This window comes from Malus sylvestris, chromosome 12 (genome assembly GCF_916048215.2).
Source record: "Malus sylvestris chromosome 12, drMalSylv7.2, whole genome shotgun sequence".
Lineage (NCBI taxonomy): Eukaryota > Viridiplantae > Streptophyta > Magnoliopsida > Rosales > Rosaceae > Malus > Malus sylvestris.
Genome location: NC_062271.1, coordinates 18986248 through 19109787, shown reverse-complemented (window position 1 = coordinate 19109787; position 123540 = coordinate 18986248). Strand labels below are relative to the sequence as shown.

The following is a 123540-nucleotide window of genomic DNA, read 5'->3' as shown; positions in this document are numbered from 1 at the left end:
AATGAACAGCATGGAAAGCCTGTTGTTCTTTATACGTCTCAAATAGTAAAACTGTAAAACAACATTCATGATTAAGATGGAATACGATTTTCTCTCCTCTTTTTTTCTCTTCCATTCCTTCTCCTATTTGAATGGTTACGGTTAAGCTATATCAATATCTTATATTAATTTTTTATAGAAAAAGAAAGAGAAAATAAAGAATGTAAAAGGAGGGGATGGAAGGAAATAGAAATAGTAGGTGAGAGAATCCTAGTCCGATTCAGATTCCCCCAGAGAGATCAGACTACTGAAGGCACCCAGCCTTTCGATGTACCTGCCCATTATATTTATTAATACATTACAATTCACCAACAAAAAAATGAAAACGTATTTTATAGAATGTGGCATTCTCATTGTTGAGTGTAGAAAAATTATTAAAAGAGTCAATAATTTTATAAATGGGGTAGTGCGATGTCGAAGTCGCTGTTGATTTCTTTACTTAGCGGCTATAGTCTAGGAATGAACGCTCTCGGGTTAGGGTTATAGAACTTGAAGATAAGGTTACTTAATTCACTATGACGCTCATGATATTTTGCACCATGTTCGGTAGCTTTCACTATATTTGTAAAAATATAAGTGCGCCGAAGTAGTATCAAGTTATAGGAACAAAGATACTCAAACAAGATGAGTGTCTTTACTGTGAATTTTGTTCGGCCGTCTAAATGCCTAATTCTGAAATATACTTGTGAAAAACAAATAATATAATACCTCACGTCGTTAGGAACATAATGAAGTGACCTCTTTTAGAGGCTCTTCGCCAGCTGAGACTTAGATAGCTATCGAACTAGAAGTAGTTTTGTTTAACCAAACTGAAGGTACTTCTAGGCCAACTAGTTCTATGACTCCAGTAATGTTCAACCGAACTGAATATCTTGTCGATTTGCTAACCCAGTGATCTTCAACCGAACTGAATATGTGATGACAGGGGGGTTAGGATAATTTGTATTTTTCTCAGGGTTGACATAAGGTTTTGTGTAGAGCGTTGAGTTGTTTGTGTGTTGAGTTGAAATGGCTCTGTACGTTGCAGAATCACTTTTATTTACAAGGGTGAGGTTCATGAAGGACAAGTCTACTAAGTTGTAAAATTCTGATAATAGTCCAGTTCTTTGGCATATTCTTTGAATATACTCAGAATTATTCTCAGACGAAACTCTATCACCATTTGTCTCGGCCTCTTCCACCTGCACTAGGACTTTGAACATGGTCTCATTATGCGATCAATTCATACTCTATTCATAAACCTTGATCCTTAAACAATTAATCCCAATCATATCAGAAATCAATTCTAATCCTCGAACAGTCCTACTTTGATTAAGACTTGGCCACATCAGAAACTGATCCTTGAGTAGTCATACTTTATCAAGGAGTTGGCTACTTCAGCAGCATGAACACAGATCCTCTTTGGATCTAAAAAAAGGGAGCTTAAGGATCAAATGATCCAGACCGTTGGAATTTGATTCAACGACTACAAACAGAGAGCCCATCTAAAAGTTATAATAATTGTAGCCGTTAGATCAAATTTCAACAGCCAGGATCATTTGATCCTTGTGCTCCATTGTTTGAGATCCGGAGAGGATCTGTGTTCCAGCAACACCATTGGGTTGGGCCAAGGACCCAAATTAGCCAAAAATGTTAATTTAGCCTCACAATGGACCATAAATAATATGCTTTAAATTTGTCTTTACCGATAATTATATCTAAAACTTCTTAATTATAACTGAAGAAAATATCAATAGACATCGTATAAAGAAAGAAAGAAACAAAAAGTGCAGTACGTATTTGATATATAGCATCAAAATCTTGTCTTAAGTAGAAGTGCCAAAATTGTTACCCTTTTATACAAGAGTAAATTGTAGCTATGATCCCTTAATTTTAACTCAATTGGAGTAATAGTTCCTCAACTAAAAATCAATTACCATTGGTCCCTCAACTCATCAAAACGTGCAGCTATGGTCCCTCAACTAAAAATTCATTACCATTGGTCCCTCAACTTTAATTCAACTGGAGAAATTGTCCCTTAACTTTAACCCAATTATAGTAATGGTCCTTCCAACATAACTTGTTTTGACAAAATTTTTGGCGTAGTTGACGAAAAGGACCATAATTACACCCTTTGATGAGTTGAGGGACCCTAATTATATAAATGGTTATTTCAAAATAACTTATTTTGACAAAACTTTGACGAAATTGATGAAAATGACTATAGTTACACATTTTGATAAGTTGAGGGACCAATGGTAATGAATTTTTAGTTGAGAGACAATTGCTCCAATTTGATTAAAGTTGAGGGACCATTGCTACAATTTACTCTTTATACAAATATCTTTTCCTTAGTCACTTTTAAGATCTCTGTGTTTCTCTCTCCAGACTGCAAACTTGTAGGGGTTTATATATAGGGCAGAACAGGAGAGGATACGCTGTGGGCGAATGCATGTCATACAAGGTTTTCTGTTTATATCCAAAATGCATCACCTCGTGATTTGTGGAGAAATTTTGGTTACATTATAAAATTAATTGGTAATACTAGAAGCAGTTTAATTTACTTATAACCCATGCAAGATCAATTCTCTCATCAATGTGATATTCATTCCTAACACGCCTCCTTATGTATGGTGAATTTTCAACCCTAACGTGTGGACAATATAACGAGGTTTCACCATAAAACTAATTGATAATATGAGTAGTAACCCAACTTATATATAAGCCCATATAAGGTCATTTTTTCCATTGATGTGAGATTCATTCTCAACAATTTGCAGTCGCTTTTTTATTTATGTATTATATTATATTAGATTTTATGTTTATAGAATTTGCGGTGTTGCATATATATAGTATATATGGAATCTGAATTCTCGTTGAATCATTTTTATGAGAATTTCGGGTATCCATGAATCATATCCATTCATTATATATCATGTAGTAAAAAATTATTTTAAATATTTTTATTTAAAATTAAATACAAATAATACTTAATAAAAACTGACCGTACAATGTATGATAAACTGACATTATTTATAGATCCTCATGATCCTTACCAAAAGGATCCAAAGAGGATCCTGTTGGAGACATATGATTAGCTTCCACATCGGGTAATCAACCAAACTCTTAATTCAGTACTGTTCATTGATGCCACTGCTGCTATTTGCTAGCTAGATCTTGAACAATCAACTCATCAAAGTAACCCTAGCTAGCTAGCTAGTGCCCTTCTCAATGGACAAGGATTGTCTGCCCTTCTAGTTGTGGTGCCCTTCCATGCCCTCCTATTTTGTGCGGCCATGGTTAAGCTATGTTAATATTTTATATTTTTATTGTTTTTTGTCTTATTATCTTATTAAAAAATTAATATAAAATATTGATGTGATTTAACCGTGACCGCACAAAATAAGAGGGCATAGAAGGGCACCACAACTAGGAGGGCAGACAATCCTTGTCCCTTCTCAATGTACCCATCTCACACCCTTTTGTTTTGTCTATCATTTTCTGGAGAAGGTATTGAGTGCGGCACCCGGAGTCGGTGTGGTGTGAGAGCGGAATGAGACTGGAAATGAGGTCGGGTGAACGTAAAAAATCAGGAGTGGAGTAGGGGATTTATTGTGTCTAAAATCGCATAGACGTGGATGGAAAACAAGATAAGCAACTGAGATAAACAGGGTACATCTCTATGTCGTTTCAGTTCTTTGGCACAATGGCACGTGCTAATTTCACTTTACATGGCATTTTGCTGTTAGTAATAGTTTAGTACTGAGGTACTTTTATAAAAAGTGGGTATAAAAAAAAAGCTAAGTTCAAAAAGGTGTTTGGTAAACACTTAAAAACAATTTATTTTCACAGTTTTGAGTGGAAAAAACCTGAAAATGTGAAGCAGCAAAAATGAGCTTATTCTCACAGCACAACATAAATAGTTTTTTTTTTTTTTTAAAAACACAACAATACCAAACCAGCCCTTATATTAGAATATTATTATGGTAGTGTACTCAATCCATATCGAAGTCTTGCTTGTCGTTGTCTTCGACTCCTTCGATGTATTTGTTTCTCTCTCGTCACGAGAAAAAAAACTTTGTTAATGAAATAGTTACATGGCATATCGAAGAACTTTAGACAATAATCACTTGATTTAATTCATTAAGAAATATAGTAACGTGATGACACATATAGAAAATAGGAAATACTGAAACGAATCCAAAAATATATAGAGAACTTTTTCTCAATAACCACTAAAAACTCTGCATAAAGATATAATCATTGCTTAATAATTAAAGCATTTTTCTCAATAACTATTGCCTTGTGAAAACAATAATTCACAAAAAAAAAAAAAAAAAACTAACAAAAAGTTATAAAAAAAAACTTTAATTTTAATCAAAATGATAAAATAAAGGTATAAGTGAATAGTATCAGGAATAACTTTTCAAGATAAAATTGTCCTTAACGTTAAAAGTGAACAGTACTAAAAGTGTTTTATTAAGATTCTCAAAAAAAAATTCTTGTAAAAAAAATAAAAATGTGTTGCCTAGTAAGTTACCTCTTTGTGGGAAAATTTTTAGTTGTGACGGGAACACGGATGGTACACCACTTGTTTTTATGTAAGTGATGGAAATTTTTAATTTTTAAATTATTAACCTTTTAACACACATATCCAACCATTTACATAAAGACACATGATGTAACGCCTTTGTGACGATCACATTGAAAAATCTCTCATGTCTCAGGGCATTGCCCTGCACGCGAAGGGCACTCTTTGCATTTACACTGCATGGGCGGTTGGGAGTATTTTACTTTCCAGTGGCACTATTTATGCATATGCATGTGCATGGCTTGTGCACAACATTGAATCATTACTCAACGGTCTAAACTACATCACGATATAAATGCTTGTCTGGATACCATGAATCGGAACATTTTGAAAATAATTACTTTTCAGATTTACAATCTAATAATACGCATTTTAGATTCTAAGATAGTCTGGCCAAACAATAAGGAAAGAGATTTTCGAACAAAAAAAATGATCAAGTAACTTCAAAAGAATTAAATGAAATGCCGTATGAGGTGAAATCTCATGTACAATCAAGGGCTAATGTTCAATCTTTTTCAATCCTTTTAAAATTTTCACATAATAAGAAGCCGTATGAGATGAAAATCTTATGCACAATACATAATCTAACACAAGATTTTTTAAAAAATTTAATATTTTTCAAAGAGTAATGTTAAAAAATCTCATTCATAATTTGAAATCACTTTCTAGAAATTAAGGAACGAGAGCTAAACAAATAATTAGCCCAAATCTCCACATAATTTGGTACATATAATTTGTTAAGTGCAGAGTTAGTTTTCTTCCCGGTCGTGAAACAACTTCACACACCGACAGAGGCACAACACAAGTGCTGGGACGTCTGGAATGCATCACCACACTGTACTTACGTCCTTACTACTATTTGAAACAGAGTTTGTACATGCTGTAGTAGTACAAACAAGTACTTTGACCACTCTATCTCTAAACCCTAAACCTCTACATCTACATATGTTCTCCGAATCTCTTCTATTAAGACCACCAGATCAAGTAATTCGGACCTTTGAAATTTCATTCACCTGTTTTGACTCTTTAAACATTATAATAATTTTTTACCATTGGATGAAATTTCAAAGATTCGAATCATTTGATCCGATGACATTAGTGCAAGATGATCTCTTCTCATATGTTTATATATGTTTGTTTGTAGATGGTGTTGTGGCAGCAGCAGAAGAGATGAGTAGAGTGGTCCAGTCAAGAAGGTCTATCACTGGGGCATGCATGCAAATAGACCTGGGTCGCTCCTAGGTTTCCTTTCACAATAATGCAAACCCAGAACACGCGACACGTCATCATCCATCTTCATTTTTTATGTACCTCCTCAGTCCTCAACTGTATTCGATCGAATCTTGAGTGGGATGAAAACATTGACGAGTCACCGTCAAAGCAGCCTAACCATTACCAACCTAGCATTTTATTTTGGGTAAACTTCCATTTGACCTTTTGAAGTATTACTCTAATTGAAATTAACCATTGAACTATTTTTTTAGTAAATTAATCTTCTAAACTATTTAAAATCAACCAATTGACCCATTGTCAGTAGATTCCATCTATTATTTGGTCAAATTCAAAAGAAAATTAGTCATTCCTTCATTAATTCTTACTTGTTAACTATAAACACCAAAGAACTTATGACATTTGAGAACAAAATAATGTGTAATGACAATGTGAGATGATTTGTTATGGAAACGTTTGGTTTTTTTTTTATGTTTTTGAATTATTTTGTGTCCATGTGTCAAAATTTTATTAGTGGATATAATTGACAAGTAACAATTGATGATGAAATGACTAATTTACCCTTGAATTTGACGGAATTGATTCCGCAATCTAACAAGGGGTTAATTAACTGATAATAAATAGTTCAAGAGGCAAATTTACCAAAAAAAATAGTTTAGGAGGTCAATTTCAACTGGGGTGATAGTTCAGGGGTCAAACCGCAATTTACCCTTTTATTTTTACTGTGGGTTTACATTACCTCCCAGAAAGATTGATGACTGAGATTTTTACCCGCTGATCATTCTTCTTCTGCGGATCTGCAAGAGCTTCACTTTTTAAAGGCAAACATTTAAGTCCCCAATGCGAGTTTTTACTGCACGCCGACCCTTCTGAGTGACCATTTGAATTATTGGAGTTCGGTTCATGAGGACCTCATTTGGACCTTCGAGAGGTGGGGGCTTCGAGAGTTTCAAGATAGCTTCCATGGCTATGTGCTTAATTCTCCCTATCGAGGCTTGGGTTTTCCACTAGGGTTCATTTGGTGGATAAAAATCTGAATTTTGTATCAAATCTAAGGGGGTTGTATTCAATTGAGATTTTGAGGGATTTTAATTATTTTAATGAATCTAGGGGCATTCAATTAAGATTTTAAGTGATTCTCTAAAATTCAAGGTGTATTCAATTAGAATTTTAAGATAGATCCTTAGAAATTCGGATGTATTCAATTAGGATTTTTAAGAAGTTTATAACATTTCAGGTGTATTCAATTAGATATTGATTTTAAAGAATTTGAGAAAGTTGAGGAATTAGAGGAAATTGGAGAGATTTCGTAATGTTTTTTAAGCATCCACAAATCTAACCTCTCCCCATGAGATTTTGAGGGAATTGAATCAAAATTTTATATGAAATCTCTACAAATCAATTAAACTCCATAAAAATCCATTAAAGTCTCTCAAATTCTCAATTGAATACACCCCCCTAAAACTTATTTGAGTTTAAATTTTAATGGTACTGTGTGAGATCATAGTTTGAAATCGCATCGCGTTAAGGCAATAGTGAATTTTATCTCTATGAACAATCATTTTCACTTCGATCATGCTAAGGCAATAGTGAATTTTGTTTGTATGGACAATCATTTTCACCTCGATCATGCTAAGGTAATAGTGAATTTTGTCTGTATAGAAAATTATTTTCGCCTCGATCATGCTAAGGAAATAGTGAATTTTGTCTGTATTGACAATTATTTTCGCCTTGATATTGCCTTATTTTCGCCTCGATCATGCTAAGGCAATAGTGAATTTTGTCTGTATAGACAATTATTTTCGCCTCGATCATGCTAAGGCAATAGTGAATTTTGTCTGTATAGACAATTATTTTCGCCTCGATCATGCTAAGACAATAGTGAATTTTGTAAGTTGATAAGACCTTCCGTAATAATCGAGGTGAGTGTAATACTTATATATAATTCAGAGTTTAATTTCTTTGAACACTGTCTGAGGTGCTCATGTTTCACTGGGCATCTAGACAATCTTATATTAGCAAAGATGAAACACTAAACACGTTGTTACATGAGGCTAGGTGCACGTTGAATCTTCGTTCATCTAGGGTGCCCAAGGGATCGTACCATCCTCCGATCCTCGATTCAACTTCCTTGAGTCAAGATGACATACTGCTTTTTATTCTATGCTTTCATTTTTCTATCCCACCCAAGACACCCAGTTTGATGTTAAAGCAGTTTCTTCCTTTCGAAAATTCCTCTTCTGCCTTTGTAATGTTCATAGAATATTTTTCTAACCTCTTCTTTCTATTTTTTTGTGATTTATTTACGACTAATGACATGAACTCAATTTCATTTACAAACATATATATATATATATATATATATATATATATATATATATATATATAATATTAGTTATTAATTAGTAAAATAATTGTCCCCAATGACCTAGAAAAGGCAAATGTTTTGGACCAACCCTGACAAAGCAAACCTACATTAGATGCGTGCAAGCAAAATGCCTATAAAAGAAGGGAACGTGGCTTTGACCCGTGAATCATTACTTTAGTTAAATTGACCCATTAGAATTATTTTTTCGATAAATTAGAACTATTTGAAATCAACCAATTAACCATTTACTCTTAGATTCCGTTCTCTATTATATCAAATTCAAGAGTAAGAGTAAATTAATCTTTTCATCATCAATTCTTACTCGTCACCTATAACCAGCAATAAAATTATGACGTGGGTGAGAGATTAGAATAAAGTAATAGTTCAAGGGTTAGAAATGGATGAGAAAAACAGGAGAAATAAAGAAAACAAAGATGTACACAAATGATACTTCTAGAGTACTACTTAATACAGAACATCTTAACCGGAATCGGGTGTACACACTCGGGGATAGCCAAGGGCCTTAGCCTAAGGCTCTCCCCCTCTTAACGGTCTCTGATAGTATATGCCATAACATTCAGCCAAATCATTACCACCAACTCAACTTTCAGTTCAGCATTCATTTGTCGCAATTATACACTTGCTCACTAGCGAAAGTAATCAATCTTTAACAAAGGTCGATATTGGGTAACATCAGATTCATCCACTGAGTTGAGTAAACAAACACGGACGGACTTGTTAATATCACTGCCCTCAACTCTGCCTGCAAAAGCAAAACAAGACAAATAACTAATTACTATGTTGAGTAGCAATTTTCTGGACATGCAAACTTTAATTTGTTCTCCGCAAACAAAAACAAACCAAATTTACAGGAATAAGGGGAATTTTTCAGACATTTGGACCGTATTTATGATTTTCTTTAATATATTCGGACAGATGTCATACTTGCATACTAACTAATATACAGCCTAAGCATATGCCGTAGTGCAGTCACTATAGTCTACACCGCAACGTATATCACTCGTCAATCACAAATCTAATCTAACTCACCTTGCTTTTAGAAGTTGCAGCAGCCCATCTGTGTTCCCTCATACCAATGATAGCATATCCATTTCCTTGCTTAGGTAACATGTGCCTTCACTATATGGAGACTTTTCACTGCATTGACACTTACGAGACAGACCAGGAATGTCGGTACTCGAGGCCTCTTACTACCAAATGAATGCATAAACCTCCTTCCCACTGAGTGTTCCATTCTGTCAATGCAGTAATCCTTAAACCCGTTACTGTCTTTTCGGGAAACATCAAATTCCAACAAACAGAAAGACAAAGGTTGATCCTTACTAGGCAATACTTATTAACTTTGGATAGAACTCAAAACATGAAGCTCCATCACATGGGAAAAGTTAACATCAACCGGGTAATCCACTCAGTCACACTTGACCCCAGTCAAGCGTGAAAGAGAAACTCCAGCAATAGAAAATTTCACATTTCAAATGATCTGTTGTTTAGATGACTGAAGTAACTTGTTGGAGACTGCATATTCTCATAACAGGGAATGAGCTTGTTAAATCCCAGTCGATCGTTTCTCAGTAGATCTGATATACCAAGATCGGCAACACTATTGACCCGATTCCATTGCACCCAATCATTATTTGATAAATGCATGTCACTTAAGTGTTGACTGGTGGGTTGCACAAATGAAGATGGATTGGGCTGGAATTGATCTGGCTGCTGTGGAGTAATTCTTTGTGCATCATTTAGGTAAGAGTATCTATTCATGAAGTGGTCTTGACATTCTAAGTTCTGCGGGGCAGAAGTTGTCTGCTGTCTCAGCATATGGAGCCTAGCATCTGGCTCAGAAGAGTTAAACTGAGATAAATTTGCTCTCTTATTCATCAACCCTCTTGCCAATAGTTCCTCACTGACTTCCAAAATTGCTGGATCATTGATCTCGACATTCCCATTAATACCAGAATAACCAGTTGGTATACATGATGGTTGCAACAAGTGATTCACTGTAAGGCAGAAGCAGGATGGTTAGAATAAATCTTGGAAAGAAAATTCACAAAACATCATAAGAACCAGCCAACCTGAACTGTCAAAAGCCTGATCCACCCTCCTAGGCCTCAAATGAGAAGAAAACCCTGGAGGAGAAGAAAACCCTGGAGGTGGTGCTCTACTTGGCACTGAAAATCCTGGTGCAATTGAACGAGGAACTTCTGTGACCGTCAGATATGACAGAGAAATGGAAGAAAAAAATATTAAATTTGAATATTCATATATTCTAACATAAAAATGAGGATATTAAACAATGCTGAGGGGAGAGGAGTATTTGAATAAAGCTCCAGAAAATGCTAAGAAATTATAAATTTGAGCTAGAGATTTAAGAGAAATTACAAATCATGAACTACAAATGCAAATTATACCAGCTCTATATGCAAAAACAAATAACCAAGAGAAGGGTAAAAAAGAGTTCATCAGACAGCGCAAACATCATTATACAGAAATATATATAAAGCTTATTAACGGATACAAACCTGATACTTTAGAAGATGTAAAAGAAGGAACCCCAAGAAACTTATTAGACTCTACATCTACTAAGTACTCCTTGTTGCCCATCAAATCAGATAAGGCGTAGTCCTTGGATGCATTCCATATATTATTATCACAAGAATCCTCTTGTTGAGCAAATGAGAACCTGGACTGCTTTTTATCAAGCAGTTTTCGTGAATTTTGTACTCTGAGGAGACTGCACTCTTTATCAGTTTCACCCAACAACTTTACAAGATTGTGAAGAGGAGATAAAGAACCGTCAGGTGCATCCAAGTCCATAGTCAAAATACTTGAGATTATGCCACTCTCTCCTATATCTGGAGAAAGACTGCAGTGAATGCTGGGCTTATTGGTTTCACACCCTCTCGAGTACTTCCCTAATCCCATCTCAGGTAACACACTGGTAGGTTCATATGTCCTATACAATTCAGCAACTCTACTGCCTTGGATATCAATGGATTTATCTGATAAGTTTGATGATGAACAATAACTGTTGTTGTTGCTGATCAAGTTGGTGGATGTTACCCTGCTATCCCGCTCAATGCCATTGTTTGGTGATGGACAACATAAGTTTTTGTTGGAAGTTACACTGACCGGAGCTCTTTCTGCTAGAGCACCAGAAGTTGTATTTGATATAGCTGCTTGACCATTTTTGGTGATAACCTGTTCGGTCATTAGCCACTCACAGCTTTCTTCAGATCTTACATTGTGGGTAGAACTTTCATTGCGTACCACTTCTGATGAAAGGGGATGAAGATCACTTGATTTCTCAGGATTTTGATAAAGAGGCCTTTCAGAACCTGGAGAACTTGTTGCTGGGGGCACACTAGGGGTGACTTGCATGACCCTGATAGAGATAACCAGACAAAATTAGTTGTCAAACACAGGATCAAAGTTAAGATGCCACAGATCATGAGATTAGATACCAAGGTGCTATTGCAGGAATAGATGTTCTGGAGTCACCATCTGCACGATAACTCTTAACCTCATTCCAAGTAATCTGTTGAAATGTGATATATCAAAGGTTAAATATAATTGAAGTGCATAACAAAGCATCCAGAACTTAAAACTCGTAATCATGCATTGTTTTATGATTCTTACAATCCTTGATCTTGATGACATCATACATTTTTTTCAAAAGCCTTTTACCTTTTCTGGCACTATAATGTAACTAATTATCACAAACAAATCAGCAAACCAAAACACATGCAGACTCTTACATTTGATGGATGTTTAGTAGCTGATGATCTTTCGGCTTTGCTATTCTCAGCAGTTGGGGGAGGTAAGCCTTTCACTGAATGCCGATTCAAATTATTTGTAACACCGATATTTTGGTGATCTTTACTCCTGTGAAACAATAGTGTTCGGGTTAAAATATAATATTGACCATTGAGAAAAGAACCATGAAAGCGCAAACAAGGCAAATGCATAATGCACACATTGAAATCTATTGGATATTTCAAATGTACAGAATATATGTGGGATTGCACCTCTCATATACCTTTCAAAGGCTGAAAGCAATTCATCCTTGGTAAAACTATCTTCCTGAGAACCAAAATCATGCAAATACCAACAATCTGGATTGTTGCAAGGCTGAACCAGCAAAAGAATTATTCTCAAAGAAGATAAAACAAAATTTTACTTTTGCCAAAAAAAAAAAAAAAAAAACTCACACAGATGAAATAACTTAGGTAATTACCACACTTTTCAACCATGCATGGCAGTACTTTGTGGTTCCAAAAGATGCCCTGCAAATTCAGAACTCAAAAGAGTCAAACATTGCTTATCTAAGCACCATAATCTTAATGCATAACAACACAGGCTTACCTCAAGCATCGACCATCTAACACAAAACTGTGTACTGATTGAATGCACCGAGCTGCTTCATATTCTTTTGAGTATGATATATACCTAGCAGAAGGAATTGAACCACTATTACAAAAGAAAGAAGTATATACCATTGATAACCAGCCACCATGCCGAAGAAAGAAACAAACTTTTACCAAAATGACATAATTACGTAAAAAAGAGAATCATGACCTATTAATATTTGATTAGAAGAAAAGAAAATCTTAACTAAATACTACATTCCACATCAAGCAGGTGAAGTTAAGACATTGAAAGTGGTATGCACACTTACACACAACAACTGTTGTTCGGAGCCTGTTGGATAGCCCCATTTGCTGTACGAGAGATAGAAACCTTCAAAACCTTTCCGTACTGGCCAAAATACTCCCTTCGCTTGAGAAGCTAGTAAAACCGAAGGAAAAAATTGAATCTCAGAATTACATTTATGAAAGTACAAGATTATACAAATTCAATAAGACATCAGATTATGTCCACACTAGGTCCCTACTTAAATATTTTGAGAGCAATGAGATAATAGCTACTCACGTCTTCACTCGCTAGGTTAAGAGGTATTCCAATCACATATACTAGGGTCCGTTGGAGAACTCTAACATCAGTAAGATGCTGCTTCTTTACTTCAGATCCCTTGGGTTTTTTCTGTTTCCGCTTCACATTAATTTCAGCCACCAACCTGTCGAAGGGGGAACAGTTTCAATCCTCAAATGTCAGTTGTCACATAATAACATCCATTAACCTGAAACTATACCAACTTTTGACAATTTGCCGCCACTCCAACAATTTTTTCTTTGTCATAAGGTGTACGGCATACTGGACAGCGACCCTCCTTTCCATCCTTCGCTGCCATTTCCATAATGTGATGCCAACACCAAACACATACCTGCGCCCGCAAATGGTGAACAATTAAGGAATTCGAGTAAGTCCACATAGAAGTGCCACATAAATCAGAACACAAAGTTATATACCGTGAAAAACTAACCGAAAAATCAAATCTTTCGCTAATTATTCGAATTACAATGTCATCAAATTTACACATTCATCCATCCAGACTTTTAACACTAAAAATCGACCAGTAAGTACACACATTGCAACGAGAGAGAATCAAGTTCTTATTTGCAACAAAATTAAAAAATTACAGATAAACAAAACGAGCAAGTGAACAGGGTTAGTGTTTCGTTCAGACCTCATAACCGCATTTGCACGGCTTCAGCTGCTGATCCGTCAAATCCATCTCCTCAGCGCATATCGGACACGTTTTCTCTCCGATTTCACTCATGATTTTCCTGAGAAACAAACAATGCCTTAAACATTACAAATTCAGTACCCAGACAACGAAATTATCGCACATTGACACTGAAATGGGACTATCCAAACGACGTCGACCAGAGGCATTGAAGCGAAGACTTACAGACTCACAGTGTGCGACGGAGAAGGAGAAGGACGAGAAGCAGGAAATGGAGTGCGGGGGAGGAAACCCTGGATAGGATAAAGGATAAAGCACGGAAAAGTAGAGAGAGAGAGAGAGAGAGAGAGCTAGAGGAGAGAGAAGAGGTTTGAGGTTTTGGATTTGTGTTCGTGTAGGCCGAGCGAGCGGTTTTTGGTGGCTTTTTGCGCGTTGAGTGACCGGTGTCACTCGATTCATGACGTGTCTTTCTAACGTTTATAAAAGGTTTTGCCCTAACCGCGAACGACAAACTACTTTTTGGGCTGGGCTTTGACTGCAAATTATGTGATGAGCTTGGGCTTCATGGCGTTTTGGGATGGGCTTTTTTTGTGACAAAAGTTTCAAAATTTTGAGTTTTAATAAAAAAAATAAAAATGTGTTGTAAGTGAATAATACTAGGAGTGACTTTTTAAAGTAAAAATATCATTTTTCGTTAAAAATAAATAGTACTGAGAATGTTTTGATGAAACTTCCTTTTATCCATGCATGATTACGTTGGAGGATCCTTGTATATATATAAAAAATGCTGGCAAATAAATTAAAGAAGCACAATGACTTTCTCAACAAGTTAAAACTTTACTCAAATACACTAATTGATTGTCTTCACTCAAAACTGGTACGTAGACAATCAAACTTTGCTAAAGCCCTTTATATTTTAACATATATTTATGAGTAATGCTACAGTTATCATCTAGTTGTACCATCATTTGTACCATATCTCTAATAAAAGTAGAACCTGCTAATACATGTGGATCCCATCTCTATTAGAGAGATTGTTCAAATGATGATACAAATATGTGGTAAAAGTAGTATTTTTGTATATTTATCTGTTTATATATATATTTTTTAACAAATGAGATGATAATTTACAAGAAACTCAATTAAACTATAAAAAAAGGATTCTAACACGAAATTTTAAAAGTAAAGATGAACGCTATTTAATCAATTGAGTTATAAACCACTCGTGTTTATATGTTCCACTCGATAGCATGGTTAATTTAGATTGTAATGGTCTCTAGAAACTGCTCAAATGATCCAATCACAACTCAAAAAGTTCTCTCTCGAAACAACTAGCACCCCCTTGACCAACAGAACAAATCTCAGTCCACCTCGACACCACTCTCCATCCGAAACGTGGCCCAACGAATGCCAAGTTTCTGTTTTCTTTCCCGCCGCAAGAGAACACCTCAGCACTCGCTTACTAGGCATGATCCCGGCCGTTGGTTCAGCACCCGGATACAAAAAAGATCGCTAGAACCTTCGTCCCCCCAAAATACGCTTCCTATATATGCACTTTGTTCTGTGTCTGAAACTCTCTACTGAGACCTGCGCTGTGCTCAAATCCGTGGCAATTGCTTCTTTCTAGCTACGTACTTTTGATTGTAAGTTGTTTTTTGCTTATTTTTTTTTTTATAAATTCCAATTGGTACGTAAAAGATTGTTTTTCAGTATTTGATCACTATATGATCATTATTTACTGGATATGGTTAATATTTGATAGATATATATTCGAAAATATTTGATTTTGATCAGTTCAGCGATGAGATTTGAAAAATAATCGTGCTGAGTAATATGATTGGCTTTATATAATTTTTAGGTGTGAAACGATTGATTGACAACAACATGGTGAAACAGTACCCGACTGTGAGTGAGGAATACCAGAAGGCGGTGGAAAAATGCAAGAGAAAACTCCGAGGGCTCATCGCCGAGAAGCACTGTGCTCCGATAGTCCTCCGGTTGGCGTAAGTGCTAAGAACCCTCTGTCTATATTTATCAAAATTTGACTCTCTGTCATTGGCAACGATCGAGCTGGTGTTTAATGTTGGAACTTCTGAATGATGGGCGCAGATGGCACTCAGCTGGTACGTTTGACATACACACGAAGACTGGAGGACCGTTTGGGACCATCAGGCACCCGGAGGAGCTCGCTCATGAAGCAAACAACGGTCTTGATATCGCGGTTAGGCTTTTGGAGCCGATCAAGGAGCAGTTTCCGATCCTCTCATATGCAGACTTCTACCAGGTATATATCTAACCGTTAAGAGAATTCGTCTTACTTGTTCAAGCAATAGTCGACGCTAAATTAATCATTGAATCCTAATCTTGTTTTTAATGTGATTAGTTTTGTCGTAATAATGAAATTCTGTGTGTTTTGCTGTGAATTGAAGCTGGCTGGAGTTGTTGCTGTAGAAGTTACAGGAGGGCCTGAGATTCCTTTCCACCCTGGTAGACCAGTAAGTAAACCCTTGTTTTTTCTCTGCAACTTTATGATTTTTTTTATTATGTTTAATGTCCAATATTGTGAATGGAAATTTTATATTTTGGTTTATTTATAACTTATACACTATGATTTCTTCACTAATTTTGTTACCCCTTTATAATAATCAGAAGTTTGGTAGGATTTAAGAACTTGGTCTGCTGAAATTTGGCTCTAATGACATCCACAATGCAATATTTGGTTTACACTCTTCGATCGGCCTCATTTGGTAGATAGTATTGGATTGAATTTGATAGCTTGCTAGATTTAATGTAGCAAAAAATGCATTCGAACTCCCAAACCTTGTTAAAGTTGAGGGTAGAAGATGGATTAGATATGAAGGCCTTCCACCTTGGTAGGATTGGAAGGTGAGGAAGGGAGAAGTATTCATCTTCTACCTACGACTACTTGGATAAGATTTGGGAGTTGGCATCCATTTCTCGTTCTAGTTTAACAAATCGAGTGAGTTATCTTATCCAATCCAAACCACTAAACGAGGCTACACTTAAGGATAGAGTCAAATAATAATCATTGGTCTAACTAGTTTTTATTCCTAGAATCATCTAACCTTGTGTGCTAATTTTAGGATAAACAAGAACCACCACCAGAAGGTCGTTTGCCAGATGCCACCAAAGGTTAATAGCTGCTAAATCTTGCAATTTCAATTGATTGATTGTAAGATGAATGTCTCTAATTATTTCGTTATGTGTTGGTGCTCTAGGTTCGGATCATCTTAGGGATGTCTTTGGACACATGGGACTTAGTGACAAGGACATTGTTGCATTATCCGGTGGACACACCTTGGTCTGTGCATGAACGTCACATTCTTCTTTCTGTATAATTTACCGTAGAGTTCACCATTCCTAAGATATCATACATGTACAGCTACTGAACGATTGTGTATTTGGAATTTTTTTTGCAGGGTAGGTGTCACAAGGAGCGTTCTGGATTCGAGGGACCCTGGACAACGAACCCTCTTATTTTCGACAACTCCTATTTCAAGTAAAGATTCATTCCATTCAGTTTTACCATTGCTGAATTAATAGCACTTTGCAGATTAAATGGAATCTTACACTCAAGTCATCTAATTATCCCATCTATACTATGTATATGTTAATATTGGTACTACTAACTATTTGTAAATGTGATAAGGAAAGGATGGTAATCAAGAGTTAAGTAGTAATTGTCAGTCTGATTTACTATCATTTTTCCAAACAGAGAGCTTCTTAATGGAGAGAAAGAAGGCCTTCTGCAGCTGCCATCAGATAAAGCTCTTCTGGAGGATCCAGTCTTTCGCCCTCTTGTCGAGACTTATGCTGCGGTTTGTATCTAATTGTGTATAAGTGTATTCCACTTAATATGAGTAAATTACGGCTTGCAATATGCAGTCTATGCATGTGCTCTCCTGCAGTGATGATCGTTTGATCCAACTTTTGGTTTCTTTGGTTTTGCTTCAATTAGGACGAAGACGTCTTCTTTGCTGATTATGTTGAAGCACATTTGAAGCTCTCCGAGCTTGGGTGAGTACTGGAAACTTAGAACCGTACTTTTTATTGTTTTCCATTATTATTCTGATAGTCGTTCAGGTTGTATCTTTGTATTTCAATTTATTTATAGATCTGAAAATTTTGACTCGTGTTACATCTTTCTTTTGCAGATTTGCAGATGCTGAGTAAAGGATTGTAATTTGTAAATTGGTTGGGGGTGCTGGCTTGTGCCTTTCTTCTAGATTAGAATTAATATTTGATTGTAAAAGATTTGGTATGTTGTTTTCCATGGAAGGTTTTTTTTTTTTTTTTTTTTTTTTTTTTATTGGCTTGTGAGTGTGGTAAATAATACTATGGCAGCATTTGCTGCTTATTATGCATTGTCATATGTGTACTCATAAAGAACAATGCTAGGGAGATTACATTATAATATCGCATTGTGTACATTTTTAATGGCGGTATAGTTCCCCAATTGAAGTAAGTTTCTATTTTATTAGTGGAGTAAAAATATGAGGTCTTTAAAATTTTTGCTACATACTTGATTCAGTTTGCATAGCTCCCATTCCTAAAAGTGTTGCAGCAAACCCAAATTAGTCATCTCATACTTGTTCATCATGTCAGTTTTGAATTCTTCCATCAATTCAACACTACTCCCATTGTAAATGATGTCATCCACACAGATTGACACTATAAGCATTCCTGCAATTTCTTTTCCCTTTGTTTACAGAGTTGCTTCATTGTTGCTCTTTTCAAAATAGGCATCAATTTCTCCATACTAAGCCTTGGTGCTTGCTTTAGCCTATAAAGTGCTTTATGTAGCCTGTACACTTTGTCCTCCTCTCTTTTGGCAACAAAGCCTTCTGATTGATTCACATACACTTCTTCTTGAAGCACCCCATTCAAAAATACAAGTTTAACATCTAGTTGAAATAGCTGCCAATTGTTCTTTGTAGCAAGAGCAATCAGTGTCTTTATTGTATCTAGCCTTGCAACAAGTGCAAATGTCTCATTATAGTCTACTTCAAACTTTTGTGCGTAGTCCTTTGCCACTAATCTAGCTTTATTTTTGTGAACTGACCCATCTAGGTCCAATTTAGTCTTGTACACCCACTTCACTCCAATTACTGGCTTGTCAAGTGACCTATTTATCAATTCCTAGGTCTTATTCTTCTTAATCATGTTCATCTCCTCTTGTATTGCAACTTTCTAAGCATCATCCTGGGCAACCTCATCAAAGTTCTGAGGTTTAACAATGCATAAGTTGTAGTGCTCATACACCCCACCGAGATTTCTCTATTTGAGAAGAGTTGAATCAAATGCTTGTGTATCAACAGACCTCATTTGCCTACGACGGCTGCACTTTGAGAACAAGATCCTTCATAAGAGGTAGGAGATACTGAGCTAGTTGAAACCTCATGTATTACTTGTCTCACAATAGTTTCATCTTCTTCAACTTCTTCAATTTCTCTAATCTCTCTACACTCAGAAGCAATTAGAGGAGCACATATCTCTTTCACTTTGTTCTCATCCCAATTCCATTTTCCATTTGCTTCAATTAACACATCTCTGAGCACAATCACCTTCATTGTAATAGGATTTAGAATTCTTTACCCCTTCTCACATGAACTGTATCCAATGAAAGTTCCTTTTGTACTTGACTCTTCCAGTTTGTGCCTTAGATTCTTGGTACTAAGGAATAGCACAAAGAACCAAATATTATGAATTGTTTAATCTCAGGTTTTCTTCCACTATACACCTCAAATGGTGTAAAATTGTCTAAAGCACTTGTAGGACATATGTTCAATAGATAGACATCAGTGTTAACTATCTCACCCCAGAGCTCGTAGGGTAATTCTTTCTCATGCAGCATGCTTTTAGCCATAAGTTCTTCCTTTTTGCAACTCCATTATGTTGTGGAGTGTAAGACACAGTGAGTTGTCTCTCCATGCTAATAGATTCACATAATTTATTATACTTTGTGGAAGTGAATTCTCCATCCTTATCAATTTTTAGCTTTTTCAGTGAATAACCACATTGCAGTTCAACCATAGCTTTAAATTTCTTGAATATCCCAAACACTTTAGATTTATATTACTCATAAAGTAAATCCAACACTTTCTTAAATAATCATCAATGAATGTTAGAAAGTGCAAATTTCCACTCATGGTTAGAACCTGCATAGGGCTACAGACATCTGAGTGCACTAAATCAAGCGGTTCTTCTGCTCTCCAAGTTGTCTCCTTGGGAAATAGCTCTTTGTGAAGCTTCCCAAGTGCACACCCTTGACACACTTCTTCATTATCTTGGATTTTAAGCAACCCCAATACCATTCCTTAATTTTGCAATAGCTTAAGACTCCTGAAATTTACATGACCATATTTTTTGTGCCATACATTTGCACAGTCTTCCACACTAGTACTCAATGCAAGTTGCTTGTTTGTACTAAAGATAAAAGGAAAACATCTACTCCTCTTTTGTTTTACACGAATCACAAGATTGCTTAGAGACTTACCATCAAATACATCCACTCTACAGTCACCAAATAAAAGGAAATAGCCATGCTCAGTCATCTGGCCTACACTAAGCAGGTTTTCTACAAGACCAGGTACAAAAATTACTTCCCTTTATATCTTATGATTTTTATTGTTTCAATGACCAATGTTCCCTTCCCTACAACATCAACTAAAACTCCAGTACCTACTTGGACTTTGGCTTTCATATTTTTGTTAATATCAAGAAGCAAATCCTATCTGGATGTCATGTGATTACTACATCCATTGTCTGTGTACAACACAACATTTGGCTTCTTTACTTCACTTGAGTGACTGGCATAAAAAAATTACCAATTTCCTTTACCTAATGAACAAAATTCACTTGTTGTACACTTCTCTTCGAATTGCAGTACCTAGCAATATGGCCAATCTGACTACACTTGTGACATTTAACCTTGTTTTTAAGCCAACATTCTCCATAATGGAGTTTATCACAGTACTTACATCTGTGACATTGTTTGCATCATTTTTCACAGGAATAATAGCCTTATTACCCTACTCAGCCTATTGCCCCATTGCTTTCCTCTTGGCTAAAAGTTCTTTTGATACTTGCCATTGTTATCTTGACCATCAAACCTATTTGGTTTAGATGCAATGTTCAAGCTAGCAAATGTCCTATGTGCTACTTTCACCATGTTTATCCAACCTTTGCTCATACCCCTTTACAATAGCAACCACATCATGAGCATTTATAATCTCTAGATCTTTAATATTTTCGATCACAGATGCAATACTGTAGACATTGAAATTTCAGTGAAATAAATATTCACCAACACATTAAAGTTTCAACATGCTAGGGCATACGTGGCAGACACCATGTCTCACAAATCATACACATAGATGTGACTCATCAAAATCAGACGAGTCATCAAGAAAGACACGTGTCAATAATTGGCGGAAATGAATTATTTGATTTTAATTTAATTAAATCAAATATTAATTAATGGAGTAAAATCATGAACTGACCCACAAATCAAGTCTTGGTTCTTTCATCAATTACTCAAGCCCACAATGAAAGCCAAATTCATCCGTAGGCAAGGCTTGGAGAGTCTATAAATACGAGGCTCCAAAACAAAGAAGGGGTCCAGAAAACCATTCATGCCCAGACGCTGAAGCTTTGAAACTCTAAGGCTCCTAAACACTTAAACCCCAAAACGCTCAAGGAGACTAAAAAAATCTCACTATGTTCTTCGTTAAACCCGTGAAGATTCATCAAACACTACTACCCATGTCGGCTCTTCCATAGCCACAAGTCAAATCCTTGTAGCAAACGTTCATATGAAATCAAGTCATTGCGACCCTCAGATCAACAATACTATGGTTTTTTCATCTTCGGAGATTGAATCAGAGGATCAAGTTTGTAAACAGAGATTGTAACCCTAAATCCTAAATTCATTAATACAAATATTATTTTGTACATGTGTTCTTATTTGATTCGCTACAGTATTTTCGTGTTTACAATTATCATAGGATTTAGGGCTGGTTTGGTATTGTTGTGTTTTGAAAAAAACTGCTTCTGCTGTGCGGTGAAATAAAGCAGCAGAGTGTTTGGTAAACTTTTTTTGTAAAAGTGTTTTTGAAAAAAAAAAAGCAGTATGATAGTGTTTGGTAAACTTTTATGTAAAACAGCTATGACTATGTGAAATGACTAAAAAGGGTATAAAATGAGTATGATGTTAAATGTAAAATAATAATAATTTTATTTATTAATAGTCTCTCTAGAAGTCTCCTATCTTTTTTTTATCCATCTTCATTTATTAATAATCTCTGTAGAAGTCTCTCGACTCTCCCCTCACTCCCCAATTTTCTGTCTTTTATTTTTTTTCTCTGCCCCTTCTTCATTTTTTAATTTTAATTTCCTCTTTCCTCTTCATCTAGCCGACATGGCAACTGCCATTGGAGCAAGTCTGTACTCTGACGATGTGGCTATGCCCATTGCATTACTCCCCTCAACGCCGTCTTTGATAGGTTGTTCTTCAAGCTCTCACATGTCTCTCTCCCCAACCCCATCTCTGAATAAATTCCTCGGATCTTGATGAGATCGAGGTTCTTGGATTGGATGATGGAGACAGATCCATCGGGTCTCGTATGAACTTCTTCTCAGCTTCTTCTCAGCTTCTGTGAGCTATCCTCCTTCTTCGCCTAAGTATTAAATCCCTTTTCAACCAATTCCACAGCATATGTGACCGGAAAATGGTTTTCATTTTGATTTGCAAGAAATAAAAATTCTCACCATTGAAAACTGCCGCTTAAGTTCTCTTTCTACGGATCTAGCCATGTTAGACTTGGATCGTTGATATGAACTCGAATCACTGCAATGAGCGTTTGCTGTGAAATAGAGCTTGATTCTTCACAGATACAATGCCCAAAAATATTCAAACCCAACTAGGCTCTAGGGCCACGTTAGAGAAAGATTTTTTGATACAAATTATGGAAGAATGAGGATGATATCTATGGAGGAATATGCAAAGGACTTCGAAAAAGGGAATGAGGCAATCATAAGTCACATAGAATATGACTTTGCATCCATTTTCATTGATTTCTCACGCTGAGCATATGAGCTCATGCAAGACAAAATATAATCGTTAGAGGAAACAGTGTTACAACTCAAGTTTCAATCTCAACCATCCATCCCATACTACACTAAGATTAGAATACTTGTCACTCATCAAGCCCTATGAAACTTAACAAAATAATTACATTTATCACATAAGCTCAGCCTATGATATGAAACATTACACTAATTAAACCTTGTAATCTTCCTCAAATCAGTTCTTCAATTTACACTTCAACAATGTCGGCCTAAGTATAAGGGTGGGTTAGGCTTTCGGGACCTTTATGCTTTGAACTTAGCCTCCTTGCGAAACAAGGGTGGAGGTTGATTCATAACCTAAACTCTTTAGTTGGTAGAGTTTTGAGAGCGAAATACTTCCCAAATGGTAATTTTTGGAATGTCATTGCCTACCTATTGCTTCATATGCATGGAAGAGTATTATGCAGTCATGTTTATGTTTGAGCATGGTTTAAGATGGGCTATTGGTAATGGTGAAGTTGTTCGAATATGGAAGGATATATGGTTACCTAGACCTTTTACATTTAAAATTCTTACACCGGCAACTCCTACTTTTGGAGAGCTGATGGTGAAGAATATAATCTCCATAGAGGATATGTGTTGGAAGATTGATTTGTTGCACCAACTGTTTGCAAAGGAAGAGGTTCATTATATTTGTTTGATCCCTCTTAGTTTTTGAAGGCTGCCTGATAGGTTGATGTGGCATTATGATAAGAAAGGGTTGTTCTCTGTCAAAAGTGCTTATAAAGTGGCAATAAGAAGTGATGTTGCTCCAGTTTTATTGGCTTCTTCTTCATCGAATAATGGATGAGCTTAAGGTGGTCTGTGGCAGGCTATTTGGAAAGCACGAGCGTCGGTAAAAGTTAAATCCTGCGGGCGTAGGGTTTGTATGGATACTCTCCCAACAAGGACCAACCTGATAAAGAGGGAGTTATGCTTGAAACTTCATGCCCGAGGTGTGGTGCGGTTGAAAAGACTGCACATCATGTTCTAAGGGATTATAATTTCTCTCGTGCAGTGTGGTTCACTGCACCAGTGGGTATGGGGACATTCTGAAGCCATGATGTCTCTTCAAAGAAGTGGTTATTCCAGATTTGCGAGAACAAACATGTGGATTTTGAGGTAGTACTAATGATGATTTGAGCCTTGTGGAAAGAAATGAATGGTGTGGTATGGGATGGGCATTTCTTCGAGCCTTTAAAGGTGGTTCAAAGAACGCTCAGCTGGCTGTATGGTTTCCAGGTGGCCAACCAACCTAGCCAAGTGGAGGAGCCAAAACAGCTGTGGTCATCATTTAGTGATCAGTGGTTTAAACTGAACGTTGATGGCATTGTGAAACTGAAAGATTGAGTTAGGAGTGCTGGAGGGGTGATCTGCAGGGAAGGAAAAGGATTCAGGGTGGCGGGGGTGTGGAGTTTCCAGGGCATTGCATCGGTCAAGCAAGTGGAACTCTTTGTTGTTAGGGAGGGCTTGCAACTTGTGAAAACACTGGGGTCCACACATATTGTGGAGGAGACGGATTCAATGGAAGTGATGGCGGCATGTATGGATAGGTATATGGATCTTTCTATTCTCAGTTTTATTGCCAGGGATATCCATGAGATGATGGCTCGATTTGAAGGCCATACTATTTTGTATGTCTCGAGAGGTTGTAAAAAGATGGCCCATTGCCTCTCTAAGTCAAGTTTATATAGTCGTGATTCATTATTTTGATTTGAGGAACTCCCTGACGTCACTAGGGATGTACTTGATGAGTCAATATTATGTTATATATTTTATCCTGTTCTTAGTATAATTTGGTAATTATTTTGGTAGAATTTTGATATTTTGCTTTATATTTTCAATATAGGACATTCGACTTCCTCTGGATCGAAATATGATCAAACAGATGAATTTTGGAGTGATTTAAATTGGAGGACGTTCATGTGTCTCTTGGCTTATATGTATCAAAATTTGGGATTTTTCTACCAAGCAGTTATTTTCTGGCGATTAAATGAAGGAGCAGTGCGTGTTATTGGAAAGTGACGTTTCTGGGCTTAAATTGCTTTTTTGGAGCCCAAGATGGCCTCAGATGGGTTCATGGCCTTCTAGAGATGTGTTTAGAATAGTTCAAGCTATAGATACAGCTATTGTGGGCAAGTTTTGGAGCTGATATGGGTCCAAAACGTGGATGTGCAGATTTTTAGCCGAATTTACCAAGTCAATTTAAGATTATGTTTCCTTTTTTATTTCAATTTATTTAGTTTCCTAGTCTTATTCTAAGACCTTTTACTAGGAGGATTTTATTTAGAGTAGTATAAATAAGCCTTTTGGCAGACTTATGGGTGGTTTGGGAGTGAGGTGCTTAAAAAAAAAAGCACCCATGAAATAAAACTGTTAGGGTTTTAGGTGTTTGGTAAATTGAAAAAAAGGGCTTATTTTGGAAGCTGCTGTGAGAATAAGCTGAAATCAAAGGAAAAAGCTGAAACTGCTATTTGTAGCTTTGAAAAACTGGCTTTTTTTTCAAAGCACATGGAGCTACAATGCTCCTTTAATGAAAAGACCCACTATCAGATTATTTTTTTTTTCTTTTCAAAAGCACTTTTACAAAAAAGTTTACCAAACACTCTGCTGATTTATTTCACCGCCGCTTATTCTCACAGCAGATTTTTTTCAAAGCACAGCAATACCAAAATAACCCTTAGGGTTTCTTGAGGACGTACGCAAGATTTGAGAAGAAGATTTTGGCTAGAGCTTAGAGATTTTCAAACTTTATTCTACAAGGTGTTTTCATTCTTTTTCTATTTCAATACAATTCTTTTGATTTTAATTATGAATATCCGTAACTAATTCTCTTTGCTAGGGTGAGGCCATGATTCTTAGCAAGAATATGTAGTCTCTTTTTAATTTTCTTATGAATTTATGCATGCAAGTTTTGGATTGTTAATTACTATACTTTAAACTATCTATTTGTCTTAGTGATTCGCGACTATTAGGATATTTAGAAAAGTAATTTGATGCAATTTTGGTGGAGGGTTGTCTCTAAATTGACTGAGGCTTCTTATGGTTAACATGTGTAGCTACTTAGGATGGACGACACTTCTTAGGAGTTATACGGTTTTTCTAAAGGTTTTCACAAAACTTAATGAGTCTTGCATGTTCATATTCGAACTGGATGCCACAGACGGGTTGCATGTTAGATATACGTTCTATGTTGGAGGTTCCAAGTAGGGTATACTTTAGGAAAACCTAACCTTCAAAATATGCATGTGTAATTCATAAGGAATTAGAAAAACTACGTAGGATTATTAGGGTGACAGTGGAACCCTAATATTTTCTCATTTTGAATTCTAAAAATTGTTTCCTTTTTCTTTCTCTAAAAATTGCAGATTTTAATAGCCTTTTTAATTAATTTCGTTTTTCTAAATTTAGGTAATTAAATCACCCTTTTTCTATTTTTGTTTTTAAATAATTAACTAAAATTTTGGTTTTTCATAAATTGTTTTAAATAATCATTGCGGAAAACGACCTTGCTTAAGCTGTTTATCCTGCAACAATCTTATTCTCTTGCAAGTATTTTGTGTGATTTTAACCTCTTTGCGCAGGTACCTAAAAATTCTATCAGTACTCAACCAAGTCTTGGTCTCTTGACGAGTTTAGTAATGAATAAAGCTATCATTTTCTCTTAAAAAATAATTTGACAACAGATTTAATGATGTGTCAAAATTGGCAGCACACAATAGATATGTTCATCCACATAGAATTGGCATATCAGTTGAAGCTTTTATCTGCCTTCAAATTTTATCATGTGGCATTTCACTTAAAATTTGACATCTTCTTGGAGATGGTCTAAGGTACATGTACTACAACATAATGTCAGAATTTTAAGAATTAGTTAAATCCACTAGTCTGTCCCACTTAGTATATCTTAGTTCAAGTTGAAGGAGATTCAGACGAACTTAATTCAAGTTGAAGGAGATTCAGACTACCTTAATTCAAGTTGAAGGATATTCAAACTAACTTAATTCAAGTTGAAGGAGATTCAAACTAACTTAATTCAAGTTGAAGGAGATTCAGACTAACTTAACTCAAGTTGAAGGAGATTCAGACTGACTATACCTATTTTGAGTTTTTCCCCGGAGACATTTTTATGGTCTTTCTCTCTCTCTCTCTCTCTTCCCGTTTTTCACACCGCCATGGAGGTTTCCCTATGCTCAAAATGGCAGGTACCCTTCCCTACATTTTTTAGTTTTTCTTTACATGATTTATTTTTGGAGTATTTTTCTTCATTGAACTGATTGAATCTCATGATTTCATTTTGTAGTATTTTTCTTCATTGAACTGATTGAATCTCATCAATTCTGCTAAAAAGCATGTATTTTTTTAATATTTTTAGTACATTTTTAGCTTGTTCGATTAGTTCTTAGAAAAATCCTGTTCATAAATTGTATGAAAATTACTTTAGAAGTGAAAAGTCAGCTTAAGTTTTAATGAATTCACTAATTTTTAATTAAACCCATGCCTTAGTTTTACTTAATTTGTTCAAATTCCTTGATGCTTTTGTAAATACTTATGTAATTTGAAGCAGGGTTTGTGAGTTTGGATTGTGGAGGTGAATTTTTAATGATGGTATGAGTATGGAGACTGCTACGGCGACAACTTATTGGTGATGAGATGCAGCTTGCCACGAATGCCGCCGCAGTGTCTTCTTCTTCTCCTGCCCGTCAATGGAAATACGAAGTTTTTCTAAGTTTCCGAGGGGAAGACACCCGCAAGAGTTTCGTCAGCCATATGTACACTGCATTACATAATAAAGGAATTCTGACCTTCAAAGATGACGAAAGGCTTGAGCACGGAAAATCCATTTCCACAGCACTTCTGAAAGCAATTGAGGAGTCAAAGCTTGCCCTTGTCATTCTTTCACCAAACTATGCCAATTCATCGTGGTGTTTGAATGAGCTTGTCAAGATTATGCAATGCAGAAAAGACATGGGGCAAGAAGTCGTGCCAATCTTTCACAACGTGGATCCGTCTGAGGTGCGCCACCAAACGGGAAGGTTCTTGCTGGCCGTGAGGAATGTAACGGAGCATGAAGAAGTTTATTCTGAGGATAGGAACAACATAAACCGGTGGAGGGCTGCTTTGAGAGAGGTGGCTGGTCTTAAGGGCTGGGATTTACAACATATAGGAACAACATAAACCGGTGGAGGGCTGCTTTGAGAGAGGTGGCTGGTCTTAAGGGCTGGGATTTACAACATTGTTAAGTATTTTGCACACAGTTAAATATCATAGTTTGGTATTATGCATTTTTGGCTAGTGTGTTGACTGATTTGCCATTGCCTAAATTATCAATTTTTGGATTTCAATTGTTGAAATGAACCAGTTTTCAGTAGCTTGTCAATGAGTAATGCTAGGAAGATTAAATTTGTAAACTAAATTTGCAAATTAAATGATGTGTCACCAATAGGAAATAAGCACGTTTATCAACGTTTAAGTAATAATTCAATCATCAACTTCTATGTCATTTAGTTTACAAAGTTTAGTCTATAAATTTAGTCTCCCTAGCATTACTCCTTGTCGATATCTGATTGATATATTGTTGATATCTAATTTTGACTGGTTCAACAATTGAAATTTGTTTCTAATCATTTTAGCCAAATTCCTTTCTAGTTTTTTAGAGGTTAGCACACATTAGTAATGAAGGTTCTCCACCACAAAACTAATTGGCAATATGAGGAGTAGCCCAACCTCTTATAAACAACTCATGCAAAATCTCTTCTCCCATCAATGTGTTATTAAGGAAGATAATAAATCTTCCATTTCTGTTGATGTAAAATAGTTTAGCAAAAGTTAAATGTGGTTAGTTTGTTATTAACTGTAGTTGGTTAGAATGGTTACAAGTTCAGTTAAGGTAGTCAAGGGTATATTTGTAAAGAGCAAAATGCTATATATATTCTCTTCTGTGTAATTGTACATTTGTGAAATGAAATACAATCTTATTGAAGAAGTCTTATCTTTCTATATGGTCTCATCGCTAGTCGCCTCACGGCTCCTCTCGATCCTCTTCTCTTCCCCTCCGATCTTCTGATATGTATCTCGATTTGTTCTCTGTGGCGTTTTTTGTTCTGCAACTTGTTGATCTTGATCTGTTTTCATGGCGACTTCGAGTCGGTGCCTGTTACCAATCCCTCTTCTAACCCTAGGTCATCTTCGAACCCTAATTCCTCTTTGTATTCCTCTCACGATCCAAAATATTGGCAGTATGGTGCCAATAAAGCTCAAGAGGACCAATTATCTGCCGTGGTGTGCTCTGTTTGCTCCAATTCTTCGACGTTATCGTCTTCTTGGTATCGTCGATGGCACCGAACCCTGTCCTGCTCCTCTTCTGCCTGATCGTACTCTTAATCCGGCTTTCGAAATTTGGTATGAGAAAGATCAGAATCTTCTGATCTGGTTTAATTCCACGTTGTCTGAAGAGGTGATTCCTGTCACAGTTGGTGTTTCGTCTTCTCGAGATCTGTGGCTTAAGCTCAAACAACGATTTGGGGGTATCTCTGATGCACATGTTCATCAGCTTCGTTCTCGCCTTCAAATTGTTCAGAAAGGTTCTCGATCCATGTCTGATTATTTGCAAGAACTCAAAGAGATCTCCGATTCTCTCACTGCTGCTGGAGCCTTAATTTCTGATCGCGATCTCATTGCTGCTACTCTGGCTGGTCTTCCTGATGAATTTGAATCTTTCACCGACTCAATCATGCTTCGGTTATCGTCTACATCTTTGGATGAACTACATGGCTTGCTCCTTACCAAAGAGCTTTATCTGAATCGTCGCAAGAAAGTTGTCTCTTCTGGTATGTCTGAACCATTTCATGCCTTATCGATTCAGGCTCAACCTCCACTTCTTCCCACCCCTCCACAGGTGTATGTTGCTCATAATCAACCCCTTCAGCACTCTTTTCGTTACAATTCCAATCGTGGGAAGCAAAATCGTGGTAATCGAGGCTTTCATCGTGGTAATTCTTTCACTGGTGGTTTTAATCGTGGTACCTTTTTCACTGGTGGTTTCCATCGTGGTTCTTCCTCTGGTCCTCGGGCTCCTTGTCAGATTTGTGGTAGCTCCAGTCATGAAGCGCTTGACTGCTTTGACCGGATGAATCCTGATATCTGTGGTCGAATCCCCCCTGCCAAACTTTAGGCAATGTGTGCCCGTTCCGATGCCAAGTCCTCTCCTACTTGGTTAATTGACCCAGGAGCAACCTCGCACATTACTAATGACATATCAAATATCACCTCTCTTACTCCCTACACTGGTGAAGACAAGGTTTACATCGGTGATGGTAAAGGTCTTCCCATTTCCCATGTTGGTTCATCTACATTATGCACCCCTACTTCTTCCTTTACATTGTCTAATGTTCTTCATGTTCCTCATATGCAACACAATTTGCTGTCTGCCTTTCAATTTCTCCGGGACAATTATTGTTCATTGACTCTTGATTCTAATGGCTCCGTTGTTAAGGATCGTTCCACGGGGAAGACGCTTTTGCGGGGTTCCGTTAAAGATGGCTTCTATCCTTTGCAGTCTACTACATCTTCTAGTTTCGTTTCTGGTAAAGTTTCTCCTTCACTTGATGCATCAGCCTTTGTCAGTATCAAAGCTCCAGTAAAGGTATGGCACAGGCGATTGGGTCATCCATCTTCTGCCATTTTTCGTCGGGTAATGTCTACTACTACTCTTGCCGTCCAAGGTCGGTCTACCGTTGATTTTTTCTGTTCCGATTGTGCATTGGCAAAGAACCACAAGCTTCCTTTTGGCCTGTCTTATTCAGCAACTACTCACAGTCTTCAACTTTTACACTGTGATTTGTTGGGAGCTGCTTCTGTTACATCTAGCAGTGGTTTCCGATATTACTTACTTCTTGTTGATGACTTTAGCAAATACAGCTGGTTTTTCCCTTTGAAGGCAAAGTCGGATGTATTTTCTACGTTTGTTGTTTTCAAGAATTATGTAGAAAATTTGCTTGGTAATAAAATCAAAGTGTTGCGTTCAGATTCAGGGGGTGAATTCACTGGTCATTCTTTTGCATCTTTTCTTAATGAGCATGGTATTTTTCATCAATAAAGTTGTCCACACACGCCTGAACAAAACGGCTGTGCTGAGAGAAAACACCGACATCTTGTTGAGACCGCCCGGACCTTACTTGTTGCTTCTCATGTTCCTTATGTATTTTGGGTCGAGGCTTTCTCTACTGCCTTGTATCTCATTAATCGTCTTCCCATTTCTGGTCACTCGCAATCTCATTGGGCAATTTTATATCATCAGCACCCGGATTATTCCAAACTCAAAGTCTTTGGTTGCCAATGTTTCCCATGGCTTAAACCTTATGTTCACAGTAAATTGGATGCTAAAAGCAAGAGTTGTGTATTTTTGGGCTATAATCTTCAGCACAAAGGTTATCGGTGCTTTGATCCGGTTGACAACCGAGTCTATATCTCCAGACACGTAATTTTTAATGAAGCAGTCTATCATTTTCAGTCTCTGCAGCTTCAATCTTCTCGCTCTGACGATGTTTCTCCCGTGTCTTCTTCTTCGATGGATCTTTATTTTCGCACGTATACTCATCCTGGTGCGTCTCCATCTCCTGATGCTTCTTCACCTCCTGCTGCTCCTTCCACTACTGATGCTTCTCCACCTCCAGCTACTTCTCCATCTCCAGCTATTTCTCCGCATTCCGATGCTTCTCCACCTGTCTCTACCTCTATGGTCAATATTCATCCTATGGTTACCCGATCCAAAGCCGGCATCTACAAACCTAAGGCTTATACAACCACTAAGCATCCTCTATCCGTTGCCATGGATTCAGTTCCCAGTACTTATCTCCAAGCATCTAAGTTTTCTCATTGGCGAGCTGCTATACAGGATGAATATAATGCCTTACTGTCTACAGGCACTTGGTCCTTAGTTCCTTCGAATTCTTCTCAGAACATTGTTGGCTGCAAGTGGGTGTTTCGGGTTAAGCAGAAACCTGATGGTACTGTGGATCGTTACAAGGCCCGGCTTGTTGCCAAGGGCTTTCATCAACAACAGGGCATTGATTTCCAGGAGACTTTCAGTCCGGTTGCTAAACCGGTTACCATTCGAATCCTTCTTAGTCTTGCTGTTCAACATAATTGGTTTTTAAATCAGTTAGACATCAGCAACGCCTTCCTTCATGGTGATTTAAAAGAGGATGTCTACATGCTTCAACCCCCGGGTTTTATTGATCCTCTTTTCCCCAGTCATGTGTGCAAACTTCAAAAATCGCTTTATGGTCTTAAGCAAGCCCCTAGAGCTTGGTTTGAAAAACTATTTCGAGCTCTACATGATCTTGGGTTCCATCAATCTTCTTCTGATGCATCTCTGTTTGTCCTTCATAGTCCTCAGCTGGTTATAGTTCATGTTTACGTGGATGATATTCTCGTTATTGGCCCTGATTCTCATCTCTGTCATCAATTCATTAAACAGCTTAGTAATCGGTTTCCAGTGAAGGATCTTGGTCCTTTACACTATTTCTTGGGGCTGGAAGTTCAGCGATCTTCTAAAGGGATATTTCTTCATCAAACTAAATATTTGCTTGATCTTCTTCAACGGACAAATATGCAAGGTGCAAAACCTTGTTGCACACCTCTTGGCTCCAATAAACTGGATCACACTGGTTCTCTTCTCCCAAACCCCACCGAGTATCGTTCCCTTGTTGGAGGCCTTCAGTATCTCACGTGGACTCGACCGGACCTTGCTTTTGCTGTCAATTAGCTCTGTCAGTTTATGCATGCTCCGCGTGAACAACATTTTCAAGCTGCCAAACGAGTTCTTCGCTTTCTAAAAGGTTCTGTCTCTCAGGGATTATGGTTTACAAAGGGTCTTGTTGATCTCTCAGAATATTCTGATGCAGATTGGGCTGGCAGCCCTTTTGATCGGCGCTCAACCAGTGGCTACTTTGTCTTTCTTGGTCCCAACCTCATCAGCTGGAGTGCCAAGAAACAAAGTACTATCGCCTGTTCTTCTACCGAAGCCGAATATAGGTCTTTGGCTCATACAGCTGCAGAACTCACTTGGGTTTGTAAAATCCTTCGTGATCTTCATTGTCCTCTCCCCAAACTGCCTACCTTATGGTGTGATAACATTTCCGCCATCTCTTTAGCCTCTAATCCTGTTTTTCATGCTCGCACTAAGCATGTTGAGATTGATTATCATTACATTCGCGAACTGGTTCTTGCCAATCTTCTCAAAGTCCAGTTTGTTTGCAGTGCTGATCAATTGGCTGATCTTCATACAAAATCCTTGTCTAAAAATCAGTTTCGATACCTGTGTTCCAAGCTTCCCGTTGGCATCAACTCTGATTCCTCCTCTCGCTTGAGGGGGTGTATTAAGGAAGATAATAAATCTTCCATTTCTGTTGATGTAAAATAGTTTAGCAAAAGTTAAATGTGGTTAGTTTGTTATTAACTGTAGTTGGTTAGAATGGTTACAAGTTCAGTTAAGGTAGTCAAGGGTATATTTGTAAAGAGCAAAATGCTATATATATTCTCTTCTGTGTAATTGTACATTTGTGAAATGAAATACAATCTTATTGAAGAAGTCTTATCTTTCTATATGTGTGACTCATAGAGAAATATCATTAGACCGTAGTAACCTGCACAATATTAATTATTTATATTGTCTTATTCTGAAACTCTCATAGGGGAAACGGGTATTTTATGGTATTATCAAAGTTTCACAAATTGGGTTGCTCCCATAATATACAAGAAGAAGATACCTTGCATGGCATTCCCTCTGGGTATATGAATGCCTAAGTTTGACCAACCAAAACAAAATCTTGCATGAGAGCTGGTCCACCCTCTATTTTCAATCGGTTTTCGTATGGAACCTCCAAAGTACTTTTGTATACATATTTGATCATGCTGTTATATCTATGTTCTTTCTTCTTCATTTCAGGGTGGAGGCAGAACTTGTAGAATCCGTTGCCACATGGGTACTAAACCGTTCATTGTATGCATCTTCGACTGTGGACGAGGGCTTGGTAGGAATGGAATCTCGCATTGATAAAATACTACAAGATCACATTTGTGGATGGATGACTGACTGCGTACGCATTATAGGGATACATGGGATGCGAGGAATTGGAAAGACAACAGTTGCCCGAGCTGTTTATGATCAAATTTGTCACCACTATGAACGTAGCTGCTTTCTTTCCAATGTTAGATATGAAACTTCTAAAAACGGTCTAGTTTCTTTACAAGAAAAACTTCTCTCCAAAATCCTGGTGGAAAAAATTGGAAACATAGAGGTTGAGCATATAGGAGCTGCTATGATAAAAAACACGGCTAGCGTTTCTCAAGGTGCTTCTTGTTGTTGATGATGTGGATCAATTAGCACAATTAGAAAAATTGGCTGGAGGTCGCGACTGGTTTGGTCCAGGGAGTAGAATTATCATAACAAGTACAGATGAACATTTGTTGAAGGTGCATGCTGTTGATGGAATATACAATGCCACTGGCTTAGACCATGACGAGGCTCTTAAACTTTTGAGTTCAAAAGCGTTTAAGAAGGGCGATCACGGTGAAGATTATTTGGGTCTTTGCAGCGATATAGTACAGTATGCTGGTGGCCTTCCATTAGCTATCATTGTCGTAGGGTCCTTTCTATGTGGCAGAAGCATCCTCGAATGGAAAAGTGCCATAGATAGGCTGAGGAATACATCAGATAGAAGTATCATGGATGTTCTTCACATTAGTTTTGATGGACTAAGGGAAACAGAAAAAGAAATATTTCTACATATTGCATGCTTTTTTAAAGGGAAGGATAGGGTTCGTGTAACCGAGATACTAAACTATTGTAGGCTCTACCCTGAGATTGGGTTAACTATTCTTTCTGAGAAATCTCTTGTTACTTTTTCCGGCAACAAGTTGGAGATGCATGGTTTGCTACAAGAAATGGGATGGCAAATAGTTAGTGAGAGTCGGCTACTGATCCAGGCAAACGTAGTAGGTTATGGTCTCATGAAGACATCCACAATGTGCTGACAAAAAATAAGGTAGAGCTATACTCTATTTACTTTCCTTGTATAATAATCTTTACTATACTTATTCTTGCTTTTGTATAATTAGGGAACCAACGTAGTTCAAGGGATAGTTATGGAGTTGCCTAAATTAGAAGTGGCTCATTGGAATCCAGAAGCATTCTCAAATTTGTCTCAACTTCGTTTTCTCCAAGTTCATAATGTGCATCTTTCCCAAGGTCTCACTTGTCTTCCGGAATCCTTGAGACTCCTCGAATGGACTGGGTATCCCTTAAGATCTCTCCCACAATATTTCCAACCAGATGAGCTGATTGAACTTAACTTGTGCCACAGCAACCTTGATCAGCTTTGGAAGGGAATAAAGGTATATGAATGTTTGTTAGCAGCCAATAATTTCTTCAATGAATAATTCAGTTGTATGTTTAGCATTGGCGGATTAATTTATTTTTTCTCTATATTTGTGGTGTGCATTGAACAGCGTTTTCCCAAGTTGAAGTTCATCAAAATCTGCCATTCTCACCACATTTCTGAGACCCCAGACTTCACAGGTGTTCAGGAACTTGAGAGTTTAGATCTTGAAGGATGTAAAAACTTGGTTGCAATTCATCCGTCTCTTGGACTTCTCAAAAAGCTGACCCTCCTAAATCTTAAAGATTGCGAAAGTCTCTCGAGTCTGCCAGGAAAAATTGAAATGAAGTCTCTTGAAACTTTTATTTTTTCTGGCTGCTTAAAAGTCAAGCAGGTTCCTGAGTTTGGAAATATGCAACTTCTGTCAGTGCTTAAACTCGATGAAACTGCCATAGAAACAATACCGGAGTCAATTGAACACCTTAGTGGCCTTGTTACATTAGATCTAAGCAACTGCAAGGATCTTGTTTGTCTTCCAAGCACCATTAACAGATTGAAGTCTCTGAAAAATCTTAATCTTTCTGGATGCTTGAAACTTGGCGAAGAGCAGGAAAGCACGTTGGAGGTGGAGTGTTTGGAGAAGAATGATGACAGTGGAACTGCTGAAACAGAAGTGCCTAATTTTGGAGTGATGCAAAAAGTGAAGAAAGAACCAGTGACTTTCTGGTCGCCTTCATTTGGTCTGTGCAACTTAACAGATCTGAACCTAAGTAACTGTAAACTTCGGGAAGGAGCATTTCTCAATGGTCTTGGGGTCTTATCCTCACTAGTGGCGTTGAATCTCAGCGGAAATAATTTTGTTAGTCTTCCATCAAGCATCCGATCCCTTGTTAAGCTTGAGAACATTAACGTCGAGAACTGCAAGAGACTTACAGAGCTGTCAGGTCTCCCATCAAATAGTAAATTGGATGTGAGGGCAGATGGTTGCTCGTCCCTTGAAATTTTCAATACATCCGAGCTCAATGTATTGGAGAAATCATATTTTAATTTCCTCAACTGCTTCAAACTAAATGACAACCAAAGTTTACTTAATGTCATTTGAAATGCTGAAGAAATTCCTTCATCAGGTGAGATCTCTCTCTCTCTCTCTCTCTCTCTCGTGTAGTTGTGTGTGATACTTTTATATCAGTTAATAGCATTCGAATTTTGATTCACACAGGGAACCTCTAGTGCAAGAGAAACTTTCCAAATTGCAATTCCTGGAAGTGAAATTCCAAAGTGGTTCAGCCATCAAAGCAATGTTGGGAGTTCATTAACCATAGACCTACTTCCACTTTGGAATAACAGTAAATTCATGGGATACGCTCTGTGTGCTGTTTTTGTACTAGACGAGCATTGTGTGGTTGATGAACACGATACATTTCAATTTAAAACTTTCCATGCTACACATCATCTTGTGTGTCGATTGAAACACAATGGAAAACAATTAGAAGTATGTGGCACACAGCCTGCCTTTCGCTTTAGCGAAAAGTTTTGCCAGGTTGATTCGGATCACCTTTGGATGTTCTATGTATCCCGTGATAAATACTTTGGTACGGACTGGCATAACAGTTGCAGTCAGATTGAGTTCTTGTTTGAAACCAGAGGGCCAGGCTTGAAGGTGAAGAAGTGCGGAGTCTGGTTGATATACAAGCAAGATGTGCAAGCTCTACAATCTGAAAGTGCCACTGTTATTACATCAATTTTTCCAGTTGAGGAGGATGTCATCAACATGATCGATGATAACGTGACACACACTTCCTCGGACATGACATTACATCAAAGGGAATGGCAACTTGTCCATTCTAACGGTTTTTCTCATTCTGTGGGCATAAATGAGGACATTACCAAACGTGCTTCATCGGACTCCTTTCTACAGTGGACACAATGGCAACTGCTGGATTCCATCCTCCCAACAGGCGGTTTTACTCATTCTTTTGGTCTCAAGGCTGCTATCCAAGCTCGCGTAGTGTCTAGTCCCGAAGATCTACAAACCTTTATAATCCGTCTGTTGGAGAATACAGGAAGCTTGCTCCTTCCGTTTGTGTATTCTACAACAATATCACCTAATCTAGAGACCACTCGCAAACTCGATAAGATGTTGGATGCAATGCCTACGGATGAAGTGGTTAGAAAGGCGTCGATTTCAAAAGGCACGGAACTAATGAGGGTGGCCGCAGCTGTGTACGCAGAAATACCATCAGTTACATCTACGATGGAAGCTTGTTTAAGTTCCGGGGACGTTTCTTTTCACCATGCTCATGCATTTGGCCTTATATGTGGACTGCTAGGGTTGGATAGCACTACTACTCAAAGAGCGTACATGTTTATTACTATGAGAGATGTCATTTCTGCTGCAACAAGGCTCAATCTGGTAGGCCCGCTTGGTGCGGCTGTGCTGCAGCATAAGATTGCTTCCGGCGCCGCTGAAGCTATACTTAATCGGTGGAAGGACCGCCCAGTTGAGGAAGCATCGCAAGCTCTTTCTTTGCCCCAAATTTAGGCTCAAACAACTTGATCTTAATAATTATTTTTATTTCGTTCTTGGGATCTTACTGCAAACACTCGATCCATTTTTTAAGAAGATTTAATGAAAATTTGTTTTCGTACAACGATGTGTTTATGCCAAGGTACATGAAGAAATAAATTAGTACTGAACTTGTCATTCCTGCAGTTTGAATTTAAGACATTCTTGCGATTCGAATCTAAGACTCTCTAAATAAAGAATCGAAGTTTGCTGGAGTTGTTGCCGAAGAAATTACAAGAGGAGCATGGGAATATTCCTCTTCACTTAAAATCTGGTAGACCAGAGAGTAAACCCTTCCTTTTCTCTACAACGTTACTAACGTCCAATGTCATTGGTGGCAGAAGATAATGAGATGTATATTTATGGTAAAATAAATATTCGCTATCATCCTTGTAGAAAATTAACAAATTTCAAATGAGAGACTGCAACAACTTATCACAAGTTAAAAGAAGATGGTGAAAAACAAGTAGGACTAGAAAAAGGAAATGAACAGTAGTGGAGTAATAGGACGAAAGAGAAGCTACATAATATCGACAACATGATGCAAAAAATAAAAAACAAGACAATAATATAGCAAGTGGAGAATCCCTCTCAGTAGCATCAAGCATCAAATAAAAATGCAAACATCATTGAGAGACCTGGAATAATGGCCAAAAGAATAATTAACGAAGAAAATTTACTCATTATGGACATTTCACATGAACTTGAAAGGGGTTTTCATTAGAGCTCCCTATACCTAATTCATCTTCTATTTTTTATTTGGATAAGATTTGGGAGTTGACATGAATTGTTTGTCCAAATTGAATTTAGTGAAATATCCAATACAATTATAGACTCACATGAGACTAGACTTTAAAATAGTCAAATAATATTGTAAGCCGTTTTTTAGATTTCAGGAGCTCTATGCAAAACTTATAAAATGGTCCATCCTTAAGATAGTTTTTCAAAAGAAGTAGTATAATATATTGATGCTAGAAAACCATAACTTAAATCAAAACTTTAGGACTAACTGACTGTAAGTTTACAAATGTCATTAAATAATAAGTAAAACGACCTACAAATATAACTTTCACTAAATAATTAAAAACAGTTCAATCTTAAACAACCAAACAAGAGAAAAAAAAGCTTCAAAAACTCTTTACTTTAAAAGTTTCACTTACGCTTTATTATATAATAAAGTTTTTTTTTAAATCGTTTTTTAGGGTGGTGTTAATGACACTCCAAATATTTCATTGTGCTTTCTAAATTTTTATATTTAGAAAGAAAAAGTTTACACTTATAAAGAGTGTATAATAAGATTTTTAAGTGCTAATAAAAGTAATTGCTATATTGTTGATATCGAATTTTGACCAATTCAACAATTGAGATTTGATTTCTAATCATTTTAGCCAAATTCCTTTCTAGTTTTTAAGAGGTTAGCACCTATTAATTCAATTTGGTTTGAGCTTATAACATTAACTACCAAGTTGGAAGTGATAAGTTTCTTTCATATCTAAATCTTGTTGAAGGTAAAAACATATCAGATATGAAGGAAACTTATCACTTCCAACTTAGTAGGATTGAAAGGGAGAAGTCTCTGTTACCTGTAAATAACTACTTCACCTCCCACCTTTAACTTGAATAAGATTTCACTACTACATAAAACAGTTATCGCGACAAACAAGAAATTGTTGCGTAAATAACAAATTCGTTGTCGAAAATTATAAACGACGAAAACATCGTCGCCCCAAGTTGGTCGTGTAAGGCTCGTAAGAAAGGTATTGCGAAATGAAAAGAAAACACTTCGTTGCGAAAACAATTATACGCGACGAAAAACTACGTTGTTACTTCAAATTAATAGGGGTGAAGACAATTCGTCGCATATACCTGTGGGCGTGACGAAACTAAACTCGTCGCATGAAGATTAGAAGGACAAAGGGTTTCGTGGTGGAAGGCGGAAGCGACGAAGAGATTCTTCGTCGCATAAAGTTTTAAGGAACAAAGGTTTCTTACGCAATGAAGAACGAGGTCGTCATGTAAAACGAATAGAGACGAAGATTATTCGTTGCATATCTATATTCACGACGAAACATTACTAGTCGCATGAAGATTAGAGGGACAAAGGTTCTCGTGCCGCAAGAACAAAGTGACGAAGAGATCCTTCATCGCATAAAGTTTTAAGGGACAAAGGCTTATTTATCGTAAGATTTAACTCTGTCGTCACTCTAGTTAATAGTGACGATTACGTCATGCAAACCCTTTTTTTTAATTAAAAAAATTGTTAATAATCTGAATTTCAAAAGTGTTTGGTTAAATTTAATTAAGAACAGTAATTGATAAAGAAGAATATTAATTTAAAATAAATATGGAAAATGTAAGTACATGTGGGGAAATTTTTTAAATGTGCGAATGTTTAATTAAAAAAAAACTACAATAAATGGTCATTAGAGTTAACTTCTGCGATCAGATGTGCTGGGTCGGGGGCTTGGGAGGTTGAAGTAGTAGGAGGAGGTGTAGCGGTGGGGATGTTGAAGCCGGATAGTTGAAGCGCGGCGATGATTTGAGCCATCTTAGACTCTTGGGCAGCAATATGAGCTTCTTGGGTGGCGATGTGGGCATACTGCATCACAATGTGCTTATGTTGGACCGTCACCTGCTGCTTGAGTTCCGCTACTTTCTCCGTTAATGATGCGATGTCACAGCCTGTCCCGAAATAAATTAGCGATGACGTGAGTTGACTATTTTACCCTTGGACGTGAGTGTTGTGGTTTGTGTTATGCATGTTAGTGGTGGTCCAAACTTATGTTTTTCCTTAATTTTTGGACCAAATTAGAACTTACTTTTTGTGGTTTTGGTTGGTGACCCCCGTGGACCACTCACACACACACACAAACTCTTCCTCTCTCTCTCTCTCTCTCTCTCTCTCATTCCTCTCGGATTTTTCAGAAAATTCGTACAAACGTACAGACAAACTCCAAGCTTTCCATTTCAGACACGGATCGGCATTAAAAAGGTAATGTTTTTGTTCCCTACAAGTTCCTGAGTCCATTCGTACTATTTTAGAACTTGAAACCTTCGAAAACCCTAGTTTCTCTCGAACTCCGATTTAGGTACTATTCATGCAATCGTAAAATCACGTGTTTTTGGGGATTTCAAGCTTATAGGTAGCTTAAGGAGGTCATCACGAGGCTCGAAGTGGTTCGTTGGAAGAATTTGGACTTTGGATTATTGAGAACCACGAGTTTTAAGAATTGCCGGAATATCGAGGCTTTTTTCGACGGGTTTCCGGTGGTTTCAGGGCTCGACTCAGGTATGGTTTTGTTCGTCTTGGTGAGATCTTCAAAATGGTTCAAGTTTCATGAAATTTGGTGTTAAAACGAGAGAGATATAAGGTTTTGAAATTAAACCCAGAAACCGGCGTCCGGCGACTCGTGGGAGAAGATGAAGGCAAAATCCAGTCAGTTTTGACGGAATATGCTAACGACGTTAGATGACGCCGTTAATAATCAACGGTATATGCTTGTTTTTGGACGGAATATTCCCTAACGCCGTTAGGGTTACCGTCAGTGTGCTTGGCACGTGCCCGCGTGTGGGCAGCGCGTCTGGTCTTGCCTTGGCCGGCGTGTGGTGGCGCGTGGGTGGTCAGAAAATTTTTCTAAAAATATGGGGATGTTGGTGAGGTTGTGTAGATCACGTTGGTATATTCAAACATCCCATTTGAGCAATGTATGAGAAGTTATTAGCTAGTATTGGTTATGTACTTTGAATAACGTTTATTCAGTTATTTCGCATATAGGTGAGACCTATCCAGAGGACGAGCGCAATCAAGGGCGACTCAGGGGTTACGACCTTTCGACATACCAGTGAGTGGGCTTTTGGTTTTTAGTATATACTTATATACATGATATTTTCCCAGAAAATGCGTTTAAATGAAAGTATGCCTTGAAATGCCATGCATATAAATTTATATTTTGTAAATGAATTAGTATATGATGCATATTATATAATTGTGGTGCTGTGGACGCTCAAGTAAGCCCATGTGAGTTATGAATTGTGAATGTGATTAAAGTTGTGATTGAGAAACTTTGAGCTTGTAAACATGCACATAGGGTGATTGTGATTTAGCCAGAGTTATGGCACATGCCTGTTTATAATGTCACCTCCCGCACCATATGCTCACATTGGATCCAATTTAGGTGCATAGTCTTGTTGTACAGACCATCATAGGTGGTTCCGACTCATAGGTGACTAGCGATTTATCACCCAGCTATCATGAGAGCATAGTATTGAGCATAACTATATTACACCCAGTCTTGTCGTACAGACCATCATAGAGGTTCCGGCTAATATGTTATTTTCCATGAATTTATTCTCACCTGAGTTACTTATTCTATTTTATGTTTTGGCATGGCATACTTATGAATATGATTATGTGAAGCATGATTTGAATTGAGATATTTACTTATATATTTATGCATATGTTTATATTATATTTATGGGAAAATTATACATGTTTTACGGCGAGGGGTTAGAACTTTTGAGAAATGATATGAATTTGAAAACATTTGTTTTTGCCCACTCACATCTTCTATTTTGCACCCCTCCAGGTTTTGGGTAGACTTGCGGTTGGTGGCGTATGAGGATTTCGGCGGTTCTGACATAATAAAATAATTGTAGGACATTTTCAGGTACTGTATAATTAGTACTTGTCCTACTGGACTGCACTTAGACTTTCTATGCTCTGATTAGGAGTATTTACACTTGTATCTCACTCCTAGCACTTCCTGTTTATTAGTGCACCTTAGTAGCTTTCGGTTTTTGTTTATTCGTATATTTCTTATCTTTATTGCTTCCGCACTGTGCACATGGCTACGTCACCCTCACGTGACGACCAACATGCCTCGATCTCAGTCGGGGAGTGTCATGCGACCTGTCCCAAGGTAGAGGTGGAAGAGGAGGCTCCCGTCTCACAATGGCGGGCATTTCCCATACCCCGATACACCTTCCGCAACCTAGGACCGAGTTTCTAGTTGAGGGTGTTCGTCATGATATGGAAACCAGTATCTTGGGGAGGGGCACATTTTCCATCAAGGTGTCAGGGGGAAGCTGGAAGCCACTTCCTCAAGGACAGCCTGACTCCTCTCCACCATAGTAGCCTATAATTATAAAAGCAAGCTAATTAATATTTATATAACATTGATTTAAAATGAATAAATTTAAAAATTACAAAAACTTACATGGAGCCCATCTGTGAACTCATCCCCGGGCCGCACGTACATTTCCTTGAACGTGTCAATCTTTGGAAACTTCGACCCCACTTGCATTAAAAAATAATAAAAATTAGGTATTAGTTGTGTAATTTAGAGTAAGAGTAATAACTTTTTTTTGGAAAAAATGTGGTTACCCGATGTCACTCCTCCATCCTATGAAAAACGTCGGGAGCTGAAGTGGTGGAGAAGCTTCTTCTTCAACCTATTTATTGCATTGGCCTTGGCTCTTTTATGTTAAAAAGAAACGAACTGTATTAGTGCCGATATTAATTATAAAGTATTAAAATAAATTAATAAATTGAATTGAATTATTAATAAAATATTATTAATCTATAATAATTTATATAATTCACTTACCAAGTATTTTTCGTCTTGAAAATGGGTGCAGAGCCATGCCCAATTTTCAGGGCACTTCACCAACTCCAAGGGGCACCCGTGTGCTAGAGTGTCAACCGGATCGTCGAATCTCTCGAAATATTTGTGGAGGTCGCTTTTTCATTGAGTGAACCAGCCGGTGAAAAGTTATTGGATGTACTTGGCTTGATTGGTATCAAGGTCCTCAAGGTCATAGTGATGCTGCAAATACGAAACAAATTAATCAAAGTTACCAGTTATTAAATTTCACAACTTTACTTACAAAATAATGAAAAAAAAAAACTTTACTAACCGATAGCTCATGAAGAACAGAGTCCTTGGCTTCCTGTGGGACAAATCTCCAAGAGTGGTGACGCACAATGGAGCCAACGTCGCGGACTAAACGGTTGTGCTACTCCTTTGTTGCTGCCACCCGATGTTGAGCATCCCACGAAATCTTTATACGCTATTGGGTGGTGCGAGTGAGCTGTGACGTGCCCATGAGTTTGCAAGGACCCCTAGTTTTTTTTATGACCTACAAAATGAAATAATTTAGTGTAAAAACAATTTAAATAATATACGGAAAATTCGACAGAACTTCCCCTAAAAATACAACATTTCCCATAACCTACAAACAAATAAACAACATAGCCAACACAAGTACACAACAATTCACATATAGAGAAACCGAATAAAAATATATTAAATTTATTAAATTAAAAATTTGGAGAAAACAATGTATTACCTGTGTCGGTTCTTTCTTTTACTGCGGTGGAAGCCGATGCAAACTTGATAGGCCTAGGCTGTCGATGAGAGCGCCGAGCACTCAGTAACGGATGAGTCATTGAAGAAGTCGATGACTCAAGCATTGCCAACATCGTGGCTTGGGGTAGATGTACGACAACCTTCGACGTTGGGGCTAGTTCTGGTGGAGCGGTGTTGGCAGTAGTAGTAAGTGGTGGAGGTGTTGGAGGGGACCTATTGACCGACGTACACTGCCTAATCAACTACGACATCTACAAAATCCAATTGAACGACCAACAATTGAAACTATGTTATTTGTTGATGCACAAAATCAGAGAGGACTTTGGTACAACAGAAAGTGTTAAGTTTGTGACCTTCGCTAGATTGCTCCGGTCACTAGTGTGAATAAGTATGTAAATGGATAGAGACAGGGAAGCAAACACAAGATGTACGTGGTTCACCCAGATTGGCTACGTCCACGGAGTAGAGGAGTTCTCATTAATTGTGAAGGGTTTACACAAGTACATAGGTTCAAGCTCTCATTTAGTGAGTACTAGTGAATGATTTAGTACAAATGACATTAGGAAATATTGTGAGAGAATGATCTCTATTTATAGAAGAGAGTTTCTAGTTTCATTCTGACATTGACACATGTCGTGTTGTGATTGGCTTTTAATGTTGACACGTGTTGCGCTAAGATTGGCTTCTGATGTTGACATGTGTCGTGCTGTGATTGACCTCCTGGTTGGAGGGAAACTCTTCTGGATCCTTGACGGTATAACGTTGACCGGTGCTCAGTAGTTTCGGGATTGGTCAAGTATGGTACAAACAGTGCTCCTCTAAGTTCCCGAGTGAGGGAAGCTCCTCGGTTGGGGATTTGCAAGATCCAAGCCATTGAGTAATCACGAAACTTCTAAGCACCGAAGTGTGGTATCATTTTCACTTGCCTTATCTGTCTCATATGTAGATGTGGCATCTTCTCTTGAAGTACTTTTCCTCCATCCAGGTGTGGTATCTTTAACCAATGAAGATGCACAAGGTAATGTATCAATTTCACTTGAAGCTTACTTGTAGTTTTAGGCTTGTTCAAGTGCGATACAAACCCTATAGTAGGAGTCTTCCAAGTCGCTGAGCTAGGAGATTTGCCTAAGGAGGTAACAAACAAGGTAAGCAATCAGACTTCCAAGTAAGCAACCTGGATCGGAGGTTCGAATTCGGCTTCTGGTTGATTGTTCTCCTTCTCCTTGTGTCGTAAACAGCAACAAGGATAAGAAGAAGCAAATGGAGAAAAGATGATATGAGATACTTTTGCTTTTGAAGAAGTAACTTTCCACATGCTTATTCTTGAACTGGGCTGGACGATTTTCTAGTTTCCTCCAGAGTATAAGGCCGACTCAAGAATTTGAGGGTCAAAACAAGTCCATCAAATCTAGAGTACGTTTGACCTTGATGATATGTGATACTTTTGCTGTTGACAAAGTAGTGGATGTATCGGCACGTGTTCTGTTACGCTTGTCTCCACATGTTTCCTTGTATCCTTCTCACTTGTCCTATCTGTTTCTCAGATAGATGTGGTATCTTTTTTGGAAGCATAAGATGTTGAAGATGAGTACTCGATAGCAATGCCAGGTAAGTGATCAGGCAAGAGGTACCAGGCAGTCAGTTCCTGACTGGAAGCTTGATTCCAAGTGCTGACTGATTGCTCTCTTTCTCATTGTCTTGCAGGTAAGAACAAGGCCAAAGGAAAAGACAGGGAAAAGCATGATATGGGATACTCTTGCTTTTAACCCTGATGATATGAGATACTCTTGCTTTGGTGTGGCTTGTTTGCAGAGGTATTATTGGGAGGAAAAGAAGTTGAGTATTTCGAGAAACTTTGCTGAGAGTGCCCTCTCGGATGTGAAGAAAAGTTGAGCATTTTTTTTATTTGAAGGTCTGCCTGGCTGTGGAGGATGAAGGTCGACATATATATAAGTCTCCCTAACAACAAGTAGTAGTGGGGCTACAAGCTTCACGTGTTTTAACTTTGTTAGAGCACTTTGAAAAAGTGGTCTGTGGTATTTGGAAAGCTGATGTTGCGTGTGAAGATTGCAGACAAGCTTTATCCAAGGAAATCTGGCTCTCGAAGTTCGGAGAGCGTTGCCTCTTCGGTTTTCAAACAAGCAATCTTGTCGGGGATCTGGCTCTCGAGATTCAGAGAACGGTGCCTCTTCGATTTTTGAGAAAGCAATCTTGTTGGGAGTTTGACTCTTGAGATTCGGAGAGTAGTGTCTCTTTGATTTTTGAGAAAGTAATCCTGTTAGGAGTCTGGCTCTCGAGATTCAGAGGGCGGTGCCTCTTCGATTTTTGAACGTAATCCTGTTGAGAGTCTGGCTCTTGAGATTCGGAGAGCGGTGCCTCTTCGATTTTTGAGAAAGCAATCCTGTTGGAGTCTGACTCTTGATATTCGGATAGTAGTGTCTCTTCGATTTTTGAGAAAGTAATCCTGTTGGGAGTCTGGCTCTCGAGATTCGGAGGGCGGTGCCTCTTCGATTTTTGAGCATGTAATCCTGTTGGAAGTCTGGCTCTCGAGATTCGGAGAGCGGTGATTCTTCGATTTTTGAGCAAGCAATCTTGTTGGGAGTGTTTTCTCGAATTTGAATAAAGGTTGGGCATTTTTGCCAGTCTGCCTTGCCACGGAGCACGAAGGTTGACACACATTGGGACTTTCTAGTTATCAAGTAGTGGTGCTGTTCCTTTACCCTTGTGGGTAATAGTAGGGTAGTTGGACCTTCAAAAATTTATGTGTTTAAACTTTGTTAGAGATCTTTGGCAAAGTTATCTGTGGTACCCGAGGAGCTGATGTTGCATGTGGAAAGTGGTGCCTCTTCGGAATCCGAAGAGTGGTGCCTCTTCAATATTTAAATCAACGGCCCTGTTGCCCTTTCTTTTATAAGGGCACCAATTGTGTGCAAGAAGTACATTCAGAGAGTTATTGCTTGCAGGAATTTTTCCCTTACTTCAGAGATTTATTGCACCTCATTTCTCCTTCATCATTTCTGAGAATGTCTGGCCCATCCGACCGTCGTTTTGACTTGAACTTTGGTGAAGAGGCAGCCATGCCTTCTCAAGACAACATATAAGGCATATCCTTCTTATCCCCTACTAGTCCTCTTACCGTTGGGGACTCTGTGATGAAGAATGATATGACCGCTGCGGTGGTGGCCAGGAACCTTCTCACTCCCAAAGATAACAAACTACTTTCCAAACGGTCTGATTAGTTGGCTGTTAAGGATTCTCTGGCTCTTAGTGTTCAGTGTGCAGGTTCTGTGTCTAATATGGCCCAACGCCTATTTGCCTCGAACCCGCCAAGTTGAATCATTGGCGGCTGAAGTGATAAGTCTCAAATAGGAGATCAGAGGGCTCAAACATGAGAATAAACAATTGCACAGGCTCGCACATGACTATGCTATAAACATGAAGAGGAAGCTCGACCAACTGCAGGAATCTGATGGTCAGATTTTAATTGATCATCAGAGGTTTGTGGGTTTGTTCCAAAGGCATTTATTGGCTTCGTCTTCTGGGGCTGTACTACGTAATGAAGCTCCAAATGATCAACCTTCGGTGCCTCATCTTTCTGGGGTTCTGCCTAGTACTAAGGCTCCGAATAATCACCCTCTGATGCCTCCTCTTTCTGGGGCTCTGCCGACTGCTGAGACTTCTTCTGAGCAACCTTTATGAAGGCTCCCTCTTGTTTGTTTATTTTGATTCATGTATATGTATATATTTGTAACTTATCGGATATATCAATAAACAAGCTTTGCTTCATTTCAACGTATTGTGTTAAATACACCAAGGCCTTCTTCACTAAGTTCTTTGAATTTTTCCTTTTGTTGAAGCTTGTATGTTGAGGCTTTGTGAGTGAAGCATGTAGGTTGAGGTAGTGCTCCCTTAATTTCCCGAGTGAGGAAAACTTCTCGGTTGGAGACTTGAAAAAATCCAAGTCACTGAGTGGTCGTGAGACTTCCGAGTATCAAGGTGCAGTAGCATATGGTAGGAGTCCCCCAAGTCTCTGGTTGAGGGAGTTAACGAAAGAGGTGTCTTGCTAGTAGCCAAGTTTCCAAAGTAACAAAACTTCACCATTTTCATTTCTAAGTGGTAGCCCAAAACTCCTCCTTCATATATATTTGTTATGAAAGTTATTAGGCCCAAAGAAGAAGAGGCCTAGGCAATTTTTTTTTTCGAATTATATATATATATATATATATATATATATATATATATATATATATATATATATATATATATATATAAACTTTGTAGGTGAAGCTTTGGTGTTGAAGCTTTGTAGGTGAAGCTTTGAGGTTGAAGCTTTGTTGGGTACCATAAATTGATTTTGCTTCACACTATCTTGATCAAGATAGTGTGAAGCTTTTGTAGGTGAAACTTTTGTGTTGAAACTTTGTAGGTGAAGCTTTTGTGGGTGGGGGAAGCTTTTGTGGGTGAAGCTTTTGTTGGTGAAGCTTTTATGGGTGAAACATTTGTGGTGGGTGAAGCTTTTGTGGGTGAAGCTTTTGTAGGTGAAGTTTTTATGGTGGGTGAAGCTTTTGTAGGTGAAGCTTTTATGGTGGGTGAAGCTTTTATGGGTGAAGCTTTTCTAGGTGAAGCTATTGTAAGTGAAGCTTTTGTTGGTGAAGCTTTTATGGGTGAAGCTTTTGTAGGTGAAGCTTTTGTGGTGGGTGAAGCTTTTATGGGTGAAGCTTTTGTTGGTGAAGCTTTTGTTGGTGAAGCTTTTATGGGTGAAGCTATTGTGTGTGAAGCTTTTGTGATGAAGCTTTGAAGTTGAAGCTTTGTAGGTGAAGCTTTGTAGGTGAAGCTTTTGTGTTGAAGCTTTTGAAGGTGAAGCTTTTGAGTTGAAGCTTTGTAAGTGAAGCTTTGGAGTTGAAGCTTTTGTTGGGTACCATGAATTGATTTTGCTTCACACTATCTTGATCAAGATAGTGTGAAGCTTTTGAGAATTTGTAGTTGTTCTCCATTGATGAAGCTTTTGTTGGTGAAGCTTTTGTGGTGAAGCTTTGTTGGGTACCACAAATTGATTTTGCTTCACACTATCTTGATCAAGATAGTGTGAAGCTTTTGAGAATTTGTAGTTGTCCTCCATTGATGAAGCTTTGTTGAATTTCCCTTTTTTTTGGGGGGGGGGAAATTAGAAATTTGAAAATGTGGGATAGACAACATATACAAATTTTGCTTCCACACTGTTGAGCAAGAAATTGTTATGCAAGCCACACCTTGTAGTAGTCGAAGGTTTGGATGAACCATATAAATTGAATTTGCTTTGAACAGTCTTGAATTTTCCTCGAAGGTTTGAGAATTGTAGTTGCCCTTCATTGATGAAGCTTTTGTTGGCACCATAAATTGGTTTTGCTTCACACTGTCTTGATCAAGAGTGTGTGAAGCTTTTGAGAATTGTGGTTGAACTCCTTTGATGAAGTTTTTGTTGGCACCATAAATTGGTTTTGCTTCACACTGTCTTGATCAAGAGTGTGTGAAGCTTTTGAGAATTGTGGTTGCCCTCTATTGATGAAGCTCTTGTTGGCACCATAAATTGGTTTTGCTTCACACTGTCTTGATCAAGAGTGTGTGAAGCTTTTGAGAATTGTGGTTGAACTCCTTTGATGAAGCTTTTGTTGGCACCATAAATTGGTTTTGCTTCACACTGTCTTGATTAAGAATGTGTGAAGCTTTTGAGAATTGTGGTTACCCTGATAAAGCTCTTGTTGGCACTATAAATTGGTTTTGCTTCACACTGTCTTGATCAAAAGTGTGTGTAAAGCTTTTGAGAATTGTGGTTGAACTCCTTTGATGAAGCTTTCGTTGGCATCATAAATTGGTTTTGCTTCACACTGTCTTGATCAAGAGTGTGTGAAGCTTTTGAGAATTGTGGTTGCCCTCTATTAATGAAACTCTTGTTGGCACCATAAATTGGTTTTGCTTCACACTGTCTTGATCAAGAGTGTGTGAAGCTTTTGAGAATTATGGTTGAACTCCTTTGATGAAGCTTTTGTTGGCACCATAAATTGGTTTTGCTTCACACTGTCTTGATCAAGAGTGTGTGAAGCTTTTGAGAATTATGGTTGAACTCCTTTGATGAAGCTCTTGTTAGCACCATAAATTGGTTTTGCTTCACACTGTCTTGATCAAGAGTGTGAAGCTTTCTACGAGTTGTAGTGTTTGCATTGTTACAGAGGGGAAATGTCTGAAGCAGATGCAAGAAGGCTGAATAGCTTGATCATCGTACGCCATGCACTGAAGTTGTTGTTGGCTTGCAATAAGACTTTGTTGGTGACTATAACTCTTGTTGGGCATAAGTGCTCCCCTAGTTAAGTTGTCAAGCTTGAGGGTTTTTGATTATTTGTGAATGATAGGAGTTCACATGTACAAGTTGTACCACTTGTCTTCTAGTAAGTGGAATGAATGGTGAGTTGCTTTCATTACTTGGTTGGTGGTATGAAGATGAGTTCCTTTATCACCTTTCATCACATTTCATCACCTGGTTGGTGGCACGAGGATGAGTTCCTTCTTCACCTGGTTGGTGGCATGAATGGTAAGTTGCCAAATGATATTATAGTACGGGTTGTACATTTCATCACCTGGTTGGTGGCATGAAGGAGAATACAGGTTGTACTTTTCATCACCTGGTTGGTGGCATGAAGATGAGTTCCTTCTTCACCTAGTTGGTGGCATGAGTGGCAAGTTGCCAAATGATATTAGAGTACGGGTTGTACATTTCATCACCTGGTTGGTGGCATGAAGGAGAGTACGAGTTGTACATTTCATCACCTGGTTGGTGGCACGAAGATGAGTTCCTTCTTCACCTGGTTGGTGGCATAAATGGCAAGTTGCCAAATGATATTATAGTATGGGTTGTACATTTCATCACTTGGTTGGTGGCATGAAGGAGAGTACGGGTTGTACATTTCATCACCTGGTTGGTGGCATGAGTGGCAAGTTGCCAAATGATATTAGAGTACGGGTTGTACATTTCATCACCTGGTTGGTGGCATGAAGAAGAGTATGGGTTGTACATTTCATCACCTGGTTGGTGACATGAAGATGAGTTCCTTCTTCACCTGGTTGGTGGCATGAGTGGCAAGTTGCCAAATGATATTAGAGTACGGGTTGTACATTTCATCACCTAGTTGATGGCATGAAGGAGAGTACGAGTTGTACATTTCATCACCTGGTTGGTGGCATGAAGATGAGTTCCTTCTTCACATTTCATCACCTGGTTGGTGAGAATAAGGGTAAGGTGTCGATACACATTGTAGCAAGTGTTAAAGACACAAAGTATGTTGAACCCTTTCGAAACACAGTTGGCTTATGTATGGATGTGTTGGAATGTATGATGTTTATGTATGAATGTGTTGGAATGTATGATGTTTATGTATGAATGTGTTGGAATGTATGATGTTTATGTATGAATGTGTTGGAATGTATGATGTTTATGTATGAATGTGTTGGAATGTATAATGTTTATGTTGATTGATATGAGTGATGCTTATGATTGTTTTGCTATGCATGAAGGGATCCATGCTTTTGATATGTGAACCATGTTGGTTGTAACACTTATATCACATACTTTATGTCAAAGTACGCATGTTGAAGCTCTGAGTTGGAGTATAAGGGTAGGTCAGCGTAGACCAAGTGTTCTAGTGCTAGGAACGCAAAAGACTTAGAAGAAGTTGTCTGAATTCCCTATTCTTTAAATATTTGTCGAATGGCTTGTGCGACGAAAGATCTCAAGCGGCTGAGATTCAAAACATTTGTAATGTGTATGCCTTCATATAATAACATTTCCTTCAGTACCTAGTCCTCCACTTTGAAAGAGTAAGGCTTGGCCCCATAGTCATAATAGTCGACGGTACGTTCACCTCTGGTTATCTTGATACGAACTTTTATCTCTCTTGTTGTAATGGGCTTGCTGAGAGTAAAAATCCTTCCTCTTACCAAGAGATAGATACGTTTGGTGACTTAGTGAGTAGCTAAATGAGGCAGGAGATGATGCAATGGGTGTCTGAATGGCCAATATCTCCTCACTTGGTAGAACTTGACTTCCACTTCCCATTTGTTGATAGGGGTTAACCATATGGGGGTTCCCTTGGTATGTCATTGCTTCGGCGGAGACGTGGTTGTAAGCTTGTGCCATCACCTCAGAGTAAGTTTTCCAAGTGTTGGCATTGATCATGTACTTAAATAAACAATCATGTAGGCCTGTCGTGAAGGCCTTGAGGGCGGTCTTGTCATTTGCCTCAGCGTAACGAGAATACTCATGGCTGAAGCGACCGACATACTCTCGTAGTGACTTGTCCGGCTTCTAGCGAATAGTGTACAAGTCATCTGCAGAATGCAAGTGATCTGTCTGGAAGATGTGTTAAGAGACAAACAGTTTCCTCAATTCCTCAAATGAGTCTACTGTCTCAGGTGGAAGACGGCAATACCAGTTTAGAGCTCTGCCAGAGAGGGTGGACAGGAAGAGAAAACATCGCTCTTCGTCGGTGTGCATCCGATATGCCATGGTGGACTCAAAGAGGTTAAGGTGTTCAATTGGGTCCTCCATTCTAGTATAGAGTTGTAAACCAAGCTTTTGTTTTGTCTTCGCTTGAATGAGGGTGTCGAAGATCTTTCTTGTGAGAGGGCCAGGCCTGGGTTAGTTCCAGTCAGGTATCTTGGCCTGATGTTTGGCCTTCAACTTGTTTACTTCCTCAATGAGCTGTAGGACAAGGGGGTCCTGAGTGGAGTTATGTACTACTGGAATTTTCTTTCGTAAGTCTCCATCGCCTCTTGGAAGTAGGAAAGTTTGAGCAAGGGCGTGTGGTTTTTTCTTGGACTCGCTGTATTGACTTCTAGGGCGAGTCTGTCGGAATACCTCAGAGTCCCCCTTACCTTCATGTTCCTCTAGGACATGTCGTTCCTTCCCTAGATTAGCAGCTGGCCTGGGTCGTGGGAGGGGACCGAGTCTTTCAGAAACCCTTGGGTCATTGATCTTCGAGCATACGTGGAGGGGATTCTCTCGACGTTGCTTTAGGAAGTCTTGGCAGTAACGATAAACTGTTTTCGATCCTTCCAACCCTTATGTAAGGAGGTGTCTTCCTCTACTTCTTCTACTTTGGGTCAAAGCATCTAGGTTGAGAGAAGTCTCATGTTAATCAATGTTTTGATGATTAGCTTGCCCCTCATCAGGGATACCCATGTCGAATGGAGGTGACCCTCCGTGTTGGGGGGCACCCAGATGATGGTTGATGTCCATAGGGGCAACGAGCTCGCGTGTTTGAGTACACCTAGTTTCGTGGAACATCTCAAAGAACTTCTCATACTGCTCTTGGAGAACCTCAGTCTTCATTGATATCTTGTTGTTCTGAGCTTCTAGCTCATCGACTTTAGCTTGAAGAGCAACCCTCTTTCCTTCATTCTTTCGTTGTTTTGCACTAGGTGCAAGATGGGTGTCATTCAGTGTGTTGTGGCTTCCTTCGCTCCCCATGTTGGAGAGGGATGCTTGGTCAAAAGAGAGTGTACGAATGGTGGAAACCAGCTTGGCAAAGCTAAAGAGAGTGGGAATAAATGTCATTCCCACAGACGGCGCCAAATGTTGATGCACAAAATCAACGAGGACTTTGGTACAACAGAAAGTGTTAAGTTTGTGACCTTCGCTAGATTGCTCTGGTCACTAGTGTGGATAAGTATGTAAATGGATAGAGACAGGGAAGCAAACACAAGATGTACGTGGTTCACCCAGATTGGCTACGTCCACGGAGTAGATGAGTTCTCATTAATTGTGAAGGGTTTACACAAGTACATAGGTTCAAGCTCTCCTTTAGTGAGTACTAGTGAATGATTTAGTACAAATGAACATTAGGAAATATTGTGAGAGAATGATCTCTATTTATAAAAGAGAGTTTCTAGTTTCATTCTGACATTGACACGTGTCGTGTTGTGATTGGCTTCTAATGTTGACACATGTCGTGCTATGATTGGCTTCTGATGTCGACACGTGTCGTGCTGTGATTGGCCTCCTGGTTTGAGGGAAACTCTTCTGGATCCTTGACGGTATAACGTTGACCGGTGCTCAATAGTGTCGGGATTGGTCAAGTATGGTACAAACATTATTAATACCAATTTACATAATCAATACAAAATCCTAAAATTTAAAAAGTAAAAATTGAACCTTATAATTCTACAAGTAACACAAAATTTATGAACTTGTAAAAGCAACCCTAAAATTAGTTAATTAATACAAAAAGTTTCAAATTTATACCTACAACCTAAATATTAATCCTAAATTGATAAAATTAAATTAAGAGCATAAACCTACAAATGTTTAAGTTAACAAATTTAAATAATTTAACATATTAATCCTACATTAATAATATTATACCTTCAACTAAAATCTTAATTCTAAATTAAAAAAGTAAACTAAAATTCTAAACCTATGATTTTAAAGTTAACAAATGAACAAGTAGAATTGCATAATATAAAATAATTCTAAACTAAAGGGGGTGTATTCAATTGGAATTTTGAGGGATTTTAATTCTTTTAATGAATCTAGGAGTATTCAATCAGGATTTGAAGTGATTATCTGAAATTCAAGGTGTATTCAATTAGAATTTTAAGATAGTTTATTAAAATCCTTAGAAATCCGGGTGTATTCAATTAGGATTTTAAAGAAGTTTATAACATTCTAGGTGTATTCAATTAGAAATTGATTTTAAAGAATTTGAGAAAGTTGAGGAGTTAGAGGGAATTTGAGAGATTTCGTAGTGTATTTTAAGCAACCACAAATTTCACATTTCCCAATGAGATTTCGAGGGAATTGAATCAAAATTTTATATGGAATTTCTACAAATCAAAATTTTATATGGAATCTCACATCTAAGGAAGATGTATTCAATTGAGAATTTGAGAGACTTTAATGGATTTGTAAATCCATTTATTTTTATGGAGTTTTAGGGGGGTGTATTCAATTAGGATTTTGAGGGATTTTAATTCTTTTAATGAATCTAAGGGTATTCAATCAGGAATTTAAGTGATTCTCTGAAATTCAATGTGTATTCAATCAAGATTTTAAGATAGTTTATGAAAATCCTTAGAAATCCGGGTGTATTCAATTAGAATTTTAAAGAAGTTTATAACATTCCAGGTGTATTCAATTAGAATTTGATTTTAAAGAATTTGAGAAAGTTGAGGAATTAGAGGGAATTGGAGAGATTTCGTAGTGTATTTTGAGCATCCACAAATCTCACCTCCCCCCAAGAGATTTCGAGGGAATTGAATCAAAATTTTACATGGAATCTCTACAAATCAATTAAACTCCATAAAAATCCATGGATTTATAAATCCATTAAAATCTCTCAAATTCTCAATTGAATACACCCTCCTTAATTGATTTGTAGAGATTCTATATAAAATTTTGATTCAATTCCCTCGAAATCTCATGGGGAGATGTGAGATTTGTAGATTCTTAAAATACACTACAAAATCTCTCCAATTCCCTCTAACTCCTCAACTTTCTCAAATTCTTTAAAATCAATTTCTAATTGAATACACCTAGAATGTTATAAACTTCTTTAAAATCCTAATTGAACACACCTGGATTTCTAAGGATTTTAATAAACTATCTTAAAATTCTAATTGAATACACCTTGAATTTTAGAGAATCACTTAACATCCTGATTGAATACCCCTAGATTCATTAAAAGAATTAAAATCCCTCAAAATCCCAATTGAATACACCCGCTTAAAATTCTAAACCTAGAATTGTAAAGTTATAAAATAATCTCTAACACTAATATGTTAATCCTAACATTATAATAAAAATTAAAAAATTAAAAAAAAAAAACCTAAACTGACAAAATTCAAATAGAAAATTATAAGGTTGACAACTTAACAAATTTAAGTAATTTAAATGGAATTCGTTAACATTTTAACAAATTGAATAAATTGAAAATTAAATGAAATTTGCATAAAAATTATGAAATATAAAATTTTAACCCTACCTAACCCTCATCCTGCACCACCCATCCTCGTGCCACCCCTACGCAACCCTCGATGACTCAGGCACCACCACCCCAACCCAATGGTGACCCCCCCACCACCCATCCCCGACGCCCACCCGAACCCTACTCCCCAAATTTTGAAATCCCTACATTTCCTATTTCTAAAATCCCTAAATCCCCAATTTTGAAATCCATAAATCCCCAAATTGAGATAAACCCTAAATCCCCAAAATGAGATAAAAACTAAATCCCTAAATCTGTAACCCCTAATGCCTAGTACCCTAATATGTAATCAATCCACAAAAACCATACATCTAAAATAATTAACAAATGAAAAAAAAACACGAATTACCTCAGAGTTAAAAGAGAGATAGTTCGCGTGAAACAGAGTTGTAGCAAGCGAGAGAGAGAGAGTTGCAGGGAGATAGATAGAGAGTTCGAGGGGAGAGAGAGTTGTAGGGAGAGAGAGTTGGAGGAACATAGAGTTTGAGTGAGAAAGACGGTTTGAGTGAGAGAGTTCGATAAGGAGATAAAGATTCTGGAAAATGAGAGAAATAAAGGCTCTTTGGGACTAATAATGCAAAGGACTTTGCGCGACAAACACATTTGTCGCTCAGTTTTAATGAATTTTTTTTAAAAAAAAAAACCCACCCTATTTTTGGTTAATTTGAGAACAATGCGCGACAAAAGAAAAACATTTGTCGCGTATAAGTAAAAAGTGCGACAAATATAGCACATTTCGTCACGCAATATTTAATGAAAATTAAAAAAAAAAAAAGGCGCCTACATTTTAATTTGGGAATTTTGAAGGACCTGTAGTGACGAAGTTATCCCATTCATCGCATCATACGGCATTGCGCGACGATTCACCCTCATTTGTCGTCCAATGTTTAATGAACATTTTAAAAAAAGGCGCCCATATTTTGATTTTGGGAAATTTTGAAGACCTTGTGCGACGAATTGAACTTGTTGCGTCACGCAAACCACCAAATGTGACGAATGTGTCCTTTGCATCACACAAACCTACCTTGAGCGAATAATTTTCTTGTTTTCGTTGCGCTATTATGTTATGCGCGATGACTTTCTAGTGTTCGTCGCTTTGAATTGACTTTAATTTGTTTTTTTTAAATCCTTTATCCAATTACAAATTTAATAAATTAAAATTTGTTTATATACAAAAAATTAAATACACTTAATTGCATTGCATATAAGTCAAAAGTCCTTAATCATCATCCTCAGTACAATAAATATCACTATCTTCCTTTGATCACTTTTAGTCTCCTATTCATCCTCATCTGTTGGTACATAAACAACATCATTCGCGCCCTCAGGTGGATTGTATCTTGGGAGACTTCCAAGATCAATTGTAATTGAGTTTATAGGAATTTCGATTTAAGGACCTCCAATTACTTGAAATGGTTCTTGGACAATATTAGTATCCTGAAGTGTTTCTGCATCAATTTGTGTCGAAGTTTTGAGGAGTTGATCGGCAAAGTTGTCGTCATCGTCGTTTTCATCAGGATCTCGGTCCAGAATATCATACACCCTTATGTGATTAATCCTCTGAACAACTTTCTATCCCCTGTAACACCCACCGCCATTTATAAAAATATAATTGTGTAATTACCCCAAAATATTTTAAATATATCATTTTGGTCCTATTTTGATTACCCTATCAGGATCTAAGCATTGGATTCCTTTCTTTCTAAATCTGCCACGTGGCAACACCCCCTTCACTCCCCTCACTTCTCTTTCTATCCCCCCCCCCGTGAACCCCTTCATTCTTCTTCTTCTTTTCTGTCTATCCCGTCTCTCTCCCTCTCAGATTTCTCTCATTTCTTTCCCTCTCTTTAGATAAATCATGCACGCACGCAGAGACACGCATGCTCGAAGAAGCCATCGCCATCATCCATTCCTCATCCTTCTCTCTCCCTCTTCCCCGTGCTACGTGGACGAACCCAGAAACCCAAAAAGGAACTCCGGCGAAGCTTCTCTATTTCTCTGGTTAGGTAAGCCTCAATTTACCTCTCTTCCGTCCTAAATTCATGCTGGAATGAGTTTTAATTGGGTTATATTGCATGATTTTGGAAGTTTTAGGACGAATCGAACTCGGGTGTAGGAACACCCATTTCCGGCGAACCGAGGGTGTCGGGGGAGATTCCGGCCATCTCCGGCTGTTCCAAGGTGAAAGGAAAGGTATAAAAATACTCCCCTCGTCTTGCTCTTCGTTTTGGTACCTAGATTGAGGTCTAGGGTTGTGTTTGGTGGTCGGCCGGAGTTGTTGAAGCTCCGATGTTCGTTCCCGGCGAGGCCAGGCCATGCAGGCTGGTTCCAAGGCAAGCGGGCCTTAGGCCCGTGTGGTGAGCCTAACCCAACTCCCCAAACCCATTTCCTTTTTATTGTTTTTATTTATTTGTTAATTGTTAAGACCCAAAAGGCCTTCGAGCCATTAGGATTAGGGTCCGTAGCCCACTAGTCCAACCTAAAACCTATTTAGGTTTTGTTATAATTAATTAGGGCCCTTTAGGCCATTTTCCTCTTTCCCTTTAAACCTTTTAACCTTAGTTTAAGCCCAAAACCCCTAAGGCCTTTTCGGCCCAACCCAATCTAAACCCAGTCTGACTTTGACCTTTGACCAGTTGACTCGGTCAACGGTCAGCGTTGACTTGGTCAACTGTCAGAGTTGACTTTGACTTTGACTTTGACTTTGACCGGTTAACAGTCAACGTTGACTTTTTGGGTTCGTCCAGGACCTCTCCTAGGCTAATTTCGACATCCTGGACCCGTTTTTGAAGTTTGTTTTCCCAAATTCAATCGTTTGAATAGAGTTTGACTAAATGTACTCTTTTATGTGAATAGGTGCAATTATTAACGGTGATTCCGTTATACCTTTTTGGTACAGCTTTGCACCATCGGTGTACGGTGAATGGACCCCTTCAAAAGCATGTTTTAATAATAGAAATGCATACATGAAAAACATGATTTAATACTTATGTTTTATGAAGTACTTTATGAGATAATATGCTTACTGAGGCTAGATTGAATTATTACTATTTTTCCTATAATCCATGTTCTTATAGAATAGCTGATGGATGACGATATGATATTTAGAATATGTTTAGAACACCTCTTTATAGTATAGATGATGGATGACTTTATACTATGAAGTTACTTTTCAATACAAATATGTTCAATGGTTTTGTACTTACCTTGTGGTCTTTTCCGCTGCAGGACGTAGGGATAGATTCCGGTCTGTCCCGGGCGACGGTTTGGTGTTGGCATAGGGTCTGGAGTGTGTTTCCTCTGGCTATTTAGCACAAGGATGGGGAGCTGGCAAGGGGCCTGTAGTGAATTTTCCTCTGACTGTCTGCTCAGAGACGGGGAGCCGACATGGAGCCTGGGGGTTATCGGACAAATCACTAGTGTTTATTACTTATACAAGTTATGAATTTGAGATACTGCACATCATGCTAGGTTTCGGAAAACCTATGTTTTTCATTATATATGTGTTTTCATAAATCTGGGGGTTAGTATGTTAATAACTGTTTTATTATATTTATATCAAATTGGTCCACTCATGTTTGTTTTGCACCCCCTTTAGGACCTACGAACGAGGATTACGATTTAAGCTACGAGGCATTTCCCTACTAGTGATCCAGTGTTATATTTCCTCCGCTTCGACATCTATTGTAATATGGAACATCTCTATATTAAATTCTGGTTGTACTCTGTAATAGACGTATGCTCTAACATTACGTGTTTGACCATAATTTTATTAATTAGCAGTTGAACTTTAGTATTGTGTTACTAGTTCCTTCTGCCTGTTTTAGCTTATTTATGAGCTTTTACTTAAATTAAATGTCTTTCGTCACCCTTCGGGTGTCGGCCAGCACGTAACCATCCTGATGTCCCGAGGACATCGGGATCGGGGCGTGTCATCCCTTCCCAGCTTTTGGATCATCGATGTAGAAAATTTGCTTAGCCATAGTTGCCAAAATGTACAGGTCTTCATTGTGTGAACATTGGGTAGTGTTTACCGATGGTAAACCATCGTTCGGTTTAACACTCTAATTCCTACTAGGGTTCGTATCGAACCAATGACACTTAAAAATGATGACTTGGCAACGATCTTTGTAAAGCAATTGGACCACACTTATTAGTTTGCCATAGAAATCAATGTCTGCAATATCTCCTGCTCCTGGGACATGCACACTGCAATTTTGAGTACAAAGCTTATCATCACACTCAACTCCCAAGAATTTTATGTCATTCACATGACACCCTGAGTACAATTCCGCGTTTAAAGGTCTAATAGCCAAGTTGTATAATTCATCAGTATACAAGGGATAATTGGTTTCCTTCAGTTTTTTCACCTAATTTATACCAAAAATTGACATGTTCGTTTTACCAAAATTTAAGACAACTAACATGCAATTATATTTTAGGACAAAACCAACAAAAAAAACCTAAACAACTTGCTTGTTCGCAAAACCAACAAGGAAACAGGTCACGGTGCTTCATGGCATATAAATGCGAATGATGTTCCCCCTTTATCAACTCTTCATGCTCATCCAGGTACTCAATTATATCGTCGCAATTGATAAGTACGAACCAATGAGCTACTTGTATGTCTCTTTCAGTGAACGAATCGTCTGGTACTAGTTCGCCAAATGGTCGTGCAATTTGGGCAAACATATATAGTTTTTGCCTTCTCACACCACTGTCATTATTACGGTGTGGTCAATTAAACACCGTCTCAACATCTTGTAAGTACATAGCACAAAACGTATTCATCTCAAATGCCACCTAAGCCTCCACAATTAATCATTCGGGCTCTGTTCCTTACTCTCTTCTTTAACTCACCCAGTAATTTGCAAAAATAAAATTGTGATGATTCAAATAAGTTAAATCGTCAATTGATCACAAATTAATTAATGACTAAGGACTTTATACCTTTCGATTGGATACATCCATTGATAGTTGACGAGTTTGGCAAGTAATGCCTCATCTAGCAAGTGAATCATCACGTGGATCATGCTTGTGAAGAAAGAAGGAGGAAATATTTATTCAAACTTGCAAAGGACTTCGACAATGTCAGTGCGTAACTGTTGTACATCAGACTTTTACAACATCCTAGCACATAAGTGAGAAAAAAAATCTCGCCAACAACAGAATATGTTTCACCATATCTTCTGGCAATAGGTGTCGAACACCAATCGGAAGCAGGTGTTGCAGTATGACATGACAATCGTGAGTCTTCAGCCCAGAAAATTTGCCCCCATCTACGTTTGCACATCATCCGATATTTGAAGCGTACCCATCTAGAAACTTTACGGAGGATAGAAACTTTAAAAACTCTTTCCTCTTCTTCGGTTTTACTGAAAAAGAAGTTAGCCCCTTTTTGGCTATCTCACCCTCCCTCGTCATCCATAAACGTGGCCTTATTCCTAATTGTTCCAAATCGATGCGAGCTTTGATCGTGTTCTTTGTCTTTCCCTTGATGTCTAATATAGTTCCAACCAGTGTATCAAACACGTTTTTCTCAACATGCATAACATCGAGGTTGTGGCGCAGTTTTAACTTGGACCAGGACAGCAGCTCAAATAACATACTCGTGTGTCAAGTTTAGATGGGTGTCTGGTCTGGTCTTATTTACCGATTTGCCAAATGGACCAAAATCCAAACAATTCAAGTGCGATAAAATATTTTCTTTGAACCATTCTCTAAGTCTTGGTTGAATCTCTGTTCCGTCGAAGAATGTTATTTCATTCTAATGCCACTCGTGGTCCCACGGAAACAATCTACGATGTCTTAGGTAACAAACTTTCCCGGCGTGCCAATAAGACGTTGTGTTTTCCTTGCAAACTAGGCATGCCAAATAACCCTTAGTACTCCACCTAGACATCATAGCACACGCGAGAAAATCATTTATAGTCCACAGTACTAATGTTTGCAAGGTGAACATCTACCCAGTTGCTTTATCGTATGTCAGAACTCTATTTTCCCATAAATCTTTTAGCTCATCGACCAACGGCCACAAATGAACATCAATAGACTTGCCCGGATCCTTGGTTATCAACATAGTCATCATCATATATTCTTTCTTCATGCATTTCCAAGGCGGCAAATTGTACGGAATTGCGAAGATTGGTTAAGTGCTGTGGTTTAGGTTTAATACACCGAACGAATTAAATTCGTATATGGCCAGCCCCAATCTTACGTTCCACAACTCTCGGGCAAAATCGGGGTACAAACAATCAAACTTTTTCCATGCCTCACCATCAGCTGAATGCCTCATCAAATCGTCATCCACCTGTCTGTACATATGCCATATCATGTCACTAGCAGTATGCGTCAACATATAAAACGTTGAAGCCTAGGCTTTATTGGAAGATAACGCATAAGTTTTTATGCGTTGTTCTGTTTTGAGCTGTCATGTTAAACCTCGACTCTTTGCATATAGGGCATTTATCTTGCGTTTCATTCTCCTTATAGAACAATACACAATTATTTTTTACATGCGTGAATTTTTTCATAGCCTAATCCCAGACCATTCATCACCTTCTTTGCACTTTTGTGATCTTTAGGCAAACAATGGTCCCTTGGAAGCATCACCTTGAAAAGGCCTAAAAAATAATCAAAGCACTAATTGGACATACGAAATTTTTTTTTTCCATGCATCAACTCCACAATAACCGTCAGTACCGAAAAATCCTTGCAACCGGAGTATAATTCTTATTTTGCACTTTTTAGTAGTTTTTCATAATTTTTAAATGCTCCACTATCCATGCTTTGAGGGACGTCATCTCCCTCTTCCTGATCAAAATTGGTCGAGGCGTCTGGAAAAGCATCATCTAGGATATCCATAATTTGTTTGTTTAGATCAACATAAGATTCAACTGCCTCAACTAATGGGGTCACATGTGAAGATGAAGGATGTACTAGTTGTTCCCCATAAGATTCAACTGTCGTACTAAATGGTATCGAACATTTTCATAATACTCAACCATTTAATTGTTACAGCTCCTACACGGACATCGGATTAAAAGTGAACCCTAGTTGTGTGCCATTGCGAAATCAAAGAATTGATTTATTCCATCCAAGTATTCGTCTACACATCTGTTAGGATTCTATATCCACTGTCTATCCATATCGTCTGCGAAAAAAAAACAAAATCACAATGGTTACAAACACTTCAATTATAACATGCCACCTTATGCCTCAAATAAGGGTCTTATCCCATTTGGGAATGCATGACTACATGTCGTATTTTATGACTCTATCAGATTAGATTTCAACATTGAAAAATTTTGGTAGCATATCCATGCAGTTCTTCAAGTGCAGCACATATGTACTAAATACGTACGCAGCACTCGAAGAACGCACATACATGCTACCAAATTTCTCCTTATCGAAATCTAATCGGTGCACCGCAAACTAGGACACATAACTGTTTAATCCCAAACTGTCCAAAAATTGGGACAAATCAAGAATTAAACGGACCGCAGTCATGCTTTTGCTTCCATGCGTGAAATCCAACTAATTCTCAAACGGGAAACTAAGTTTTCATGAAAATAACGTACGAAGTTAATACTTAACTTCGTGCAAAAATGTTTGTATATAAATAAATTGTATCACATAAATGCTAAAAAAACAAATAAAAAACTACATTTAATGTAAATGAAATAATCGAAGAAAATATACCTCCTAATGTGTTCCTCATCGATAGTCGTTAAAAAAACACCTACACACAACAAATTTAATTTTGTTAGTTCCATTGTGTAATTTTCAAAAAAAAATATTGAAAACAAATTTGCTTACCAAATGATATATAGGTGATGAAGAGCGGGAGCACGAGATGGAGTGTTCAAGCTAAGGGAGGAGGAAAGACAGTGAGCTGAGGAAGGAGAGGCAGAGCTGCAAGGAATTTGCAATTTTTGCCTCTCTGCGTCTGGGAAGCTAAATTAAATTTCACACTCTTGTGCGACGAAGCATTTGTCCCTCAAAATCTGTATATTCGAATACATGTCGCCAAATCTGTTCTCCTTTACCACCTATTTTTTACCCACCATGCGTGACAAAACATTCGTCGCGTAAAAATCCACGTTCTGGCACCAACTCATGGCAAGTCCCATGTTTTCTGATAACCTTTATGCGACGACAGTGTAGTGTCACACAATTCCACTTTGAGCGACAAAAAAGTAATTTCGTCGCTATTTGTTTTTTTTTTTTTTTTTTTTTTTTTTTAGTTTTAAAATACTTTTTTTCATTTATTACTTTATTCATTTTAAATCACATACACACTTAATAAACAAAGCATTAAACCCGAACAAATCTACAAATGTTTAAATTAGTTAAACATTCATGCATATTTAATTAATATAATCGTTTATTACAATAATATTTTATTCAACAAAAACTTAAAAATTGCATATTAAAAATTAAAGTTCATAAATAAAAAATTAAAACTCAAATGTTATTATTTAATTAAACATAAAAGAAAAACATAAATAAAATTCTATTTCGCCGCTAGTGGTTCTGGTATTCAGTTCAGTTTTGTCTCACATTCAACATAAAACTTCCACTCCTAGAAAGATGATTTGAATATGTTGTCGATGCACTTCATCAAATTTGGGTCACTTTGGTCAATGTCCCAATCAGACTCTAACTCATCGACCAAGTGCGTCTTTATCTCCTCGAGGACGGCTCTCCAAGACTCCCAATTCGCACTTCATTTATCACGCACTAATACCCACACATCGTGCATAAACTTGTTGCACATATCTGACTTCTGAATTCCCATCAATTCTTCATAATTGATTTGGTAGCGGCTCTCTCCAAAACTGTATCGGACCACAAGCGCAGCTCTTTTTTTTTTCTTGTCTACTAAAAAAAATTATATTAAAAATAATAATGCAAAGTATAAAATGTATAGAAAACACATAATTAATTTAGTGGGTATTACCTTTTCCGAAATTCTTGCCCTCCATCCTCTTCGATGAAGAAGCACTTGAGTCAGCCATTGTGCTTAAGTTTGAATAACAATTGGAATTGTAATCTGGAAAAAAAGTTTGAGAAATATGGAAATTGAAACTCGTTATTTATAGGAACCTTGGCCACCTTGTGTGACGAAAGCTTCGTCGTGCAAAACCGAATTCTCTTCAATAGCATTGAATCCTCTGACTCAGAAAACTGACCATCTAGAGTAAAAATCTTGCTTGACGAAAGCTTTGTCGTGTAAAAATCCAACGTCGTCGCCCCTTGATTTCACCCTTACGCAACGAACATTTTGTCGCTCAAAACGTATAGACTCGAAATTTAGCGGTAAATTTAACCGTGTTTTTTTTGCTGCTTTTACGCGACGAACACTTCGTCACAAAAGGAAATAGGCGGGACAAATAAGTAATTTGTCGCACGTACTTATTGCGTCGAATATTTCGTCGCGCAAAATGTTTAGCGACGAACAGATACGTAATTGATTATAATTATGAAATTTACGTAAACATAGATCTTTATAATCTATATTTACATAAATTTCATAGTTACAAAGACTTATTCAATTATAATATTTATTCTAAAAATAATAGAAAACTTAAATAATGTAAATTAACCAATTCAATTATTTAAACAACAAAACATGAATTAAAGGCTAATTAATTAAGTCCAAATACTTAAGTTAAAATAAAACCTTAAAAATAAATATTGTCCTTAAAAATATAAATTTAAAACTACTCCGCTGGTCCTCCATTCCACTTCACGTCATAACGACACTGCTTGTAACCCATCTTCAACACCTCATCCATCAACTTCATCAACTCTTCGTTCGAATCATCAAGAGTATAGTTACACTGTTACACATATATGCAAATAATTATTTACAACATATAAAAAAATAATTTCACAAAATCAATTATTTTCAACATTTGTCACACTTACTAATAGTTGATCCATAACCGCCTTCTTCACGTCCTCAGGCACAAATTTCCAAGAGCGCCACTCAGCAGTAGGACAATTGTTCTGCATTCCTAAACGAATCGAATGTGCAAACTCCACATATTACGTCATATCATGGGGCCTGGGGGCATGCTGTTTCTTTCCACCATTCGATCCCGGACTGCCGCTCTCCTACTATCCCTATTATCGGTCATCAGATGTACAAAACAATGTGAAGAAAACTACAAAACAATATGTTGCTTATGAAGAACATGTATCACTTTACGAGACGAAGCCTTCGTTGCGCATAACCTTTGAGCGACGAAACGTTCGTCGCACAAAGTACGAAATAAATACACAATAAATACCACTACTTTAATGCCACCGACCATCACCTTGCGCGATGAAGTTTCATTCCTCAACATTATGGGCGACCATAATTTCGTCGCGTAATTAAGTGGTAATACGCAGTAAATACGATGCCTTAAACGCTAACCGATTGTTTCACAGTGTTTTTGCGCGACGAAATCTCGTCCCGCAAAGGTTTTAGCGACAACAGTTTTGTTGCGTAAACCCTTGTGCGATTAACTGAAAATATTTATTTTATTCTTCCAAATTAATAATAATTTAGTGTAATTATTTAATAAACCATAAATAGACTAATAAAAAAAAAACTATTCTAATCGTCCGCTGGTCCAGCTACTCCGTGCCACTCTGCGTCACGTTCAACATCAAACTTCGACTCTCGAAAACGATAGTTAAACACGACGTCGATGCACTTCATCAGATTTGCGTCACTTTTGTCAATGTCCCAATTAGGTTGATATGCAAAAATAAATAAATTATAGAATCAAATTGGGCTATTTTGCTTTGACGATGCAAATTTTTGTCGTCTCTAATTTTGACGGAAATGCACCTGCAAAATAATCAACACCTTTGATCAAGGACTCAAGCCTTATGAGCCCACAAGGTGCTGGGGGGGTTAGGCTAATGGATCTCCGATGCTTAAGTTAGTTTCTTTAATAAGAGTAAGTGTTTAGGCAATCACCTCTATAATTTTTGGAATTATTTTAGGATTCACAATTATGACTCGTCAAAATAACAAACATGACATAAAAAGGATAAATACGATCCGTTTGCCATTTGCCATGTCTAATAATAAGTATAAACAATGCATGATTCATAGAAACCTTCAATTTAAGCAAATAAAAAAGGTGTAAAACGACAAATCATTCTTGGTTTTTTGTGTAGCAAGTCAAGTCGTGACGGCAAAAACCAATGCCCTCTCTTTCAAAACCCAGTCAACGATCTGGTCAAGCCATCGTCCCAAGCAACGCGAAGCCACAAGGAGTTGCACTTTCGTAGGAGCCCTGGAGCCACCAAATAACATGCGGAAATTAATGTCTTTTTGAACATCAAGAATTCAAAACCATGTCTTACTCCACACCGATAGGACCAAAATATTTGTCTTGCATTTGGTTTGATTTGATTTATTAGCAAAGTACAAAAGTAGATGCAAGGTCAAGCAATATTTTGGATCAAAGTAAAACCAATTCACCACATTTGATTTGTTGGTCAAGGACGTTCGGGTGGTTATGCAACCAGAAATGCTAATTATAATTCCATTTGGAACCGTCTCTTTTGATCTTTTCTTTACTTTTAAGATCTTTCAATATTACTTGATAATTCAAATTGACTATAGAATCATAATCGCAAGTTGAACGTCGCAATAACCGTCAAAATGGTACGAATTTGGGGGTAAAATTTTGACTATATAATCAAATGGACTATAGAATCATTAATTCAAATTGACAATTCAAATCGTTAAATCTGATAACTATAAATAACCGTCGGAATTGTACAAATTTGAGGGTAAAAATTCGGCTATATTTTAGATATGAAAAAACCGAAATTACTATTTGATTATGATTTCGAATATGATTAATTTGCAATAATTATAATATTTTCGTCTTCAATATAATAAACAGAGATTAACTCTTATAAATATGATTAATTTTTGTGGTTACGAAATAAATATAACATTTTCGTCAGTCGTTGCCGTCTTTGGTCCGTAATCGCAAGTCGCAACAAGAGCACTTTAATTCTCCTTCGCTGGGCCCCACGTGGCCAACCATTCGCCGTTCCCCATGTGGAAAAATGTGTGTCTTTCACTTCTGTTGTTGTCAGTATATTTTATCTTCAATTATTCGGGTTTGTTTGTTGGATTCACTTTTCCATCTTTAATTTCAAATTATTTTAATCCCCCTCAGTGCGTTTGCAACTCTATCTCTCCGTACTCACACTCACTATCATTTTCGAGTTTTTCTCGGAGCCAATTTTTATGGTCTCTCCATCTCTCTTCCAACTTTTCAGACCACCATGGAGGTTTCCCTTCTCCTTCTCTCTCTCCTCCTTCTCGTCGTCCCTTCCTCTGCTCAAATGCCAGGTACCCTTCTCTCTCTTTTGAATCTTTATACTTTACTTGCATGATTTTTTTTATTTTTTTATTTTTGCAATGTTTTCTTTATTGAACTTATTTAATCTCAATAAGAGCATGAATTTTGAGTACAATTTTAGCTTGTTTTCTTAGTTATTAGAAAAACCTTGTTCTTAGATTGTCTGGAAATTACTTTAGAAGTATTGAACTGATTTAAGCCCAATAAGAGCATGAATTTTTAGTATTTTGAGTACAATTTTAGCTTGTTTTCTTAGTTTTTAGAAAAACTATGTTCTTATACTGTCTGAAAATTACTTTAGAAGTGAAAAATTAGCTTAAGTTTTAATGAATTCAGTCATTGATTACAAGTTTCTAATTTTTTTTATTAAACCCATGTTTTAGTTTTACTCAGTTAGTCCAAATTCCTTGTATAAAGTTCCTTCCTTGTGTAATTTGAAGCAGGGTTTGTGAGTTTGGATTGTGGAGGTGAAGAAATTTTCACTGATGCTCTGGGTGTGGAGTGGACTCCTGATCAGCTCAATTTTGGCGAGACGTCCTCTATAGCTGTTTCCAATGAGACCAGGAAGCAGTACTCGACGTTGAGGCATTTTCCGGCGGATTTGAGAAAATATTGTTACACATTGAATGTCAAAAGTAGGACTAGGTACCTTCTAAGAGCGACATTCTTGTATGGTAACTTTGATAGCAATAACTCTGACAGCAATAACGTTTATCCCAAATTTGACATTTCTGTTGGGGCAACCCATTGGTCTTCGATTGTAATTTCGGATGCCAATACAATGGAGATGCGCGAGCTTATATTTCTGGCGATGAGTCCTACTGTCAGTGTATGTTTATCCAATGCTACGACTGGACAACCTTTTATATCCACTCTTGAGCTTCGACAATTCAATGGTTCCATGTACTATTCTGAGTATGAGCAACAGTTCTATCTCAGTGTCTCTGCCAGGATTAATTTCGGTGCAGATGATGAAGCACCAGTCAGGTATGCTAAGTTTATCTGCTTAGGAGGGCTTCACAGCTTACTTCTTGAAGTAGGTATTGGTCCAAATGTATGTAACAAACTACTGTGAGATCAAACTTTGTAATATTCCCTGATTTAGATAGAATATCTGAGCTAGGAAGTTTGTAGTCCGAACTCTTTTTGCTTTGACAAAGATTTGTGATTTTGAAGGATATGTATTCTGTGAATTTCAGGTATCCTGATGACCCTTTCGATAGAATATGGACATCAGACTCTGTCAAGAAAGCGAATTACCTCGTCGACATTGCTGCTGGAACCAAAAAAGTGTCAACCAAGTTGCCAATTGACATTAATAGGGATGACAGGCCACCCGAAAAAGTTATGCAGACAGCTGTAGTTGGCACAAATGGAACACTGACTTACCGGTTGAACCTGGATGGTTTTCCTGGTTTTGGATGGGCATGCACCTACTTAGCAGAAATTGAAGATTTAGCTGAAGCTGAGTCTAGAAAGTTTAGGCTAGTACTTCCAGGAAATACTGAACTCAGCAAAGCTGTTGTTAATATTGAAGAAAACGCCCAGGGAAAATATCGTCTCTATGAACCAGGGTTTACAAACTTATCCTTTCCATTTGTATTATCATTTAAATTTGCCAAAACAGCCGATTCTTCCAGGGGACCGCTCTTGAATGCAATGGAGATAAATAAATATCTGGAAATAAATTATGGTTCTCAAGATGGTAAGATCCCCAGTAGTATCTGGATGGCTTATGGCTTCTCTTCTCCCTTGATGCTATGATGTTTACTGCTAATTTTGCACGATTTACTGCTATTAAGCGCATGCCCTTGTTCATCATTCCCTGAAAAAAATCTTTTGAATCTTTCCTGTTATATGTGATACTTGGTTTGTATGATTTTCAGGAGCTGTTATTTCTAGTTTTGTTTCACACTACTCATCGGCAGATTGGACTTTGGAAGGCGGTGATCCATGCCTCCCAGTTTCATGGTCTTGGGTTGAGTGTAACTCAGATCCACAACAACAACAACAACAAAGCCTTTTCCCACTAAGTGGGGTCGGCTATATGAATCCTAGAACGCCATTGCGCTCGGTTTTGTGTCATGCCCTCCGTTAGATCCAAGTACTCTAAGTCTTTTCTTAGAGTCTCTTCCAAAGTTTTCCTAGGTCTTCCTCTACCCCTTCGGCCCTGAACCTCTGTCCCGTAGTCACATCTTCGAACCGGAGCGTCAGTCGGCCTTCTTTGCACATGTCCAAATCACCAGAGCCGATTTTCTCTCATCTTTCCTACAATTTCGGCTACTCCTACTTTACCTCGGATATCCTCATTCCCAATCTTATCCTTTCTCGTGTGCCCACACATCCCACGAAGCATCCTCATCTCCGCTACACCCATTTTGTGTACGTGTTGATGCTTCACCACCCAACATTCTCTGCCATACAACATCGCTGGCCTTATTGCCGTCCTATAAAATTTTCCCTTGAGCTTCAGTGGCCTACGACGGTCACACAACACGCCGGATGCACTCTTTCCATCCAGCTCGTATTCTATGGTTGAGATCTCCATCTAATTCTCCGTTCTCTTGCAAGATAGATCCTAGGTAACGAAAACGGTCGCTTTTTGTGATCTTCGCTAGATTGCTCCGGTCATTAGTGTGGATAAGTATATAAATGGATAGAGATAGGAAAGCAAACACAAGATGTACGTGGTTCACCCAGATTGGCTGCGTCCACGGAATAGAAGAGTTCTCATTAATTGGGAAGGGTTTACACAAGTACATAGGTTCAAGCTCTCCTTTAGTGAGTACGAGTGAATGATTTAGTACAAATGACATTAGGAAATATTGTGGGAGAATGATCTCGTAATCACGAAACTTCTAAGTATCGGAGTGTGGTGTCGTCTTGACTTGCCTTATCTGTCTCATAGGTAGATGTGGCATCTTCTCTGGAAGTACTCTTCCTCCATCCAGGGGTGGTATCTTTAACTGGTGGAGATGCACAAGGTAATGTATCAATTTCATTTGAAGCTTACTTGTAGTTTCAGGCTTGGTCAAGCGCGATACAAACCATGTAGTAGGAGTCCCCCAAGTCGCCGAGCTAGGGGGTCTGCTGAAAGCGTTGACAGACAAGGTAAGCAATCAGAGCTCCGACTGATTGTTCACCTTCTCCCCATCTTGCAGCAGCATGAAGGATAAAGAGAAGAAAAATGAGAAGAGATGATATGAGATACTTTTGCTTTTGAAGAAGTAACTTTCCACAGGCTTATTCTTGAACTGAGCTGGAGGGTTTTCTGGTTTCCTCCAGAGTATAAGGCCGACTGAAGAATTTGAGGGTCAAAACAAGTCCATCAAATCTAGAGTACGTTCCACCCTGCTGATATGGGATACTTTTGCTTTTGACAGAGTAATGGATGTATCGGCACGTGTGCTGTTACGCTTGTCTCCACATGCTTCCTTGTATCCTTCGCACTTGCCCTATCTGTTCCTCAAGCAGATGCGGAATCTTCCCTGGAAACATAAGATGATGAAGATGAGTACTCGAGAGCAATGCCAGGTAAGTAATCAGGTAAGGGGTTCCAGGCAGTCAGTTCCTGGCTGGAAGCTTGATTCCAAGTGCTGACTGATTGCTCTCTTTCTCCTTGTCTTGCAGGTAAAAACAAGGCCAAAAGAAAAAACAGGGAAAAAGCATGATATGGGATACTCTTGCTTTTAACCCTGATGATATGAGATATTCTTGCTCTAGTATAGCTTGTTTGCAGAGGTATTATCGGGGGGAAAGAAAGCTGAATATTTCGAAAGGCTTTGTTGGGAGTGCCCTCTCAGATATGATGAAGGGTTGAGCATTTTTGCAGGTCTGCCTGTCCGTTGGGGATGGAGGTCGACATATATAGGCGTCTCCCTAACAACAAGTAGTAATGCTATTCCTTTACCCTGCTTGGTCATAGCACGGTAGTGGGAGCTGCCAGTTTCACATGTTTTAACTCTGTCAGAGCACTTTGAAAAAGTGGTCTGGTATCTGGCTCTCGAGATTCGGAGAACGATGCCTCTTCGATTTTTGAGAAAGCAATTATGCTGGGGGTCTGACTCTCGAGATTCGGAGAGCAGTGTCTCTTCGATTTTTGAGGAAGTAATCATGTTGGGAGTCTGGCTCTCGAGATTCGGAAGACGGTGCCTCTTCGATTTTGGAGCAAGCAATCTTGTTGGGAGTGTTGTCTCGAATGTGAGTAAAGGTTGGACATGTTTGCTAGTCTACCTTGCCACGAAGCACAAAGGTTGACACACAGGGACTTTCCAATTATCCAGCAATGGTACTGTTCCTTTACCCTCTCTTCGATTTTGAGAAAGTAGTCATGTTGGGAGTCTGGCTCTCGAGATTCGGAGGACGGTGCCTCTTCGATTTTGGAGCAAGCAATCTTGTTGGGACTGTTTTCTCGAATGTGAGTAAAGGTTGGGCATGTTTGCTAGTCTACCTTGCCACGAAGCACAGAGGTTGACACACAGGGACTTTCCAATTATCCAGCAGTGGTACTGTTCCTTTACCCTTGTGGGTAATAATATGGTAGCTAGACCTTCAAAATTTATGTGTCTAAACTTTGTTAGTGCCGTTTCTTTGCTATTCTTTTACCTTTCTTGGTCAGAGCGATGTAGTTGGAGCTGCAAGCTTCACGTGCTCAACTTTGGCAGAGAACTTTGGCAAAGTGATCTGTGGTACCCATGAGTTATTGTTGCGTGTGGGAAGTGGGTGATTGAACAGTAAGATTCATGTGCTTTCTACTTCACCAGAAGTCTTCGACAGAATGCCCATAATTTCTGCAAAGCTGAGTGTGCGTGTGACAGGTGCTGACAAGGCTAGAAAAGTAGGTGCCTCTTCGATTTCTGAGATCGGCCCTCGTGGTCTCTGAGCAGCCCAGCTTTTGAGAAAGCGAGCGCCTCTTCGATTGATTCGGAGAATGGTGCCTCACCGATTTTTGAGAAAGCAATCATGCTGGGGGTCTGGCTCTCGAGATTCGGGGAGCAGTCTCTTCGATTTTTGAGAAAGTAATCATGTTGGGAGAGTGGCTCTCGAGATTCGGAGGGCGGTGCCTCTTCGATTTTGGAGCAAGCAATCTTGTTGGGAGTGTTTTCTCGAATGTGAGTAAAGGTTGGGCATGTTTGCTAGTCTACCTTGCCACGAAGCACAGAGGTTGACACACAGGGACTTTCCAATTATCCAGCAATGGTACTGTTCCTTTACCCTCTCTTCGATTTTTAAGAAAGTAGTCATGTTGGGAGTCTGGCTCTTTAGATTCGGAGGACGGTGCCTCTTCGATTTTGGAGCAAGCAATCTTATTGGGAGTGTTTTCTCGAATGTGAGTAAAGGTTGGGCATGTTTGCTAGTCTACCTTGCCACGAAGCACAGAGGTTGACATACATGGACTTTCCAATTATCCAGCAGTGGTACTGTTCCTTTACCCTTGTGGGTAATAATATGGTAGCTAGACCTTCAAAATTTATGGGTCTAAACTTTGTTAGTGCTGTTTCTTTGCTATTCTTTTACCCTTCTTGGTCAGAGCGATGTAGTGGGAGCTGCAAGCTTCACGTGCTCAACTTTGGCAGAGAACTTTGGCAAAGTTATCTGTGGTACCCATGAGCTTATTGTTGCGTGTGGGAAGTGGGTGATTGAACAGTAAGATTCATGTGTTTTCTACTTCCCCAGAAGTCTTTGACAGAATGCCCATAATTTCCGCAAAGCTGAGTGTGCGTGTGACAGGTGCTGACAAGGCTGGAAAAGTAGGTGCCTCTTCGATTTCTGAGATCGGCCCTCGTGGTCTCTAGGGAGCCCAGCTTTTGAGAAAGCGAGCGCCTTTTCGATTTCTGAGATCGGCCTTCGTGGTGTTTGAGCAGCCCAACTTTTGAGAAAGCAAACGGCTCTTCGATTTCTGAGATCAACCCTCGTGATCTCTAAGCAGCCCAACTTTTGAGAAAGCAAACGCCTCTTCGATTTCTGAGCAGGCGCCTCTTTGATTTCTGAAGCTCCGTCGAGTGCAGATTTTTATAGAGGCTGGCATTAAGTTCCAAAGCACACTTGAATCTCCACCAGTAGAAGCTTCATTCTTGCACTTCTAAGATCTTGATTTGTCCGACCTCTTCTCTCTTCAACACCTTTGAAAATGTCTGGCCCCTCCGACCGTCGTTTTGACTTGAACCTTGTTGAAGAGGCAGCCCCGCCTTCTCCAGACAACATATGGCGCCCATCCTTTGTCTCCCCAACTGGTCCTCTTACCGTTGGGGATTCCGTGATGAAGAATGATATGACCGCTGCGGTGGTGGCCAGGAACCTTCTCACTCCCAAAGATAACAGACTACTTTCCAAACGGTCTGATGAGTTAGCTGTTAAGGATTCGCTGGCTCTCAGTGTTCAGTGTGCAGGTTCTGTGTCTAATATGGCCCAACGCCTATTTGCTCGAACCCGCCAAGTTGAATCATTGGCGGCTGAAGTAATGAGTCTCAAACAGGAGATTAGAGGGCTCAAGCATGAGAATAAACAGTTGCACCGGCTCGCACATGACTATGCTACAAACATGAAGAGGAAGCTTGACCAGATGAAGGAAACTGATGGTCAGGTTTTACTTGATCATCAGAGATTTGTGGGTTTGTTCCAAAGGCATTTATTGCCTTCGTCTTCTGGGGCTGTACCGCGTAATGAAGCTCCAAATGATCAACCTCTGATGCCTCCTCCTTCTAGGGTTTTGTCCAGTACTGAGGCTCCAAATGATCCCCCTCCGGTGCCTTCTCTTTCTGGGGCTCTACCGACTGCTGAGACTTCTCCTAAGCAACCTTTGTGAAGGCTCCCTCTTGTGTGTTTATTTTGACTCATGTATATGTACATATTTGTAGCTTATCGGGGATATCAATAAATAAGCTTTCCTTCATTTCAACGTATTGTGTTAAATACACCAAAGCCTTCTTCGCTAAGTTCTTTGAATTTGCTTTTGTTGAAGCTTGTATGTTGAAGCTTTCTGAGTGGAGCATGTAGGTTGGGGTAGTGTTCCCTTAATTTCCCGAGTGAGGAAAACTTCTTGGTTGGAGACTTGGAAAATCCAAGTCACTGAGTGGGATCGGCTATATGAATCTTAGAACGCCATTGTGCTCGATCCTGTGTCATGTCCTTCGTTAGATCCAAGTACTGTAAGTCTTTTCTTAGAGTCTCTTCCAAAGTTTTCCTAGGTCTTCCTCTACCCCTTCGGCCCTGAACCTCTGTCCCATAGTCGCATCTTCTAATCGGAGCGTCAGTAGGCCTTCTTTGCACATGTCCAAACCACCGTAACCGATTTTCTCTCATCTTTCCTTCAATTTCGGTTACTCCTACTTTACCCCGGATATCCTCATTCCTAATCTTATCCTTTCTCGTGTGCCCACACATCCAACGAAGCATCCTCATCTCCGCTACACCCATTTTGTGTACGTGTTGATGTTTCACCGCCCAACATTCTGTGCCATACAGCATCGCCGGCCTTATTGCCGTCCTATAAAATTTTCCCTTGAGCTTCAGTGGCATACGGCGGTCACACAACACGCCGGATGCACTCTTCCACTTCATCCATCCAGCTTGTATTCTATGGTTGAGATCTCCATCTAATTCTCCGTTCTTTTGCAAGATAGATCCTAGGTAACGAAAACGGTCGCTCTTTGGTATTTCTTGATCTCCGATCCTCACCCCTAACTCGTTTTGGCCTCCATTTGCACTGAACTTGCACTCCATATATTCTGTCTTTGATCGGCTTAGGCGAAGACCTTTAGATTCCAACACTTCTCTCCAAAGGTTAAGCTTTGCATTTACCCCTTCCTGAGTTTCATCTATCAACACTATATCGTCTGCGAAAAGCATACACCAAGGAATATCATCTTGAATATGTCCTGTTAACTCATCCATTACCAACGCAAAAAGGTAAGGACTTAAGGATGAGCCTTGATGTAATCCTACAGTTATGGGAAAGCTTTCGGTTTGTCCTTCATGAGTTCTTACGGCAGTCTTTGCTCCTTCGTACATATCCTTTATAGCTTGGATATATGCTACTCGTACTCCTTTCTTCTCTAAAATCCTCCAAAGAATGTCTCTTGGGACCCTATCATACGCTTTTTCCAAATCTATAAAGACCATGTGTAAATCCTTTTTCCCATCTCTATATCTTTCCATCAATCTTCGTAAGAGATAGATTGCCTCCATGGTTGAGCGCCCTGGCATGAACCCGAATTGGTTGTCCGAAACCCGTGTCTCTTGCCTCAATCTATGCTCAATGACTCTCTCCCAGAGCTTCATTGTATGACTCATTAGCTTAATACCCCTATAGTTCATGCAATTTTGTACGTCGCCCTTATTCTTGTATATAGGCACCAAAGTGCTCGTTCGCCACTCATTTGGCATCTTCTTCGTTTTCAAAATCCTATTGAAAAGGTCAGTGAGCCATGTTATACCTGTCTCTCCCAAAACTTTCCACACTTCGATTGGTATATCGTCTGGGCCTATTGCTTTTCTATGCTTCATCTTCTTCAAAGCTACAACCACTTCTTCCTTCCGGATTCGACGATAAAAGGAGTAGTTTCTACACTCTTCTGAGTTACTCAACTCCCCTAAAGAAGCACTCCTTTCATGTCCTTCATTGAAAAGATTATGAAAATAACCTCTCCATCTGTCTTTAACCGCGTTCTCTGTAGCAAGAACCTTTCCATCCTCATCCTTGATGCACCTCACTTGGTTTAGGTCCCTTGTCTTCTTTTCCCTTGCTCTAGCTAGTTTATAGATATCCAACTCTCCTTCTTTGGTATCTAGTCGTTTATACATATCGTCGTAAGCCGCTAACTTAGCTTCTCTGACAGCTTTCTTCGCCTCTTGCTTCGCTTTTCTATACCTTTCACCATTTTCATCGGTCCTCTCCTTGTATAAGGCTTTACAACATTCCTTCTTAGCCTTCACCTTTGTTTGTACCTCCTCATTCCACCACCAAGATTCCTTTTGGTGTGGGGCAAAGCCCTTGGACTCTCCTAATACCTCTTTTGCTACTTTTCGGATACAACTAGCCATGGAATCCCACATTTGGCTAGCTTCCCCCTCTCTATCCCACACACATTGGGTGATTACCTTCTCTTTGAAAATGGCTTGTTTTTCTTCTTTTAGATTCCACCATCTAGTTCTTGGGCACTTCCAAGTCTTGTTCTTTTGTCTTACTCTTTTGATATGTACATCCATCACCAACAAGCGATGTTGATTAGCCACGCTCTCTCCTGGTATAACTTTGCAATCCTTACAAGTTATACGATCCCCTTTCCTCATTAGAAGAAAATCTATTTGTGTTTTTGACGACCCACTCTTGTAGGTGATCACATGTTCTTCTCTCTTCTTAAAGAAGGTGTTGGCTAAGAAGAGATCATATGCCATTGCAAAATCCAAGATAGCTTCCCCATCCTCGTTTCTCTCCCCAAAACCATGGCCACCATGAAAACCTCCATAGTTGCCTGTCTCCCTGCCCACGTGTCCATTTAAATCTCCTCCTATAAATAACTTCTCCGTCTGAGCAATTCCTTGCACCAAGTCTCCAAGATCTTCCCAAAATTTCTCCTTCGAACTCGTATCCAACCCTACTTGAGGTGCGTACGCACTAATCACATTGATAAGTTCTTGTCCTATTACAATCTTGATTGCCATGATTCTATCTCCTACCCTCTTGACATCTACAACATCTTGTACCAAGGTCTTGTCCACGATGATGCCAACACCGTTTCTCGTTCTATTTGTGCCCGAATACCAAAGTTTAAACCCTGAGTTTTCTAGATCCTTTGCCTTACTACCAACCCACTTAGTTTCTTGTAGGCACATAATATTTATCCTTCTCCTCACCATAACTTCCACTACTTCCATAGATTTTCCCGTTAAGGTTCCTATATTCCACGTTCCTAAACGCATTTTGCTCTCTTGAACTCTACCCTTCTGTCCTAGCTTCTTCACCCTCCCCCGTCTAATAGGATCAAAGTACTTCTTTTGTGTGTCCCGGGTAAAGTTGATAGGAGCATATGCTCCCAAACAACTTTGAATGGAGTCGTTCGAAAAGAAGTTTCTATGGCCCCCTTGCTCATTTAACACTGCATCCGGGTGCCGATGGAGATACAGCGACCCTTGCTCACTTATCACTGTGTTCGGGCCACACAGCGCGCCACTTACGGGTGACGCCCTAGCTTTAGCGCGATTTTGTTCTGGATTCATTTTCATAAGGATTCGACGTGATCATGGAGTGCCGGCTGTCGACTACCTGACGCCCTCCCCCTCCTCCTTTATCCGGGCTTGGGACCGGCCATGTAAGACATAGGCGGAGTTAGTGTAACTCAGATCCACAACCAAGAATAGTTAAAATGTAGAGCTTATATTTATAATTAAAATGTATAGCTTATATTTTTCTAGTTAAAGTTATTGTATGAATTACTTCTGTTTCTGCATAGGTATCTAGTTTGGAGCTGACAACTGCTTTTGTATCCCTTTGCTTGGCAGAAAATTATCTAGTAAGAATATTACTGGGAATATCCCTTCAGACTTGACAAAGTTGAACAGTTTAGAAGAGTTGTAAGTTTCATTTTGCATTCTTGTATTTCTGAATGGTATTGCGTGTTTTCAAATTTAGTTTTATAAAACTTGTTCTTTTTAGTGTCGTTGTTAATATTTGTGTTCCAATTACAGATGGCTTGACGGGAACTCACTGACTGGTACAATACCTGATTTCACTGGATGTGTGGACTTGAAGATTATGTAAGTGATCTCACTTATTCTAACAATGCTTTTTAAAGAGCTAATACTAATAAAATAGCTTTGCATTATACAGTCATCTTGAAAACAATCAGTTGATGGGCGGACTCTCCTCTTTCACGAACCTACCAAGTTTGAAGGAACTGTAAGTGTTCCGCGACTCACATGTAGTTTACTTCAAATTGAGGGAAAAAATGTGTGTGAGACTATGTGGCAGTTGTTCTTTCAAGCCATGAGTCACGTGGCCCTCTTTGTGAATATTATTATCATTTAATTAAATGATTTTACTGAAATAGTGGATAGTATATAAAAAGTGGCTTCCGCCGCATGCTTCTGGCACAAGTTATACAATAACAGACTTCAGTAATTTTTCTGCTTAAAAGACCTTCAATGTGTGGGTGCCAGTGTTGTAATCTATGTTATATATTGCCGTCCCATTCCTAACAACTTAAGTTTATGGCTCTAGTAGTTGTCTAACATGGTATTAAAGTTCAGGTTGCTTGATACCTGGGTTCAGGACCTCCGTTCCCCAGTTTCTTCTTATTTTTTTATTGCAAGGAGCATGTCTGATAAGTTATACAAGAGGCTACACATGAAATAAGATGTTAGCGGGAACTACATTTTGGGTCATTCCCTAATCGTTTAAGTTTTCGGATGTGTTGTCTAACGGTAATTTTGTAGTTGTACATTTGCATATGTAAAGATAGGCTAAGATACATTGCTCCAAACATTCTGTGTCTATTTGTGAAAAAAGAAAATAGATGATTATTATGATTCAGAACTTGGAAAATAAGTAACCCCGTGAAATTTTTTGTGCTGCTCATTTTGTTTTTATTTTTCATTTTTTCTAATCAATGTCTGACATGCTGTTTTTTATATAAGATCTTAATCTTGGCGAATCTGATGCTGCAGGTATGTGCAAAATAATATGTTAACCGGAACTGTGCCATCAAGTCTTCTGGATAAAGCGGTTAATATGAAGTGAGTATCACTTTTTGCAGATATAGCTGAAGAGCATAAGAACAAAATCATAAGTAATTTCTAGAGCTTAAAATCAGTGTAAACCTTGCCTTATATTTATCTTCTTCATCTATAGTAAAAATCGGTGTGTCCTGGAGTAAGTACACGTCTTAAATTATATCCTTCATCCTGTATATTGTATATTATACCCAAGTACATCTTTATCTTGATTCATCAAATCTCTCGCTCTCTCTATTCTAATCATCGGGGCCTTGTCTAGGACTTACGCCAATGTATTTATCTTCACTCTATGTTGTCTCATGACAGCTACACTGGAAATGTTAATCTGCGGAAAGGGAAAACAAGCGGGAGCCGCAATAACATTATTATCGGTACATCAGTTGGGTCTGCTGTCTTGGTCATAGCTACTATTGTATCTTGCATACTTTTACGCAAGGGAAGGAAGAAATACAAGCATGGTATGAGTCTGAAACAAAATTGGGGTTTACATGGTTTTTGTTTCTCTTAATTTTCAGTTTGCTTGAATGCAATGACATTATTCTAACTCACTACAGACCAACTTGGGAATCAACCTGCGCAAGGAATACATTCTTCTAAGAGTGATGCTCCTAAAGAATCTGCACACTGCTTCTCTTACTCCGAAATTGAAGAGGCTACCAGAAAGTTTGAGAAGAAAATAGGTTCGGGAGGTTTTGGAGTTGTTTACTACGGTAAAATGAAGGATGAAAAGGAAATTGCAGTCAAAGTTCTAACGAGTAATTCCTACCAGGGAAAGCGAGAATTTTCAAATGAGGTTAGTTTTTGTATTATTGGACATCTTTTACATTTTTTTACATTTCAGGTTGCTTTTTCTTTCTTTGAGGATGCTCAACCCTGTCTATTTGCTACTGTGTGCCTGTTTGTATCTTTCTATTTATTGAACTTAGGGATGGCAACGGTTTGGTTTGGGAACGGAAATGCTATATCCATCCCCATAACCACGAAAATTAATCATATCCATAACCGTAAATTAACGATCGGAGATTATTCATAACCATACCCAATGGGTAACAGATTTCTCATCTAGTGTTGAAGAGCATTATCCATAACCATGGAAAAAATGAATCTTTTTAAAATTTCCGCGCTGTTCCCTTCTAGTGTTGAAGATCATTCATAGAAGAAATTTGGTTTCGTAATTGTTGTCATATCCTGTCACTTTGGGTTGATATATTACTGTTGGACATCAAAACTTGGAAATGTGTGGACTGACACATGCTTCGATATCATCTAGGTAACTCTTCTTTCAAGGATACATCACAGACACCTGGTACAGTTTCTTGGGTATTGCCAAGAGGATGGAAGAAGTATGCTGATCTACGAGTTCATGCATAATGGAACTCTCAAGGAACATCTTTATGGTAAGCTTGCTTCTTGTTGATGGAATCTATTGGAATTTGGACGGCTAACGAGTTTTGAATTGTTCGTAGGCCCATTAACACACGAACAGAGTATCAATTGGATCAAGCGCCTTGAGATTGCTGAAGATGCTGCAAAAGGTCTAATACGCTAGAAAGTTCTCGTTAGTTATTACTTCTTTTCAATTTAAGCAGCAGCAAAAAGTGCTTCTTCCTTAGTATATTAAATTTATACATGGTCTTTCTCGTGGTTGTTCAGGAATCGAATACCTTCACACAGGCTGTGTTCCAGCTATCATTCATAGAGATTTGAAAAGCAGCAACATTCTAATTGACAGACACATGAGAGCAAAGGTTTCAGATTTTGGTCTTTCCAAACTTGAAGTAGACGGAGCATCCCATGTGTCAAGCAAAGTTCGGGGCACTGTAGGGTATCTGGATCCCGAGTAAGGCCTTCTTTTCCATAAAAGTTTATGTTTTTCGTTGAGATCAAATCTGCCATCATTGAGATAAGTTAAGTAATAAATATGTTACTGCTTTGTTGTCATGTGATTGTTAAGTGCTGAATGGCTTTGGTAGAGTGCTCCAGTTAGTCATTAATTTGTGTTATAAGCTGTCAACGCTTTAGGAGATAGGTTTGTAGCGACGGCACAATAGTTATACACACTGTGTTACAATTTCATTTTTTACCCCATATTTCTGAGTGTTAAAATGACTTCTTTGTTCTCGTTGGTGTTCAGGTATTACATCTCCCAGCAGTTGACAGACAAGAGTGACGTTTATAGTTTCGGTGTCATTCTTCTTGAGCTGATATCAGGTCAAGAAGCGATTTCTAATGAAAACTTTGGTGTTAACTGCCGTAATATAGTGCAATGGGTAAGTGTAGTTTGCTTTGCATTGCAATGAAGTATTCGAAACTTTTGATCACTTGCCGTAAACTTTTGATCAGTACTAATACTGAAAGTAAAACATTGGCATAATCCTAGAATTACCATCGTTGTGAGTTGCTCCCTTTCTTACCTGTGAAATTGGTTGTCACAGGCAAAATTACACATCGAGAATGGCAACATTCAAGGAATAATCGACCCCTCGCTGGATGGCGAATACGACATCCAGTCAATGTGGAAGATAGCCGAAAAAGCCTTAATGTGTGTTCAAGCGCACGGATTTATGAGGCCGCCCATTTCAGAAGTTCTCAAGGAAATTCAAGATGCAATCTCAGTGGAAAGGGATGCTGCAGTAGTAAGAGAAGGTTCCTCAGATGTATCAAAGAATTCAATCCATTCTTCCTTGAACACAGGTTCCCTGGATCTTGGCAGAAATGACAATTTATTGTCGATCGATGAGTCTATCGCCCGGCCAACTGCTCGATAGTAATTCGGTTGCCATACACGACGTACAAATATGTTTTTTTTTTTCATCTCCTATCGTAATTTTAGATAAAAATTTACGTATCGTTTCTAGAATTTACGTATCACCTCTAGAATTTTTAGAATTCTTTTAAGCTCCACAATCACGACTCGTCAAAATAACAAATATGACATAAAAACGATAAAAACGATTTGTTTGCCATATCTAATAATAAGCATAAACAATGCATGATTCATAGGAGCCTTCAATTTAAGCAAATAAAAAAGGTGTAAAACGACAAATCTTTCTTCGTTTTTTATATAACAAGTCAAGTCTTGACAGCGAAAATCAATGCCCTCTCATTCAAAACATAGTCAACCATCTGGTCAAGCCGTCCCAAGCAACACGAAGCCACAAGGAGTTGGGCGTTCGTGGGAGCCTTGGAACCACCAAATAAAATGTGGAAATTAATGCCATTTTGAACATCTAGAATTCAAGACCATGTCTTCTTACTCCACGGCAATAGGACCGAAACATTTGTCTTGCATTTGATTAGATTTATTCTTGTCATCTATTAGCAAAGTTCAAAAGTAGATGCAAGGTCAAACAATATTTGGATCAAAGTAAAACCAGTTCACCACATTTGATTAGTTGATCAAGGACGTTCGAGTGGTTATTCAACCAATGACGGTCCTTGGTATCAAAATTTATGATTGAAACAAGATGAACGTAAAGCTTGAAAAGAAAACCGATGATAGTTGAATGATACTTTAATTTTAACTATTGAAATTCTTTTTCGGGGTGATAATTTTCAAATGGTAGTATAATTAGGCTTAAGCTTCTTTGACTAGAGTAAATGTACTCTCTACACTCTTTTTTTCGTAATTGACTCAATGTTTTTGTAATTTAGTTCAAATTTTCACTTGCATGTATAAACTTAAAAAAAATGAGGGTGACAATGTTTAATTTGTAAAAAGAAAAAAATGATTATAAAAATACTCACATACTATATTCATACCTTATGTCACGGCTAGTGATTACAAGCTTAACTAAAATATAAAGAGAAATGCTAATTATATTTCCATTTTGAACCGTATCTTTTGATATTTTCTTTACTTTTAAGATCCTTCAATATTACTTGATAATTCAAATTGACTGTAGAATCATAATCGCAAGTCGCACGTCGCATGTAGAGATGACAATTCAAACCGTTAAACCTGATAACTGTGAATAATTGTTCGAATGGTACGAATTTGGGGATAAAAATTCAGTTATATTTTAGATATGAAAAAAAACCAGAAATATTATTTGGTTATGGTTTTAGATATGGCTATAGGAGTCCTTGATCCGTATCTATTTCCGAATCCGACCCAAATAATACATATTATATATAATATAATTTATATATAATAAATACACTATTGTATTATATATATATATATATATATATATATATATATATACCGAATCTATTACCTTGAGAATTAAAAAAAATGCATTTTGTGGGAGAGATCAATGGTGCTTATGGGAGAGATCAAACATCAGCCAACATGATGTAAGGCGCAGTGGAGAGAAAAAAAAAATGAAATAAGAACAGAAAATTAGGATAAAAAGAATGGATAGGTAGGGTCCACTATCTCCTAGTGCGAGGAAAGGTTTGAAAACCCTATAAACTTTTGTTCTAATACCAGCCTACAATGTAGACACTAGAAAGAACAAAGATGCAGACTCTTAAACAAGAGAAATGCACATAAAAATGAGTTTACAACTCTAATATCAATATGATAATTCAAAACAACTTCTCCCCTTCTTCTTTACAAATACAAGTATTTATAGGTGCTTAAAACTTAAAGTGAAAAATATGAAAAGACATACAAATAAAGGCTTACAATATAACTCCTAAAAAACTAAATGATTTCATAAACTGTCATTCACCTAAGAATTCCATAAGCCACAAATTTAAAGTTAGATACATCATTATAACTCTAAAAATGCATGTATTATATTATAAAACTTAAATCTCAGCTGTGAGTAATTTTATGTAATAACGCCTTTAGTCCTTGGCTTGCATCACAACATCATCAATGTATCTATATATTATAATGAAGAAATTAGTATCTTATATTATAATGTGTCAATTTTCGGTATTGACAAAGATTGATATAATCACTAACCAATGAAGAATCCATGACTAAGATTATAAATAATCTGCAATAATTAATTTATGATTACAAGGATAATTAATTTTTGTGATTACGAAATTATTATGACATTTTCGTCCCAGACCAAGTCGGCGCCGTCGCAAGTCGCAAGTACTTTAATTCTCCTCTGCTGGGCGCCACGTGGCCAACCATTCGCCGTTCCCCATGTGGAAAAACCTTGGACCCCATTCATTTCCCGTCAGAGACTTCTCCTTCCTCCAAATCTGTCTCTCTCATCTCATCCACCATTATCTTTAACTTCTGTTGTTGTCAGTATATTTTATTTTCCATTATTCGGGTTTGTTCGTTGGATTCACATTTCCGTCTTTAATTTCAAATTATTTTAATCCCCTCAGTGCGTTTGCAACTTTATCTCTCCGTACTCACACTCACTACCATTTTTCAGTTTTTCCTCGGAGTCAATTTTTATGGTCTCTCCATCTCTCTTCCAACTTTTCACACCACCATGGAGGTTTCCCTTCTCCTTCTCTCTCTCCTCCTCCTCCTCGTCCCTTCCTCTGCTCAAATGCCAGGTACCCTTCTCTCTCTTTTGAATCTTTATACTTTATTTGCATGATTTTTTTTTTTTTTTTTTGCAGTGTTTTCTTTATTGAACTGATTTAATCCCAATAAGAGCATGAATTTTTAGTATTTTTAGTACAATTTTAGCTTGTTTTCTTAGTTATTAGAAAAACCTTGTTCTTAGATTGTCTGGAAATTACTTTAGAAGTGAAAAATTAGCTTAAGTTTTAATGAATTCAGACATTGATTACAAGTTTCTAATTTTTTTTTTCTATTAAACCCATGTTTTAGTTTTACTCAGTTCGTCCAAATTCCTTGTATAAAGTTCCTTCCTTGTGTGATTTGAAGCAGGGTTTGTGAGTTTGGATTGTGGAGGTGAAGAAATTTTCACTGATGATCTGGGTGTGAAGTGGTCTCCTGATCAGCTCAATTTCGGCGAGACGTCCTCTATAGCTGTTTCCAATGAGACCAGGAAGCAGTACTCGACGTTGAGGCATTTTCCGGCGGATTCGAGAAAATATTGTTACACATTGAATGTCACAAGTAGGACTAGGTACCTTCTAAGAGCGACATTCTTGTATGGTAACTTTGACAGCAATAACGTTTATCCCAAATTTGACATTTCTGTTGGGGCAACCCATTGGTCTTCGATTGTAATTTCGGATGCCAATACGATAGAGATGCGCGAGCTTATATTTCTGGCGATGAGTCCTACTGTCAGTGTATGTTTATCCAATGCTACGACTGGACACCCTTTTATATCCACTCTTGAGCTTCGACAATTCAATGGTTCCATGTACTATTCTGACTTTGAGCAACAGTTCTATCTCAGTGTCTCTGCCAGGATTAATTTCGGTGCAGATGATGAAGCACCAGTCAGGTATGCTACGTTTATCTGCTTAGGAGGGCTTCACAGCTTACTTCTTGAAGTAGGTATTGGTCCAAATGTATGTACCAAACTACTGTGAGATCAAACTTTGTAATATTCCCTGATTTAGATAGAATATCTGAGCTAGGAAGTTTGTAGTCTGAACTCTTTTTGCTTTGACAAAGATTTGTGATTTTGAAGGATATGTATTCTGTGAATTTCAGGTATCCTGATGACCCTTTCGATAGAATATGGACATCAGACTCTGTCAAGAAAGCGAATTACCTCGTCGACATTGCTGCTGGAACCAAAAAAGTGTCAACCAAGTTGCCAATTGACATTAATAAGGATGAAAGGCCACCCGAAAAAGTTATGCAGACAGCTGTAGTTGGCACAAATGGAACACTGACTTACCGGCTGAACCTGGATGGTTTTCCTGGTTTTGGATGGGCATACACCTACTTAGCAGAAATTGAAGATTTAGCTGAAGATGAGTCTAGAAAGTTTAGGCTAGTACGTCCAGGAAATACTGCACTCAGCAAAGCTGTTGTTAATATTGAAGAGAACGCTCAGCGAAAATATCGTCTCTATGAACCAGGGTCTCCAAACTTATCCTTTCCGTTTGTATTATCATTTGAATTTGCCAAAACAGCCGATTCTTCCAGGGGACCGCTCTTGAATGCAATGGAGATAAATAAACATCTGGAAATAAATGATGGTTCTCAAGATAGTAAGTTCCCCAGTAGTATCTGGATGGCTTATGGCTTCTCTTCTCCCTTGATGCTATGATGTTTTCTGCTAATTTTGCACGATTTATCGCTATTAAGCGCATGCCCTTGTTCATCATTCCCTGAAAAAAAATCTTTTGAATCTTTCCTGTTATATGTGATACTTGGTTTGTATGATTTTCAGGAGCTGTTATTTCTAGTTTTGTTTCACACTACTCATCGGCAGATTGGACTTTGGAAGGCGGTGATCCATGCCTCCCAGTTCCATGGTCTTGGGTTGAGTGTAACTCAGATCCACAACCAAGAATAGTTAAAATGTATAGCTTATATTTTTCTAGTTAAAGTTATTGTATGAATTACTACTGCTTCTGCATAGGTATATAGTTCGGAGCTGACTACTGCTTTTGTATCCCTTTGCTTGGCAGAAAATTATCTAGTAAGAATATTACCGGGAATATCCCTTCAGACTTGACAAAGTTGAGCAGTTTAGAAGAGTTGTAAGTTTCATATTGCATTCTTGTATTTCTGAATGGTATTGAGTGTTTTCAAATTTAGTTTTATAAAACTTCTTGTTCTTTTTAGTGTCGTTAATATTTGTGTTCCAATTACAGATGGCTTGACGGGAACTCACTGACTGGTACAATACCTGATTTCACTGGATGTGTGAACTTGAAGATCATGTAAGTGATCTCACTTATTCTAACAATGCTTTTCAAAGAGCTAATAGTAATAAAATAACTTTGCATTATACAGTCATCTTGAGGACAATCAGTTGAGGGGCGGACTCTCCTCTTTCACGAACCTACCAAGTTTGAAGGAACTGTAAGTGTTCCGGGACTCGCATGTAGTTTACTTCAAATTGAAGGAAAAAATGTCTGTGAGACTCTGGCAGTTGTTCTTTCAAGCAATGAGTCACGTGGCCCTCTTTGTGAATATTTTTATCATTTAATTAAATGATTTTACTGAAATAGTGGATAGTATATAAAGTGTGGCTTCCACCGCATGATTTTGGCACAAGTTATACAATAACAGACTTGAGTAATTTTTCTGCTTAAAAGACCTTCAATGTGTGGTGTGGGTGCCAGTGTTGTAATCAATGTTATATATTTCCGTCCCATTCTTAACAACTTAAGTTTATGGCTCTAATAGTTGTCTAACATGGTATTGAAGTTCAGGTTGCTTGATACCTGGGTTCAGGACCTCCGTTCCCCAGTTTCTTCTTATTTTTTTATTGCAAGGAGCATGTCTGATAAGTTATACCTCTCTCTATCTGCATCTCTAAGGACAAGAGGCTACACATGAAATAAGATGTTAGCAGGAACTACATTTTGTGTCATTCCCTAATCGTTTAAGTTTTCGGATGTGTTGTCTAACGGTAATTTTGTAGTTGTACATTTGCATATGTAAAGATAGTCTAAGATACATTGTACCAAACATTCTGTGTCTATTTGAGAAAAAAATATATATATTATGATTCAGAACTTGGAAAATAAGTAACCCCGTGAAATTTTTTATGCTGCTCATTTTGTTTTTATTTTTCATTTTTTCTAATCAATGTCTGACATGCTGTTTTTTTTTTTATATAAGAAGATCTTAATCTTGGCGAATCTGATATTGCAGGTATGTGCAAAATAATATGTTAACCGGAACAGTGCCATCGAGTCTTCTCGATAAAGTGGTTAATATAAAGTGAGTATCACTTTTTGCAGATAAAACTGAAGAGCATGAGAACAAAATCATAAGTAAATTCTAGAGCTTAAAATCAGTGTAAACCTTGCCTTATATTTGCTTCATTTATAGTAAAAATCGGAGTGTCCCAGATTAAGTACACGTCTTAAATTATATCCTTCATCCTGTATATTGTATAGTATACCCAAGTACATCTTTATCTTGATTCATCAAATCTCTCGCTCTCTCTATTCTAGTCATCGTGGCCTTGTCTAGGACTTACACCAATGTATTTATCCTTGCTCTTCTATGTTGTCTCCTGACAGCTACACTGGAAATGTTAATCTGCGGAAAGGGAAAACAAGTGGGAGCCGCAATAACATCATTATTGGTACATCAGTTGGGGCTGCTGTCTTGGTCATAGCTATTATTGTATCTTGCGTACTTTTACGCAAGGGAGGGAAGAAATTTTACAAGCATGGTACGAGTCTGAAACAAATTTGAGGTTTACATGGTTTTTGTTTCTCTTATATTTCAGTTTGCTTAAATGCAATGACATTATTCTAACTCACTACAGACCAACTTGGGAATCAACCTGCGCAAGGAATACATTCTTCTAAGAGTGATGCTCCTAACGAATCTGCACACTGCTTCTCTTACTCTGAAATTGAAGAGGCTACCAGAAAGTTTGAGAAGAAAATAGGTTCGGGAGGTTTTGGAGTTGTTTACTACGGTAAAATGAAGGATGAAAAGGAAATTGCGGTCAAAGTTTTAACGAGTAATTCCTACCAGGGAAAGCGAGAATTTTCAAATGAGGTTAGTTTTTATATTTTGGACATCTTTTACATTTTTTTACATTTCAGGTTGCTTTTTCTTTCTTTTAGGATGCTCAACCCTGTCTGTTTGCTACTGTGTGCCTGTTTGTATCTTTCTATTTATTGAACTGTTGATGTTTCTTCCTTTTCTTGGGGTCGAAATATTCATTAAATTCTCCTTGCATATGAATTTTGAAATGTAAACTAGTGGCAAATGACTGGTTGGAAACCTCTACCAATTTAGGAAGAAATATTTAGCCGTAAGTTAAGTAGGACGGGGAATTGCAAGGATTAAAGTGTCTCTACATAATCTCGAATTTGCATTATATATTTTCCTGTAAATCATATAATATTGTGATTTTGCAACTTTTCTGGAAACTAAATGGAAAAAACGAATTTTTTTAAAATTTCCGTGCTGTTCCCTTCTATTGTTGAAGAGCATTCATAAAAGAAATTTGGTTTCATAATTGTTGTCATATCCTGTCACTTTGGGTTGATGTATTACTGTTGGACATCAAAACTTGGAACTGTGTGGACTGACACTTGCTTCGATATCATCTAGGTAACTCTTCTTTCAAGGATACATCACAGAAACCTGGTACAGTTTATTGGGTATTGCCAAGAGGATGGAACAAGTATGCTGATCTACGAGTTCATGCATAATGGAACCCTCAAGGAACATCTTTATGGTAAGTTTGCTTCTTGTTGATGGAATCTATTGAAATTTGGACGGCTAACTAGTTTTGAATTGTTCATAGGCCCATTAACACACAAACAGAGTATCAATTGGATCAAGCGCCTTGAGATTGCTGAAGATGCTGCAAAAGGTCTATATCGCTAGAAAGTTCTTGTTAGTTATACTTCTTTTCAATTTAAGCAGCAGCAAAAAGTGCTTCTTCCTTGGTATATTAAATTTATACATGGTCTTTCTCGTGGTTGTTTAGGAATCGAATACCTTCACACAGGCTGTGTTCCAGCTATCATTCATAGAGATTTGAAAAGCAGCAACATTCTAATTGACAAACACATGAGAGCAAAGGTTTCAGATTTTGGTCTTTCCAAACTTGAAGTAGAAGGAGCATCCCATGTGTCAAGCAAAGTTCGTGGCACTGTAGGATATCTGGATCCCGAGTAAGGCCTTCTTTTCCATAAAAGTTTATGTTTTTCGTTGAGATCAAATCTGCCATCATTGAGATAAGTTAAATAATAAATATGTTACTGCCTTGTTGTCATGTGATTGTTAAGTGCTGAATGGCTTTGGTAGAGTGCTCCAGTTAGTAATTAATTTGTGTTATAAGCTGTCAACGCTTTAGGAGATAGGTTTGTAGCGACGGCACAATAGTTATACACACTGTTTTACAATTTCATTTTTTACCCCATATTTCTGAGTGTTAAAATGACTTCTTTGTTCTCGTTGGTGTTCAGGTATTACATCTCCCAGCAGTTGACAGACAAGAGTGATGTTTATAGTTTCGGTGTCATTCTTCTTGAGCTGATATCAGGTCAAGAAGCGATTTCTAATGAAAACTTTGGTGTTAACTGCCGTAACATAGTGCAATGGGTAAGTGTAGTTTGCTTTGCATTGCAATGAAGTATTTGAAATTTTTGATCACTTGCCGTAAACTTTTGATCAGTACTAATACTGTAAGTATAACATTGGCATAATCCCTTGAATTACCATCATTGTGAGTTGCTCTCCTTCTTACCTGTGAAAATGGTTGTCACAGGCAAAATTACACATTGAGAATGGCGACATTCAAGGAATAATCGACCCCTCACTGGATGGCAAATACGACATCCAATCAGTGTGGAAGATAGCCGAAAAAGCCTTAATGTGTGTACGAGCGCACGGATTTATGAGGCCGTCCATTTCAGAAGTTCTCAAGGAAATCCAAGTTGCAATCTCAATGGAAAGGGATGCTGCAGCAGTAAGAGAAGGTTACTCAGATGTATCAAAGCATTCAATCCATTCTTCCTTGAACACAGGTTCCCCGAATCTTGGCAGAAATGACAATTTATTGTCGATCGATGAGTCTATCTCCCGGCCAACTGCTCGATAGTAATTCGGTTGGCAATGGCATACACGACGTACAAATTTTTATTTTTTATTTTTCCATCTCCTATCGTAATTTTAGGTTGTACATTGGGTTTGCATTATTACGACTCTTACTCATAGCCATGTTGGAAAGTGTAGGAAGGAGAAAGGGATGAAAATAGCTATGATTTTAGGTTGCAAATTTTGATCGTGCAAAATTATTAGCATATTGGAATGCTGTATTGGATTTTTCTTTGAGTGCCCCTTGGCCTTTGCAGAAAGTGTTGTGCGGAAGCGTCAACCAATACGTTCAAGATTGTGTACGGAACAACTATTTAGTATTACGGTTTAGTGATAATCACTTGTAAGTGAGAGGTTTTAGGTTTGATTATCGTCAAAGGCAAATTTAAACCATATTATTACTAGCTTATTGTGAGACTTAGCTAACTACCCCACTTCTAGATATCAGTTGTTTAAAAATTAAAAAAAAAAAAAGGTTAAAAAAAAAAAGATAATGTACGGAACAAATGGCAATATGCAAGAGAAAACTTATTACAACAAGAACACCAAGATTTATATTGGATACATATTTGTATTTGTATTTGAGGAAGAATACCTACACTAAATACGAATACAAATACCAATCACAAATATACAATTGACAACAATTACGAAGAAGAATTTGGAATCAAGGATTATATTCTAACTTACACCGAAAAAGCGTTAAAATATTCATTCTTGGTTTTCTAGATGCAATAAAATCTTCTTGTTGTGAAGGCTCTAGATCGATACCTCCTCATAATTAATCATGCTCTCATCATCAAATTAAACTCTAGGGCTTGTGTCTGATTTATCAAACTTCATGTGATCAACTAAAATTACATTGAACTCCATATACTTTGTGTTGCAAATATGTGAATGTACATACATTAATACTCAAGAATAGGGTTATACCTAACGGAAGATCTTGAGTGGATAACCGTCTTGTGATTACGAACTCTCCTCCGAATCACGAACTATGAATGCCACCATTTGTAGAAGGGAAATTTTATTTGAACACATCTTGCCTTTTTCTACACTCAACTTACTCTTTGCATCCATTATTAATGACAGTAAATCATATTGAAGCGGTTCATCCTCAAGTTTCCTCAAGTCCCAAAGCTTAATTCTTTTCTCTTTCCCAGATTTCGCCATGAGATGGCTGTTATGATGGAATGCGATTGCAGAGATAGGTCCCTTATGACACAGAAGTCTAAGTAGAGGGAGCAGAGCTTATAGGCTTCCACATGAAAACCAACAACCCCATCATAGGGGTTCACCTGCACTGCACATCAAACAGCCTATGGATGTCCTTTAACTACCTACCATCTCACCCATTGTCACATCCTGATAATGAAACTGCCCAGAAATTTGGGAGGGAGGAGGGAAGAGATGGCAGCAGCAGCAGCATCAAATGGAATCGAAAGTCCTTGCAATGATTTGCTATTGTAGAAAGTTTAACAAACTATGCGGGATTGATTAAAAAAAAAATTGAAACCCAAATACTCCTATAAACCCTAAAAAAATTGAAATCAAACGAACAATAATTTCACAAACCGAGTCATACTTTAGTTGGCGGATTCAAAACTTCAAAATCATTATCCATCAATAAAAAAAAATTGTTTTTCTCTATAATAGCTATTCGGGTTTTAACCGAAATGAAAGTAGGATAAACAAGGAATGATGGTAGGGTCTGATTATAGTTTGGAGTTATTTATAAATTTAAGTTTTATTATTAATTTCATTTTGTACTTAATAGTAATTGTGTAATAGGGTAAAAATGATAATTAACATTTAAAATTTAAGTTAAGTGTAGAAAGAAGTTACATGAGTTTCAATAAAATTTTCCTTTGTAGAATTAAACTGTATCTTAACCCAATAGATTGTCTACATACCTTATACTAAGCAAAAGGATCAAACCTACACAGTTATCTCCTGCCTACCTAGTGATTAATTATCTAATCCAATTATCACATAACTTTTTAAGAAATAACAATATAAACATCTTGTACTTTAGATCAAAAACATATAAAAGCGACGAATCTTAACATAATTGTAATAGCAACAACGCCAAAAAACTAACTAAAGCATACAAAAAATTAAAAAGAACTCATGACGCCAATATCTAGAATTAAGTTTATTCTAATCTTAGTAAAATCTATTTGAGGTATTTGTCGGTTTGCCCCCGAACTTGTATAGAACTGTCAAATTTTCCCATGAACTTTAATTTTATCCTAAACTTTTATAATTAGCCAATTCCCCTCTCTCCCCCCTCCTCAAACTTAATCTTTAGCTGATTACCCGCCTAAAATTTTATAAACATAAAATTTGGGCTCTGCATTTTGATTTTAAAAAATTTCATCCAATTTTCATCAATCCAATTTTTCATTTTTTTTTTGCCCCTGAGACTCTCTCCAACACTGGGCTAAATGCCAAATTTCCCCCTTATTCCCCCCCCCCAACCCAACCCAACCCAACCCAACCCAAATGTCAATTGAGGGCCAAGTTCCCCCCAAGAAATAGCCCAGAAACGCGTGGACTTTCCCTTTCCCAGCCCACTCTAGCCCCGATCACGCGCCCAACTCGCCCCACCCGGGCTGAGCCCTTCAGCGCCGGACAGGGTGGGCCCCACTGTCAGCACGTGTGTCAGCCACCAAACTCAAACCAACGACTCTTTTTATCATCCAACGACTAGGCTTTTTGGACCATTGGTTGATCCAACAACCCAGATTCATTTTTTTTAAATGTAATTTTAAAATACATTAAATCCAACGGCTGAGATCGAATATAATCAAATCTAACAGTAAAAAAAAGATCTAACGACCCAAATTTAATCCAACAGCTAAAATAATTGATACAACGTGTGAGAAATTAATTGATACGACGTGTGAGAAATTCGACGCAACAGAAAATTCAAGAAACAAAATGCAAGAGGCTTCTTCAAGTATTTGAATCAACTCTCAATGAAAGCACCAATTTGTCGATGCAAATTTCTGCCGTCTCTAGCTTTAACGAAAATGCACCTGCAAAATAATCAACATCTTTGATCAAGGACTCAAGCCTCACGCGCCCACGAGGTGTAGGGGAGGTTAGGCCAATAGATCTCCGATGCCTAAGTTAGTTTCTCTGATAAGAGTAAGTGTTTAGGGCTTTTTAGGGTTGTAAAAGCTTACTAAAAATTGGTAGAATTGAGGCCACAATGTCAGGGTTTTTTACCCTACACATGGTGGTGGAGAAATATTCTCAATGTATTAAATAGTAAATAATATCTTGAGATCATGGAATAATTATCCCTAATTGATTTAAATTGAGATTACTTACTTGAATAGAGTCAATCTTCAATTGAGAATGTATTAAAGATAGGATTTGGGTAATTAATCTTTATCTTTAATGCTTTGACTTTTCCTTGCTAATGGCAAGTGAGATGTGGGCAGTCGTATTCAGCTGCTGGGACTTTCAGGGGTGTGAGCTGAGCATGAGAGTATCTAAAGAGCATGCCATTTATTAAGGGCAATCTTGTATTTCTTAGACAAAAGTTCACGTGTCGTTTCTAGAATTTTTGAGATTATTTTAGAATCCACAATTATAACTTGTCAAAATAACAAACATAACATAAAAAAGATAAATACGATCCGTTTGCCATGTCTAATACTAAGTATAAATAATGCCTGATTCATAGAAACCTTCAATTTAAGCAAAAAATAAAGGTGTAAAACGACAAATCATTATTGGTTTTTTATATAACAAGTCAAGTCGTGACGGCAAAAACCAATGCCCTCTCTTTCAAAACATAGTCAACGATCTGGTCAAGCCATCGTCCCAAGCAACACGAAGCCACGAGGAGTTGCACGTTCGTAGGAGCCTTGGAGCCACCAAATAACATGTGGAAATTAATGTCTTTTTGAACATCAAGAATTCAAGACCATGTTTTACTTCACACCGATAGGACCGAAATATTTGTCTTGCATTTGATTTGATTTCTATTAGCAAAGTACAAAAGTAGATGCAAGGTCAAGCAATATTTTTTATCAAAGTAAAACCAATTCACCACATTTGATTAGTTGGTCAAGGACATTCGGGTGGTTATGCAATCAATGACGGTCCTTGATATCAAAATTTATGATTGAAACAAGATGAACGTAAAGCTTGAAAAGAAACCGATGATAATTGAATGATAGTTTAATTTCAACTATTGAATTTCTTTTTCGGGGTGATAATTTTCAAATGGTTGTATAATTAGGCTTAAGCTACTTTGACTAGAGCAAATGTACTCTCTACACTTTTTTTTTCTCATAATTTACTCAATGTTTTTGTAATTTAGTTCAAAATTTAACTTACATGTATAAACTTAAAAAAAAAATTGAGGATGACAATGTTTAATTTGTCCATTTTTGCTCTTTATACAAAGAAAAAAAAATGTGATTATAAAAAGAGAAAATTAGAATTAGATGCCTCATTTTAAACTTTTGTAGAATAAACATTTATGCTTTTTGAGTTTTTGATTAAGCTTTTGAAACATTTGATTAAGATACTCAGACTTGAACTACTTCAGATTAATTGAAAGTAATTTACATTTAAATATCTTCTATATATTTTAAATAATTTCAACTATATTTAAGTCTAAAAATTTAAAGTTTTCAAATCTAAATGTACACACACGCCAAATGGAAACGTACCAACATTAAATGAAACGTACCAACGTCAAACGAAAACGTACCAACCCCGGATTAAAATGTACCCAATTATAAACTATATTAAAATGAATATTCATCTTTTTGGAATGTTTAAAAATATGTTTGATTCATACACAATGCTCTAGATAGTCTTGTTTTTTAGTAGATAAGTCTCTTGAACAACTTTTAGTTAATCGGAGATAAATCCTTATTATTATAGATAATGCTAAATAATAACAATAAATCATATAATTTTGAAAAAATAATTAATTAAAGTAATTTAAACTTTTACATTGTTAATGACTCTTTCTATAAAAAATGAATTAATTAAAGTAATTCCTCATTATTAGGACAAATAGTAATAAAACTTATGTTTTGAAAACAAACGTACCAAAAATTCAAATGTACCAAAAACTAAATGTATCAAAAATTCAAATGTACCAAGAAGCCAAATGGACCAAAAATTCAAATGTACCAATATAATCAAACGTACCTAACAACTAGTTTTGTTGCATTGTATTTAATTTACTAAAATAAATATTTTAATAAAAAATAAAAAATAATCTTAAATCATCATAATAAGAGATGCATAAAAATAGGAGGAAAAAAGGGAATGCTAACGTGAATAGACTTCTAATGAAATAAAATTAAAGTATCAAAATTGTAGGGAAAATGTTTAATCAATTTTGTAAAAGGAATAGATGTTTAGTTTATGACATTTAAAAACGAGGCGTCTATATCAAAACGCCCCTTATTTTTAGTCTATGACATTTATAAAATACTCACATACCATATTCATACCTTATGTCACGGCTAGTGATTACAAACTTAACTAAAATATAAAGAGAAATGCTAATTATATTTCCATTTTGAATCGTCTCTTTTGATCTTTTCTTTACTTTTAAGATCTTTCAATATTACTTGATAATTCAAATTGACTACAGAATCATAAACGCAAGTCGCACGTCGCAAGTAGAGATGACAATTCAAACCGTTAAACTTGATAACCGTAAATAATTGTCGGAATGGTACGAATTTGGGGGTAAAAATTCGGCTATATTTTAGATATGGAAAAAACTGAAAATATTATTCGATTATGGTTTCGGATATGGTTGAGTCCCTGATCCGTTCCGAATCCAACCCAAATAATACATATTATACATAATATAATTTATATATAATAAATATACTATTATAATAAATAAATAAATAAATATATATATATATATATATATATGTATGTATGTATGTATGCATATTCACCGAATCTATTACCTTAAGAATTTAAAAAAATTGCATTTTGTGGGAAAGATAAAATATCAGCCAACATCATCAATGTATCTATTATATTATAATGACGAAATTAGTATTTTATATTATAATGCGTCAATTGAATGAATATATTTTCGGTATTGACGAAGATTGATATAACCACTAACCAATTAAGAATCAATTACACAATGAGTAAGATTAAAATAATCTGCAATAATTAATTTACGATTATAAATATAATTAATTTATGTGATTACGAAATAGTTTATGGCATTTTCGCCCACCAAGTCGGCGCCGTCTTTAGCCCGTAGTCGGTAGTCAATAGTACTTTAATTCTCCTCGGCTGGGCCCCACGTGGCCAACCATTCGCCGTTCCCCATGTAGAAAAACCTTGGACCCCATTTCCCGTCAGATACTTCTGCTTCCTCCAAATCTGTCTCTCTCCTCCACCATTATCTTTAACTTCTGTTGTTGTCAGTATATTTTATCTTCAATTATTCGGGTTTGTTTGTTCTATTCAATTTTCCATCTTTAATTTCAAATTTTTTAATCCCCTCAGTGCGTTTGCAACTTTATCTCTCCGTACTCTCACTCACTACCATATTCGAGTTTTTCCTCGGAGCCAATTTTTACGGTCTCTCCATCTCTCTTCCAACTTTTCACACCACCATGGAGGTTTCCCTTCTCCTTCTCCTTCTCTCTCTCCTCCTCCTCCTCCTCCTCCTCCTCCTCGTCCCTTCCTCTGCTCAAAATCCAGGTACCCTTCTCTCTCTTTTGAATCTTTATACTTTACTTGCATGATTTTTTTTATTTTTTTTATTTTGCAGTGTTTTCTTTATTGAACTGATTTAATCCCAATAAGAGCATGAATTTTTAGTACAATTTTAGCTTGTTTTCTTAGTTTTTAGAAAAACCATGTTCTTAAATTGTCTGAAAATTACTTTAGAAGTGAAAAATTAGCTTAAGTTTTAATGAATTCAGACAATGATTACAAGCAGGGCCGTCTTTGAGATTTTGGGGACATTGTGCGAAATTTATAAACGGGCCTATTTTTAAGATAGTTTTTATTTTTTTTTTAAAGTAGGAAAATATATTGGTACTAGAAAATAATAATTTAAATCAAAACAATAGTTAGGACTTACAAATGTCATTAGATAAGTCAAAAGAGTTACAAACATAACCTACACAAAATAAAAAAAAAATAGTTCAATCTTAAGCAACTAAATAAAGAAAAAAAAAATTCAAAAACTCTAACTTTATAGTTTCACTTGAATATATAGCATTATTATATAATAAAATTGAAAAGAAAATCGCTTTTAAGGTGTTGTTATTGACACTCCTACTATCTTATTGTGCACTTCTAATTTTTATATTTAGAAAGAAGAAAATTTACTTATAAAAAGTACACCATAAGATTTTAAAGTACTAATAAAAGTATATTTTTAATATATAACAATATTACATATAAATATAGGTACCAAAAAATTTTGGGGGCCCTTCAAATTTGAGGGTCATGTGCGATTGCACCTTTTCGCTCCCCCTCAACGCTGCCTCTGATTACAAGTTTAAACCCATGTTTTAGTTTTACTCAGTTAGTCCACATTCCTTGTATAAAGTTCCTTCCTTGTGTAATTTGAAGCAGGGTTTGTGAGTTTGGATTGTGGGGGTAAAGAAATTTTCACTGATGATCTGGGTGTGGAGTGGACTCCTGATCGGCTCAATTTCGGCGAGACGTCCTCTATAGCTGTTTCCAATAAGACCAGGAAGCAGTACTCGACGTTGAGGCATTTTTCGGCGGATTTGAGAAAATATTGTTACACATTGAATGTCACAAGTAGGACTAGGTACCTTCTAAGAGCGACATTCTTGTATGGGAACTTTGACAGCAATAACGTTTATCCCAAATTTGACATTTCTGTTGGGGCAACCCATTGGTCTTCGATTGTAATTTCGGATGCCAATACGATAGAGATGCGGGAGCTTATATTTCTGGCGACGAGTCCTACTGTCAGTGTATGTTTATCCAATGCTACGACTGGACAACCTTTTATATCGACTCTTGAGCTTCGACAATTCAATGGTTCCATGTACTATTCTGAGTTTGAGCAACAGTTCTATCTCAGTGTCTCTGCCAGGATTAATTTCGGTGCAGATGATGAAGCACCAGTCAGGTATGCTACGTTTATCTGCTTAGGAGGGCTTCACAGCTTACTTCTTGAAGTAGGTATTGGTCCAAATGTATGTAACAAACTACTGTGAGATCAAACTTTGTAATATTCCCTGATTTAGAATATCTGAGCTAGGAAGTTTGTAGTCTGAACTCTTTTTGCTTTGACAAAGATTTGTGGTTTTGAAGGATATGTATTCTAATTTCAGGTATCCTGATGACCCTTTCGATAGAATATGGACATCAGACTCTGTCAAGAAAGCGAATTACCTCGTCGACATTGCTGCTGGAACCAAAAAAGTGTCAACCAAGTTGCCAATTGACATTAATGGGGATGACAGGCCACCCGAAAAAGTTATGCAGACAGCTGTAGTTGGCACAAATGGAACTCTGACTTACCGGCTGAACCTGGATGGTTTTCCTGGTTTTGGATGGGCATACACCTACTTAGCAGAAATTGAAGATTTAGCTGAAGATGAGTCTAGAAAGTTTAGGCTAGTACTTCCAGGAAATACTGAACTCAGCATACCTGTTGTTAATATTGAAGAAAACGCTCACGGAAAATATCGTCTCTATGAACCAGGGTTTACAAACTTATCCCTTCCGTTTGTATTATCATTTAAATTTGCCAAAACAGCCGATTCTTCCAGGGGACCGCTCTTGAATGCAATGGAGATAAATAAATATCTGGAAATAAATGATGGTTCTCAAGATAGTAAGTTCCCCAGTAGTATCTGGATGGCTTATGGCTTCTCTTCTCCCTTGATGCTATGATGTTTACTGCTAATTTTGCATGATTTATCGCTATTAAGCGCATGCCCTTGTTCATCATTCCCTGAAAAAAAATCTTTTGAATCTTTCCTGTTATATGTGATACTTGGTTTGCATGATTTTCAGGAGCTGTTATTTCTAGTTTTGTTTCACACTACTCATCGTCAGATTGGACTTTGGAAGGCGGTGATCCATGCCTCCCAGTTCCATGGTCTTGGGTTGAGTGTAACTCAGATCCACAACCAAGAGTAGTTAAAATGTATAGCTTATATTTTTCTAGTTAAAGTTATTGTATGAATTACTACTGCTTCTGCATAGGTATGTAGTTCGGAGCTGACAAGTGCTTTTGTATCCCTTTGCTTGGCAGAAAATTATCTAGTAAGAATATTACTGGGAATCTCCCTTCAGACTTGACAAAGTTGAGCAGTTTACAAGAGTTGTAAGTTTCATTTTGCATTCTTGTATTTCTGAATGGTATTGAGTGTTTTCAAATTTAGTTTTATAAAACTTGTTCTTTTTAGTGTCGTTAATATTTGTGTTCCAATTACAGATGGCTTGACGGGAACTCACTGACTGGTACAATACCTGATTTCACTGGATGTGTGGACTTGAAGATCATGTAAGTGATCTCACTTATTCTAACAATGCTTTTTAAAGAGCTAATACTAATAAAATAGCTTTGCATTATACAGTCATCTTGAGAACAATCAGTTGACGGGCGGACTCTCCTCTTTCACGAACCTACCAAGTTTGAAGGAACTGTAAGTTTTCCGGGACTCACATGTAGTTTACTTTAAATTGAAGGAAAAAAATGTGTGTGAGACTGTGGCAGTTGTTCTTTCTGCTTAAAAGACCTTCAATGAGTGGGTGCCAGTGTTGTAATCAATGTTATATATTGCCGTCTCATTCTTAACAACTTAAGTTTATGGCTCTAGTAGTTGTCTAACATGGTATTGAAGTTCAGGTTGCTTGATACCTGGGTTCAGGACCTCCGTTCCCCAGTTTCTTCTTATTTTTTTGTTGCAAGGAGCATGTCTGATAAGTTATACCTCTCTCTATCTGCATCTCTATGGACAAGAGGCTACACATGAAATAAGATGTTAGCAGGAACTACATTTTGTGTCATTCCCTAATCGTTTAAGTTTTCAGATGTGTTGTCTAACGGTAATTTTGTAGTTGTACATTTGCATATGTAAAGATAGTCTAAGATACATTGCACCAAACATTCTGTGTCTATTTGAGAAAAAAGAAAATAGACGATTATTATGATTCAGAACTTGGAAAATAAGTAACCCCGTGAAATTTTTTATGCTGCTCATTTTGTTTTTATTTTTCATTTTTTTCTAATCAATGTCTGACATGCTGTTTTTTATATAAGATCTTAATCTAGGCGAATCTGATGTTGCAGGTATGTGCAAAATAATATGTTAACCGGAACTGTGCCATCAAGTCTTCTCGATAAAGTGGTTAATATGAAGTGAGTATCACTTTTTGCAGATAAAACTGAAGAGCATAAGAACAAAATCATAAGTAAATTCTAGAGCTTAAAATCAGTGTAAACCTTGCCTTATATTTATCTGCTTCATTTATAGTAAAAATCGGAGTGTCCTAGAGTAAGTACACGTCTTAAATTATATCCTTCATCCTGTATATTGTATAGTATACCCGAGTACATCTTTATCTTGATTCATCAAATCTCTCGCTCTCTCTATTCTAGTCATCGGGGCCTTGTCTAGGACTTACGCCAATGTATTTATCTTCGCTCTTCTATGTTGTCTCCTGACAGCTACGCTGGAAATGTTAATCTGCGGAAAGGGAAAACAAGCGGGAGCAGCAATAACATTGTTATTGGTACATCAGTTGGGGCTGCTGTGTTGGTCATAGCTACTATTGTATCTTGTGTACTTTTACGCAAGCGAAGGAAGAAAGTTTACAAGCATGGTATGAGTCTGAAACAAATTTGAGGTTTACATGGTTTTTGTTTCTCCTAATTTTCAGTTTGCTTGAATGCAATGACATTATTCTAACTCGCTACAGACCAACTTGGGAATCAACCTGCGCAAGGAATACATTCTTCTAAGAGTGATGCTCCTAATGAATCTGCACACTGCTTCTCCTACTCTGAAATTGAAGAGGCTACCAGAAAGTTTGAGAAGAAAATAGGTTCGGGAGGTTTTGGAGTTGTTTACTACGGTAAAATGAAGGATGAAAAGGAAATTGCGGTCAAAGTTCTAACGAGTAATTCCTACCAGGGAAAGCGAGAATTTTCAAATGAGGTTAGTTTTTGAATTATTGGACATCTTTTACATATTTTTACATTTCAGGTTGCTTTTTCTTTCTTTTAGGATGCTCAACCCTGTCTGTTTGGTACTGTGTGCCTGTTTGTATCTTTCTATTTATTGAACTGTTGATGATTCTTCTTTTTCTTGGGGTCGAAAAATTCATTAAATTCTCCTTGCATATGAATTTTGAAATGTAAACTAGTGGCAAATGACTGGTTGGAAACCTCTACCAATTTAGGAAGAAATATTTAGCCGTAAATCAGATAATATTGTGATTTTGCAACTTTTCTGGAAACTAAATGGAAAAAACGAATCTTTTTAAAATTTCCGTGCTGTCCCCTTCTATTGTTGAAGAGCATTCATAAAAGAAATTTGGTTTCATAATTGTTGTCCTATCCTGTCACTTTGGGTTCATGTATTACTGTTGGACATCAAAACTTGGAACTGTGTGGACTGACACATGCTTCGATATCATCTAGGTGACTCTTCTTTCAAGGATACATCACAGAAACCTGGTACAGTTTCTTGGGTATTGCCAAGAGGATGGAACAAGTATGCTGATCTACGAGTTCATGCATAATGGAACCCTCAAGGAACATCTTTATGGTAAGTTTGCTTCTTGTTGATGGAATCTATTGAAATTTGGACGGCTAACGAGTTTTGAATTGTTCGTAGGCCCATTAACACACAAACAGAGTATCAATTGGATCAAGCGCCTTGAGATTGCTGAAGATGCTGCAAAAGGTCTAATACGCTAGAAAGTTCTTGTTAGTTATTACTTCTTTTCAATTTAAGCAGCAGCAAAAAGTGCTTCTTCCTTGGTATATTAAATTTATACATGGTCTTTCTCGTGGTTGTTCAGGAATCGAATACCTTCACACAGGCTGTGTTCCAGCTATCATTCATAGAGATTTGAAAAGCAGCAACATTCTAATTGACAAACACATGAGAGCAAAGGTTTCAGATTTTGGTCTTTCCAAACTTGAAGTTGACGGAGCATCCCATGTGTCAAGCAAAGTTCGGGGCACTGTAGGGTATCTGGATCCCGAGTAAGGCCTTCTTTTCCATAAAAGTTTATGTTTTTCGTTGAGATCAAATCTGCCATCATTGAGATAAGTTAAATAATAAACATGTTACTGCCTTGTTGTCATGTGATTGTTAAGTGCTGAATGGCTTTGGTAGAGTGCTCCAGTTAGTAATTAATTTGTGTTATAAGTTGTCAACGCTTTAGGAGATCGGTTTGTAGTGATGGCACAATAGTTATAAGCACTGTTTTACAATTTTGGTTTTTACCCCATATTTCTGAGTGTTAAAATGACTTCTTTGTTCTCATTGGTGTTCAGGTATTACATCTCCCAGCAGTTGACAGACAAGAGTGACGTTTATAGTTTCGGTGTCGTTCTTCTTGAGCTGATATCAGGTCAAGAAGCGATTTCTAATAAACACTTTGGTGTTAACTGCCGTAGCATAGTGCAATGGGTAAGTGTAGTTTGCTTTGCATTGCAATGAAGTATTTGAAATTTTTGATCACTTGCCGTAAACTTTTGATCAGTACTAATACTGAAAGTATTAACATTGGCATAATCCCTAGAATTACCATCATTGTGAGTTGCTCCCTTTCTTACCTGTGAAAATGGTTGTCACAGGCAAAATTACACATTGAGAATGGCAACATTCAAGGAATAATCGACCCCTCGCTGGATGGCGAATACAACATCCAGTCAATGTGGAAGATAGCCGAAAAAGCCTTAATGTGTGTTCAAGCGCACGGATTTATGAGGCCGTCCATTTCAGAAGTTCTCAAGGAAATTCAAGATGCAATCTCAGTGGAAAGGGATGCTGCAGCAGTAAGAGAAGGTTCCTCAGATGTATCAAAGAATTCAATCCCTTCTTCCTTGGACACAGGTTCCCTGGATCTTGGCAGAAATGACAATTTATTGTCGATCGATGAGTCTATCGCCCGGCCAACTGCACGATAGTAATTCGGTTGGCATACACGACGTACAAATATGTATTTTTTTCATCTCCTATCGTAATTTTAGGTTGTACATCGGGTTTGCATTATTACAACTCTTACTCTTAGCTGTGTTGGAAAGTGTAGGAAGGATAAAGGGAACAAGATAGATATATCTTTAGGTTGCAAATTTTGATCGTCCAAAATTATTAGCATATTGGAATGCTGTATTGGATTTTTCTTTGAGTGCTCCTTTGTAGGAAGTGTTGTGCGGAAGCGTCAACCAATACGTTCAAGATTATGTGCGGAACAGCTACTTAGTATTACGGTATAGTGGTATTCATCTTTACTTGTAAGTGAGAGGTTTTAGGTTTGATTTTCGTCAAAGGTAAATTTGAACCACATTATTGCTAGCTGGCTTAGCTAACTACCCCTCTCCTAGATATCGGTTGTTTAAAAATAAAATAAAAAAAGTTAAAAAATAAAAAAATAAAAAAATAAGAACATGTGCGGAACAAAATAGCAATATGCAAGAGAGAAAACTTATTACAACAAGACCATCAAGATTTATACTAGATAAATATTTGTATTTGTATTTAAGGAAGAATGCGTACACTAAATACAAATACAAATACCAATCACAAATATACAAGTGACAAAAATTACGAAGAATAATCTGGAGTCGAGAATTCTATTCTAACTTGCACCGAAAAGGTGCTAAAATATTCATTCTTGGTTTTCTAGATGCAATAAAATCTTCTTGTTGTGAAGGCTCTAGAAAGATACCTCCTCATAATTAATCATGCCTCATCATCAAATTAAACTGTAGGACTTGTGTCTGATTTATCAAACTTCACGTGATCAACTAAAATTACATTGAACTCCATATACTTTATGTTGCAAATATATGAATGTACATACATACATTAATACTTAAGAATAGGGTTATACCTGGCGGAAGATCTTGAGTGGATAACTGTCTTGTGATTACGAACTCTCCTACAAATCACGAACTATGAACGCCACCATTTATATTGGAAAATGTAGATTTTCTGGTTTAAAGTTTCAATGTATATTTCATGTATGTTTGTACAAGAGTGAGTCCGGGTATATATGAGACGAGAGAGGGAAAAGAGATAGGAATGATGGCTGCAGCAAGCAGCCAACATGAAAGAAGAAGGCGTGTTGCCTACCTAATCTAAACATTACACAAAGACATTACCCCAATCAGTCTCCTCCCTTAAAATGTGATTTACATCCTTACCCTAAAGATCACAACACTCCCCCTCAAGCTGGATCGAGGAGGTTAATAGAGCCAAGCTTGCCTAGAAAACGATGGAACAGAGCATAGGCTAGAGCCTTGGTAAAGAGATCTGCTAGTTGATCATGGCTTTGCGTGAAGATGGTCTGGATGACTTGAGTTTGCATTTGCACTCTAACAAAATGACAGTCCACTTCAATGTGTTTCGTTCTTTCATGGAACACAGGGTTAGCAACAATGTGTATGGCTGCTTGATTATCACACATAAGAGACATGGGAGTAATACGAGTAAACCCTAAGTCTGAAAGAAGCCTTTTAAGTCATATAAGTTCACATGCAGTGGCTGCCATGGCTCGATATTCAGCCTCTGCGCTGGAGCGAGCAATGACATGTTGCTTCTTGCTCTTCCAAGTGACAAGATTTCCACCAACAAATGTGCAATAGCCCGTGGTAGATTTCCTATCAAGTGCATTCACTGCCCAATCTGGGTAGTGGATGATTCATTGTCCTATCGAACCCTTGAGATAACGCAGGACTCTCTTAACCATGTTAAGATGATCAACCATATGAGAATGCATAAATTGGCTTGCCAAGCTCACTGCATATGTGATATCAGGACGTGTGATGGTGAGATATATAAGTTTGCCCACCAATCATTAATAGTAGCTCACATCATGCATGGCTTCTCCATTTGTGTTGAGCTTTAGTTTAAACTCCACGGGAGTGATAGTAGGTTTGCAATCAAGCATTTTTACTTCCCGAAGAAGATCAAATACATATTTTCGTTGATGTAGAAACAATCACTTTGAAGAGGTTGCCATTTCGATGCCCAAAAAATACTTCAGCTTTCCTAGGTCTTTGATAGCAAAGGTTTGGTGTAGTGAGAGTTTTAGTGTCTCAATTTCAGCGGCACTATCTAAGGCTAGGCACGGGCCGAGCCGACCTAATTTTGAAGGAATCGAAGGTTAAAAGAAACGGGTCGGGCCAAGTTGGGTACATTATATTTCATTACAACAATCGAATCGAACCCGGCCCGTTTGAAACGGGTTGATCTAGGTAGGGTCCACGAGTCCTTGGGTTTTTTTTTTTTTTTTTTTTTTGCGAAACCGCTACTGAAAGGACTCCAAAACCACCGCCATGCTGCCTTCGTTGTCACACCACAAATTCTCCATCGAGTGCAGCTCCACTTTCACCATCGAGCCACACACCGGCACTGCCACGTTTCTCACCATGGCCTACATCTTCGTAGCTAGCAATTCATCATCGTAATCAATGCCCCAATCTGACCCACAATCCAATTTCAACCACAGCATCAATTCCAAGCATGGAGACCCACAATCCGACCACGACATGCATCCACTGCTTCGCGGGAGTGGATGCAATTGAGTTTGCTAATCGAAAGACAACAATGGTGGAGGCTCCGTCGTCGTAGCTACCAAGATCTGCGCCTTTCTCTGCAATCCATGCTAAGACCCATTAAAATGAGCAATCCCTTTTCTCCGGATCCCAAAACCCGCTCGAGTTTGATGGGTTCTCCACCTCGTACGGCCCAAACAAGGCCTCCCCTTGCCTGATGGTGCTCAGCGAGAAGTGAGAAAGGGAGGAAAAACGATCCATATGTGGTGATGGTGCTCGCCGGAGTGTGCGCCACTATGGTGAAGGTCGCGGTGGGGTATGGGTGTGGTGTGTCTGTGCTCCGAGAATGAGAGTTGCAGAGATGAGGGGGAGAAGAAACGATGAGAGGAATAAGGGAGAAGGTTCGAAAGATTAGAGGAGGGGAAACACAGGTTTATGGTGTGTATGTGTTCTCAAAGTGGAGATGGGGGGAGAAGAAATGAGAAGATGAATGATGGAGAAGGTTCGAGAGATTGGAGGAAGGGGAAACACGGGTTTGTGGTATGTATGTGTTCTCAAAGTGGAAAGAGCATCAAGATAAGAGAGAGAGAGAGAGAAAGAAAGAAAGAAAGACAATGAGACAATGTTCTCAAGATTGAGAACTATCACAGCCCAAGATGAGGAAAAAAGAAAGTGGCCTGGGAGACAGAGTAATGATTTTAAATTTTGGATGTTACAAACGGGTCGGTCCGGGTACCCTTCTTTTTTTATACTTTTGGACCCAGCCCGCCCCTAACATTCCAAAGCCTCGGCCTGCCCCGACCCGTTTCTCTTTCTAAAAATTAGGAATCAGCCTGTACCCGTCCCAAACCTTGATTACTCACTCTGACCCGCGGTTCCTATACATGTTTGCCCACCCCTAGTACTATCTCCTGTGATGATGAGATCATCCACATAGATAAGCACCACCAATTTCCCACTAGTGCCAGTTCTTACAAACAATGAGGAGTCAGCATTACTTCGTAGGAATCCAGCCTTCTCTAGAACTAAGCTGAGCTTGGCATACCAAGCTCTTGGGAATTGTTTCAATCCATAGATTGGCTTGTCTAGTTTACAAACCATGTTGCCTTTAATACCATCATAACTTGGAGGATGCTGCATGTACACTTCTTCTTGTAACTCTCTGTGAAGGAAAACATTCTTCACATTAATTTGATAAAGTGTCCACCCATAATTAATTGCAACTAAGAGTAGAACCCTCACTAAATTCATCTTGGCCACAGGTGCAAATGTTTCCTTGTAATCTACCCCAAAGGTTTGAGTGAACCCTCGAGCAACAAGCATGGCCTTATGTCTCTCGATAGAACCATCAGCCTTGAATTTAATCTTGTAAATCCAACGACTTCCAACAGCCTTTTTTCCTGGTGGTAGTTGAACTCACCAAGGCTGATACTTTCACTGATAGGATACCGTGAGGCATAAGTAACATAGTCTTGCAGCCTAGTTGGTGGCTTTCTGGTTCGAGAAGGATTTCTTCTAAACCCTTGAGAATTTGTATTTCTTCATTGGCAGGGATGCGATGATCAGAGATTGAGTCAGGTTGTATTTCTTCAATATTTGGTGTCACATTAACTGAGCTTTCTTCCAACACTGGATTATTAATGACCGGATGAAGTGGAAACATTTCAAACAGTTCCTCCCCTTGACCTGCAATATTCCCTTTGTGAGTAAAATAAGGGCAATCTTCTTCAAATTTCACATCCCTTGACACAACACACTTTTTAATGGCTGGATTATATCACTTGTATCCCTTTTGGGTGAAAGAATACCCCATAAACACACACTTGGTTGCCCTGGCATCTAATTTGTCACGGTTCAAGGCTTGAATGTAAACAAAGCAAACACATCCAAATACATTGAGGTGTGTCAAATCAATTTTTCTACCCTTGAGTACTTCATAGGGAGATTTAAACCCTAGCACAAGACTTGGAAGTCGGTTAATGAGGTAAATAGCAGCGAGGATGGCTAATGACCAAAATTTCTTTGGAACATGCATATAAAGCATAAGAGCACGAGTTTTATCCCAGAGATCTCTATTTTTTCTCTCGGCTACTCCATTTTGTTGGGGAGTCCTTACACAACTGGTTTGATGTATATGCCCTAAGAACTTATGTATTGAAGCATGTTGTTGGATGGAAATTCAGTGCCATTATCTGATCTCAACACCTTAATGTCTAATTAAAATTGTGTTTTAACATGCATATGAAAATCTTTGAAAATAGTTTGGACTTTGTTTGTACCATACTTGACCAATTCCGAAACTACTGAGCACCGGTCAATGTTATACCGTCAAGGACCCAGAAGAGTTTCCCTCCAACCAGGAGGCCAATCATAGTGCAACACGTGTCGACATCAGAAGCCAATCATAGCGCGACACGTGTCAACTTCAGAAGCCAATCACAAGTCAGAATGAAACTAGAAACTCTCTTCTATAAATAGAGATCATTCTCTCACAATATTTCCTAATGTCATTTGTACTAAATCATTCACTAGTACTCACTAAAGGAGAGCTTGAACCTATGTACTTGTGTAAACCCTTCACAATTAATGAGAACTCCTCTACTCCGTGGACGTAGCCAATCTGAGTGAACCACGTACATTTTATGTTTGCTTCCCTGTTCCTATCCATTTACATACTTATCCACACTAGTGACTGGAGCAATCTAGCTAAGGTCACAAACTTAACACTTTCTGTTGTACCAAAGTCTTCGCTGATTTTGTGCATTAACATTTGGTGCCGTCTGTGGGAACGACACTTATCCCACTCTCTTTAGCTTTGTCAAGTTGGTTTCCACCATTCGTACACTCTCTTTTGACCAGGCATCCCTCTTCAACATGGGGAGTGAAGGAAGCCACATCACATAGAATGGCACCCCTCTTGCACCTGGTGCGAAGCAACGAAAGAAGGAACAAAAGAAGTTTGCTCTTCAGGCTAAAGTCGATGAGCTGAAGGCTCAGAATAACAAGATAGCGATGAAGAATAAGATCCTCCAAGAGCAGTATGAGAAGGTCTTTGAGACGCTCCACGAAACTAGGTGTACTCAAACACGCGAGCTCGTTGCCCATGTGGACATCAATCATCATCTGGGTGCCCCCAACACGGAGGGTCACCTCCCTTCGACATAGGTATCCTTGATGAGGAGCGAGCTAATCATCAAAACATTGATCAACATGAGACTTCTCTCAACCCAGATGCTTCGACCCGAAGCAGGAGAAGTGAAGGAAAACACCTCCTTGCATAAGGGTTGGAAGGATCGAAAGCCGTTTATCGTGACTGTCGAGGCTTCCTAAAGCATTGTCGAAAGAATTCCCTCCACATATGCTCGAAGATCAATGACCCAAAGGTTTCTGAAAGACTCGGTCCCATCCCACGACCCAAGCCAGCTGCCAATCTAGGGAAGAAACGACAGGTCCCAGAGAAACATGAAGGTACAGGGGACTCTGAGGTATTCCGACAAACTCGCCCTAGAAGTCAGTACGGCTAGTCCAAGGAAAAACCACACGCCCTTGCTCAAACTTTTCTACTTCCAAGAGGCGATGGAAACTTACGAAAGAAAATTCCAGTGGTACATGACTCGACTAAAGACCCCATTGTCCTACAACTCCTTAAGGAAGTAAACAAGTTAAAGGCCGAACGTCAGGCTGAGATACCTGACTGGAACCAACCCAGGCCTGGCCCTCTCACAAGGAGGATCCTCGACACCCCCTTCAAGCGAAGACAAAACAAAATCTTGGTTTACAACTCTATACTGGAAAGGATGACCCAATTGAACACCTTAACCTTTTTTAGTCCACCATGGCATATCGGATGCACACCGACGAAGAGCAATGTCTTCTCTTCCCTTCCACCCTCTCTGGCGGAGCTCTAAATTGGTATTGCCGTCTTCCATCTGAGACAGTAGACTCATTTGAGGAACTGAGGAAACTGTTTTTCTCTCAACACATCTTCCAGACCGATCGTTTGCATTCTGCAGATGACTTGTACACTATTCGCCAGAAGCCAGACGAGTCATTACGAGAGTATGCCGGTCGCTTCAGCCATGAGTATTCTCGCTGCGCTGAGGCAGATAACAAGACCGCCCTCAAGGCCTTCACGACAGGCCTACATGATTGTTTCTTCAAGTACATGATCAATGCCAACACTTGGAAAACTACTATGAGATGATGGCACAGGCTTACAACCACGCCTCCGCCGAAACAAGGACATACCAAGGGAACCCCCATATGGTTAACCCCTATCACCAAGTGGGAAGTGGAAGTCAAGTTTTACCAAGTGAGGAGATATTGGACATTCAGACACCCATTGCATCATACCCTGCCTCATTTAGCTACTCGCTAAGTCACTAAACGTATCTGTCTCTTGGTAAAAGAAAAGATTTTTACTCTCAGCAAACCCATTACAACAAGAGGGATAAAAGTTCGTATCAAGACAACCAGGGGTGAACGTACCGTTGACTATTATGACTATGGGGCCAAGCCTCACTCTTTCAAAGTGGAGGACTAGGTACTGAAGGAAATGCTATTATAAGAAGGCATACTGATAAGCTCATATTTATATATATTTTACATCAAATTCACTTGTCTTTTCTTAGTTAGTTCCTTATATTTTTGAGCTATTTACTTTGTGTTTTGTAGGATTTGTCAAGCAAATAAAAGAAAAATAGCACAAGTGGGATTTTAAGTAACAAATTCGTCAAAACTGCCTGTGCAGATCAGCTGACTTTGGAAGTAAGTGGCGAACAGCTCAGAATGAATTAGAGAATGAGCCTTATATTCTTGGCAAGCTACGGATGTCTATTTTCTGGAGCATTTCACAGATTGTTAATATCATTTTTCTAGAAGAAGTTATGGTCGTTTTAACACTGAAAGGTTTCCAAGACGCTGAGCAGTTTGTAACTGCATTGAAGGCAATAAATCCAATAAAACTAGTAGCCAAAACTGATGCAGCCAAGAACAAGCCAGGTGACACCTATTCAAATATCAGATGAAATGGAATTAAAGATGAGGATTAAGTGGGAGTAATTGGCATAAAGGTTGCCCAAAGAGTTACAATTGTTTTACCATTTCCTCTCACTTATTGTCATCACTAAATGGCTGTTAGTGGGGTGAGTTATGGAGCAGAAATGGGGCAACAAGCATGGGCATAAAGGCTGCAGGTTGCAGCGGCAAAAGAGTAGTTTTTTTTAGGAAAAAAAGATAGAAAAAAAAAGGAAGGAAAGGAAGAAAAAAGGGCAAGGCTGCTGCGTTGAGGAATGAAGGAAAGGAAGGAGGAAATCTTGGCATTCTCTTCTTTCGGTTTTATCTTATAAAACTCATGTTTTTCTTTTGGTTTAATTTGAGAACTATGTGTAACTAAATTTTTAGAAGTTAGGGGCTGTTTTGAAGCCCCGAATATGATTGCAAGTTTGTTATGACATTTTGTTTGAATTACTTTTATGAATGGATGAAAATTGGTTCACTACTTGTCTCATTGATGAATTCTTTATTTGTTTTCTATGGATGCATACTTAGTAAGCATATCTAGGATTCTAATGCTATGAATATGTGTGTGCCTGCCCTTGTCGAATGAGGACCTACATATGTTCTAGAGTAGTACTTGTTAATTGTGATTAACATGTGAACCAATTTCTAGGATAAGTAAGACAACGCCAGTACTTACGATGCCTTGTGATGACTCAAACTCTTTTCGTTCTTAATGATTTCTACTTGTTAAATCTATGAACACGCCATTCTAGATTGCATGCTAGGGACTAAGTTAAGTTGAAAACATCATTCTCTTAACATACCATGTAAGAAAGAGTAATAGGTTGAATTCTAATGTTGAGCCAACTTGAGCATCTTCATCCAGAAATAAAAGAAATTTGAATGAAACATAACATGTTTGCATGATTATTTGGTGGTGGATAGCAATACCCCTAACTCGTTTTTCTTAATTTGTGAACTACTTAATATCTGTTTTTATCCTGTTTTTGTTCGATTTAATTTAAATAGCAAATCAACTCCAAAAATCCCAAACCTTTGTGTGAGTGTAGCTCTGTGTGTCTAGTATCTGCATATAAAATTTCGTAGACTTTAGATAAGTATAAGTTGGTCTAATAATTATTTTTCGGTGGTTGGTCAGTAGGGACAGCAACCCAGTTTTTGTGACATTTTAGGTAGTTAGATAAAACAATCTTTTACGGGAAATACCCTTATTTTTATATGCTACAATTGACAAATCTTAGTGTTAATAAGGAAAATCAATAGGACATTTGTGTGCTACTTTGTGGTTTGCTTTTAATCCTATCACATACACATTACAAATGTTTTGACTTTTAACCGCTTGAGATCTTTCGTCACACAAGCCATTCGGCAAATATTTAAAGAAAAGGGAATTCAGACAACTTCTTCTGAGTCTTTTGCGTTCCTAGCACTGGAACACTTGGTCTACGCTGACCTATCCTTATACTTAAACTCAAAGCTTCAACATGCATACTTTGACACAAAGTATGTGATACTAAGTGTTACAACCAACATGGTTCACATATCAAAAGCATGGATCTCTTCATGTATAGCAAAACATTCATAAGCATCACTCATATCAATCAACATAAACATCACACATTCCAACACATTTATACATAAACATCATACATTCCAACACATTCATACATAAACATCATACATTCCAACACATCCATACATAAGCCAACTGTGCTTCGAAAGGGTTCAACATACTTTGTGTCATTCGACACTTGCTATAATGTGCCTCGACACCTTACCCTTATTCTCACCAACCAGGTGATGAAATGTGAAAAAGGAACTCATCTTCATGCCACCAACCAGGTGTTGAAATGTACAACCCGTACTCTTCTTCATGTCACCAACCAGGTGATGAAATGTACAACCCGTACTCTAATATCATTTGGCAACTTGCCACTCATGCCACCAACCAGGTGAAGAAGGAACTCATCTTCGTGCCACCAACTAGGTGATGAAATGTGATGAAGGAACTCACATTCGTACCACCAACCAAGTGATGAAAGCAACTCACCATTCATTTCACCTACCAGAAGACGAATGGTACAACTTGTACATGTGAACTCCTAGCATTCACAAATAATCAAAAACTCTCAAGCTTGACAACTCAACTAGGGGAACACTTATGCCCAACAAGAGTTATAGTCACCAACAAAGTCTTATTGCAAGCCAATAACAACTTCAGTGCATGACATACGAAGATCAAGCTATTCAGCCCTTTTGCATCTGCTTCAAACATTTCCCCTCTGTAACAATGAAAACACTACAATTCTCAAAAGCTTCACATACTCTTGATCAAGACAGTGTGAAGCAAAACCAATTTATGGTGCCAATAAGAGCTTCATCAATGGAGGGCAACCACAATTCTCAAAAGCTTTACACACTCTTGATCAGACAGTGTGAAGCAAAACCAATTTATGGTGCCAACAAGAGCTTCATCAATGGAGGGCAACCACAATTCTCAAATGCTTCACACACTCTTGATCAAGACAGTGTGAAGCAAAACCAATTTATGGTGCCTACAAAAGCTTCATCAAAGGAGTTCAACCACAATTCTCAAAAGCTTCACACACTCTTGATCAAGACAGTGTGAAGCAAAACCAATTTATGGTGCCAACAAAAACTTCATCAAAGGAGTTTAACCATAATTCTCAAAAGCTTCACACACTCTTGATCAAGACAGTGTGAAGCAAAACCAATTTATGGTGCCAAAAAAAGCTTCATCAATAGAGGGTAACTACAATTCTCAAACCTTCGAAGCAAATTCAAGACTGTTCGAAGCAAATTCAATTTATATGGTTCATCCAAACCTTCGACTACTACAAGGTGTGGCTTACATCAAAATCTCTTGCTCAACAATGTGGAAGCAAAATTTATATATGTTGTCTCTCCCACATTTTCAATTTTCTAGTTACCAAAAAAAAATTTGGGAAATTCAACAAAGCTTCATCAATGGAGGACAACTACAAATTCTCAAAAGCTTCACACTATCTTGATCAAGATAGTGTGAAGTAAAATCAATTCATGGTACCCAACAAAAGTTCAACTCCAAAGCTTCACCTACAAAGCTTCAACTCCAAAGCTTCACCTACAAAGCTTCAACTCCAAAGCTTCACCCACAATAGCTTCACCTACAAAAGCTTCACCCATAAAAGCTTTACCAACAAAAGCTTCACCCACAAAATCTTCACCCACCACAAAAGCTTCACCTACAAAAGCTTCACCCATAAAAGCTTCACCCACAAAAGCTTCACCCACCACAAAAGCTTCACCCACCAGAAAAGCTTTACTCATAAAAGCTTCACCAACAAAAACTTCACCCACAAAAGCTTCCCCCACCACAAAAGCTTCACCTACAAAAGTTTCACCCATAAAAGCTTCACTAACAAAAGCTTCACCCACAAAAACTTCCCCCATCACAAAAGCTTCACCCACAAAAGCTTCCCCCACCACAAAAGCTTCACCAACAAAAGCTTCACCAACAAAAGCTTCACCTACCACAAAAGCTTCACCTACAAAAGCTTCACCTACAAAGCTTCACCTACAAAGCTTCACCTACAAAGCTTCAACACAAAAACTTCACACTATCTTGATCAAGATAGTGTGAAGCAAAATCAATTCATGGTACCCAACAAAGCTTCAACCTCAAAGCTTTAACTACAAAGCTTAAAATATATATATATATATATATATATATATATTTTTTTTTCGGAAATTTGAAAATTCAAAAATTCGAAAATTCGAAAATTCGAAAATTAGAAAATTAAAAAAAAAATTGCCTAGGCCTCCTCTTCTTTGGGCCTAACAACTTTCATAACAAATATATATGAATGAGGAGTTTTGGGCTACCACTTAGAAAGGAAAATGGTGAAGTTTTGTTACTTTGGAAACTTGGCCACTAGCAAGACACCTCCTTCGTCAACTCCCTCGACCGGAGACTTGGGGGACTCCTACCATATGCTACTGCACCTTGATACTCGGAAGTCTCACGACCACTCAGTGACTTGGATTTTTCAAGTCTCCAACCGAGAAGTTTTCCTCACTCAGGAAATTAAAGGAGCACTACCTCAACCTACATGCTTCACTCACAAAGCTTCAACATACAAGCTTCAACAAAAGGAAAAATTCAAAGAACTTAGTGAAGAAGGCCTTAGTGTATTTAACACAATACGTTGAAATGAAGCAAAGCTTGTTTATTGATATCTCCGATAAGTTACAAATATGTACATATGCATGAATCAAAATAAACAAACAAAAATGAGCCTTCATAAAGGTTGCTCAGAAGAAGTCTCAGTAGTTAGCAGAGCCCCAGAAAGATGAGGCACCAGAGGATGATTATTCGGAGCCTCAGTACTAGGCAGAACCCCAGAAGGAGGAGGCATCGAATGTTGATCATTTGGAGCTTCATTACGCGGTACAGCCCCAGAAGACGAAGACAATAAATGCCTTTGGAACAAACCCACAAACCTTTGATGATCAAGTAAAATCTGACCATCAGATTCCTGCAGCTGGTCGAGCTTCCTCTTCATGTTTGTAGCATAGTCATGTGCGAGCATGTGCAACTGTTTATTCTCATGCTTGAGCCCTCTGATCTCCTGTTTGAGACTTATCACTTCAGTCGCCAATGATTCAGCTTGGCGGGTTCGAGCAAATAGGCCTTCCTTAACACCCAACTCATCAGACTGTTTGGAAAGTAGTCTGTTATCTTTGGGAGTGAGAAGGTTCCTGGCCACCACCGCAACGGTCATATCATTTTTCATCACAGAGTCCCCAATGGTAAGAGGACCAGTAGGGGATAAGAATGATGGGCACCATATATTGTCTTGAGAAGGCATGGCTGCCTCTTCACCAAAGTTCAAGTCAAAACGACAGTCGGATGGGCCAAACATTCTGAGAAATGATGAAGGAGAAATGATGTGCAATAAATCTCTGAAGTAAGGGAAAATTTCCTACAAGCAATAACTCTCCGAATGTACTTCTTGCACGTAATTGGTGCCCTTATAAAAGAAATGGCAACAGGGCCGTTGGTTCAAAAATCGAAGAAGCACCACTCTCCGGATTTCGAAGAGACACCACTTTCCACACGCAATATCAGCTCCTCGGGTATCACAAATAACGTTGTCAAAGATCTCTGACAAAGTTTAGACCTATAAATTTTGAAGGTCCAGTTACCCTACTATTACCCACAAGGGTAAAGGAACAGCACCACTGCTTGATAACTAGAAAATCCCTATGTGTGTCAACCTCCGTGCTCCGTGGCAAGGCAGACTGGCAAAAATGCCCAACCTTTATTCACATTCGAGAAAACACTCCCAACAAAATTGCTTGCTCAAAAATCGAAGAGACACAGCTCTCCGAATCTTAAGAACCAGACTCCCAACAAGATTACTTGCTTAAAAATCGAAGAGGCACCGCCCTCCGAATCTCGAGAGCCATACTCCCAATAGGATTATTTGCTCAAAAACCAAATAGGCACATCTCTCCAAATCTCGAGAGCCACACTCCCAACATGATTACTTGCTCAAAAATCGAAGTGGCACCACTCTCCGAATCTCAAGAGCCAGATTCCCAACAAGATTGCTTTCTCAAAAATCGAAGAGGCACTCCGAATCTCGAGAGCCAGATCCCCGACAGGATTGCTTATTCAAAAATCGAAAAGGCACCGCTATCCGAACTTCGAGATCTAGATTTCCTTGGATAAAGCTTGTCTGCAATTTTCACATGCAACATCAGCTTTCCAGATACCACATACCACTTTTTCAAAGTGCTCTGACAAAGTTAAAACACGTGAATCTTGCAACTCCTACTACATTGCTATGACCGATAAGGGTAAAGGAACAGCGTTACCACTCGTTGTTGAGACAATTCCTATATATGTCGACCTTCATCCTCCACAGCCAGGCAGACCTGCAAATAAAAAAAATGTTCAACTTTTCTTCACATCCGAGATGGGACTTTCAGCAGAGTCTCTCGAAATACTCAACTTCTTTTCCCCCTGATAATACCTCTGCAAACAAGCCACACCAGAGCAAAAGTATCTCATATCATCAGTGTTAAAAGCAAAAGTATCCCATATCATGCTTTTTCCCTGTCTTTTCCTTTGGCCTTGTTCTTACCTGCAAGACAAAGAGAAAGAGAGCAATCAGTCAGCACTTGGAATCAAGCTTCTAGTCAAGAACTGACTGCCTGGAACCCCTTGCCTGATTACTTACTTAGCATTGCTCTCGAGTACTCATCTTTAACATCTTATGCTTCCAGAGAAGATACCACATATGCTTGAGGAACAGATAGGGCAAGTGAGAATATTACAAGGAAGCATGTGGAAACAAGCGTAAGAAAACACGTGTCGATACATCCACTACTTTGTTAACAGCAAAAGTATCCCATATCATCAGGGTTGAACGTACTCTAGATTTGATGGACTTGTTTTGACCTTCAAATTCTTGAGTCGGCCTTATACTCTGGAGGAAACCAAAAAACGCTCCAGCCCAGTTCAAGAAAAAGCCTGTGGAAAGTTATTTCTTCAAAAGCAAAAGTATCTCATATCATCTCTTCTCCATTTGCTTCTCCTTATCCTTGTTGTTGTTTACGACACAAGGAGAATGAGAACAATCAACCGAAAGCCGAAGTCGAACCTCCGATCTAGGTTGCTTGCTTGGAAGTCTGATTGCTTACTTTGTCCGTTACCTCATTCGACAAATCTCCTAGCTCGGTGACTTGGGGGACTCCTACTATAGGATTTGTATCGCAGTTGACCAAGCCCAAAACTACAAGTAAGCTTCAAGTAAAATTGATACATTACCTTGTGCATCTTCATCGGTCAAAGATAACACCCCTGGATGGAGGAAAAGTACTTCTCGAGAAGATGCCACATCTACATATGAGACAGATAAGGCAAGTGAAAATGATACCACACTTCGGTACTTAGAAGTTTCGTGATTACTCAATGGCTTGGATCTTGCAAGTCCCCAACCGAGGAGCTTCCCTCACTCGGAAACTTAGGGGAGCACTGTTTATACCATATTTGACCAATCCCGAAACTACTGAGCACCGGTCAACGTTATACTGTCAAGGACCCAGAAGAGTTTCCCTCAAACCAGGAGGCCAATCACAGTGCAACACGTGTCGACATCAGAAGCCAATCATAGCGCGACACGTGTCAACTTCAGAAGCCAATCACAACACGACACGTGTCAATGTCAGAATGAAACTAGAAACTCTCTTTTATAAATAGAGATCATTCTCTCACAATATTTCCTAATGTCATTTGTACTAAATCATTCACTAGTACTCACTAAAGGAGAGCTTGAACCTATGTACTTATGTAAATCCTTCACAATTAATGAGAACTCCTCTACTTCGTTACTTCGTGGACGTAGCCAATCTGGATAAACCACGTACATCTTGTGTTTGCTTCCATGTCCCTATCCGTTTACATACTTATCCAAACTAGTGACCGGAGCAATCTAGCGAAGGTCACAAACTTAACATTTTCTGTTGTACCAAAATCCTCGCTGATTTTGTGCATCAACAGACTTCACTCTTTGATTTCATAAGATACGCAAAACTCATTTGAGAGAAGTCGTCAACAAATAAGACAAAGTACATAAACTCTTCTATTAATTCAGTTGCTGGTCCCCATACATCGGTGTGTACCATTTCAAAAAGTTTACTTGTCCTATACATTGAGTTACCAAAAGGTAGTCTAGTAAACTTAGAAAATTGACAAGTATCACAAGTAAAATGTGATTTACAAAAATTTGGAAACAATTTAGACAAGATAACTTCATAGGGGTGAGCTAATCTTTTATGCCAAAGTTGGTTCTCATCTATGGACTTCTATTGAGCTTGAAGAACCTGAGTAAAATAGGTGTTCTTGCACAGGTAATAAAGTCCATTTATGAAGACCCATTCACCAATCATCTTCATGGTGAGAACATCCTGAAACATCACGTTATTTGGTGAGAAAATGGCACGGCAGTTTAGGGTGTTTGTGATCTTTCCAATTGACAGAACTTGGAAAGGAAAGGTTGGTACATATAAGGCAGTGGAAGGTGTTTTGTGTAAGAGTAAGTTTATTTCTCCTTTTCCCAAAACTAAAACAGTTTTTCCATTTGCAACAGACACACGTGAGAGATTTGAAAAACGTTTAAAATGATGCAAATTTGTGATTTTGTTTGTCATGTGATATGTGGCTCCTGAATCAATTATCCAACAATCATTTTCAATACTAGTTAACAAGGTAGTAGTGAATGCTTTGAGTATACCTGATGCTTCATCCCTTGAAACTTTCTCATTTTCAGCAAGAAAGCCGGCAAACTGTCCCAACATGGCTGCATGATTGTTTTCTTCATTTCCTTGAGCTTGTGAACCTCCTCCGTGTCCCTTGCTTTGATGATAAGCTGCAAAATCATTGATAAGAGACAATGGATTAGCAGTGAACTCCATGGATCATTGTGAGACAATAGAGGGATGAGCATTAGCAAGTTGGGCCTTGTACTGAGGTTGAAATTGTTGTGAGGACCTTGGTTTCATTTTTCCATCTTTGCTGAAATTAGGCTTAAGTTCAAGATGAAGTTCCCAACACTTGTCTTCCACATGACCAACGTCATTGCAATATTTGCATTTCAGGTATGGATTTCTACCCTTGTACACCTTAGCTTCTGAGGTCTTATAATTTGAGGCATATGCACAAGTCTCAGTCAATCTTGAGTTGTACTCAGCATTCATCACTTTCTTCCTTTCTTCTTCTCGTTGGATAGTTGCACAGACATTGTTGAAGGTGGGAAACTCTTGACTCATAAAGATGTGACTCCTTAGATCCTCGTACTCGGAGTTTAAACTCCCTTATAGTTGGTAGATTCTGTCTTCCTCGGCTCGTTTCAGGAGAATGACAGGATCTATGGTATGTGGAAGGTATACATCCAACTCATTCCACATAGCCTTAAGGCGTCCAAGGTGTTGAACAAATGTTTTCCCTTCTTGTTGGGCACTGGCAATGTCCTTATTAAGTTGAAAGACACGTGCATAGTTGTTTTGATTTCCATACATATCCTGCAAGGCTTTCCAAAGCTCACATGAAGAATTGTAGTAACTAAAAATCTCAACATGTTTCTCCATGGTGTTGAGCAACAAGGATATGACAAGTTGATCATTGCAAGGCCATGCACCATATGTAGAGGAAGAGATGTCTGGAGCTTCCACACTTCCATTTACAAACCCTAATTTCCCTTTGCCTTCAAGAGCAAGAGATACAGCTTGAGACCAAGGGAGATAATTAAACTCGTTCAAGAGAATTAAACACAAACGTTGATTGGTGTTAACCTTGACGTCTGAGAAATTTGAAGAAGAGGTATGCAAGATGTCACCCTCTATGTTTACAAAATCTTTTTCAGCCATGGCTTAATATTGAAAGAAAGATGCAGCGGAAAAAAATGACCAGAGGTAGGTTACAAAACCTGCTCTGATACCATGTAGATTTTCTAGTTTAAAGTTTCAATGTATATTTCATGTATATTCGTACAAGAGTGAGTCCGGGTATATATGAGAAGATATAGGGAAAAGAGATGGAATGATGGTTGCAGTAAGCAGTCGACAAGAAAGAAGAAGGCGTGTTGCCTACCTAATCTAAACCTTACACAAAGACATTACCCCAATCAGTCTCCTCCCTTAAATCAAGGGAAATGTGATTTACATACCCTTACCCTAAAGATTACAATATGCCTTACCCTAGAGATTTACCCTAGGGGTCACCTTGGTAGTAGACTCCATATGCAACATCAGTAGATGCAGCATCACAACAGAAAATTTTATTTGAATCCATCTAACGTCTTTCTACACTCAACTTACTCTTTGCACCCATTATTAATGACAGTAAATCGTATTGAAGTGGTTCACCCGTAAGTTTCCTCAAGTCCCAAAGCTTAATTCTCTTCTATTTTTCCCAAATTTCGCCATGAGATGGCCATTATGTTGGAATGCGATTGCAGAGATGGGTCCCTTGTGACAGAAGTCTAAGTAGAGGGAGCAAAGCTTATAGGCTTCCACATGAAAACCGACAACCCCATTATAGGGGTTCACCTGCACTGCACATCAGAATAGCCTATGGTTGTCTTGTAACTACCTACCATCTCACCCATTGTCACATTCTGATAATGAAACTGCCCAGAAATTTGGGAGGAGGGAAGTGGGAAGAGATGGCAACAACAGAGAAAAACCATAAAAATATAATATAAAATGCATGAAATTTGACCCAAAGAAGAAGCAAATGGAATTGAAAGTCCTTGCAATGATTTGCTATTGTAGAAAGTTTAACAATCTACGTGGGATTGATAAAAAAATTGAAACCCAAATACTTATCTTCTAAACCCTAAAAAATTGAAATCAAACAAACAAAAAATTCATAAACCGAGTCATACTATAGTTGGCGGATTCAAAACTTCAAAATCATCATCCATCAATAAAAAAAATTGTTTTTCTCTATAATAGCTAGTAGGGTTTTAACCGAAATGAAAGTAGGATAAACAAGGAATGATGGTAGGGTCTGATTATAGTTTGGAGTTATTCATAAATTTGAGTTTTATTATTAATTTCATTTTGTACTAAATAGTAATTGTGTAATAGGGTAAAAATGACGATTAACATTTAAAATTTAAGCTGAATGTAAAAAGAGGTTACATGAGTTTAAATAAAATTTTATTTTGTAGAATTAAATTGTATCTTAACCCAATAGATT

General features: G+C 38.0%; 6 protein-coding genes, 1 long non-coding RNA gene and 1 pseudogene across 17 annotated transcripts; 7 read left to right on the top strand and 1 right to left on the bottom strand.

Annotated features, from left to right (window-relative positions):
• Positions 1-8627: 8627 nt before the first annotated feature.
• On the bottom strand, positions 8628-14248 carry LOC126594445 (uncharacterized). Of its 4 annotated transcripts, XM_050260763.1 has the most exons (15): positions 14038-14248; positions 13813-13912; positions 13382-13509; positions 13158-13302; positions 12904-13013; positions 12591-12674; positions 12463-12511; positions 12265-12356; positions 11984-12110; positions 11690-11763; positions 10748-11610; positions 10301-10429; positions 9552-10225; positions 9258-9463; positions 8628-8970 (listed from the first exon to the last, which is right to left on the bottom strand). In XM_050260763.1, the coding sequence occupies exons 2-13, from the start codon at positions 13903-13905 to the stop codon at positions 9693-9695; spliced, it is 2427 nt and encodes an 808-aa protein (XP_050116720.1). In that variant the 5' UTR covers positions 13906-13912; positions 14038-14248; the 3' UTR covers positions 8628-8970; positions 9258-9463; positions 9552-9692. The 4 variants fall into 4 exon arrangements, with proteins under 4 accessions (XP_050116720.1, XP_050116718.1, XP_050116721.1 ...); XM_050260761.1 differs by having other exon boundaries at positions 9258-10225; XM_050260764.1 differs by having other exon boundaries at positions 9258-10225; positions 10301-10405.
• A 1045-nt stretch (positions 14249-15293) lies between these two features.
• LOC126594449 (L-ascorbate peroxidase 2, cytosolic) lies at positions 15294-18310 on the top strand. Its single transcript, XM_050260766.1, has 10 exons — positions 15294-15455; positions 15671-15815; positions 15922-16096; positions 16242-16307; positions 16917-16965; positions 17052-17134; positions 17253-17332; positions 17549-17651; positions 17792-17850; positions 17988-18310. Exons 2-10 carry the CDS (start codon positions 15697-15699, stop codon positions 18004-18006), a joined length of 753 nt encoding a protein of 250 aa, XP_050116723.1. The 5' UTR covers positions 15294-15455; positions 15671-15696; the 3' UTR covers positions 18007-18310.
• A 15527-nt stretch (positions 18311-33837) lies between these two features.
• LOC126594448 (disease resistance protein RUN1-like) lies at positions 33838-37000 on the top strand (annotated as a pseudogene).
• LOC126594447 (uncharacterized) lies at positions 35065-37975 on the top strand. Its single transcript, XM_050260765.1, has 3 exons — positions 35065-35340; positions 35455-36451; positions 36544-37975. Exons 2-3 carry the CDS (start codon positions 36395-36397, stop codon positions 37864-37866), a joined length of 1380 nt encoding a protein of 459 aa, XP_050116722.1. The 5' UTR covers positions 35065-35340; positions 35455-36394; the 3' UTR covers positions 37867-37975.
• LOC126592213 (disease resistance-like protein DSC1) lies at positions 35092-36323 on the top strand. Its single transcript, XM_050257939.1, has 3 exons — positions 35092-35340; positions 35455-36263; positions 36305-36323. The coding sequence occupies exons 1-3, from the start codon at positions 35092-35094 to the stop codon at positions 36321-36323; spliced, it is 1077 nt and encodes a 358-aa protein (XP_050113896.1).
• A 21120-nt stretch (positions 37976-59095) lies between the features above and the next one.
• Positions 59096-59857, top strand: LOC126594450 (uncharacterized). The gene is made up of 2 exons (XR_007613271.1): positions 59096-59191; positions 59501-59857. It is a non-coding gene; the product is annotated as an uncharacterized LOC126594450 (long non-coding RNA).
• Positions 59858-68469: 8612 nt separating this feature from the next.
• On the top strand, positions 68470-83239 carry LOC126594444 (probable LRR receptor-like serine/threonine-protein kinase At1g67720). Its single transcript, XM_050260760.1, has 16 exons — positions 68470-68648; positions 69099-69645; positions 69858-70363; positions 70545-70661; positions 79009-79024; positions 79159-79230; positions 79345-79413; positions 79487-79555; positions 80323-80391; positions 80698-80849; positions 80946-81184; positions 81662-81788; positions 81858-81926; positions 82045-82231; positions 82526-82661; positions 82827-83239. Exons 1-16 carry the CDS (start codon positions 68582-68584, stop codon positions 83157-83159), a joined length of 2775 nt encoding a protein of 924 aa, XP_050116717.1. The 5' UTR covers positions 68470-68581; the 3' UTR covers positions 83160-83239.
• A 2364-nt stretch (positions 83240-85603) lies between these two features.
• LOC126594443 (probable LRR receptor-like serine/threonine-protein kinase At1g67720) lies at positions 85604-105376 on the top strand. Of its 8 annotated transcripts, none has more exons than XM_050260753.1 (15): positions 85604-85869; positions 86207-86738; positions 86951-87456; positions 87639-87771; positions 87880-87951; positions 88066-88134; positions 88208-88276; positions 89075-89143; positions 89449-89603; positions 89700-89938; positions 90500-90626; positions 90696-90764; positions 90882-91068; positions 91363-91498; positions 91665-92253. In XM_050260753.1, the coding sequence occupies exons 1-15, from the start codon at positions 85803-85805 to the stop codon at positions 91995-91997; spliced, it is 2763 nt and encodes a 920-aa protein (XP_050116710.1). In that variant the 5' UTR covers positions 85604-85802; the 3' UTR covers positions 91998-92253. The 8 variants fall into 8 exon arrangements, with proteins under 8 accessions (XP_050116710.1, XP_050116716.1, XP_050116713.1 ...); XM_050260759.1 differs by having other exon boundaries at positions 85606-85869; positions 86210-86738; XM_050260756.1 differs by lacking the exons at positions 86207-86738; positions 86951-87456; positions 87639-87771; ... (9 more) ...; positions 91363-91498; positions 91665-92253 and adding exons at positions 99599-100127; positions 100333-100838; positions 101021-101153; ... (9 more) ...; positions 104520-104655; positions 104823-105376 and having other exon boundaries at positions 85607-85869.
• The last annotated feature ends 18164 nt before the right edge of the window (positions 105377-123540 follow it).

Excerpts from the sequence above, each read along its gene's own strand:
- LOC126594445 (XM_050260761.1), bottom strand. The coding sequence starts at position 13,905 with ATGAGTGAAATCGGAGAGAAAACGTGTCCGATATGCGCTGAGGAGATG. Across the intron at positions 13,014-13,157 it reads TTAACCTAGCGAGTGAAGAC|CTTCTCAAGCGAAGGGAGTA; the intron begins GTGAGTAGCTAT and ends CGGTTTTACTAG. Across the intron at positions 12,512-12,590 it reads TTAGATGGTCGATGCTTGAG|GGCATCTTTTGGAACCACAA; the intron begins GTAAGCCTGTGT and ends CTGAATTTGCAG.
- LOC126594449 (XM_050260766.1), top strand. The coding sequence starts at position 15,697 with ATGGTGAAACAGTACCCGACTGTGAGTGAGGAATACCAGAAGGCGGTG. Across the intron at positions 16,966-17,051 it reads TTTGCCAGATGCCACCAAAG|GTTCGGATCATCTTAGGGAT; the intron begins GTTAATAGCTGC and ends TTGGTGCTCTAG. Across the intron at positions 17,333-17,548 it reads TTCGACAACTCCTATTTCAA|AGAGCTTCTTAATGGAGAGA; the intron begins GTAAAGATTCAT and ends TTTTCCAAACAG.
- LOC126592213 (XM_050257939.1), top strand. The coding sequence starts at position 35,092 with ATGGAGTTGCCTAAATTAGAAGTGGCTCATTGGAATCCAGAAGCATTC. Across the intron at positions 35,341-35,454 it reads AGCTTTGGAAGGGAATAAAG|CGTTTTCCCAAGTTGAAGTT; the intron begins GTATATGAATGT and ends TGCATTGAACAG.
- LOC126594447 (XM_050260765.1), top strand. The coding sequence starts at position 36,395 with ATGACAACCAAAGTTTACTTAATGTCATTTGAAATGCTGAAGAAATTC. Across the intron at positions 36,452-36,543 it reads TGAAGAAATTCCTTCATCAG|GGAACCTCTAGTGCAAGAGA; the intron begins GTGAGATCTCTC and ends TGATTCACACAG.
- LOC126594444 (XM_050260760.1), top strand. The coding sequence starts at position 68,582 with ATGGAGGTTTCCCTTCTCCTTCTCTCTCTCCTCCTTCTCGTCGTCCCT. Across the intron at positions 79,556-80,322 it reads CTACCAAGTTTGAAGGAACT|GTATGTGCAAAATAATATGT; the intron begins GTAAGTGTTCCG and ends CTGATGCTGCAG. Across the intron at positions 81,185-81,661 it reads AGCGAGAATTTTCAAATGAG|GTAACTCTTCTTTCAAGGAT; the intron begins GTTAGTTTTTGT and ends GATATCATCTAG.
- LOC126594443 (XM_050260751.1), top strand. The coding sequence starts at position 98,626 with ATGGAGGTTTCCCTTCTCCTTCTCCTTCTCTCTCTCCTCCTCCTCCTC. Across the intron at positions 101,514-101,586 it reads TGTGTGGACTTGAAGATCAT|TCATCTTGAGAACAATCAGT; the intron begins GTAAGTGATCTC and ends TGCATTATACAG. Across the intron at positions 101,656-102,302 it reads CTACCAAGTTTGAAGGAACT|GTATGTGCAAAATAATATGT; the intron begins GTAAGTTTTCCG and ends CTGATGTTGCAG.